General features: G+C 40.0%; 1 protein-coding gene, 1 long non-coding RNA gene, 1 other non-coding gene and 1 pseudogene across 5 annotated transcripts; 1 reads left to right on the forward strand and 3 right to left on the reverse strand.

The window, feature by feature from the left end:
• Nucleotides 1–3,709: 3,709 nt before the first annotated feature.
• SP3 (Sp3 transcription factor) lies at nt 3,710–66,655 on the reverse strand. The gene is made up of 7 exons (XM_059928117.1): nt 65,980–66,655; nt 65,231–65,361; nt 64,616–64,738; nt 55,240–56,599; nt 13,451–13,643; nt 7,871–8,067; nt 3,710–5,452 (listed from the first exon to the last, which is right to left on the reverse strand). The coding sequence occupies exons 1-7, from the start codon at nt 65,984–65,986 to the stop codon at nt 5,136–5,138; spliced, it is 2,328 nt and encodes a 775-aa protein (XP_059784100.1). The 5' UTR covers nt 65,987–66,655; the 3' UTR covers nt 3,710–5,135.
• On the forward strand, nt 14,454–14,560 carry LOC132369429 (U6 spliceosomal RNA). The gene has a single exon (XR_009504404.1). It is a non-coding gene; the product is annotated as a U6 spliceosomal RNA (small nuclear RNA).
• Nucleotides 66,656–69,658: 3,003 nt separating the features above from the next.
• Nucleotides 69,659–109,535, reverse strand: LOC132368552 (uncharacterized). 3 transcript variants are annotated; one of them, XR_009504121.1, is made up of 6 exons: nt 109,047–109,535; nt 107,602–107,757; nt 105,016–105,127; nt 104,814–104,929; nt 71,149–71,227; nt 69,659–70,137 (listed from the first exon to the last, which is right to left on the reverse strand). It is a non-coding gene; the product is annotated as an uncharacterized LOC132368552 (long non-coding RNA). The 3 variants fall into 3 exon arrangements; XR_009504123.1 differs by lacking the exons at nt 69,659–70,137; nt 71,149–71,227 and adding an exon at nt 76,645–76,710; XR_009504122.1 differs by lacking the exons at nt 69,659–70,137; nt 71,149–71,227 and adding an exon at nt 87,075–87,184.
• A 14,263-nt stretch (nt 109,536–123,798) lies between these two features.
• On the reverse strand, nt 123,799–124,315 carry LOC132368781 (oligosaccharyltransferase complex subunit OSTC-like; annotated as a pseudogene).
• Nucleotides 124,316–144,179: the final 19,864 nt, after the last annotated feature.

The raw sequence follows: 144,179 nt of genomic DNA on the forward strand, positions 1-144,179 counted from the left end.
CAGAGTTAATAATCGTGTGGGGGATAGGGGAAGATATCATTTATTGAGTCCCTACTGTAAGCCAGGAACTATGCTAAATGCTTACATTTTAATCCTCGCAACAATCCCGTGAGGGATACTATTGTTAGTTATCCCCTTTTTATGGATGATGAAAATTAGGTTTTAAGAAGATAAGAAACCTACCCAATATCACACCATATAGTATGTAGCTTAATATGGACTTAGGAGAGAAGCAAGGCTGTTAAAAAGCTGGGGGGTAGGGAGAGAAAGGCTAAAGGCAATAGACTCCTTTTCAGCACATCATGTATCTTAAATATATAATTTAAAAAACCGATATAAATCATGTCACATGACAGCAAATCATGCAGCTTTTTCTAAATTTCAACTCCAACTTTGATATGCATTTTCGAAGGAAATAATAGTTATCTCTGAGTAGCTCAGAGGTTATTTAAATTCCTTCATACTCTTATTTTCTCAATATTTATCAATATAAGTATCACTTATATAATCAGAAATTTTTCCAACAATTTTCTTAATCCTGACTGAGCCACACATCTGCCCACCTTTCTTCTCTTCACCACTTTAGAATATCCTATGCTTCCTGTCTCCATAGCCTCTTCTCTGTGTCCTCAGTTTTTGACCCGACTGCTAACGAAGATCAGTTGGCAACTCCTTATTGCCAAAATTTTTTCTCTTTTCATCTAACTTGACCTCTCTACTGCATTTGATGTTCATCACCATCTTGACACTCAGTTTCTATGTCAGCCTCCTTGAGGACTCCTCTTTCTCCACCAGTTCCTTTAATGTGGCTATTTTCCAAGGTTCAGGCCTTTGCTCAAATGAATCCCCATGTAGTGTTTGAACAGTTTTAACATTAGACTACAATGAATTAAATGTGCATTTTCTAAGACCTATGATCCCAAAAAGATTAGGAACCACTGGTAAAGATTAAAACCTGATCTCCTTTTCAATTTGACAGCCCCTCCTCCAAAACGTCCCCACTCCATCTCTCACAATTTCCCCTATCATCCATAGCAAAATCGTACTGTTCCTTTGCTAGAGCCATTTCTTCTGCCTGAATTTCCCAACTTCTCCATGCAGAATTCTCCCTCTTTTAAGTTTCTAGAGCGCTTTTTATCTGCCACTAGCATGTATTTACAATGTATTTGATTATAATACAAATCTGCCTGAACAAGGGGCCAAGTCAGTATTATCTTTGTGTCTCCAACACTAAATAAAAAACATGATTTCACTAAAGTATCAAATCTTGTTCCCAAGATATCGACCAATTTTGTTCTGTGCTGATTATCAGACTACAAAAGACTTACTGCTCACTCATGGCAAAAAGTTTTAAAAATACTATTTAGTAAAACAAATTGTTCTTACACTGAAAACTATTCTTGTCTACTTAACATAATTAAAACTGAAAACCAAATTGTCTACTAGTAGGGGAGCATGACCAACAATATTTAAAATCCAAATGTTACTAGTAATAACCCCACATTTCAAACAATATTGACTACAATATAGATTTTAATAAAACAAAAACTTTGGAATCATGAGTAAGTCAGTAATAGGATCCTTACTACAATTAAGATACTAAAGGAATGCTTGCTCTATTGAGAGTGATTCTAACCCAGGAGTGTTTATCAGAGCCACTTGAGGAGCTGTTAAAAATACATACAGTTGACCTCTGAACATGGGGGTTAATCCACATATAACTTATGGCCCTCACCATGCCTGATTCAGCCACATCTGTGAACTCAACCAACCAGACTGTACAGCACTGCAGTATTTACCCCTGAAAAACAGCCACGTTTAAGCAGACACCCCACAGTTCAAACCCACCGCCGTTCACGGGTCACGTGTGTGTACGCTCCATCTCCAGAAATGTAGACTTAGGTCAAGAACGAAGCTAGGCCTGTGGACATTTTTAAATGGCCCCAGCATTTTCTGATGAACAATACTGGCTAAGAACTATTTTCTATGAAATATGTTTGACATGCCTTCAAATTACATGTACATGTATTTTTACTATTTAAGCATTTTCACTATTCTGAAATAACTTAAGCATCTTCATTATTTTGCCCAAAGTTACTTACAGGGCACCTGACCTTTTGCAATAGGTGTATGTCTTTAAAACTTTATTAAAGTAATTTAATAATTACTTTTAATTTAATAAAGTAATTTAATTATTTTCAAAGGCATTAAGTCTCAATCAACAGAAAATAAAATTTTCTTAAGGATTATTTTCTTTAAATTGAGGTATATAGACACCTAGTCCACTAGAAGAGCATGTTCTGATAAACAGGAATTATTTGTATGTAAATATACTGAATATGCACTAACTCTAGCCTTTACAAAAATAAAGCAATTGCCAAAAACACCTTATTGAAGAATATACTTACACTAAGAAATATTATACCCATACACAACACTAATAGATTTTATAACTAGAAAAAAATTACTTCAGGGTAATTCTTCAAATATTAAGTTTCCAGAGTATATTCAACATTTTTTCAATAAAAATCAAGAAGTATTTAAAATCACCTTGGTTGAGGTTGAACACTAACTTTCATTTCTTTGTTAGGTAAAGATCCAAAATTCACAGGTATATTCCAGGTGGGCACTCAAAAAAATCTAAAAACTTATTTAAATAATATTTAAGACTACTTACTTTCTTCATTGCATTCATGTTCAAAGAGCTGATAAAATTTGCTTGGAAACTCATGGATCAAAAATGCTCTATAAGCTTACTATAAATTTTCAATATTAAAAACAGCTCTACTATCGCACTCTAAAAAGTTTTTTAATCTCCTGACTTAATAGGTGTTTTTGCTCAAGTGAGCAACCTCCTCACATAATCCTCTTCACACAACCTAAATAATTTTTTAAATTCTAGAAATTATTTACAAGAGTTTGAAGATTCAAATTCTAACCATGTAACTTCAAAATAAATGTACATTCATTAATTTCTATGATTCCAAGTAATACTTCCTATTTCACGTCACAAGCTTAAGTCTCACATGAGAAAAACTTTGTGTTTATATGTGTATCTAGCGTTGTCCTATGCGTTCAAAGATATTACTGACAGTATCAGATTGGGCCTGGAAAACAGACAATGGAAATCTTTAACCCCACTGTATACACGTAGAAAGTAACTGGATTTTTTATTTTAAAATATCTAAAATAGTCATATTAATATCCTGTTAGTTTTTCCTTCCCTCTTACCCTGCTTTTACGATTAGACATATATAAATTCAAAAACATAACCCTTTCAAATAACTCTTGTCATGGTTACCAAAGCTTGTCTTATGCTATCATTTTCAAGAATCTTCATGTAAACTCAAGTTTTTGATAAATCAAAATATCCTGCATTGCTTTAACAGGAAACAAACAAAGGAAAAACAAGGTTTGCAAAATGGATTGATAAAATTCTAATGAATCAATGTGGGCTAAAAGATTTTTTTCAAAAGTTCTATTTAATAAATTCATTTTTAGGCCAAAAAAACAGTAATCTGCTAGAGTCTCTACTCTTCCCTTTTAAAGTAAATATACCTGTTTACAATAATCTCAGCATCTGAAATCAAGAATCTGCAAATAAAATGCTAAGAAAAATAAACCACACTGATTTTCTTACCCCATACCACTGCAATTATTTTAAATGCATAGGAATACAACAAACTCAAAAGAAAAAAAAATAGTGTTTTATTAACTACCACACTGTTATAATACACTTTAAACGTACAATAAGGTAGCCTTTAAATTTGAGGTGGTCTTAAGAATAACAAATGAACAGAATCCCAAATTTTTGAAATAAGTGAACTGCTGCAGTTATAGGTATACATTTTGGAAAATTGTATAGCTCTTACAAGACCAGCAATGAAACTTTATTTTGTACATTTTTTAATAATTGAAAATATAAACAATAATTAAAAAATAAAAAGAAAATACAGCATAATAAAAAACATACATTTCTCAATTAAATGTACTGGATACATATAAATTTTAAGGGAAAAAGCAAAAAAGGAAAATGGTTGATATTTAAGTGCAGACTGACTACCTAGACCAAAAATAAAACAAACAAAAAAAAACACTTAAAAAAATATCATAAAACCTCTAGTTCTCTATGACTAATATCCATATGGTTGGAGTATCGTCACTATGGAAGTGATTTTGTTATGTTTGCATATGTTATACTTTACTGGTAATTTACATGATGGCTTTTAAGGCCCTGGCAGACATGTGGTTTTTGGAAACAAAATTGGATTAAAAAAAAAAAAAAAAAATCACTGCTAAGACGCAATAACACCTTATTTTTTTGGTCCTCCAATACTCAAGAAAAGGGATAATTCACTATAACATTTTCTTACCACCCAAATGCCTCAACCTATACATTTTAAACTTTTTTAAACATTGGTTATATTGCCCAACTTCATTATTGAAAGAATATTAACAAGACATTATTTTGGCAAATTAAATCTTAAACATGGCTTTTCAACAGGATTTAAAAGGTGACTATCCCTAGAGTTCCATGTTAAAATGTAGTTTTCAAAATCTTACAAGAGTAATGCTTAAAATATTGTACATAGTTAACCTAATTAAAATAATTAGCTTCAAAATGACAAATTGATAAGCTAAGTAAAGCCTACACTATGTAACATTTGCTTGGAAACTTGATTTGTCAGTTATGCATAATAAAAATTCCAGTCATCAAGAAAATTACAAAAATTTTTTTTATCATAACATGATTTCTTTCACCCACCAACTTTTTTTTTTATCTTACAATAGATAAATACCAACATGTTCTCATTTTTACACTAAACCACACAGGATTGATGCATTTGGTTAGACTACCATTCGCATTGTTAAATTCAATTTTCTCTTTATATAACTTGGTAAAATTTCATTTCTTCTAGATTCCAAAAGTACCTACAAAACCCATGCAATTTTACCATTTTTAATATACTATGGAATATCATACAAAGTAAGGCATTTCAGTGTCATGTATAACCAAGTTACTGTCAATCCAAAAATTTTTGCACATCAATAAAAAGATATCTAAGAACTTAGGAACAATGTTCTTCTCACTACTGTATAAAAATAACCACAATGAATAAGTATTTGTGTAATATTTACTCCATTGTCTCATTTCCAGAAACTGTGACAAGCTGTAAAGGTATTTCAGTGTTGGTAAGGATATCTTGATTGCTGGTGGTGGAAGTATTAACAGTTCCTATCCCTGAAACAGAACCTTGTTGAATATTTGCAAGGATAAGTGTTGTTCCTCCTGCAGTAATCAAAGTATCATCTCGTGCAGCTTCCACAGATGCCAGCACTGTACTGCTAGAATGAATACCTTTTTTATTCTGATGTGTTTTAATATGTTTGGCAAGGTGATCACTTCTCATAAAGCGTTTTGAACATTCTGGACAAACAAATTTCTTCTCACCTGTTGAAGAAATTAAGTTACTTAGTCTTTTAAATTTAACATTAATAGACTCATCATTCCCTGAGAAAGAAAATAAGCCAACACTGACAGTTAGGGACAGGGAGCAGAGTTCAATTAGAACTATATTAGTTTCATGAGCTGTCCCTGCAAGATTTCTCTCATAGAATATTTTCCCTCAAAATAAATCTGTTACCTTTATTTCTGGATGAAAAGCAATCTTCAAACTTATTAAATTATACACTGATATTCAGATAAGAATTTAATACCTCAACTATGCTAATAGTTTTGAAACATCTGTTACAAGATACCAGCTTAAAAATGACTATCTGTAGCATACTTCTCTAAAGAAAAATACACTGTTTTAAGCTATATTTAAAGTATTATTAACATGTCAGATCCCTGATACTCAACCTTCAACTCTTAAATGTGAATTCAAGTAACTACACAGAGTACTTCTAGATTAAAGCCAAGACACAAGCTTGAAGTCTAATAAAGACTGAGTAGTCCCAAGAATAATGGAGATTGACCAGCTGACCTGATTTCAGCTGGAATAATCAAGAGCAAGCCTAATACATCATGACGTTAAAAGTTAATAAGACTCCATGATGCCTAAATTTATTTCCCGGCATAAATAAAATACTTTTTTTAAACACAAAAGACAGACAGAACTTCTATTATTTTGAAGACCTACTATGTAAGACAATTAGTAGAAGATAAGGCAAAAGGCCAACCTACAAGGAATCTAGGGAGAACTCAATCAGCAAATCCAATATTTTCTTAATTTATTTTCTTCAAAATGTCTTTCTTATCTCTTGTTCCAGCACCTCTCCTCTCAGTAGGTCCTCATCAGACCTCATGCCTGAACTATGTTACAATGGCACGCTAGTCTCTCCCTTTTCAATCCAACAAATCAATGCCAGACGAATCTTCCTTAAATACCAAATTTTATTACAGTACAAAACTTCACCACTGTACTAAGTGGTATGGGAATGCAAGAGTAACCTGCAGATAACTAAACAGTTTAGACTCTCCATTACCTAACTTCCAGTGACTTCTATAATGTGGTTCAATCCTACGTAACAGAAATGTGTTAAATAAAATCTCATCTTCACTCGTGACAAATGATCTCTCACTTCTTCTATTCATATAATATTCTATTCTTCTGGGAAGGTATTTCCCAAAGCTTCTCTTGGAACATTAGTCCTGAGACATACTCCACGGCAAAATGGCACAATGAGAGGTTGCCACTACCTCCCCTGACTTGGAGAAGTACAGTGCTCATTAACATTCTATTAAAGGTCCTAAGAGGCATTCCTTGAAGGTACTTGTATAGTAACCCTCTTTAACACAGTGTTTCCTACACTTATTTGATCATAGACCTTTTTTCCCTTTTACATTATTTCTTTTTATATCCTGCTGATCAAATTCCACTGAGGAAAATTCTATTATAGGGCCATCTTAAGGTCTACCCCAGCCCAATGCTCAAAAATACCTTACTATCCCGGCAATAATGATCTCTGCCTCCAAGCACACTTTATCTACTTTCTTATATTGTCTGTTGCAGTTTCAAACAGGTTAATAAGCTCATCTGTCTACCTACCTGATGAGACAAAAATTAAAACAAGTAGAGCATGTAACATAATACTACATACTTCATGGGTTATTTTATATATTTAGATCTAAGAGACTTCAAAATCCATATTGTCCACCATTTCACCATAGTTCTTTCTTCTAAGCTCTCTAAACTCTGTAAATGCATTATATATTTTTCAATTCTTCAGTATTGAGCATAGACTGATGAACACCTTGATCATTACATGGCAGTAGAAGAAAACTATCTGTATATGTTATGTTAAGTTAGAATTCAATTTGGGTCATTCCTAGGTCCATTTCATGTAACAACCACATGACACTATGTGTTAAAACAATTAAATGAAAGAGACTTCACATCAACACTGCCTTGGTTATTCCTCAGTGAAATATCTTTTGCTTACCTCACACATATTAAAACAAGAGAAAGGGTGAAATGCCTGAATTTATCAGAGGAAAAGGAATTATTCTTTATTACAGTGTTAAGGAGGAGGAAGAAGATAATGATCAAGAGTAAAAGCAGACAACTAATTTAAAACATTAACATAATTAACAATGATAAGATAAATGTGGCTTAAGACACTGAATAATATGAAAACAAAAGCTAACCAAAGTTTGCATAAAATAAAACATTATTTTGTAAGATAAGCCATACTGGCTTGTTTGGAATTAGTGTTTTGACATTGGTGTTACTGAAGATAGAAATTTGATGTAATTGGTCTTATTTTAAAAGATTCAGTTCAGTAAGGTACGCTTAAAAAAAAAAAATTCAAGGTAGTATGTAGCCTTACAATTAACTTTTGTCTGTTAAAAGTAAATATTAGTAACCTGTATGTGTTCTTCTGTGCCTCTGTAATTCATCACTTCGAGTAAATCTTTTACCACAGAACATCCAGTTACAAATAAAAGGGCGCTCCCCAGAATGCCAACGCAGATGAGCTCTCAGATGTGAGGTCTTCCCATAGACTTTACCACATCCTGGTATATGACAAATGTGTTGCTTCTTTTTCCCAAGATTGGTACCTCTAAAAAACACACACAGAATAATATATACTTATATGAAAATATTCAAATGGACATTATCACTCATATCATACTCCCCATGTTGAATTTCAAATAGAAGACATTATCACCGTGAGGTCAATCAGAAACCAAGACCATTTAAAATTAATTTAAAGAAAAATTAGTAAGTTTTACATATTCATTTTACTCCACAACTAATGTGAGTGTTGTCCAAATGTAAATATGCTCAAGAAATATATAATTTAAAAGAACATTTTATACATAAAGAATATATAGTAAAGTTATTTATTATTCGGTCAGAACCATTCCCAAATTCTATGCATAGGCCCAATCCAATTAAATTAGTTGTACCGGAAACTAAATGGTCTATTCAGAGTCATGATGTCAGCTAATTTAAAAACTAATAAACCAACAATAAATGCATAACTAATCATAGGTACAATTAAGGCACCTTAAGAAGACTTTAAATTAAGATGATATAAGCATTATTTATTCCCATATTTGTATGGCCGCATCCTGAATATACACTGACTTGGAGAAAATCAGAGAAAAAAATCTAGACAAAGCTGTTGTCTTAGATCCCTAGAACTACATGAAATAAATTAAAATTATCTTCACAGTTAAAATTCCCTTATTAACCATGCAAAGATACCCAAAATTATAAATCAGAGAGATAATAAAATGCAGTTTCTCCACATTGCAAAATTTGACATCTGTTACATTTCAGTATTTGATACCAAGAACAGGGTTTAGAAGATACGTGCTTATTAGATGGGTGAACACAGGTATCTTAGCCTAAGCAAGAAGAAAACTTTTTTGATTCCAGAACTGATATTCAAATCATATTAAACACTATAGAAAATGTTTACTCAACCTCAAAAAAAAAAAAAGGCTAGTTACTGAATAAAAACAAATGAGTTTATAAAAAAACATGACACTTTAGACTCATCAACTGTCAAAATCATATTATATAAACTTTGCAGTTTCTCTGAGATTACAAAAAGGTACATTTAAGACCCCCCCAACTTCCCCTCCTCCCACAATCTCACAGTCTAGGTATAGCCTGTTAAACCTTCCATAAGCCTGCAAATCCTCCTGTATATAATATACCTATTGTTTTTCAAATTTTACTGGAAAAATGCATATTTCCCCACATTTATATTTTAATGTACTCACACTCAGTAGCATGTGAAATTGCCATAGGACAAACAGTGCTAAACGGTGCAGTGCTGGCTGTTAGATGCCATAGGTGTTCTGAACAGGGAGACATCAATGTGGGCTCCAGTAGTTAGAGAAGGCTTCGTGGAGGAGGTGGGTAGGATTTAGATAGAAAGGAGGGAAGGCATTCCAGGCAGAGGAATAGCATAAGTAAAGACAAGGAGGAGTCATGCTGTTGTCTCAAGGGCAAGGATGTCATAATCTAACACAATTCTAGTTTCTGCTCCAGTCCACCCCCAATTTCTACAACTCTCTTCAAAGAGCTGAGTTGAGTGAAACAGGTTTTGCTGGCTCACCTGCAATGCCAAAGTCTTAACCAAAGCCAATAATATTTCCCTTTAATTTAGCTTTTTAAATTTGTTTTATTCTTAAATGGCCCTAAGAAAAAGAGCAATGTCTGTGGCTATTGGTGTACAAACCGATTTTACATATTGTGTTCACCATAGCAATTTCACAGAGAACCCAATTCAGTTCACTCTACACTCATAACTTGCCTCTCTTCTAATCCTACCACTCAGGTGAATCAATGTGCTTTTATAAATTCAAAAGTGCTATTTTACTAACTTAGCAAAATTTAGCTTTGAGAGCACGAACAAAGCACAAGACTATAACAAATTACAGCAAGAAATATGAGTTCCCAAAGAACCAAAAATCCAGGGAAAGATGTTTTCATCAATTGAATTATAAGGAAACAAGACATACTCGTTGTCTGAAAATGGGACAGGCAACTAAGAAAAAAAAATGGAGACAGGGCACACAAAAATATACAATATAAGGGAAAAAGTCCAATACCGAGGTCCAAGTTTTTATTTAAAAAAAAAATTTTTACTCAAGATAAGATCTAGATATGCCAGATACGGATTTATGGCATGCGATGTGAAGGAAGAGAACTGAAGTGAATTTATCAACAAACTTCAAGTAGTAAAAGATTACCGTAAGTTTTCCTCTTGATTTATATAGTTACACCTCTAATACCTATCGCATGATCTTAAAAAACTAACAATTTTAAGTTCATTTTCTTGACTGCTTAAACTTGCTCCCAAAATTTTAATAATGCAAAGACAGAGTGACACAATAAATAAAGCTAAATTCTGAGTAGAGGAATTAAGAAAAGTTAAGTAAATCGAGTCTTTTGCTTGGGACAGGAGAAACGGAACACAAACTGAAAGGCTAACAGGGAAGAAAACAGATTTTACAAATTAACTTAATTTTTTAAAAAATGGATTGAGGTTGTCTAAACCACACAAAACCTATATAAAAATAACGTCTTTAGAATTTATTTTACTTTATAAAATTGTCTCTTCCACTAGAGTATAAAGTTTCTGAAGTCTGGTTCTGCTTAATAAATATTGGCTAAATGCCCAAATGAATACAGTTTTTAAATATTTAATTATATTTTACACCTTGCTCAAAAAGGTAAAAGAATAAAATTTAGTTCTCTAAAGATGCCACTTTATACATACTATTATTTTTTTAAAAGAATACTGTTGTGGAAAGAAAGGCTAATATTCTAAAATGTTTAAAGTGCCACCTACCTCACCTCTGCAGAACAGGATTTACTATATGTTATGCTTCTATTAATTAGATGCAGCAACTGTCAATGATACAATTGTGCCTATCATGAACATGTTAGTTGAATTTTGTTCAAATGAGCTCTAAGAAACAATAGTTTTTTTTCTTAAGAACTTCAATTTTAATTGTTAGAATAAGTTATTAAAAATGAACTCACAAAAGTTCTGGAAAAATATGAGTATTTTTATAATCCTCAGTTTAAGGAAGACTTTTAATAGCATGACAATAATGGATCTCAACTAAAAATTTTCTGCTTAAAAAAATGTTTGCAAACTTTAAGTGAGAACTTTCTTTACTTGTGTAAATAAATGCATTTTGCAAACCACTGACAAAGTTGAAAGACAATGTAAAACTGGAAAAAAATATGTGCACATATGACAGACAAATTAACAGATTCACAAAAGACAAAGAAATAATTCACAAAAGAAATTCTGAAATGGTAAAATAACACAACAAAAAATGTTCAATCTAATAAAGTAACAAAAATATACTGAATAAAACAATAGTGAGGTATTACTTTTCATCTCTCAGACTTTAAAAGGTTTTTAAAAATTATAAAATCCATTGTTGGCAAGGGTGTGGGAAAACAGATACTCTCATACACCACTGATGGAGTAAAAATTGATACAATCTTTCTAGCAGACAATTCCCTTTGATAAAACAATTCCACCACTGCCAACTTATACTGATGAAATAATCAGATGTGCAAAGATATATGTGTAAGAATTAGAATTTCAACAATAAACTCCCAAAAAAGTTGTTAAATTCTTACACATCCATACAATAGAATACTACAGTCATTAAAAATTGATACAAACTCTATGTACACTTGGAAATATGATCACAAAAATTTTCAAAAGAAAAACAGACACGTAAAACAGTGAGAGTAAAGTCTGGAAGGATATATACAAAAATGTTACAATAGTCATCTTGAAGTAGGGTAGAAGTTTGGTATTCTTTTAAAACTCCTCTATATTTCTGAATTTTTATGAGCATGTATTAATTTAATAAAAATAATTTTAAAAGATTTTCAATTTAAAGAAAAGAATAAGCAAAACACAGGCAAGGCCTTGACCCTCAGTTAGATTTGACTTTCATGAACAATTTATCTTGAAAGTTCCCGTAAAAATGAGAGTACATTTCAGAAAAGTTGTCTAATCAGAATTCCACACTAACTTATTTAAATTGACCAAAACATTTCAAAGAATAAGTAAAACTTCAAACAAGTGAATAATCACCAGTAGGAAATACAAATGCCTAAGGATCAGATGCAGAAGAAGCAAATTCACCTGGGAGGCAGTACAGTGCAGTGGTTAAGGCCTTGGTGAGAAACTGGGTCCAAATCCCAGCTGTGTATGCTGTAAAGAATCATTCAACCTCTCCATGCCTCACTTACAAGACCATCTAGAACACAGTAGGCTCTCAGTATTAAGAGTTACTAGTCATTACTATCATTGTGAATGGGCTGGCCAATGTACAATTCAACTCAAAGGCAGAGAGGCTCTACTAGATCAAGTTTATTAACTGTATTAACAGGGTTGTTGTTTTTTTTTTTTCTGGTCTATTTAAATAGTTCCTTTCTGAGAGAGGTATATTAAGGTCTTTCACTATGACTAGAGGATATGGTTATAATGTCTTTAGAGTTCTATCAGTTTTTGCTCTATATATTTCAAAGTTGTGGGGAAAAGGTACCACGGCTATTAAATCTTCTTGGTGAAAACTTCATATTATTAAGAAATATATCCCTATCTATCCATTTGATATTTTCACCTTAATTTTACCATGTCCAAGTTTCCTTTTTGTTAACATTTGCCTAATAAATCTTTTCTATCCCTTTATTTTCAACATTCCTGCACCAATTTGAGATGTTCCTTATACTCAATATAAGGCTGGACTTTATGTCTTTTAAATATGATCTGAGAGTCAATCTCTCAATTATTAAGCTTAATCCATCACATTTAATATAATTACTGATCTGTTTTGAGTTTATTCCTGTCATGTTATTATTTCTTAATGTTTATTTTTAAAAACACTGAATGGAAATATTACAGTTCCACTTTTTAAAAAATTCCATTATTAAGGCTTATTATTCATTTCTGTTGAAAATGGAAAATACTTATGCTTTATTAACAATTTCTGAACTTATTTTATATTACATAACTGCTATTCTCAGGCTAAGAATCAACTTTTTTTAAAAATTTATTTTTATTGGAGTATAGTTGCTTTACAATGTTGTGTTAGTTTCTACTGTACAGAAGAATCAACTTTTAAATCAGTATTTAGGCAAATCCACTGCTGGTTTGCAAACAGACTAATATCCAATATGGGCCTGTTAAATGGCATCTTACTATACTTTTTTTTTTTTTTTAAAGTAAACTAAGTAATTTTATTTTTTTTTAAAAAGGCATTTAGAACTGAAAATTTGATTTCACATATTTTGTTCTCTTTTTCTGCCACACTCATACAGACAAACACACAAGATGATCATGTAATGAATAATTTCCCTTAGTTAAGTGACATGGCATGCAGCATTTCAAAAATTAGGGTGATGATATTAACAGTCTAAAAAGAAAAGTATGTTTCATGTGTGCATACCTCCCACCACCTTCTTTACAGTTGGGACAGGTGCAAGCTACCCTTCGAAGTCTTTTTCCTTCTTGATGTTGTTGGTCCCCTTCTTCATCTACCACCTGTACTCTTAAGTGTGTTAGATCATTAGTATTCAATGTAGAATCACCACTGAGCTGCCACTCTTCAGGATCAGGTTCTTCTTCCTTGATCCTAATATCTAAAGAAGAAAACAAATACAGATGAGAAGCAGCCCACTGGCCCAAAAAGATAGCATGAGATCTGAGCCTCTCTCTAAGGTAAAATGAATAAATACTATGTAAAAGTAAAAAATCATCTGTTTGTGGAACATAATCATTGCTCCTTGTTGTGGATTATTCTTTTAAAACAATCTATTTTATTCTAAATATCAGAGATTAAGCCAAAGAGAGAATAAAGCCACCATGAGAGCTTGCTTTTTAAAATTCATTAAGAAAGCCAATTTCCTTTGAGCAAGCTGAGTCATAAAACAATCTGAAACTTCAGTTATAATTGTTCAAATAGTCAATAAATCAATGGTCAACTCAGAATAGAACAAATTCTAATGCCTTAAACGTCTTTTTTACAGCCTGTTATCAATTACGCATATTTGTAGGTACTATGGGAATGCAAAATGTAGGTCCTATGGGAATGAAATTATGCCTATCTGTAGGTACAATGAAATTATTACTCATAAACTTAAGTTTTAAAGTCAATCCTTACTAAAAATCTATAATGGCCACAACCACAATCATTGTGGAAGGAGGTGCATAAGTTATGAGAGAGTTTCTATTTTCAATGAGTTTTATTATAAACCAGACTGGGAAACAAAATGAGCATGCAATGGTGAGGAAGAGTGGATATGGCAGGAAGTTACATCACTCTGTCAGCATAGCCAAACATCTTTCTTTATATCGATAATGATATAACATCATTTCCTATGTGAAACTAAGAGGTTCTTTCAACTCAGAAAACTAATTTAAAAAAAAAAAAAAAAGAAAACAATACATGAGTGCTAGCTTTGGCAGCACATATACTAAAATTGGAAGAATAGAGAGAAAATTAGCATAGCCCCTGTGCAAGGATGACACACAAATTCATGAAGCATTCCATATTTTTACAATTTGTATGGCAACACAAAAGACCCCGAATAGCCAAAACAATCTTGAGAAAGAAAAACGGAGCTGGAGGAATCAGGCTTCCTGACTTCAGACTATACTACAAAGGTACAGTAATCAAGACAGTATGGTACGGGCACAAAAACAGAAATATAGATCAATGGAACAAGATAGAAAGCCCAGAGATAAACCCACACACCTATGGTCAACTCATCTATGACAAAGAAGGCAAGAATATACAATGGAGAAAAGACAGTCTCTTCAATAAGTGGCACTGGGAAAACAGGACAGCTACATGTAAAAGAATGAAATTAGAACACGCCCTAACACCATACACAAAAATAAACTCAAAATGGATTAAAGACCTAAATATAAGACCAGACACTATAAAACTCTTAGAGGAAAACACAGGAAAAACACTCTCTGACATAAATCACAGCAAGATCTTCTTTGGCCCATCTCCTAGAGTACTGAAAATAAAAACAGAAATAAACAAATGGGACCTAATGAAACTTAAAAGCTTTTGCACAGCAAGGAAAACCATAAACGAGACGAAAAGACACCCCTCAGAATGGGAGAAAATGTTTTGCAAATGAAGCAACTGACAAGGGATTAGTCTCCACAATATACAAACAGCTCATACAGCTCAATATCAAAAAAACAAACAACCCAATCAAAAAATGGGCAGAAAACCTAAATAGACATTTCTCCAAAGACATACAGATGGCCAAGAGGCACAAGAAAAGATGCTCAACATACTAATTATTAGAGAAATGCAGATCAAAACTGGTCAGAATGGCCATCATCAAAAAATCTACAAACAATAAATGCTGGAGAGGGTGTGGAGAAAAGGGAACTCTCTTGCACTGTTTGGTGGGAATGTAAACTGATACAGCACTATGGAGAACAGTATGGAGGTTCCTTAAAAAACTAAAAATAGAACTACCATATGACCCAGCAATCCCACTACTGGGCATATACCCAGAGAAAACCATAATTCAAAAAGTCACATGCACCCCAATGTTCACTGCAGCACTATTTACAATAGTCACGGCATGGAAGCAACCTAAATGCCCATCGACAGACGAATGGATAAAGAAGATGCGGCACATATATACAATGGAATATTACTCAGCCATAAAAAGGAACAAAATTGGGTCATTTGTAGAGGCGTGGATGGACCTAGAGTCTGTCATACAGAGTGAAGTAAGTCAGAAAGAGAAACACAAATACTGTATATTAACACATATATGTGGAATCTAGAAAAATGGTACTGATGACCTATTTGCAGGGCAGGAATAGAGATGCAGACGTAGAGAACGAACGTGTGGACACGGTGAGTGAGTGGTAAGGGACGGTGGGATGAACTGGGAGATCGGGACTGACATATACATACACACTACCATGTGTAAAACAGATAGCTAGTGGGAACCGCTGTATAGCGCAGGGAGCTCAGCTCGGTGCTCTGTGGTGACCTAGATGGGCAGGATTGGGGGGGGGAGGTCTAAGAGGGAGGGGATATATGTATACATATAGCTGATTCACTTCATTGTACAGCAGAAACTAACACAACATTGTAAAGCAACTATCCCCCAACAAAAAAAAACAAAAATAAAAATGAAAACAAAAAACCCCACAATACATGATTTACAACAAACACTGAATATAATCATCTTTGATAAAACATAAATTCCTACACATTTTTATTTTGATTTATGTAAACTAAAAACCTTAATGGAAATTTATTTTAGATTTATACCAATCACTAATAATTGGAGCCAAAAATAGCCTAAAAAAATCAAATGTGCCCTAATAGCTCCTGAATTTATACTAATGAAAACTAGAATGTACAACCAAGAAAAATGCCTCAAACAGTTTAAAATTAATTTATTTTATCAGAAAAACTACAACTAAGAATCAAGGGGGGAAATGAGAAGACAGGGCACTCTGGCCTGGGCAACAGGGTAGATGGTGGTGCCATTCACTGCAATAGGAAACACTGGAGAAGGTTTAGGTGGAGGTAAAGAAGGACAGTTAATGAATTCAAGGTTGTTGGTCATGGAGTCTGAACAGCTTGTGAGACAAAACAGTAAAAAAGCTGGATCTACAGAGATGGAGTGCATCCAAAGCAGTAGGTTAGATCATTCAAGGACTATGAGTAGAATGAGAAGAGAAAGTAGCCTATGAGGAATGCAGACATTTAAGGAACAGGCAGAAGAGGATGAACCTGTGAAGGAAAGGCATACCCAGAAAAATGTGCTACATTAAAGAAAGGAAAAGTGGTCAACATCAAATACTGCAGAAAAATCAAGAAAGAAACTAAGAAAATGGGCAAGAAGTGAAAAAGTGTTTAATAACAAGTACAGATACGTTTTTTTAAAATGCCTGGCTTGAGAGGGAGACAGAAACATGACACTACAGGCTAAAGGGGACCGAAAAAGAGAGTCTGGGGGAGGAAGTGTTTTGTTCTATGTTTGAAGACAGGGAAGACTTGAACATGTGTAAGCGTTCATGAGAAAGATCCACTACAGAGGGAGAGACTGAAAACACAAGAATAAAGTCCCTAAGAAGTCAGGAGGGGATGATGATCCACAGCACTTACAGGCTTAACTGCTGGAGCACAGCCACCTCTGCCTCTGTTACATGAGGGAAGAAAAGATACAGGCACATTCATTCATTCAATAAGTGATTAGCTACTATGTGCCATGAACTGTGCTAGACCCCAGAGGCAGAGAGAATTTGATGCCTAGAAATTAAGGGGAAATGGTTTCTATTTCCTCAGTGAAAGGATGAAGAATTAGATATGTATAAAATTCATCCAAACACACAACATAAATGAGTACTGACCTCTGTTCCTTTATAATCAGGTGTCCACCTGCATCATTACGACAAGACATTTAAATATATGCACAAATACTGCATAGTATATTAGCTTTTTTACAAGTTAAATAAAAGACACAGCATATGGATATCACATATCCAGAGATGGATAAATTTTTAAGTCCATAAAATGAGGAATTTTGTCAGATGTTTTTAAAGCTACTCATCTTACATTTGTGACAAGACAGCAAGGAAAAAGGACGACAGAATAATGTTAAGAGCAGATAAAGAAGTCTAGAGAGAGAGAAGATTTAAAGAAATCGTAGAGAACAAATAAAGCAACTGATGGGAGAGGGCAAGAATGAAATACAACCTGACTGAGGGGATAATGATATTACAGGTCATTCCTACTCCTATTGCTAATTCTCTTATTGGAACCTACAAAATATCTTTAAAGAGTGTGTCATGGCCATGGATACTTATAACTTAGTTCTCTTTCTTACTGAATTCCAATAAAACAAAGGCACATAGAACATAACATGTCCAAATTGAACACATCTTGTCCACTCACCAAACCTTCTCCTGCATCCCCCTTTATTGATAATTACAAGCCACCTAATTGCTCAAACCATCAATTTCAGGTGAGTCCTGTCAGTTCATTCCCAGCCTCTCATCTCTCTCTTCTGCCAATCCAACTTCTACAGAGCTTCCAGAATCTTCTCCTAAATACAAAATCTAATGGCATCACTTTCCTGATTCATTACCTGCACTAATTCTCTATTTTCTACAGTATTAAGTACTAACTTGTTAACTTGGTACTCAAGAACCTTCTCAATCTGGCCACAACTGCTCTTCCAACTTCAGTATTAAAATACTGAAATTCTCATCACTGTCAGAACCCATGTCCTTTCTCAATGTCACACCCGTAAGTATGTGCCTCTCTTGCCTGGACTGTTTTCTAGCTCTTTTCCTTTTTCACGTAACTAACCTCTACTTATCCTTCAAGATTAGTTCAAATGTCATCTCCCTTATACATGCTTATGGTAGAATTAATTCTACTTACTGGCTCATACATCCCTTTAGATAATAAATGCTTCACTCAAAAGTGCTCAGAAAATACAATCTGACTAAATGAACAAACCCTTCCTTAAGGAGGAACTTCCAGTCTAGGTAATAATCTACCTGGAAAACTCTGCCCTCTACACTTCTCTATGCTCCTTCTATCTGCAAATAATACATATAGAGAAGATTTTAAAAATTTGATTTTATCTCAAATGGATACTTAATTTTCTAGCATCACTTACTGAAAACAAAAGAAAGTCAGTTCATATGGACAGGACCACAAAGTGCTCATTAAAGACAATAAATTATTTGCCCAACAAGTGTTATACCCAATTTTCAATCATTTTTCTTGCTCATACACATCTGGGGTATTTTAGAATCTTAATCATAAATTTCACCCATCTAGTAAATCTTAAATAATTCCTCTTTGCCAACTTGCATTATCAATTTAATACAGACACCTTAAAAACAGGTCTTCAGTACTAGGCAGTCAAGTTTGTATCTTCCTCTATATCTTAGTGTAGATAATAGCAAAATATTTTTTTACCATGCTGCATTAGTGTCCTACATGGTACCTAGTTATTCTTAGAAATCTACTGTTTATAAAGCTCAGGAGAAGGGGAAGTAATACCCACCAAAATGGCCCACAGAAGTATGAAAAGGTACTCAATATTATTAGGTATCAGGAAAATTAAAATTAAAATCACAGTGAAATATCCTACACATCCACCAAGATGGCTAAAACTATTTAACAGGCCACCTGTTAGCAAAGTAATAGAGCAACTGAAACTCTCCCACACTGCTGGTGGGTGTGTAAATCAGTATAACAACTTTGGAAATCTTTTGACTGTATCTTTTAAAGATGAACCTATGTATACCCTATAACGGAAGCAATTTCACTGCAATGGAAAGGCATATACACATGACACCAAAAGCACAGAAATTCATCCTAAACTGGAAGTAACTCATATATCCACTAGTGTTGGAATAGAAAAATCATAATATATTCATTCATACTGTGGAATATGTTAAAACAATGAAAATTAACAACTTACATGCAACAGGAACATCACAGACATAATTTTAAACAAAAGAAGGCACACACACACTCTCTCTTACATATAATACTTATATCAATAGAGAGACAGATATACCATTTAAATAAAGCTCAAAGCAACAGGAAACACTACTATACAGTGACTGCCTACCTTTACGAGGCGTAATGACTGGGTACAGGGAGATTGAGGAACTGCTGGCAATATCTTATTTCTTGATCCAGGTGGTAATTTTTCCTATGTGTTTGTTTTATAAAAATTCATCAAGTTACACACATATGATTTGCACATTTTTCTAAGTGTATATTATACTTTGAAAGATCATTCTAAATAAAAAATTTTAAAGTAATCTATAGGAGACTACTTAGGGAATTTGTTAAAGACAGTCAATCAGTGTTTGTTGTGGTTTCATCTCTAGTTCCAATATAACCAACTAGCCCCTTCTCCCACCACTGGAATTAAAAACAAAAACATAAACAAACAAACAAAACCTTAAGATGACTGGGCTCCCAGCAAAGTATTGCACTGGATCTGAACCCAGGCATTTGGATTCCGGAGCCTGCACTCTTAAGCACTAGTCCATACAAAATTAATAAACCCCTCATTAAGATAACGCAGTAGCAAGACCAGGAAATAAATCACATTTTATTTCTCATTTGAATTTCCAGTGTCTTAAACTCATGACAATACACTTCCATATTCAGTAAGTAATTATTAAGAATCTACTGGATATCAGGCACTGTGCTATGGGACAAAGAATTAAAGGGAAAAAAGAGAAAAGGAAAAAAAAATGTCTATGGGATTTTATCGTACAAGAATAAAGTCATAATCAAAAGAAAAAAAAAAAGATGACTGTGCTCCAAAAATTAAGTAAATTTGAAGTTTAGGACATAATGTTATTCTCTACAAATATGTGAGTGATTACAATATGCCAGTCACTGTTCTAGGTTCTAAGGATAAAAGTTAACAACAGTTAAGCTCATGTCTTTATCAAGTTTCCTTTTTAGTGGGAAAAGACAGAACAAATAATCGAGTAAATATGGCTGACCCCTGAACAATGCAGAGTTAGGAGTGCCGTTGTGTAACTTACGGTTCTCCCTCTGTATACATCTGCCAATTCAACCAACTGCAGATCGTGTAGTGTAATACTGTTGTACTTACTATTGAAAAAACTCTGCGTGTAAATGGATTTGAGCAGTTCAAACCCATGTTCAAGGGTCAACTGTACACAGCATTTTGTGTGGTGGTGAACTGTTATGGGAATAAAGTGAGGTAAGGATAGACAGAAAGTGAAAGGAGAGAAGTACTTGCTGTTTTAAATAAGTGGCCAGAAAAAGCTTTGCTAATACGGTGACATCTGACCCTGAAGGAGGCAAAGGAGCAAGAAGGTGGGGGAAAGTATTCCAGGTAGAAGGAAGAGCAAGGTGGATGTATGCTTGGTGTGTTCAGAGAAATGCAAGGAGGCCTGTGCGGCTAGAAAGAAATGAATGTGAAAGAAGAGTAGTAAGTGATAAGATAGCAGGGATAAAAATGTAAAGGTGGGATAAGATTATATATGATGTTATACATTGTGTACTACCTTGTAGGCCACTAAAAGTTTACATTTTATTCAGTGAGTGAAGCCACTGAGAGTAGAGAGGTGATATAGTGGCGTAAAACTAGTTAATGAGGAAGTGGTAAGGAATGGTCAGAATCAGGAAATATTTTGTAGGTAGTCAAAGACATTTGCTAACAGATTTGATAGCAGGGTTTTACATGAGGTGTGAGAACAAGGAGTTAAATATAACTCCAAGGTTTTAGTCCCGAGCAACTAAAAAGATGGAGTTGCCATTAACTGAAACAGAGTAGAGTGGAGGTAGAAAAAATTATGGGAGAGGGGTGCCATTCAGGGGTCCATTTTTGGATATGAAAGTTTTGAAGTACCTATGAAGTATCCAAATGATCATGTTGATTAGGCAGCTGACGGATCTAGAGTTCAAACATAAGTATGGCCCACAGATATAAATTTGGGCATCGTCAACATTTATAGTTGGTGACTGAGAGTCACCTGGAATGGAGTATATATGTGTGTGTGTGTGTATATATATATATATATAGGAAGAAACCCTAGGCACTTCAAAGCTGACAAGCAGAGGAGATTTAAAAAAAAAAAAAAAGAAAAAAAGCCAGTGAGACAGGAGGAAGCTGGTATCCAAAAGCCAAGTGAAGAAATCATTTCAAGAAGAAAATAATCAAAGATGTCAAATGCTTGTCAGTCAAGTAAAATGAGGATTAAGAAATGACTTTTGGATGTAACAATGTGGTAATATCTTGACAAGAGCTGTTCCAATAGAGAAGTGAGAATACAACCCTGCCCAGAGTACATTCAAGAAAATGGAAGGAGATGAACTAGAAACAAGTATATACAAGTCTTTCCAAGAGTTCTGCGGGGAAAGCAAGCATTATAAAAAGGGCACTGAAGGTCCTAAACTAGCCCACAAGGGTAGATTTAACACATAACACTACCTGAAATAGTGTAAACTAACCTTTATTTTCAGTAGCACTACCTGTATGATATACACTAGTAATATAAAAATGAATATGCTTATTTAAACTTGACTTTTGGTACTTAAGGAATAACAAGTTTTAAACGCAAGAAAAAAACGTAAGCAATGGAAACAAATTCTCAAGGACATTTGAGTATACATTTAAGAACTTTATATACTAACAGCACTGGTTTTGATTATATCTATTCTCTACCTCAAAATGCTTAAATGTCCGCTTCATCTGGCCTGGTATATGACTGACAGTATCTTTGTGCCATAGTTATAGTTGTTTTCAAGGCCTACCCCAATAAAACAAGTTTGTGAAAGGGATATATAAATGAACAAATTTTTTTTCCAATTTCCTGCACACCTCGGTAAGAGCTAAAGGAAAAGAGAGAGAAACAGAGACTTTAAATGATGAAAAAATACACACACACACACACACACACAGTATGGTTACAAAGATAAGACTAATTTTCTTGTATAGCCAATGGACAAACACAAAATAATAGAAAGGTATTATTTTAACATGTCATTAATACACTTTAAGTAGAGAAATACCAAAAAAGTAGAGACTGGCGTACGGAAGTGTGGTGGTGAGGGTGTAGATGGATCCAACTTCCCATAGACACCACTATATAGCACTGATGACTTCAAAGAGTTTGGCTGTTTTTGTGGATTAGGAAGAGGATGAAGCCAGTGGTCTCCAAATCTTCTTGATTGGTCGACACTATTAGTAAAGTTGTGAACATGCACCCCGTAAATGTGTTTATTAAGTATATACAAGTAATACTATTCTAACTGATTATTAAACATTATAAAACACAAATAGTTATATAAGATAAACAAATGTATTGTTAACTGTGATAGCTCAGTATTAGATAATGTCACAACAATATTTAGGTAAGCTTCAGTGTTATCAATAGCAGATGGAAACTCTACCATTTTCAGGGATACTTGCATTTCTTTTCTATTCAATCCATGGTTTCTTTACATGAATATTAAAGCCACTTGTCCACTCTGAAGGATATTCAGTTAAAACCAAAAAATACAATTCCATTTAATCCAAGCATATCCAAGTACATATAAACAGCAATATGCAGCAGCATGCTAAAAGCAACAAAAAGTGGGCAAGTGAGCAGGCTTATCATATGTAACACAAACACAAATGACATGGAATTAGTGAAGGCACCAATGGCAATCTGTATAATCAATATTAGTTAAGCATTAATAACTCACGGCATGTTTAGATTTCTATTAAAAATATTACCAGAAGAAAATGTTAAATGCTTCCTCCTGAGACTATTTGCTACTTATTTGTCAACAGAGCTAATTGAATATTTAAGATAAATTCTTTACTGGTTTATCAAGTCTGAAACATGCATATTTAATTTAAATAACACTAGATAAATATGAATTACAGTACTATTGATAAAATGAGACATTCTCCTTTATCAATAGCGTATCATTAGGATTTTGTTGTTCTTATCAAAGGCTTTCATGTTCTCTGCCTTCAATTTTTAAAGTACTGATGAAATTACTTCATTTGATTCTGAAAGTTTATTTTACTTACATTTTTTCTTTAATCAGTTTCACCTGCTATAAAAATCACCTAAACAGAATTACAGGATAATCCTACAAGATCTCGTACATTATTTAATTAGATTTTCACGTTCATAACTATTTAGATTCCTATGGACATTTCAGAGCTACCAAGTCTTTTTTTTCTAGTTTTTCTTTCAAGGGGATACTTCTAAACTACAGACATGGATTCCTAAAAATATAAGTTCACTAATTTGATCAAAAGAGGTTAACATTTTAGGGGAAGGTTTTAAAACCAAATTTTATTTCTTTAACAAATATAAACTTTATATATATAAAATCTCTGCTTTAACATGAAGCAATCTCTTTCCCATAAACCCTATCTCCTTAGATTTGGATCATTACTCTTCTATGACTGCTCCCTTCCCCCTACCCCACTTAAATTTAATCTTTAATTTCATCTCTACTCATCTTTTTCAAATCCAACCCCCTTCTATTTTTTTTTTTTTACAGCAGTTTCCCAAATTATTTTCAAACCTTTTCTACCCAACTGGAGATTATACATTAATAGGAGTATTCTTCCTAGTAAATCTAAACAATACAAGCTTTTGTAAGATACACACACATAGATATAAACATAACTGGAAATGACTGATTTTCTAATATGCCTTACAGAAGACCTCATTTTACAGACATACCACAAATATATGAGAAAGACTATGACCTGCAATTAATATACCACTGTGAACAGTGAAATACTAACTTCACTTTATTTAATCTGAAGTACTAAATAAGTTACTGTTAAAGGAACAGTGTTCAATACCGTATGCTAATGCATATATACGGAATTTTAAAAAGCTGTACTCGTGAACCTAGTGGCTAGGTAGGAATAAAGATGCAGACGTAGAGAACGGACTTGAGGGCACAGGGCGGGCGGGGGGAGGGGAAGCTGGGATGAAGTGAGAGAGTAGCACTGACATATATACACTACCAAATGTAAAATGGATGGCTAGTGGGAAGATGCTTCACAGCACAAGGAGATCAACTTGATGCTTTGTGACAACCTAGAGGGATGGGATAGGGAGGCTTAAGAGGGAGGGGATATGGGGATATATGTATACATATAGCTGATTCACTTTGTTGTACAGCAGCAACTAACACAGCATTGTAAAGCATTTATACTCCAATAAAGATGCAAAAAAAAAAAAGGAACAGTGTTCTACTCTATCATGACGATAACGTATAAGATTTACTACTTGTTGGACACTATTACAAGCACTTTACAGTGACTTACTTCATACTCCCAACTACCCTAAGGTTTTAGTCATACTTTTCTCCCTACTTTCTATATGAGAAAACAAAGAGGTTAAGTCATTTGCCTGAAGTCAAATGTGAAAAGTGCTGAAGCCAGGACATAAGACAAAGAATTATGCAAAACCATATTATAAGTATTGTTAAAAATCAGTTCCCTCGCTTTTGAAAATGTCTGTACCTAGCACCGTCCCTCCATCCAAATTCTGGCAACCCTACGGTGGTCATAATAATAATTTGGGGAAAACTGGGATGGGAAACATTACCTGTGTGTAACTTTGCAAAGTCTGAGACCTCTGAGGTAGAGCACAATGTAGGGTAGAGCACAATGTAGGGCAAATGTCAGGGGCCTGACAACATCTTATTCAAAGAATCCATGTTCTTAGAGAACAGACTTGTGATTGCCAAGAGGGAGGGGGTATGGGGGAGGGATGGATTGGGAGTCTGGGGTTAGCAGATGCAAACCATTATATACAGAATGGATAAACAACAAGGTCCTACTGTATAGCACAGGGAACTGTATTCAATATCCTGTAATACACCATAATGGAAAATAATTTTTAAAAGAATGTATATATATGTATAACTGAATCACTTTGCTGTACAGCAGAAATTAACACAACACTGTGAATCAACTATACTTCAATAAAAAACCAAACCAAACCAAACCAAAAAAATCAGTTCCCTCCCAAGCTAGTTCCCAGGAATAGCAGTCTAGCCTCCTTACATATGAATATGTGGTTTTAACTGTAGTTTGTTCAAATCAGTGCGACTTAAAAAATCTGGGGAAGATAAAGAAAATGTATATACATACAATGAAATATTGTGCAGCCTTAAAAAGGAAATCTTGTCATGTGCTACAACATGGATGAACCTTGAGAACATTACACTAAGTAAAAGAAGCCAATCACAAAAAGACAAATGCTGTATGAGTCTACTAATATGAAGTATCTAAAGTAGACAAAATCATAGAACATAGAATGGTGGTTGCCAAGGGCTAGGAAGAGGAAAGAAGGGGAATGGATACAGATTTTCAGTTTTTCAACATGTGAAGTTCTACAGCCTGTTGCACAACAGTGTGAATATATTTAACACTACTGAACTATACACTTAAAATGGTTAAAATGGTAAATTTAATGTTATGTGTTTTTTACTATAATTTTTAAAAATCTGGGAAAATCTCCCGTTACTTCCCACTCCCACAGATGACTTATATGTTAGGAATCTTACAGATAAAATCTTCAGTGTCACAGATAAGTTCAAATTAACTATGAAGGATACACATCAATATAAGATATTACTGCAGACAGTACTCTTTGCTAAGATCCATCCCTTCCTCCATTAGCTGCAGAGACTAGTTTTCCTCTCTAATTTCAGATTTATAAAGACTACTTTAAAACTATTCCAAAGTTTTTTAAAAAGTAAAAGCTGTTTTCCTCCAACACTCCCCCAGGTTAAAATAATAACAAGAAGATAGTTCTCAAAAAGCCCTGATTGCCCTCTAAGAAACAATAAGAAAGTGATTTGTTACCAGCAGCTCTCACAACTCTCACTATTCAAATCCTAACAGTACCAAACATTCATCCTAAGAGTAGATTCAATTTTTAGAGACAAGATGATGACCAGAAGTCACATGTTATGAATAATACTAGTATTTAAACTGGAAGATATAATTTTGCTCTTCATTCAAAACAAACCGTGACCACAATATAAATTGGATCCCTACAGTAGCTTACCTCCCTAGCACCGAATCATCATTGGAATAAGCAAAACACCTCCTTAGCCTAAGCAATTCAGGACCAATTTTTTTTTTAAAGTCTTCTTAGGAAGGCCAAGAGGGAAAATATACAAAAACGTAGTAAGTTATACATGATTTTTTTTTTTAACCTCACCTCTCACAATCCTATTCTCAGTTTTCATATCATTCATCCAGCAGATAAACATATCTTCTCCCATGTTCACAAATCTATGTTTATGTTACTCACCAAGGGTACAAAATATAGCTCTACATTAATTCTACTACTAATCCATTCTAATTTCATGTTGCAAGAAAATTCTCTTTCAAACTGGTTTGCAGTCAGAAATTCCATGGAGAGTCAGTGGTTAGGACTCGGCGCTTTCACTGCCAGGGGCCCAAGTTCAATCCCTGGTTGGGGAACTAAGATCCTGCAAGCCTCGCAGTGCAGTCAAAAAAAAAAAAACTGGGGGCTTCCCTGGTGGCGCAGTGGTTAAGAATCTGCCTGCCAATGCAGAGGACACGGGTTGGAGCCCTGGTCTGGGAAGATCCCACATGCCGTGGAGCAACTAAGCCCGTGAGCCACAACTACTGAGCCTGCGCGTGTAGAGCCCGCGAGCCACAACAAGAGAAGCCACGACAATGAGAAGCCCGCGCACCGCGATGAAGAGTAGCCCCCGCTCCCCGCAACTAGAGAAAGCCGGCGCACAGAAACGAAGACTCAACACAGCCATAAATAAATAAATAAATAAATAAATTAAAAAAAAAAAAAAAAAAAACCTGGTTTGCAGTCATCTGTTAAAACCCTCTTTTAAAAAATAGCTATGGAAGAACAGATAGTTGTTTGAATACTATATATTATCATAATCTGTTGAAATACAATGGCAATAGCATATAGCATATAGTATACTATATGCTCATCTTCTCAAATTTATATAACCTGGATTTCTTTTGTAAGTTTTAATTATTAAAAACTCTTTAAAAGGACTTCCTTGGTGGCGCAGTGGTTGAGAATCAACCTGCTAATGCAGGGGACACGGGTTCGAGCCCTGGTCCGGGAAGATCCCACATGCCGCAGAGCAACAAAGCCCGTGTTCCACAACTACTGAGCCTGTGCCCTAGAGCCTGCGAGCCACAACTACTGAAGCCCGTGCGCCTAGAGCCCGTGCTCCGCAACAAGAGAAGACCCCACTCGCTGCAACTAGAGAAAGCCCATGCACAGCAAGGAAGACCCAACGCAGCCAAAAACAAACAAACAAACCTCTTTAAAAAATTAAACGTTGGGAGTATGATCTACTACTTCAATGTTTAATTATTTGTATATCACTTTAAAAATACATAGAAAACGTCTAAAATTTTAAACCTTCAGGGCATGAGTTGTTTAGGATGATAGTTTACCAGATAACTACAGGTTACCATATTTTGAATGGAAATCTCTCCAGAATTAATTATGCATTTACCTACTTTCTTTAGTGGGAAGCTCAGTCTAATGACTCAAATTCATTATTAAAAATAATTTATGGTAGTAAACAAGCCCTAGAACATTGTACTAAAAACATATACAGAATTCTGGCTTTTTATTTCTTGTATCTACTTCTGGGTTTTTTGGGGTTTTTTTTTTGCCTTCTTCCCAACTCTTCCATCCTCCATCTCTCAGGCTACATATCCATTGTCCATTTTAATGTTTATCTTCCAAGCCAGTTTTAAACTTGGAAATCAGCCAGGATTGTTAAAACTGTGTATAAATATTGGATAAATTAGGTCTACAGAAAGAACCTAAAGCTTTTCCTAAGAAACCCAAACTGAAAAAAATGAAGATGGGGACCTCCCTGGTGGCACAGTGGTTAAGAATCTGCCTGCCAATGCAGGGGACATGGGTTTGACCCCTGGTCCGGAAAGATCCCACATGCCACAGAGCAACTAAGCCTGTGCGCCACAACTACTGAGCCAGTGCTCTAGAGCCCGCGAGCCACAACTACTGAAGCCCATGCACCTAGAGCCCGTGCTCTGCACCAAGAGAAGCCACCACAATGAGAAGCCCGTGCACCACAATGAAGAGTAGCACCCACTCACCGCAACTAGAGAAAGCCCATGCAGCAACAAAGACCCAACACAGCCCAAACAAATTTTTTTAAATGTTAAAAAAAAAAAAAAAAAAAATGAAGATGGCCACAGTGGCTATACCTGCTCCAGCACAGGGATTTTCAAACTATAGTTCCTTAAAAGACACTACAGGTGTCAGCAGAAAAGATGACTATGTATAAAGTCTCAGGCCCTCATATAAATCAGAGCAACCCCATAAGATCAGTGTTATACACTGGAGTTCTACCTAAGGCTTCATTTGAGGTTAGGTTCTACTCTAGCACTGAACTAAAACTGATGTTGCTGCCACTGACACTAGGGTTAGAAAAAAATAATGGTTTGGGGTTTTTCCCCTACCCACCTCATTTAAAAAAATATTCCCTTTAAACAAAAGAGTCCCTTGATTTCCTCAATCCTGTGTTTAAAATGCATATTACTTTTTCTAAGGATTATTCACTACACTTTCTATGGATTCAACAATCTTAATTTGAGTTTCTACAACCAGAAATAGGAAACAATGCTTTAAATGATCCAGTAAACCATAGTGATGCTACGTATAGCTTTGAACAATTATTTCTAGTTAAAATGTTACAAGTTTCATCGTTCTCTAATTTTTCCTGAGTCTTCTACAATCTCTCTGCCATATTACCTATACATAAAAGAGGGCACTTAGTCCACGTGTGGGCTTGGCTATTATAAGGAATATAAGCCAAAAAGCTGTATCTTGGCAGTTTCAGAATTTGTATATTTTCTTCTGCCCTCAAATTTCAATGTATTCAATTCAAACATTTATTGAGCACCTACACTGACTAAAATTATAACCTAACACATCAATCGGAACTAGTGAGGTGGTGGTACAGTAACAAACAATCCCCAAATCTCAGTGGCTTGACATAACAAAAGTTTATTTCTCATTAATTTTACATGTCCAACTCTGGTTGGCAGGAGAGATCTGCTTATCACAGTCCCTCCACTTGACACATGCTTCCAAGATTGTCTTGCCAAGGAAGGTAAAAGGTAATGTGGTAAATCACATCCTGCTCTTAAACTTTCATTCACATTTTATTGGCCACAGTAAGTCAGATAGCCATGCCTGATTTCAATAATGACATGAAAGGGCAATCCTATCACGTGCTTAGAAGAGAAGTGGTCTATTTATGAAGAAGCATGATTCCCAAGTCCCTGTGCTGATCAAATATTCAATTTACTTTTCCTCCCACATTTGGATACATCTGTCCCCTTCATGCAGAAGATAACCCAAAAATCCCACCTAGTTATAGCACCAAGCTCAAAGCTCTCAGGTCCAGACGTGGCCCTTGTTCACAAAGACCTGTTTACTAAATCAAGTTATTTACCTCCCTTCACAGACACAATACACAATGACAGAAAAAGCTAAGTATAACCATAAAAAACACTCCTGTTCAAAAGAGGAGGAACAGGAGATAAAACAGTCAATAGTTCATAGCAATTCACATACCCCGCTGAAGAGATAGTGTAAGTGCTCTCTGCTCTGGGGGAGAGAATGCTCTGACTGATCACTGGGAGGAGTTTCTCAGTCTAGTATTCTCTGAGCCTTTTGGCTCTACCTTCCAGGAGATTTTTTTTTTCTTGCCTGCTATCCTCCTCCACCACAAGTGAAGTGGACACAGGGAGTGTGCATCCTTAGCTAAGAGGAATTTTCAGCCTGCTGGTAGACGGTTAGGGGGTGGTGACCAACTCATGCAATTACACTTTCTTCACACTTTCCATGCTGGTTTCTTGGGGTGTATAACTCCCTGAAAAACTTAGAGGCTTCTTATCTGTTCTAGCCATTTCCAAGTGCCAATGTCTAGAACCATAGCTTTTTTTTCTAGATATGTCTTTTAGACTTTCTACATTTCTTTGCTTTCTTGCCCCATGAGACTGTGTACTATCTATTTCTCTCGACTTAATTGTGGGTGCCTTGGAACTACCTGGCTTTAGTAGGGAATCCATACCTTTTAAAAAAGTCTCTTTTCCCTAACCCAACGGAAAGGCACCACCCCCTTAAGTAGACCTTTACTCTGAATTACCTTAATCCATTGATGGTCATAACCTCATTGCCAGAAAAGTTTTAATTATCTGCTCAAAAGGCTTCTTAGTTTCATCTCTTACTGATTGACAGTGAGAAACAATTGCTTCTTCCAATCCTACAATTCCCCAAATTTCTGGACTCTCTTTATTGCTCTTCATTCCCACTTGCAAACTAGCCAATCATGTTCTAGCTCATTTTTTTCTTCCATCTTGTCAAATGGAGCCAACAGCAGCTAAAATACAATTTGTTTTCCAGACTCGTCCCCTAAAGCTATAAATGCATTAGGTACATTACTGGCCTTCCAAGTTATTGCAGGCAAGTTTTACCAAATGCTTCTCCTCATTCTATCTTCCCAGCCTCTAGTGTCAGTCTCCTTGCTGCCTGACCCTTGACCAATGCAACATTTGAGGAGTTTTGTTAGAGCACCCTACCGCTTGTACCAACTTTGATTTTAGTCAGGATAGGTTAGATAAATGCTGTCCGATAGAAATATAATTCAAGTTACATACGCAATTGTAAAATTTCTAGTACCCACATTTAAAACGTAAAAAGAAACAGTGAAATTAATTTTAATATATTTCATTTAACCCAATATACCCAAAATAATTACATTTCAACCTGCAAGCAATGTAGAAATTATTGAGCTATTTTACATTTTTTTCATACCAAATCTTTAAAATCCGGTTTATATTTTTACACTTAATCACATCTCAATTCAGTCTAGCCACATTTCAAGTGCTTATTAACAGCATCATGGAGCTAGTGGCTACCATATTAGACCATGCAGGGCAAAATAAAATTGCAGTAGCTAACAGCCCCTGAAATCTCAGTGGCTTAAAACAAAGGCTTATTTTTTATTCATGTCCACTGTAGCCAAGAATGTTCTGCATGCTTTCCTCACTTACAGATCAGGCTGGTAGAACAGTCAGTAAAGCATACATAGTTCATTGGCCAAAGCAAGCTACATAGCTGCATCCAACTTGGTTGTGCCCAGAAAGAAATCCAGAAATATTAGGTAGATAGCTCTAATGACTATCACATCCAATTTTTAAAATGCAATTAAAAACTTCCAAATTATGTCTTCAAAGAACTGTATCTTTTAAATTTTCCTTTTTTCCCAATAGACACCTACTTCAAAAAGCAAATAAAGCAATGAAGTAGTAAGCTACCACTAGCTAGTTAGAACTCTAGGACAAATGCAGTTTCTTTGCTATGAAACATAATTTTTTCAATAAAGTTTCTGAAGAGTCGGTAAACTCTTCAGAAACTCGGTACAAACTCGGTAGTTGACTAGAGCTCAAATACTATTCCTTTTACTTCATTTTGGCAAACAAGTACTTCAAATCCTCTTTAACTTCTCTTATCAAGCCTTTCTAAGGGACTACTGCCACTGAAACAAGGCTGAAAAAAAAATTAAATGGCAGAGGAAAAGCCACATTTATTCCTCAAAAGTGGACAAAAGGGGCTTCCCTGGTGGCGCCAATCTGCCTGCCAATGCAGGGGACACGGGTTCGAGCCCTGGTCTGGGAAGATCCCACATGCCGCGGAGTGACTAGGCCCGTGAGCCACAATTACTGAGCCTGTGCTCCGCAACAAGAGAGGCCGCGATAGTGAGAGGCCCGTGCACCGCGATGAAGAGTGGCCCCCACTTGCCGCAACTAGAGAAAGCCCTCGCACAGAAACGAAGACCCAACACAGCCATAAATAAATAAATAAATAAATAAATAAATAAATAAATAAATAAATAAATAAAATTTTTTTAATAAGTGGACAAAAGAGAGGAAAATAACATTAATCAAAACTAAAGATACTTCTACTTTTTTCGAAAAGATTTCCTTATCTCCTTTAGAAGTTAATGTTCTGCCATTTAACACTGTAACATAAAAATCAATTGCCTAGCAGTGGTTAAGAGTCCGCCTGCCAGTGCAGGGGACACGGGTTTGAGCCCTGCTCCCGGAAGATCCCACATGTCGCGGAGCAACTAAGCCCGTGCACCACAACTACTGAGCCTGCGCTCTAGAGCCTGTGAGCCACAACTACTGATCCTGCGCTGTAGAGCCCGCGTGCTTAGAGCCCGTGTTCTGCAACAAGAGAAGCCACCGCAATGAGAAGCCCAGGCACTGCAACTAGAGAAAGCCTGCACGCAGCAATGAAGAACCAATGCAGCCAAAAATAAAATAATTAAAAAAAAAAAAATCAATTGCCCATTTATTCATCCAAAATAAAGGTATTACTTCAAAGCCTAAAGTTTTACTTTCACAGGTCTAAGGCTGAAACCCCTTTCTTCTAAAAATAAACTCTTACATTCTATTCCACCTTCACTTAAGCATCAAAAGAAAGAATTTTAGCCTATTAGAGGACCCAAGATACTGGCTGGATTACATGAAGTTTTAGGAATTAAAGGGAATCCCAGTGAGGTATAAGTGGTAGGCAGTAAAAGAGCATCATGGACTTTCCTGATGTCACAGTGGTTAAGAATCCGCCTGCCAATGCAGGGGACACGGGTTCGAGCCCTGGTCCGGGAAGATCCCACATGCCACGGAGCAACTAAGCCCGTGCACCACAACTACTGAGCCTGCGCTCTAGAGCCCACGGGCCACAACTACTGAAGCCCACGTGCCTAGAGCCCATGCTCCGCAACAAGAGAAGCCCCGGCTCGCCACAACCAGAGAAAGCCTGCGCACAGCAACGAAGACCCAACGCAGCCAAAATTAATTTAAAAGAAAAAAAAAAAAAGAGCATCACAAGGAGGGACTAATGTAAATAAAACAGCAAATTTTGCTTAGGGAATACATGTGTGCTGGTATATACGGGGATTGGTTTCATATAACCATTAATACCTCCCTACAAAATCCTTGTTTTGAAGCCGGGTATTCTAACTTAATTATGAATCAGGGTAAAATAAACTCTTAAATAAAGAATAAGTGATAACATCTCGAACTGATAAGCAATCAACATAGACGACTTCCTGAGAGAAAATAATAAGACAAAGCCAAACCCCAAACAAACAAACAAAACCAAAACTATACTGAATCCAAACTAAACTTTCTGATGCCAGACATCAGAAGAGAAATACCTGTTTTCCTGCTACCCAAAGAAATCTACTACCCACTAAAACTTTATAATCCTAAAAGAATATCTTAGAAATGGTACCAAATATACACATTTTCGTGCATTTTTATTAATGCTAACAGAGTATCTAATTAATTTACAGTCCCCATCCCCGAAAATCTCCCCCAAATCTTCTTTTTTATAACTTTCTCATTCAGTTTACCTACTCATGACTTCATGTTATCACCTCTCTTCTACAGAATTCCAGTCCTCTGTCCTGAGCTCAGTCCTCTATCTCTACCACCAATAGTCATTGCAACCTAGCACCACAAATTCAATCCATTAAAACTGGTATCCCTTTGCTTCCCCCAGATCAGCTTCCCTTCCCAACTCTGCCCATGGTATGATCTTTTTAAAATAAAGGGCTCATCTTTTATTCCAGATAGCTTATCACTAAATCCTGTAGATTCAACTTTTGAAATGTCGAGCATTTTTACTTCCTTACTTTATTCCTGTATAACTGAAACAGCTTCCTATCATCTATAGTGCCAGTTTCTTCCCATTCCAATATATTCCTGAAGTACATCTTCCAAGAGTTGACTTATTCATGTTATTCATTTGTTCAAAAACCTTCAAGGGCCTACGTTAAAAATATTAAAATCCTCACCAATAGTACTTAGCGCTATCTACTCTCACCCAAACATGTCCTATCAGTCTCTGGTCCCCAGACAACATCAAAGCCTTCTATTTATGCTGTTACCGCATTTCCCAAAGCATTTCTCACAATTAACCCAATGAAATACTTATCTCCAGAGATGTACAATCTAAAAAAGAAAAAGGATGCTGCTTCCTTTCCTTAAACAGTCAGGTTTATTTTCCACAGGATTTCTCAGACTTTAATAAGCTCATGAGAATTTTTCATAACCTATTTAATAATACCCATTAATATCTTACAAGCCATTTTTTGGGAAATGCTGGGCTATTAAACTATCTTCTGGATAGACTGTCTCTATTCTCACTTATATGGCTTTTTGTCTTGTTAGAACATATCTTCCCCTCATCTTTCTACCTATACAAATCTATATTCCTCTACTGACGTTCTCTCTTTTCCATAAAATCTTCCCTGACAGCTGGAACCCTCTTTGATCTAAGACTTCTCTGAACTTTAATTCTTCTAAATTTCCTCATATGCAGACAAGACTAAATCTAAATTCCTGGTGCTTCTCTTGTTTTTTCCCCCCACAGATTTATAGATTGGTTTCTGAAACATAATTCTCAATGCCAAGAGTCTTTAAAAAGCTACACATTTAACACAATTACACAATTGGAAGCAGTATAAAATAAACAAGTATCAGGCATCTCACACAACTGAACAAAGTTAATCATTTCAGAAGCAAGCAGGTAAAATTTACATCATATGTTACCACACAAACCTATTTTTATCCTGTATCTATTACTGATATTTCATTCATTCACTCTCAAAAAAAGCACAGAGATCAAAAGATGAATAAGAAATAATTGCTGAATTCCAAAAGAAGACAAACATGTTAACTGTAATACACAAACATGCTATTAAAGGAGGCAGGAGTCAGGAAAGGCTATGGGATGAGGTAGTATCTGAGCTAAGCCTTGGAAGATGTCAACTCAAAGGTTACTCCTCTACTCCTCCCTGTTCCCAACTGTGGTTCAATGTTAGTGTACCATTTACCACATTACATTAGAATCTTCTACCTGACTGCCTAACCCAATGGTTCTCAAAGAAAAGGGGGGAAATTTTGCCCTCCAGTGGACATTTGGCAATGTCTAAAGCCATTTTTTATTGTCACGAATGAAGTGTTAGGGGGTGCAACTGGCATCTAGTGAGGGATGCTGCTAAACATCCTACAATGGAAAGGACAGCCCCCACAACAAAGAATTATCAGGTCAAAAATATCAATAACGTGGAGACTGAGAATACCCAGTCTAATCTTTAGATTATGAACAATTTTGGTGCAAGAAGTATCTTATTCACCTTTGTATGCCCAGCACTGGACATAGCAGGAATTCTAAACATAGTGGTAAATAAACCTCAATTTAAAGGCAATGGAATACAACTTTACATGTCAATTATACCTCAATACAAATAAAATAAAAAATAAATAAAGTCAATGGAAGAGCCAGTGAAGATTTTAAAGAAGGCAACAACATGACCTGTGTTTACTGATGTAAAGGATATACTGGAACAACTTCCAGTATCTTCCAAAATTAAAGATGTATATACTCTCTAGATATATATCTATTCTTCAGATACACATACATTCCGTAGGTGAAAAATATATGTGTATAAGGGTATTCACTGCAGTATAATTTGAAGTAAGATAGAAAATAAATACCCACCAATAAGGATCTTATTAAATGACAAGATACTTGTTCAATAGAATACTGTTACTGTCATTGTTAAGAATGAGATAGCTCTCTACTTGTAATATTAAGAGGTCCAACATAAAAATCTTTTATGCAGAAGAATGGTACAATTTCAGGGAATGGTAGAGAATACACAGGTATGGTAGTGTTTGTAAATGTACCCTTCCACCAGAGATATTCCATACAGTTAAAAAAAACCCAAAAAACTGGTAACAATGGCTATCTCTAGGGAGAGAAACTGGGGGCTTAAGATAAGGAGGAAAAGAGACTAACTCTTCAATGATTACCCTTTAATATATTTTCTGAATGTATGCCTTGTGCACTTATTACTTATTATTCAAGAAAAAATTTTTCTAAAAAGAATTTTAAATGCACTATAAAGAGGAAAGATTAGAGGCATGGAAAACAAATTAACTATTATAACAGCCTAGGAGAACAGTAAAAGCCAGACTAATAAAATGAGAATGGACAGGAAGAACAGATCACAAAAACATGGCAGAGATAATACCAAAAGGACTTGGAACTTTCTACCAGGAAACAGAAAAGAGTTAACCCTGCATCTGCATGCAAGCAACTAAAGGTAACTGAAGAAAAAACACAATTGTACTAATTATTCAACTGAGCAACCAGTAACACCTGCAATTCTGTCTCACCAATAATTTCACTTTGCAATTGTCTCAGATGACCATTTCATGCCTTTTTCCTTCTTAAATTTCTAAAACCTGTCCTCCTCACCCATCTCAGCTTCTTATAACAAAAGGAAATTAGAAGCAATCTGACAAGAATGACCTTACCTTCCTACCAACATAGCTGTATCTGCAAAGCCCTATCCCATGCCCTTCCCATTAAAACATGATTATTCCCACTCTTCTCTGTGGCCAACCTCTATACCTGTGTCCTTTATTTCATCTTGCTTGCCTTAATAACTTTCCTCTATTATACCTTCTTCCTGCATCATCAATTTCTTACTTTTTTTTGAGACATTCCCAGAAAAACCCACCCTGACCTCAAGCTTACCTCCAACTACCATGTCTTATTTCAACATTCCTCTTCTTAACAGAAAAATACCCTTAAAACATTTGTCTGTAATTACTGTTGCTACTCCCTCTTCCCTTCATCTCCTTTTAAATCACTCTATTCAGGCTTTTCTCCCCAACACTCCACTGAAACCACAACAATCGGATACCCATTCTTTACCATCTTATGTACCCTCCACAATATCTGAAAAGTTAAGAACTCTTCCTTTAAGTGGTTCATTCACTTGGCTTCCAGGATATTGCTCTCTGCTGGAAGCGCCTTCCATTGCCCTTACTGGTTGCTCCTCTGCTTCTTGCCCCCTAATGTTTAAAATGTCCTCAGATTCAGCCAAGGATTTCCTTCAATTTTGGTCATTTTAAGTTTCAGTTCCTGAATTTGTATTTGGTTCTTTTACAAATCTGCCATGTCATTTTCATCACAATCCCAAACTCTCTGTTAAAAATTTTCAAGCTTGGCTTTTTCCTTCCAGACCATAGTAAAACAATTGTTTTAATCTATATTTGGTATATAAAGTTCCAGTAAGTCTTATTTCTATTGTCTGATGTTTCTGCTGGTTCTCACTCATGGTATGTCATCTCCTCATATGCCCAACTACCTCTGATTCTGTACTAGACACTGCATTTGAAAAATCAAGGAAAATAATCTGAGGCTCAAGATGATACTATTTTCCAATCTCTTCTTTATCTATATTCTTTCTGTATTAAGTTACTAATTTTTAAACCAGCTGCACTTCAAAATCTCTTGGAGGCTTTTAAAATACATCTTTCCTAGGCCTAATGCAGCAATTAAATTAGAATTGGAAGGACACTCAACACAAACTGTTGGCATTTTTAAAAAGTTCCCTGTGAGAGAGAGCAGACAGCAGAAGCAAGAATTACAATTCTGCGGCCTGTGGAAGGAAAACCACATTCACAGAAACACAGACAAAATGAAAAGGCAGAGGACTATGTACCAGATGAAGGAACAACACATAAAACCCCAGAAAAACTAAATGGAGATAAGCAATCTTCCAGAAAGAGAATTTAGAATAATGATAGTGAAGATGATCCAGGACCTTGGAAAAATGGAGGCAAAGACTTGAGAAGATGCAAGAAATATTTAACAAAGACCTAGAAGAATTTAAGAAAAAACACCTAGAATAATTAAAGAACAAACAAACAGCAATGAACAATACAATAACTGAAATGAAAAATACACTAGAAGGAATCAACAGCAGAATAACTGAGGCAGAAGAACAGATAAGTGACCTGGAAGACAGAATGGTGGAATTCGCTGCCATGGAACAGAATAAAGGAAAAAGGATGAAAAGAAATTAAGACAGCCTGAGAGACCTCTGGGACAACATTAAATGCAACAACATTCGCATTACAGGGGTCCCAGAAGAAGAGAGAGAGAAAGGACCCGAGAAAATATTTGAACAGATTATAGTCGAAAACTTCCCTAACATGGGAAAGGAAAAACCCACCCAAGTCCAGGAAGCACAGAGAGTCCAAGGCAGGATAAACCCAAGGAGAAACAAGCCAAGACACACAGTAATCAAATCAACAAAAATTAAAGACAAAGAATGATGTTGAAAGCAGCAAGGGAAAAATGACAAATAACATACAAGGGAACTCCCATAAGGTTAACAGCTGATTTCTCAACAAAAACTCTACAAGCCAGAAGGGAATGGCATGACATATTTGAAGTGATGAAAGGGAAGAACCTACAACCAAAATTACTCTACCCGGCAAGGATCTCATTCAGATTCGATGGAGAAATCAAAACTTTTACAGACAAGCAAAAGCTAACAGAATTCAGCACCACCAAACCAGCTCTACAACAAATGCTAAAGGAACTTCTCTAAGTGGGAAACACAAGAGAAGAAAAGGACCTACAAAAACAAACCCAAAACAATTAAGAAAATGGTAATAGGAACATACATATTGATAATTACCTTAAACGTGAATGGATTAAATGCTCCAACCAAAAGACACAGGCTTGCTGAATGAATACAAAAACAAGACCCATATATATGCTGTCTACAAGAGACCCACTTCAGACTTAGGGACACATACAGACTGAAACTGAGGGGATGGAAAAAGATATTCCATGCAAATGGAAATCAAAAGAAAGCTGGAGTAGCAATACTCATATATTAGATAAAATAGACCTTAAAATAAAGAATGTTACAAGAGACAAGGATGGACACTACATAATGATCAAGGGATCAATCCAAGAAAAAGATATAACAATTATATATGCACCCAACATAGGAGCACCTCAATACATCAGGCAACTGCTAACAGCTATAAAAGAGGAAATAAACAGTAACACAAGAATAGTGGGGGACTTGAACACCTCACTTACACCAATAAACAGATCATCCAAAATGAAAATAAATAAGAAAACAGAAGCTTTAAATGACACAATAGACCAGATAGATTTAATTGATATTTATAGGACATTCCATCCAAAAACAGCAGATTACAATTTCTTCTCAAGTGCACACGGAACATTCTCCAGGATAGATCACATCTTGGGTCACAAATCAAGCCTCTTATTAATAAATTTAAGAAAATTGAAATCATATCAAGCATCTTTTCTGACCACAACTCTGTGAGGTTAGAAATGAATTACAGGGAAAAAAACGTAAAAACCACAAACACATGGAGGCTAAACAATACGTTACTAAATAACCAAGAGATCACTGAAGAAATCAAAGAGGAAATCAAAAAACACCTAGAGACAAATAACAATGAAAACATGACGATCCAAAACCTATGCAATGCAGCAAAAGCAGTTCTAAGAGGGAAGTTTATAGCTATACAAGCCTTCCTCAAGAAACAAGAAAAATCTCAAATAAACAATCTAACCTTACACCTAAAGGAACTAGAGAAAGAAGAACAAAAAACCCCAAAGTTAGCAGAAGGAAAGAAATCATAAAGATCAGAGCAGAAATAAATGAATTCAAAACAAAGAAAATAGGAAAGATCACTAAAACTAAAATCTGGTTCTTTGAGAAGATAAACAAAATTGATAAACCATTAGCCAGACTCATCCAGAAAAAGAGGGAGAGGACTCAAGTCAATAAAATTAGAAGTGAAAAACGAGAAGTTACAACAGACACAGCACCCTAAGAGACTACCACAAGCAACTCTATGCCAATAAAATGGACAACCTGGCAGAAAGGACAAATTTTTAGAAAGGTATAACCTTCCAAGACTGAACCAGGAAGAAATAGAAAATACGAACAGACCAATCACAAGTAATGAAATTGAAACAGTGATTAAAAATCTTCCAACAAACAAAAGTCCAGGACCAGATGGCTTCACAGGTGAATTCTATCAAACATTTAGAGAAGAGCTAACACCCATCCTTCTCAAACTCTTCCAAAAATTGCAGAGGAAGGAACACTCCCAAACTCATTCTATGAGGCCACCATCAAATCACCCTGATACCAAAACCAGAGAAAGATACTACAAAGAAAGAAAATTACAGACTAATATCACTGATGAATATAGATGCAAAAATCCTCAACAAAATACTAGCAAACAGAATCCAACAACACAGTAAAAGGATCACACACCATGATCAAGTGGGATTTATCCCAGGGATGCAAGGATTCTTCAATATACGCAAATCAATCAATGTGATACACCATATTAACAAATTGAAGAAGAAAAAGCATATGATCATCTCAATACATGCAGAAAAAGCTTCTGACAAAATTCAACACCCATTTATGATAAAAACTCTCCAGAAAGTGGGCATAAAGGGAACCTTCCTCAATATAATAAAGGCCATATATGACAAACCCACAGCAAACATCATTCTCAATGGTGAAAAACCGAAAGCATTTCCTCCAACATCAGGAACAATACAAGGATGTCCACTCTCACCACTATTATTCAACAGTTTTTGAAGTCCTAGCCACGGCAATTGGAGAAGAAAAAGAAAAGGAATACAAATTGGAAAAGAAGAAGTAAAACTGTCACTGTTTGCAGATGACATGATACTATACACAGAGAATCCTAAAGATACCACCAGAAAACTACTAGAGCTAGTCAATGAATTTGGTAAAGTTGCAGGATACAAAATTAATGCACAGAAATCTCTTGCATTCCTATACACTAATGATGAAAAATCTGGGGCTTCCCTGGTGGCGCAGTGGTTGAGAGTCTGCCTGCCAATGCAGGGGACACGGGTTCGAGCCCTGGTCTGGGAAGATCCCACATGCTGCGGAGCAACTAGGCCCGTGAGCCACAACTACTGAGCCTGCGCGTCTGGAGCCTGTGCTCCACAACAAGAGAGGCCGCGATAGTGAGAGGCCCGCGCACCGCGATGAAGAGTGGCCCCCGCTTGCCACAACTAGAGAAAGCCCTAGCACAGAAACGAAGACCCAACACAGCCATAAATAAAATAAAAAATTAATTAAAAAAGAATAAATGTCGTTAAAAAAAAAAAAATCTGAAAGAGAAATTATGGAAACACTCCCATTTACCACTGCAACAAAAAGAATAAAATACCTAGGAATAAACCTACCTAGGGAGACAAAAGACCTGTATGCAGAAAACTATAAGACACTGATGAAAGAAATTAAAGATGATACCAACAGATGGAGAGATATACCATGTTCTTGGATTGGAAGAATCAATATTGTGAAAATGACTATACTACCCAAAGCAATCTACAGATTCAATGCAATCCCTATCAAATTACCAATGGCATGTTTACGGAACTAGAACAGAAAATCTGAAAATTTGTATGGAGACATGAAAGACCCCGAATAGCCAAAGCAGTCTTGAGGGGAAAAAACAGAGCTGGAGGAATCAGACTCCCTGACTTCAGACTGTAGTACAAAGCTATAGTAATCAAGACAATATGGTACTGGCACATAAACAGAAATATAGATCAATGGAACAAGACAGAAAGCCCAGAGATAAACCCACACACCTATGGTCAACTAATCTATGACAAAGAAGGCAAGGATATACAATGGAGAAAAGACAGTCTCTTCAATAAGCGGTGCTGGGAAAACTGGACAGCTACATGTAAAAGAAAGAAATTAGAACACTCCCTAACACCATACACAAAAATGAACTCAAAATGGATTCGAGACCTAAATGTAAGACCGGACACTATAAAACTCTTAGAGGAAAACATAGGCATCACTCTATGACATAAATCACAGCAAGATCCTTTTTCACCTACCTCCTAGAGTAAGGAAAATAAAAACAAAAATAAACAAATGGGACCTAATGAAACTTAAAAGCTTTTGCACACCAAAGGAAACCATAAACAAGACAAAAAGACAACACTCAGAATGGGAGAAAATATTTGCAAACGAATCAATGGACAAAGGATTAATCTCCAAAATATATAAACAGCTCATGCAGCTCAATATTAAAAAAACAAACAACCCAATCCAAAAATGGGCAGAAGACCTAAATAGACATTTCTCCAAAGACATACAGATGGCCAAGAAGCACATGAAAAGCTGCTCAACATCACTAATTATTAGAGAAATGCAAATCAAAACTACAATGAGGTATCACCTCATACCAGTTAGAATGGGCATCATCAGAAAATCTACAAACAACAAATGCTGGAGAGGGTGTGGAGAAAAGGGAACCCTCTTGCACTGTTGGTGGGAATGTAAATTGATACAGTCACTCTGGAGAACAGTATGGAGGTTCCTTAAAAAATTAAAAATAGAATTACCATATGAGACAGCAATCCCACTACTGGGCATATACCCAGAGAAAACCATAATTCAGAAAGACACATGCACCCCCAATGTTCATTGCAGCACTATTTACAACAGCCAGGTCATGGAAGCAACCTAAATGCCCATCGACAGATGAATGGATAAAGAAGATGTGGTACATATATACAATGGAATATTACTCAGCCACAAAAAGGAACGAAATTGGGACATTTGTAGAGACGAGGATGGATCTAGAGACTGTCATACAGAGTGAAATAAATCAGAAAAACGAATATCATATATTAATACGTATATGTGGAACCTAGAAAAATGGTACAGATGAACTGGTTTGCAAGGCAAATAGAGATACTGATATAGAGAACAAACGTATGGACGTTTGTGGCGGGGGGGGGCTGGTGGTGGTGGTGGTGGTGGTGGGATGAATTGGGAGATTGGGATTGACATATATATACTAATACGTATAAAACAGATAACTAATTAAGAACTTTCTATATAAAAAATTGAATAAAATTCAAAAATTAAATCAAAACAAACAAACATAATAGTTCCCTGTGAGATTCTACCATGCAGCCAAAAAAGCTATGACCCAAATTTTTTCATCTGGTCACTTCTATCTACATTAAAGCCTCCCAAAATTTTATCTCTTGCTTGACCTGAGCTCCAGATTCTGATATACAACTGTTTACTTGAACCATCCACTTGGCTATCTAATAGACATTTCAAATTTAACAAAGCCACAACAGAAGTCTTACTTCTCCCTTCACCCCTCCTTTCTGCAGGCCTTCCTTACTACTAGGTGTAGGCAGACTCACTATCTCCTTTTGCCTGTATTACTGCACTAGCCTTATCCTTACTCTTGTCATTCCAACCCCCAACCCCCATCACCACCTGCCACAGGGATCTGCCAGAGTGATCTTCTTAAAACATAAAAACCTCCAATGTTTTCATATTAAAAAAAAAAAATCCAAGTTCCTAACCATGGCTTTTATTATCCCTGCCTACTTCCAATCTCATATTCTGACTCCACCCATTCACTAAATCCCAACCACCTTTGCTCATTACTTGTCCTCCAGATGTCAATAAGACAGGCTCCTCAATGTTCAGATCTGAACTTCTTTTTCACCTCGTTATAAGGAGATTATTTCCTAACCACCCTACCTAAAATAACAACCAACCTCCATGGTTTTCCATATTCCCTACTATTCCATAACCCTAACTTTATTTTCTTCAAACACTAGTCATGTAAAATTACTGTGTTTGCTTATTTGTCTTCATCCACTAAAACACAAAATTTATGAGAGTGGGGACTTTTTTTCTCTTTTACTGTTGCAAAGAACCTAAAAAACATTACCTGGAAAACTGTAGTATAGACTCAAATATTTGTGGACTGAATGAATGATGACTGACTTCCTTAATCTAAGTTGCCAGCAAGATGATGGTACTGTTCATCAGAGGAGAATTTATGAGATTTATGAAGTGTCACATGTCAAGTACCCTCACATAAAATAAAGTTGGATACAAAGTCTGTCCCCAAGAACCACTAAAATGACAAAGTAGTGTAAAGACCAGCTTTAATAAAGTTATTCTAATTAAAAATAATATGGAACTATAGAACAATGTATCAAAGAAGGCATACTAATGAAAACCACACATTAATTATGTGATTTCCATTCTGTTGTATCCATCAAGAATTCTAATTTGCATTATTACTATTACATTATGAGGTAAATTTGGTTAATCATAAATTAAATATACTATTTCAGAAAATAAAGAGAAATGTATTTAAAAACAGACGCCAAGCAGCCATTTGTTGAAGATGCATCTGATGAGTTAAACTAGTTGACCTCTCTAAGATTCCATGGTTTAAATAACAGAGATACATAATACTGTTATTATAAATTCCAATGTTACTATATATACCATATAATAATGATACTACTGTTGAATATTATACCTAAGATATCTGAGACCTCTAGAAGTATCATTGTCAAGGGATTACTCATGGATCTGTGAACACTAATTTTCCATAGGATACTAAGAAAATAACAAGTGTGATCAACAACATACATTAAAATGATTTATTTTAAAAGGCACATAGTGTACTCTAGATATTTTCTAGGCATAGGAATTATAATTTGAAATTCCCAACTTCTTGCACAAATTGTTGAATTGCATCAGATGACTTGTAAATCAATACAAACTGAGTTCAAAAACTATGGTTCAAAGTTTCTAAATTATTTTACTCAAAAAAGAGTCTAGTAAGAACTTACATGTACTAAAACTCACCACTAAACAAACTTAATGGCAAACAAATGGAGAAAATATCTGTGGTGTGTGACAAAAGACTAATGCCCTTAACATAAAGATGTCTTTTAAAAATGTCTTACAAATCAGTAGTGAGGGAAAAACAGGCAAAAAACATGAAAGGGTAATGACCAAACACAAATAGACAATAAACATGCAAAAATGTTCAAGTTCCCCAATAATAAATGAATGTATTAGATTCTATTTTTACCACCCCAAAACTCTGCCATTTGACAAAATGATATCCCATCCCAGTACAAAAAACCGTATCCTCGCATATACAATGGGGGTGAAAGAGCATTTCTGCAGTATATATAAAAGCCTTAAATTCTTCTGCATAAGGAAATAATCAGAAGTGTAAGCAAAGATTTCTATATAACAGGAAAAAAATGAAAAATAACCTAAACACCTAACAAGAGAGGATTAGTTAAATCATGAAATATCCGCACCAAAATACTTAGTAATGAAACTAAATAATCATGTTGTGGAAAACTAATGATCTGGGAAATGCACACAATATATTATTTGGAAAAAAAAAGTTATAAAGTTGCGTATATGACCCCAATTTTAAAGTGACCCCGAAGTGTAAAGACACAGTATGCAATATGCACAGAAAAAAGACCAGAAGATTATACAGGCAATTTACCAACTTTATTGGTTGTAGGATTACTAATTTTTTTTTCTTTTCAGGACTGTCCTGAATTTCTACATCTGATATTAGTCTTTTTCTTTGCTATACTTCTTCTCCTTTCCTATTTTCTGTTGGATTGATAATTTTCTACCTCCTGCCCCAGTTTAGAAGTTAAAAATTGCATTTTTGGAATAGACAGAACACAGAGGGTCTCCAGGGCAGTAAAAATACTCTTACAATACCATAATGATGCATATGTTATTATACATTTGCCCAAACTCAAAGAATGTACAACACCAAGAGCGAACCATTATGTAAACTATGGACTTTGTGTAACTATGATGTATTAATGTAGGTTCATCAGTTTTAACAAATGTATCACTATGGTGAAAGACGTCATGGTGGGGGAGGCTATGCATGTTTAGGGGCAGAAGGTAGATGGAAAATCTCTGTACCTTCTCTTTAATGTTGGTGTGAACCCAAAACTGCTCTAAAAACAACAGTCTTAATTTAAATATATATATATATATAAAATCGCACTTCTGTTCCCTTAATTACTTTTATCCAAATTATAAATTGATGTAAAATGGCTAAAACTATTTTCTATAAAGCTGATCCTCCTAAAAATGACAAGAACCTCTACCCAGGAACCAATCCCCACGAGTCCCACACCGCTATTTCTTTTTTAAGCTTAGTATTCCATTTCTTAACAATATAAATATTAATTTCTAATAATAATGAATACCATGTATTAAAATACAACTGATAAAAAAATGAGTTCACAATGATACACCAAAGGAAAAAAAAAAGAGAGAGAGAGAACCTCTGATGACAGCTAAGACACCAACTCATTCTGAAAACAGATAAATAAAAGGAATGGATTTAATAGCTTATCCTGCCTTTCTTGTACAAACTGTGCTTCGGGGGTAACCAAATAGCTAACAAGGGAGGGATCTTTTCAGAAAAAAATCACAGCTTAACACAAAAGGACTGAGAAAATTAGAAAAATCACCATTTTGCAAATCTTAATGAAATAATGAATCCAAGTGACAACAATGAAAAGCTGCTAAAACCATTATTTGAAAAGCTGAGACTTGGAGGCACATGAACCAATAAAAGACAAAGTGCTTGTTTGAATCCTAACTTGATCAATTCTAAAAAGATATTTTTTAATCATTTGGGGAAAACCAAACATTACAAGGTTATTAAATAATATTAAAGGATAACTATAAATTTAGGGTATTGTAAATAATGGTACTATGGTTATGTTTCTTAAAATCCTTATTCATTAGCGCAGCAGTTTTCAAACTTTTTGATATCAGAATCACTGTTTTAAAAATTACTGAGGACTTCAAAGAGTTTTTGTTTACGTGAGTAACACCTATTTGCCAGAGAACAAGGGTAAAGGAGAATGGCTGACTATGAAGTGGCATATGGGAATGGAGAGAAGTGGTAAAGTGATACTATATCTTAATTGTGGTGGTGATTATACAACTGTGTTCAGTTACTGAAAGTGCAGAATTGTGCACTAAAATTTTAGAAGGAATTTTACTGTATGTAAATTATGTTGTTAAAAAAATGGGAAAAAATCCATTTTTAAAAAATTTGAAGATTTCAATGGGCCTCTGCTTATATAAGTATATCAATATTTTCCATACTAGGAATCAAAACTGGGAACATTTTAGAAGTTGATTTATTAATTTTAAAGTAACAAACTCATAAATGTTAACATAAGTAACATCTTATGAAAAATATGTATTTTTAAAAATAGAATAGTTTGACACTTTTGCAGATATCTTTAATATCTGGCTTCTTAGGAAATAGCTAGATCATACTAGGTAAAATAAGTCACACAAAGACAAATATATGCTATCACTGATACAAATTAACTTATTTACAAAACAGAAATATACTCACAGACACAGAAAACAAACTTATGGTTACAAAATGGGAAAGGAGAGGGAAGGAATAAATTAGGAGTTCGGGATTAACATATACACACTACTCTATATAAAACAGATAACAAGGACCTACTGTATAGCACAGGGAACTATATTCAATATCTTATAATAACCTATAATGGAAAAAAATCTGAAATAAATATATACATATATATACCTTTACTGCTTTGCTGTACACCTGAAACTAACACAACATTGTAAATCAATAATACTTCAATTAAAAAAAACCCCAAAAAGCAGCTAGATCTTTATATCAGCTTCTGTGTTCAATCTGCTGTTATCACATATCATATAGCCTCTGAAAAACTCCACTGTACACCACTTGTGAGGCAAAAATGAAATAAGCAAATAGCATCTTGGTATTATTATGAAAATAACTTGGACCTCACAGACCCCTATGAAAAGGGTCTGGGACTCCTAGACCACACCGTGCAAATCACTCCATTAGTATTATTGGGTAAAGTTATACACTCTCTGGAATTTACTTTAAAATACTCCAGCAAGAGTAAAATTTTAAACAGTGGGAATAGAGGAAAGAAGAACGGCAGAATGCTGATAACTGGTGAAGCTGCGAGGTGGTTACCTTAAGGTTCATCATACATTTATCTGCTTTGGTGTATCTCTGAAATTTTCTGTAACTTAAAGTTCCTACTGTTTCATGGTCAGTTAAATTATTAATTTTTTACCCACTGTAATCACTACTATGTCCTCATTTCCTCTGGATCCATTTTTCTACTTAACACTTCAGTAGTTAGTTTCATAAGGGTCTTTGAATAATAAACTTTCAGTCCTTGATTATTTTAAATATCTTCATTATAGTCTAACTCTTAAGTAGGATTTTTAACTGCATACAGAATTCTTGCCTGCTGGTTATTTTCTCTCAGTGCTATAAAGATACTACTACATGATCTTCTGGTATGTGTGTGTGGCTGATGAGAAGTTTGTAGGTCTGTAATTTCTTTGTTAGCAATCGACTTTTCTGTTAAAATTTAAGATTATCTTTCTCCAAAATTTTAGTTTAAGACAGGGGTGGACTTATTTTTGTTTATCTTTCTTAATACTTGAAGCAAAATTTTCATTTGTAAACTATATATCTCCAACACAAGAAAATTCTCAGCCATTATCTCATCCAATACTGCTTCTCTTGCCATTCACTCTATTCTCTTTTTCTGAAAATCTTAGGTTGGTGACTCAATCTTTCAAGTCTCTACTTGTTCATTATCTCTAAACTATATTCTGAGTAAATTTCTAAGTATATTACTATTCACTCATTTTTTTCTATGTCCAGCCTAAAGGTTCTCCTGTTTGTCCCGCCAAATTTTTCTATTTCATCTAGACAATGCTATCAAGACACACCACTACCAGTAAAAAAGAAAAAGCACTGTAAATTAAACACTGACATGCCACGGTCGGTAAGATATATTCAGATCTCAGAAATGTTAAAATGTTAAACAATGCGTGTCTTAGAATCAATGAAATATGCTTCTCCTTTCTAAGATTTCTGGTTGTTTCTCTTACACATCTACCTTTTTTGTTTCACAACTTCTCTTCTAAAGGTGCTACAGCTTCCTTTTATCTCATGGACAGGTATAAATATACTGATTTTAAAGTCTTTCACAGATTTTTAAATTATCTTTCTTTAATCGGACATGAATTCATCTCTTGATTGTTGATTTTACTGGCTATCTTTCATAGATTTTCCCTTCATCATGTATTTTGGAATTTTGGTTTTCAGGCTTATATTGAGTATAATTTTTCTCTCTGCATTATACCTCCATGCCTGGCATTTTTCCAAGTGTTTCCACCAAGACTCTCTGGCCCTAGTGCAGACCTAGGTCTTTTATTGGCTTCAGAGGTAATACTGGAGATGTCATAAATCTAGACACCAAGTTAACAGCTCAATGGTTCAGACTGGTTCAGAATCTGATCACAAGACTGTTGATGTCCTCCTATTTCCCCATGTCCTCTTCTCATTTCTGTAAGTGTACAGCCTCATTTAAGCTGTACCTTAGAGTAACAGACAGCAATGAACTTTTTTTTTTTTTTTTTAAGCTCCAGGCCCTGGTTTTAGGCAGTGAATTTGACTCTCAGCTCTTTCTCATGTGGCGTCTTTTTAACTATATTAATAGATAATTAAATAGAATATAATTCCTGACCTAAATACTTAACAGGTATGGTCACCCTACCAAAAAAAGTAACTAAAAATTAAGCAGGATAAAAAAACTGTACAAGCAGTATAGTTATGACAATATTTTAAAATGTGTATGACACCAAGTTTTAAATATACCCAATCTTAAAGGATAAGCCAAAATCGGATAGAGAACTAAAATTTGAGAAACTGGGTAAGTCTTGGCTTGAATTTGGGAGAAATTTTCTGACTCGAAAAGATGTTAGAGGGGCTTCCCTGGTGGTGCAGTGGTTGAGAATCCGCCTGCCAATGCAGGGGACACGGGTTCAAGCCCTGGTCTGGGAAGATCCCACATGCCACAGAGCGACTAAGCCCGTGAGCCACAATTGCTGAGCCTGTGCGTCTGGAGCCTGTGCTCCGCAACAAGAGAGGCCGCGATGGTGAGAGGCCCGCGCACCGCGATGAAGAGTGACCCCCACTTGCCGCAACTAGAGAAAGCCCTTGCACAGAAACGAAGACCCAACACAGCCATAAATAAATAAATAAATAAAATTTAAAAAAAAAAAAAAAGAAAAAAAAGAAAAGATGTTAGAAAGATCGCCTAGCTTCAAATACACAGCAAATGGTAGAGTAAAAATTAAATTTCAAAAACAGCATGCATTTCTCAGTGGGCAAGGAAAAGAAATAAAGGGAGTGAGTGGGGTTGCAGCTTGGGGCCCAATGAGCTCTATGTTCCAAGGAAGATGGGGGTTTGGTTTCTAAGGGATAAGAGGCACTAAACATACCCCTCACGAGGAGAGGCCCTGAATCAGATTCACTTCTTAAAACAGGTTGGAATAGAGGTCATTTTTGTGAAAGGGGAGCTTAGAAAAAAGGTCAAAGAAATTGCAGAGTCTTGGTAAAAAAAAAACGGTGTGGTCTCATTTATTTGGGAAATGTGTTACATTGTTTCCATACTCACCAAAAAGCAAAATGCAAACCAATGGTGTCAAAATTTTAAGCAGTTCATCTGTGCATACTATGCTCTAACACTGATAAAGTTTTTTTTACTGATTTTTCATGTAAGAAAACACATCCTAAAATAATTTCTTCCTTCTTGCCAATTAAAAAGACAGTACACCAAGGGATAGTTTTCCTATTACCAAATTACCCCAATTACAACTTCCTGGTTTTTATTTCTAAATATGCTATGTACTATGCAGCATTTTTATTCTGATTCTCTTTAACTTTTATTTTCTCAAGTTCTTTCCCCATTCCTTTAAAATTGGGGAAAAAATTCAAATTTAGTGGCCTTCTGGAGTGCTTATTTTACCCTTCCTTGCCAACACACAATAAACTAAATTATCATTCTAAAAATTCGATTTTGTATTTAATTCAAACACTGTTGCTATTTTGATAGTATTTTGGAAATAAATTATTGTACTGAGCACTTAGTGCTTTATATCAATCTAATTTCATGACCAATATAAATCCACAAAATCACAAATAAATTCTCTAGAGATGTTTTTCTAACATGTATAGATCTCCATAACTTTAACTGTGTGGAAGCTCTAAAAACTGGTTTCTAAAAGCTATCTTCTATGTCTTCAGAAGTCTGTCATTCTACCAGTATTCTCAAACTTTTCGGTCTCAGGACTCCTTCTAAACTCTTAAATATTACTGAGGTCCCCAAAAAGTTTTTGTTAATGTAGGGTATTTATTTTGATATTTACTGTATTAGGAATTAGAAGATAAATTTTTAATGTTTTAATTCATTTGAAAACAATAAATCCATTAAATGTTAACACAAATTAAGATTTTATGAAAAACAACTATTTTCCAAAAACATACATAAAAGTTTAATGAGGAGAGAGGTCATGTTTCACATTTTTGCAAATCTCTTTAATATCTAGGTTAAAAGAAGACAACTGGAGTTTCATATTTGCTTTTGCAGTGTGTTGTGCAATACGTGGTTTGGGCTGAAGCATATGAAGAATATCTAGTTTCACAAAGATATGTGGCTGGAAAAAGAAGTAATCTGATAGTCTTTCAGCCAATTGTGGTTATTCTTCTTGGTTACTATACCAAATCTGACAAGTGCTAAATTTCTTAAAGGTCAGTTGTAATGCAGAATCTGAAACTATACTGGTAAACTTTCCACATGCTTATTGTTGGTCTATCTTGAACTCTGAACGGATGGATCTTTTACCCATGCAGGATTTTGTAACATGAGTTGGTCATCTGAAAACTACTGGTTCACTGAGTTATCATAAAGATCTTCCAAATGATGGCATATTTCATTATAATACAGTATCCCAAAAAATCCTATTTATTAATATTAATATCACTGTCCATTTCATCAGAAACATATGTAATTATTAACAAGTTACCAAGTTCATAGTAGTAGATTCAAGTTTTCCAAAATTCTAATTTTCACTGGAAAGCCCAAATTTTATCATTGGTAGCAAACAGACAAGTTTTTTTCCTTTAAGGGACAGGCTCACTTAATTCATTATATTTTTGAGAAAGTATCTGTCACTTAAGTACATGAGTCTCTCAATAACCATAGTTTGTCAGTCTTTCAAGTAAAACGTGTTTCCGAAAAATAGCATCTAGTTCAGCTTGCAACTCACACAATTGCTCAACTGAAAACAATATATATTTTTTCAAAGATAATCATCTTATTTTGGTATGTAGCAGAAGTACTTTATTAAAGTATATTTACCATTTTGTCACAAAGAATATTACAAAGACATGCAGCAGGAACTACAAATCAGAAACACAATGAGATACCACTTCACACCCATTCTTAGTATATCTAAAATCAAAAAGGAGGACAATGATAAATGTTGGTGGGGATGTAGAAAAACCGGAACCCTTTTGCTGGTGAGAATGTAAAATGGTACAGTCACTTTGGAAAAACAGTTCGGCAGTTCCTCAAAATGTTAAACATACAACCCAGCAATTCCACTGCTAAGTATATACCCAAAAGAAACAAAAACATGTCCACACCAAAAAACTGTACACGAATGTTCATAGCAGCATTATTCTTAATAGCTAAAAAACGGAAATGCTGTCCATCAATGCATAAATGAATAAAATGTGGTATATCCATACAATGGAATATTATTCAACCACAAAAAAGAACAAAGTATGGTTAAAGGCTACAAGACAGATGAACCCTAAAAATATTATGGTAAATGAAAAGTCAGACACAGAGAGCCACATACCGTATGATTCTACTGATAAGATATAACAGGCAAATCTAAAGAGACAGAAAGTAGATTACTGGGACTTCCCTGGTGGCGCAGTGGTTAAGAATCCGCCTGCAATGCAGGGGACACGGGTTTGAGCCCTGGTCCGGGAAGATCCCACGTGCCGCGGGGCAACTAGGCCTGTGCACCACAACTACTGAGCCTGTGCTCTAGAGCCTGCGAGCCACAACTACTGAGCCCACGCACTGCAACTACTGAAGCCCGCGCGCCTAGAGCCCGTGCTCTGCAACAAGAGAAGCCACCGCAAGGAGAAGCCCATGCACCACAATGAAGAGTAGCCCCCGCTCGCGCAACTAGAGAAAGCCAGCGCACAGCAACAAAGACCCAATGCAGCCAAAAATAAATAAATAAATACATTAAGAAAAAAAAAAAAAAAAAAAAAAGAAAGTAGATTACTGGTTGCTGGGGGCTCAAGATATAATAGGCAAATCTAAAGAGACAGAAAGTAGAATTAGTGGTTGCTGGGGGCTCAGGGGACGGGGCAGGGAACGTGGAGTGACTGCTAATGGGTATGGGGTTTGGGGGAGGTGCTGAAAATGCTCTAAAATTAGAGTGATGATGGGTGCACCAGTCTGCCTATATTAAAGACCACTAAATTGTATACTTTAAAGGGTGCGTTTTATAGTATGTGAATTATATTCCAATAAAGCTATTATTTTAAAAAGGACATGCAGCATTCAAGGGTCAAGGTTTAGTAAAAATAACTCTTTTGACTTGTTCATCAAGGTCATTGTTCAGTGAAGCTGGCTAGCATTTTTCTTTAACTGCAAGTGGATGGTCATAAAGAATACAACTTCCAGCACAGTTTAGCATCACAGCTTTGATTTGTGCTAAGACACAGCAGTTTTAGCCACCATCGGTGAAAATGTCTATACAAGAACAAAGGCAAATAAATTGTACTATTATTATGAAAAGTAGTTTGATATCAAGGACCTCTGAGGGGGTCTCAGGGATCCTCAGAGATCCACAGACCACACTTTGAGAATGCTGCTCTAAACCATAGCTTCAGAAGGCTCAAATACAATTAAAGGCTTTCTAAGTACAGACAATTCCTATTTTCTAAGTATATATCACATATTTCTCAAAAGAAAAAAGATAATACCATTACTTCAAAAAATTAAATCCAAGTGTCCCAATTTAAGAGTTTAGAATCACTGACTCAGTGGAAGGTTATATAACAGCACAATCTCCACAAAAACCCAAATAATGAAGTAAAAGAGTAAAAGTAAGAATTTAGTGTACAACAAAACATTCAATAAAACACTATCTAAATAAATAACATCACTAAGGTAATGATGATACTATCTTTTAAAAGAGATTTATATATTTTTATTATTAAGTAATTATGTATTACTTAATTCTTACACAACAAAGAGTAGACTTCCAAAATTTCTACCCATACTATCAATAATAACATATCTAACACAGCTAGGTTTAAGGATTACTTCACACTTGTAAGAATAAACTATCACAGAACTGAAGAATTTCAGGTCTAGAAGGTACCCTAGATATAGTTACCTAGTCCAACAGCCGCATTTTACATGCTGAGAAAACTGAGTTTGCAAGAGAAAAAGTAACTTAGCCAAAACCACACAGCTAGCTAATGGGTGAGACAACATAAACAGTACCTACTCCCAGTACCATGTTTTCACTATACCAACCTGATTGCCCAACCAAATAAAATGCATAAAACATTTAATTTACATCACACCAAGAACAGCCAAGACACCTTACATGCGAAATAAAAATTTTGTGATGCTTTAGAGTACCAATCAGACATGAAAAAATGTACAAAACTAAGTGACGAAAAACAACAAATGTAATTGGCGTAACAGAGAAATGAATCCTTGACTTCAAAAACTACAATCTTTCAATGAAGAACAATTTGGAACACATTTTGGTGTTGACTTTTCACACAGACACAGGGAAATGTATCATCACCTTTAAAGATAGCCAGATGCTGATAAACACCTCACTGAACTTATCTACAGCATGATATGACTTGGAAAACTCACCTGCAGGACTGTCAGCATTCTCTCCGGGGTGTAGTTGTATACCAGTAGAATCTATAGAGTTTACTGTAACTGTCTGTAGATTTGGCAACTGACCAGTGCTTAGACTAACTGGAGTTGAAGTCAAGGCTCCACCTGCTGCAACTTGACCAAGCGTGAGTGTCTGCACAGGCGTCAAAGTTATTTGTTGGGCAGCAGTATTCTGTATTTGCAAATTCTGCAAGTTCTGAACCCCTTGTACTTGAAATGTTTGCCAAGTTATCTGTCCAGAAGGGGTCACTGTCTGTGCCTGAATTAAAAAGGTTCCAGGATTCAGCTGCAACTGAAGATTTTGCAAAGCCTGCTGTGATATATTCTGACCACTGGCTTGCACACCATGGATTGTCTGTGGTGTAATACCTTGCACAATTTGGGCTTGACTGGTTGGCTGCTGAGACTCTTGAAGTTGTAGATGTTGTACAACAGGCTGTGCTGTAGAAACCTGAATATTCTGAGCCTGTGTCTCTTCAGAAACAGGCGACTGGATATAATTTCCCTGAAGATCTGAAGAATGGACTTGCCCACTAGTAGTAGTCAAGCTATTTGTATTTTGTTGTAATATACCTGTACTGTCCATAGTAACAGGCAACTGTGATGAAGAGGATGTTGGCACAAATAAATCTGTTTCAGTATTAGTTTCATTAATATCAGGAGAAACCCGCTCACCAGTCCTTTCTGAATTGTCTGAACTATCCATAGCTTGTCCTGTGTTTATCAAATGTCCATCAGCATTAATGCCTGCGGTCATTGTCTGAGAACTGCCCGAGAGTCCCAAAGAATCTAGATCGACACTATTGATTGGTACAAAGGTAATATTTCCTGGAAGACCAAGAGGCACATTAGCAACTACTTGGGTTTGGCCAGGAAAAGATGAACCACCAATTGCAACTCCCTGAACCTGGACTTGACCAGTCTGTGGTATGAGATTCTGGATATTAGCAGGAGGTGTTCCAGAGGCAAGCAAGGTTTGATTAGAGCCAGGAATGATCTGAATTTGACCACTTTCTTGATTTATACCCCCATTATCTGAAGAACCTGTGAAACCAATCTGAACCTGCTGACCATCTGATGACTGAATCTGTGGTATTACTTGATACTGAACATTGGACACTGTACCATTTGATGAATCTGATCCTGGTGCAACTGAAAATATTTGCTGATTCTGCAAATTCTGAAGGGGAAGGACATACTGCCCACTGGAAGTAGCAGCACTTGGAATCTGTACTAGATTACCAGCTTCATCTTTTATAGTTGTAGGTGTGGCTGACAAAACCTCCCATCGGTTTGGTGCTCCTCCTAACTGTGCAGAAGCCAAATCACCTGTCTGGATAAAGAAAACAAAAAATGTTATGTGATATGTATTTGTGGTACGTTTAATCCAATCCTCAAAAAACTCTAAAAACTGATATAAACCCTACCACCTGAAAATAAAAGTTCTCTTAGTAACACAACACAGCTCAAATACAGAAGTACTATATAAACTACAATAATCATCATTTCCAATTTTGTTAGCTATTGCAAAGATAACCCATGCTATTTGAGCAGGAAAAAAGTTCAATCAGAATATTCTTTGTTTTATGACTACCAACTGATTTTCTAATCCCTCACCTATGATCTACAGTTAAAAATAAATAAAAGTAGAAGTAGCTAGAGAAAAGATTATGGACAGCTCAAACCAAACATACCTCACTGAACAGAGTTCAAAAGGTATAAAACTCACTAAAAACATACTACTAAATCAGGTGCATTACATTTGCGTACAAAAAAGAAATATCAGAGCAGTGTCATCAGTTCCCTGAGTTAGAAAAAGTTAGCTATCAACCTTAAATCAAACAATAAAAGCTACTCTTTCATGGCATGTATTAAGGTACTCCAGAGTAAACTCAGGGTGAGGGCGATTCCTTTAGTGAGTCATCAAATTCTTTACTTTTCCCATAACTACTAAAAAAAATATGAGACCTTAAAAAATTTTAATGAGGAAAAGTTATTGCCCTGTGACCACCACTGCAAAGTCAGCCCACCTGAAAGGTTTTTCTAGAATCTGAAAGTTGGAGGATATAGACTGTTGCTTTACCATTTCTACCTAAGTTTGCAGTAGAATGCTAGACATATACATTTTGTATTCTGTGACCTGCTAGAATCTCAGGTATCATCTCCATATTTTATGGATTAGACAAGACTAGAAAAATACCAATGGAGGAAAGTAGAAAGCAATAAAACCCAACAAATCAATGTCAAAGGGTAAATTTTTTAAGGAATAATAACAGTAACATGTAACATTTGAACCGTTCTTCTATATGCCAAGAACCACTTTTATATGCCAAGAACCATGATAGGGATTTATAAGATTATATCACCTGTTGCTTACAACTATCCTATGAGGTATTATTATGACTATCCCCATATCACAGATGACAAAATTGAGAGACAAAATCACACAGCTATCAAATGGCCAAAACAGGATTTAAAACTAAGCCAGTCTAACTCCAGAAGCCAGGCTCTTAAATACTATACCATGCTTGTCTCCCACTAAGACCAGAGGTAAAGACATGGGGAATGAGACCCTATATGAATTAATCACTATCAAAATAATGCCATCCCTAACCCATTTCCTTCTAGATCTGTGTATGATTTCCTATAACTCCACACACCACTAGACAATGAGAACATGAGCATATCTAGCCCAGAATTCTCAACCTAGGATCCATGCCTGGGATTCAAGGGATCTTTAAATCCTCTAAAATAGCATACCAACTTTTTGATAGAGGGCCTAGGTGTTGGGGGGGGGGGGGGCGGTGGGCAATGGCATCTAGAGTTTCTTCATATTCTCAAAGGGGGTCTGTGACCATAAAAAAAAGGTTAAGACAAATACTGTTCTCTCAACGTAAATCATCCCACAAAATTTAATACAAATATTGTAAAACCAGATGAACCTAAAAATTTCTTAAGGAGACTCACTACCTAATTTTCATGTACACACACAGTTGAAGAGTATATATTTCAATAAATGAACCACAGTGTAATGACTTCATTCAAGACACCTGAGCCTATCTGACAAGATGAAATAAGGATGAGTAAGCCCATGAGATATACAAGCTCATCTTCAAGTGGTTCACAATCTATCCAAGCAGACATACACACACAAGCTACTACTATGTGAATAGTGGTGTACACTAGGCATATGATCAAAACACTTCGGGGGAACATAGAAAAATGAAGAAAAAAAAAAAGATTTCACATAAGAGTTTTTTAAGTAATTGTGGATAAAATTTAAGATTTCACTGTGGGTGGTTAGGAAGCAGAAGTACAGTCATTAACAAGGTATAGAAATAAAGTCACAGACTTTTAAGAGACTCTAAAAAAATAATGTGTAGTTTGGAGTTCAAGAGAGGATCCAAAGAACATTCGTACTCATAGAAAAGAGTAATGGGGAAAAGAACTAGACATTTTTATCAGGGCCTGCAGTAAATGGTTTCACAGGTCCTACTAAGGAGTTTGGACTTTATCCTACAGATAGTGAATGAAAGCTATAAAAGGTTTTGAGGCAAGTGAGTGGCGCAATCAGATCTGTGGCTTTATAAAGATAAACTAAGACCTAGTGAAGGAGACGGAAAGGCTGAAAACAATAAAGGCAGAGAAACCGTAGGACCCAGTACAAATGTCCAGGACTGAACTAAAATAGTGATCTATCTTTTAAACACAAACATTTAAACTTATCAAACTTAAATTGTTAAAATGAAGCACCAGACTTTAAAAGTAGCCTACATTCTTCAAATTCTACCTGGTATAAAAATTACAAGCTTAAGTCATCTTTCCCTATATTAGAGGGAACATGACAATTCATGTTTCACTTCAGTCTCTTGGCATTTTAAATAAACTAAAGATATTTAAATCTATCCTTTATACTGAAATCTAAACTAAAGTGTAGTGCTTCAAATCCCATTCTTATCTTCTTAAGGTTATTGTTCACCTTTGGAGAATCAACCTTGAATTTTTTCTAACCAGCATTAAATATACAATTCTTCAACTTATATCAAAGAATATAGTATCTTACATACAAATTAATTTTACAATGCAGTCATCCGTAGGTATCCCCAGGGGATTGGTTCCAGGACCCTGCAGATACCAAAATCCCCCATGCTCAATTCCCTTACATAAAATGTATACTACACGCAGACCTCCAAGGATGCAGAACCCACAGATATAAAGAGACAACTGTACTGGCATTTTGTCTCTTCATCATCCTTAAAATAAAAAGTCAAATTTATGGCATCTGAGTATTTTTTTTAAACAAAATCTTAATAAGAGCAGATATTCAACCATAAGTGAACAGCTTTCTAATTCAAGAAATTCCTTGAAAATAAATACAACTACTCAAATGACAAGTCTGAATAAATAGTACCCAAGAACCCCCTTCTCCAGAAGCTAAATAAAAATAAACTACAGTACCACTTTTCCCAACAATGCAGGCCATTAATTGAAGGGAAATCCCCAAACCTAGGACAAAATGATGTACTTGAACTTTTTTGAGTAGACCTAAGGTTAAAAGCATATATAAAAAACATTTATGAACACTGAAACAAGAATACTAGACTTTCATGATATAAGCTAAGACTATAAATGCTTAGAGGAAGGGAGTACATTGCACTAGAAAGGAAAAAATTCATAACTGGGTTCTAGCCTAGCTAGAACCGTAGAATTATGTGTGATTTAGAGCAGGACCTTATGGGAAAAATATTACCTTGCAGGATCATAAGATCCTAAAGAAAGTGTTAAGCTTCATAAACTGTAAAGCACTATATAATCCTAAAGTATCCTTATGATAACTAAGATTATGAAGACAGATTTGAAAAACATCCAATTGTGCCTAGAATAATGATCAATAAATACTTATTGAATGAATAAAAGTATTTTACTTTAAAGTTATTGCAAAGGAAATGATAGGAAAAATGAATCAATAAAACCGACCTTGAGATATTACAGTCTTCAATGAAAAACTCTACACCAATTTTAAACCAATTCCACAATGAATAAGCCCCAAATATTTCAAAACTACAAAGCCTACTAAAACCATTCATTTGTAAGAGAATTTCATCAGCAGCATACCAAAAAAATAGATAAATTAGAATCTGAGACCAAAAAAATGTTTTAAGAATGTGTGATGGGGCTTCCCCAGTGGTGCAGTGGTTACGAATCCGCCTGCCAATGCAGGGGACACAGGTTCAAGCCCTGGTCTGGGAAGATCCCACATGACATGGAGCAACTAAGCTCGTGCGCCACAACTACTGAGCCTGCGCTCTAGAGCCCATGAGCCACAACTACTGAAGCCCATGTGCTTAGAGCCCTTGCTCCAAAACAACAGAAGCCACCGCAATGAGAAGCCCACGCACCACAACGAACAGTAGCCCCTGCTCACCGCAACTCGAGAAAAGCCCGCACACAGCAACGAACACCCAACGCAGCCATAAATTAATTAATTTTTAAAAAATGTGTGATGTTAGGCTACTGGAAACACTACAAAGGGAGGGAGACATAAAAACACATAACCCAGGCAAGAATTAGTATTTGGTTTGGATTCATTAAGCCTAGACATTAAAAGAAAAACCCACCGGTGTTTCTCTCAGTAATTCTAATATTCTTATTGACAAACAAAAAACCAATTAACATGGACACTGGCATTACTGTAAAAGGTCGTAATTGAAGGTAATCCGAGCTTCCCTCTGTATACAAACACATAATCACAAGGTAAAAAAGACCACATCCAAGAGTAGCCTTGGGACACTGCTAGAGCAAAATCACTACAACCAGGCATAAAATGGGGAGACACACACACACACACACACACAACACCCAAGGATATCTTCTCCATAACACCTGTGTAAAGGAAAAAAATAAACTTCATACCAACTTATTACATCACATTTAGAAAGGATTATTAACCTCTCAGTTAATGGCCTTATGAAAGCCAAAAATGGGCAAGGAAAGAATATAACTGGAAACAAGTGTGAAGCTAAGGTGAAAACAAACTTAAGAACCACTCTTAGGCAAGTACTAAAGTTTCTTAAAATCTTCAAAGGAACAGTAAAGAACACAGACTGCAGATACAAAAACAATTACCTAATGAATTCCTTACAATGACAGTGTAAGTCGTATTTGGAATAACAGCCAAAGTAACCTTTTTTTGAAATAAGCTATTATTCACTTTATAGTTCACCAACATTTACGTAATAAATGAACACTAAATTTACAAGTTAAACTGAAATTCAGGCAATGCCTTTCATAATATTTACTTGTTCAATTTACTAAACGGAATAAGCAAATTAGTAATTCACAGGTTCACACAAATGTAGATTGGACAAGTTAATATCTCATAAAGGTCTACTTTTTCTATACCTTGATCTATTACTAAAACTACACAACTTTTAAAAATAAGTATAGGGCTTCCCTGGTGGCGCAGTGGTTGAGAGTCTGCCTGCCAATGCAGGGGACACGGGTTCGGGCCCTGGTCTGGGAGGATCCCACATGCCGCGGAACAGCTGGGCCCGTGAGCCACAACTGCTGAGCCTGCGGGTCTGGAGCCTGTGCTCCGCAACGGGAGAGGCTGCGATGGTGGGAGGCCCGCGCACCGCGATGAGGAGTGGCCCCCGCTTGCCACAACTGGAGAGGGCCCTTGCACAGAAGCGAAGACCCAACACAGCCATAAATTAATTAAAAAAAAAAAAAAAAAAAAGTATAAAAGAGTCTTGCCATCAAACCAATTTTGAGAGTCCACGCTGTGGGACATTACAGGTGAGACTGCTTTGTGATTAGACCTACTCAGCTCTGTACTGAGGGTAACCAAACACTCTTGGCCAGGATCCAGGATGAACACATATTATACTCTAACAAATTCTAAACTGAAAATATGTAAAGCAAATCTGCAGTACAGCTATTGGCTTTTCAATGCCCTTTTAATCTTAAAATGCCAAACTAAACTAGTATAAAGTTGCATTTCATGTGTATATTTCCCCTTGGTTTTAAACACAACAATACTATACGCAATGTGGTATCCTGAACTGGATCCTGGAACAGAAAATGGGCATTAGTGGAAAAAACGGTGATATCAGAATAAAGTCTATAGTTTAGCTAATAACACTGTATCATTATTAATCTCCTAGTTTTGACAAATGTACCATGGTTATATTAACATTTGAGGAAGCTGGGTGAAAGGTAAAAGGTACCTCTCAGTTCTATCTTTGCAACTTTTGTGTAAATATGAAATAAACCCAAAATAAAATTTTTAAAAAGCACAGCTCCAAAAAATCTCTCCCTAAACCTCTCATAATTCCCAGCAATTTGAATAAAGTAACATTATCCAAACACATTTGTAAGTGGGGAAAACTACTATGAAATCACTTAAATTCTTTCATTTTCTGAGATGTCCATGTCTAAAATTCATCTTTGAACTGGAAAAATAATTTTCCCATTCGCTAAGGCAAACATACTCAAGCAGTCTTACTAATTTTTACTCAGTGAAAAATGTTATGCACAGGTACCAAACATACAAAGAAAAAATGCTCAGGCTGATTCTGGTTCATGTTCATCTGGCGGGAAATGTGATGTCAGTAGAGATTTGGCAGTTCAGAGGAGCTGAAGAGGCATGGAAACAACTTCCCTACAAGTATATGGCCACAGAAGGGTAAGGTTGGAGACAGTATTCTATTCTTTGGGTGAGACTCATGTACATATACATATTTTTTACCTGTAACTTCCTCCTTCACTTCTCTCCTCCCGCAATCACTGAGCTGATATCTAAACCTGGTAAGTTGCAGTTACAAAAAGTTTTTTGTTCTATTTGAAAGATTAAAAAAGATAAGTAGAAGCAATCTGCTTTGCAATTTTACTCATGCAATGGTTTTTTTAAGATAAACTTTTTTTTTTTTTTTGTGGCACTGTGGGCCTAACGGGATATAGTTCATTAAAGAGGTTTACCAGTCCATAAATTTGTTTAAAAGTAACAATGCCTCTCACATACATGATTTTAAGCCTTTACATTTTAATCTGCTTACAAAAGGACAAAACCTAAAGTCATACTTTTAAGTCATTAAATCTACTCACATCCCTCTACAGTATAATTTCAAACACTAAAATTACAAATACAATATTTAACAATATAGCTTAACATTAGCTTCACTTTTAATGCCTTGGAATACTAAGAATTTCCTGCAGACTATACCAAATATCAAACTTTTTTGTCCACAGTGACAATTCAAAATATCATGACACAAACAGATTCCCATAATCCACATTAAAAAAAAAAAACACGCAAAAATGATGGGAGAAGTTTCAATTATTTTAATAAGTGAACACATCTACATGCTAAACTAATGCAACAACAAAGATTCAAACGAATATAAAATTCACAATAGTCTTATAAACAGTTTCTAGCTAATTGGTATGAAGCCCTCCTGTAACACTGACCAGCTCCTCCCCCTGCCCCCGACAAACTAAAAACCCTATAAAGAGAATCCCACCACATCTTACCAGACTGGCAATCACAATAAAATGAAAATATAGCTTTGCCAACCAAATTCAACTAAGTATGGTATGCATTAGCATTCATGTAAATATTGATACAATTCCATACACGTACTTCTGTTTCTAACACTGGTATACCTATTCAATTTCAAAACCCAAAGTACTAAGTAACTTCGCCGATTTCAACGGTCACTTAAACTCCATTTACGAAAAATTACTGTAAATTTAAGTAGTCTGCAAAAACTAAAATTCGACAATTTAGAATGGCCACCAAAAAAGCACTCAAAAAGTATTCAAGTGTTCATTCTTGTACACAAAAGAGTAATTCAAAGGGTAAACCTTCGTTCCTTTTTTTAAAAAAACGATTTAACACTTAAATCAGTAAGATCTAGTAACTTCCAGCAGGAAAAGCCCCGAGTCCAAAAAATGCTAGAAACTGAAGACACTGCCTCCGTAGCTGATACTATCTATGACCGATAGGCTGTGCCTGAAATTTCCGTAGTGCTCGGCGAAGGAGTTTTCAGCACTGATATGAATTGCTCTAACATCCATTTTGGAGTCCTCTACCCCCACCCTCTCAGACTTCATTTTGTAGTGAATCTGGATGGAGGTGCCGCAGTGACAATGTAGAGAAAGCCTGGTCTGGCTTCTAATCCGCACAAGCATGCGAAAGAGCAGGAAAGGACGCCCCGGCCGCGCGAGCGTCCCTCTCCGGGAAGGCGCGGGCCCCGAGGAGGCCTTTCGGGCGGGATGGCGGGCGCGCCGCGGGCCCGGGATGGCGGGCGCAGGGCCTCGGCGGGGGCGGGCCGCGCGCGAGACTTACCACTCCGGCGGCGGCGGGGGCCCCGGCTGCGGCGGCCGCCTCCTCCTCGTCGTCGCCCGGCGATGGTGGCCCTATCTTGCTGCAGGTAGCGGCCAGCAGAGCGAGCGGTGACGGCTGAGTGTCCTACCCCCGATGGGCGGGTTCAGAGAGGGAGACAGGGGGAGGGGGCGGCGGTTAGGGCCGGGCCGCGCTCGCACAGGAAGTGCGACTCGGGCCTCGCAGGCTGCACCCGGGCGAGCGCCAGCCCGCGCTCTCCTCCTCCTCCTCCTCCTCGCCTCCGGCTCGCGCCCTCCGGCTCGCACGCACACGGGCTCCACCGTCCGCGGGAAGGCGGGCGGCGGGCCGCGCGCCGGGCCTCCACCTTCCGCCCGGAACCCACCCCCGGGAGGGCGCACGCTCACACACACTCACACTCTCTCTCACTCACACACACACACTCACACACAAAAAGACGGCGGGCGGGGGAGCGCGGGCGGGGTCGGAGCGTTGGCGCCTCGGGCGGGCAGCTCCCGGGGCGGGGGGAGGGGAGGAGAGAAGCGCGGAGGGAGGGGAGAGGCGAGGGGAGGAGAAAGCGGCGCGAGGGGGGAGCCGGGCCGGGGCTAAGCCGCTCCTCACCTGGGCCGCCGCCGCCGCCACCGCGCCGTTTCCGTGCTGCTGCTGCTGCAGATACTCGCCGTGGCCGCCGCCGCCGCCGCTGTCCACGTCCAAGGCAGCCATTTCCTCTTGTTTCACGGGCTTTTCGGGAGCTGCAGGCACAGCGCGGGGGGGTGGGGGTGGGGAGGAAGGCGGGTGGAGGAGAGGGAGGGGGCCCGCGGGCCGAGGCGAAATTACTCCGAAAGCCCGGACCGAGTCCCCTTCCCCTCCCCCACCCGCCCCCCGGCGGCGGCGGCGGCGGCGGCTGCTCCCTCCTCCCCTCCTGCTGCTGCCCCCGCCCGCCGCTGCCTGTAACCCTCCTCCTCCTCTTTCCCTCCTCCTCCTCCTCCCCGCGCTGCCCCTGCCCCCTCTCCTCTCCTCCCCTTTCCCTTCGCGCCGCTCGCTCTCACTCGCGCTCGCTCCTCTCGCACCGTCAGTCACTCACACGCCCGCCCGCCGCCCGCGCCCGCACACAGGGGGATGCGATCCCGGCGGCCCGGGCCGCCAGCCCCGGGCCCGGCGGGGACACTGCGTTGCTGGGGCTTGAGGGGTGGACGGTAGCTGGCGGGGAGGGGAGGGAGGCGGAGGGGAGTGCGGCTTTCTGCCTCTCACAGACACTCGGTCGCACACAGGGGGCCGGGAGCCGGCGGCGGGGGCCCCCGGCTGGCTGTGGTCGGCGGTAGCGGCGGCGGCGGCAGCAGCAAGGGTTGCTCTCTCTCGGCTTTACGTACCGGTCATAGTGTGTTTAGGGCACCTCAGGCGGGGCTCCCCGCCGCCTTACACATGGTGAGGAGCGAAGGCGGCGGCGGCGGGAGAGGATGCGGGAAGCGGCGGCGGACACGGCCGGAGCGGTCCGGGGATTTTTTTTCCTATTTTGATTGACTGTGCGGGAAACACAAAAGGTGGAGCCTCCAGCCCAAAAGGGGGGAAGAGGGTGACAGCCCGCCCGGAAGTTCCGCCCCTCTTCTCCGCGCTCATTCGCCACCACGCTCTTCGTAGGCAGTGCTCATTGGCCCGGATGCCCGTTCGTCACTCGGCCAGGCGGCGCGCTTCCTGTTTGCCCCGCGGGTGGAAGGGGAGAGACAATGAGCGGTCGTGGCGGCGAAGGTTCCCGAGAGCGGCCACGGCTCGCCTGTTACCCCGCTGTGGCCGCCTAGTTCGCCGGCTGCCGCTGCCAGGCCGAGGCGAAGGCCTCTTCCACCTTACAGGCGCTCGGAGCAGACCCCAGCAAGCTGTAGGGGGGCTGAGCTGGGGAGGAAATCCGTCCCCGGAGGATCCGACTCCACTGGACGCTTCCTCCATCCCGGCGGCAGCCGGATCTCCCCAGGGCGCTCTCGGAGCCTCTGCTTCCCTGCGCTGCCAGGAGGCCGCCGCCGCTCAGCCCCGGGGCTGCTGCTGCGACCGCTGCTGCTACTGAGCAAACCGGGCCCGCCCCGCGAGCCCGGGAGGAGGGAGCTGGTATTGGGGGAGACACCCCCTCCGAGGCTGGAGGAGGATTTTCTCTCACACACGTTCAGCTCTTAGATTCAGTCTGAGCCATTTCGTTCCCATCCCCCTTAGCCCCTGGTTTCCCAGCCAGTCTCCCACTTTTACATATACTGGAAGCAGGCATTTTAAACAGAAAAGAAATCTCAATTCAACCTCACAGATAGGAGAGCTTTTATTCTGGCCAGTGGCACCAAAGCAGACAAATGTATTTCATTTAATACGTAGTGCGTATATTCAAAAGGACAGGATCCTTTAAAAAAAATTTTTTTTTTCCAGCCACATACGCATTTTGTTGCACAAACATAAATTATTCCCTGCTTCTTAATCGACTTGGTAACAAGTGAAATATCTGAAAAAGCCCATCAATAATTGCCAGCATTTTAAAAATAGTGAATCTCAGCGAAGTATTTTTTTTTCTTGGAACATTTTAGTTATACTTTAATTCAAAATCCCGTTTCGCTTACTGGATTAGGTTAACACTCCTTAGATCTTTGGCATCCTTGACATCCTGATGTCATCCTGGGTGGGAGAAATACTCAAGTTTTATGTGTGTGTGTGTGTGTTTTGCCAACTAAGAGACATCTCTGCCTATTACCTTTAGATCTAATTGCCAAGAGAGAGGTTAAGCTCAAGAGGTAGAAATGCTGTCCACCATACGCTTTTTGTTAGAAATCTGACTCCAAGAATTAGTGTTCCAACTGTGATTATTATATTTGTTTCGTAAATAAAGTTGTGCTGGGGGCTGGAGTTGTAAAGCCCAAGCACTTGAACTAGATTTTGTGTGCGCTAACTGAAAAGAATTTAAGAATTATGAGAGACAGAGCTTGCATCTCAGTTTTTATATTTTCATCTTCTCATAGGATCAGAAACATTGCATGGTTAATGGGCACTTAATTGTACAAAAGATGGAATTTCCAGGGAAATGACCTAAAAACCACAAACATGCATGAAGTTGATGTCTTCTAACAGTGAGAACTTTTGTCTCATAAGTAGAAGAATCACTTTTTAAAGTAAATTGTATAAACCCTGTACCATTTTACACTTAAATTCTAAAGGAAAATTAAAGTGTTATAGGATAAGCTGGTTTTTGAAGAAGAAAAAGAGGGATGGGAGGCTTCAGGGGAGGACAAGTGAAAACAAGTGGAGTGGGAGAGAGGGAGGGAAGTCACAGTATTGTCACTCTTTCTACTTAACATGGATGTAGTGGATAGAGAATAGCTCTTTCCCTAGAAGAGATACTTTAGACATTTTCAAGTGTTTTTCTAGGAGTGGGGATGTGTTTTATGAGTCTAAGCATACTACCTCCATGCCCCTTTCACAAAGTCTTAGTCTAGCCACCCATAGAAAGCAAAGTACTTGGCCACAGAAATTCAGTTCATTTCCTCACTGATACCAGTTGACAAGTGGAAATGAAAAAATCATTTTCAAACATTTTTGGTCCATAGACCATTCTGACAAGATGCAAAAACACTTCATCTAATCTAACTGAAGAAATAATAACCTACCAGAGCTAACTATTCTGCTTTTAATGCAATGCTTTTAAGAGACACATATACCAAAAGTATCACTACTACATAATCAGATTCAGAGGACCTGCTCAGACCACACTGAAAAGAGTTATTGTCATGGAATATCTTAAGAAGACTGGAAATGAAGGTAGTCTCTGGAAAGAACATCTTTTCTTAGCTATTCCAGTACTGTAGTCAAATCTTGAAATACAATTTGTGTTAATTAAAAGATATTTGTTTTTCGGTAGAAGATGGCCTCTCAATGGCACTTACTGCTATGTTACATAGGAACTCAGAAATTGCAGTTGCTTATCAAGAAGGGAAGTGCTGTGCTGGAATATTATTTATACTTTCTCCTTTCCAAAGATGATTTGAGGAAGCTCTATGCTGGTCACTGTTTACATCACAGCAGGAGATCTGAATGTCACTTTATTTTCCCTTTTTTCTCAATTTCCTCACTTATTTTTTTAAATCTTATTTGTGTTTTTGTAAGTTAAAGCCTTTGGAAACCGTGATGAATGTCAAAGGGCCTCAAAGACTTCTATAAACCCACTGGCATGACATCTTCACGCATCTTCAATCCCCTTTTTCTCTACAAAGAGAAGAGGGCACTAAATAATACTTGATTCACATCTGCAGGAGCCTAACCATTCTGTATTAAAAACAGCGACAGCCCTGGTTAACTGCACCACAGCTAAAGGGCTCTGCCCTTTCCTTCACAGCCCCTACTGCCTTTCTTCCCTTCTGAACATCTATTAAGTGAACAATATTAAATTGCCAATATTCACCCATTTTTTGTCTAAAAAGGTGGCAATTTTGTATAGTTCCACCTAAGTCAATGTCTATTTAACATAAAATTTGTTGCTGTGATTGTGACCCTCCTTTTACCCACCTCTGAATCTCTTTAGCTTGTGTACACTGGATTTCAAAAATCTTCAAGTTTGTTCTACTTATGTAATCACTATCATATTTCAGAAGCATTCTAGTTGACATTGACTAGGTGTACTTAACCCCCTTCATATTTCATATCTTCCCTACTTTCTCAAAAATATACCTCAAAAGCCATGTCTCCTGTCTTATTTTTACTTAGTCTACCAAAAAGGAGAGCTTTTTGAGCTTTTGCTATGTGCCAACTCCTTTGCATCTTTAATCCTCACAGCCCTAAAAGGTAAGTATCATAGGTTCATCATTGTATAGACAAGGAAACTGAGGCTAGCAAGGTTTTGAGACTTGCTCAGTGTCATTTTCAATTAAATGGCAGTCAGGCTTCAAACCCATGCGTCAGTCTCACCAATCAGCATATCAAGTCTTCTTAAATGATCAACTGAAAAGACTCACTTACCCGTTATGTAAAAAATAAAGAAAAGAGAAAAGATAAAGGAAACACAATAAAGTAGATCAAACATACATATTTATAAGGAAGATCATTTTTAAAGCAAGTCTTAGAATGTGAACTCCTTGTGTTAGGGGTCATATATATTGAATGCTCTAACCAATACTGAACACGTTGTGGATGTTTAATTAATACTAAGCAGAAAGACTGTCAAGACAATTATCTTGTGGGAAAATGAATGACGAATTAAAGAATTACAATTAACCAATACATACTGTATGATAAAATTTCTTTGACCTTATAATAGTTCACCTCTTTCAAGATCAACTTTCCCAAGTGAGTTAGACCCTCATTTTCATTAAAGCTCCACACCAATGATACCACCATGGTACAAAAGGACTGATATTTTTACAATTCAAGAAATCCCATTCTTTTCATTCAGGCTGTTGACTTCCCTGGGTATTCTAAATTTTCTAAGTATCCGTAACACTTCTGAAGTCATCTTCATGTCAGTCCAGGAAGCTTAGTCCACTGCCATATTTCTGAGTTGTTGCAATTTTCTAAGAAAAGATGGATTATGCATTTCTACCTTGTTAATAATGTCTTAGAAGAATATAAAGTGCTAGAAAGTAACTTGTGAATTATCTTTCTTAGAATAATATAAAAATGCTAGAAATTCTCTTGGTTGTAAGTTAGCAAACTTATGAGGTAGCTTTACTTAAAAATATTAACACTTAAAAATATACTTTAGGGACTTCCCTGGTGGTGCAGTGGTTAAAAATCCGCCTGCCAATGCAAGAGACACGGGTTTGATCCCTGGTCTGGGAAGATCCCACATGCTGCGGAGCAACTAAGCCCGTGTGCCACAACTACTGAGCCTGTGCTCTAGAGCCCGCGAATCACAGCTACTGAGCCCACGTGCAGCAACTACTGAAGCCCACATACCTAGAGCCCATGCTCTACGACAAGAGAAGCCACCGCAATGAGAAGCCCGCGCAACACAACGAAGAGTAGCCCCTGCTTGCCGCAACCAGAGAAAGCCCGCGCACAGCAACGAAGACCAAACGCAGCCAAAAATATATAAATAAATAAATTTATTTATTTTTTTAAAAAAGATTATTATAAAAAAGTATATATATACTTTAATAATACTTAAAAATAAACCTGATGCCATTAAATTGTGGTGTCCCTCAATGATAAACAATAACCTTCAACATGAAGTGTATTCATAATTTATTTCATGATTAAATCTCTATCTTATAATGGAATTTTTTGTTTGTTTGTTTGTTTTTGGCCGCACGGTGTGGCTTGTGGGATCTTAGTTCCCTGACCAGGGATCAAACTCCGGGCCATGGCCGAGGCACCGAGTCCTAACCACTGGACTGCCAGGGAATTCCATTTTTCTATCCTTTAATCCTATAAGCCAGGCAGATCTACCAACTATTCTCAAAAAGAGCCAACAATGCCCAAGGCCTAGTTAGAGGAGGTAAGAGAAAGAGGAAAAAATAAAGAATGAAGTGGCAGAGAGCACATTGGATAGAACTGTAGAAAATATTGAAAACAGTTTTTACCTGCCTTGAGGAATAGAATTCTTCCAATTACCCAAAAAATGGCTGAAATGCTGCACCATGTCATCACTCCATTTCAACTCTAGAGTCAAGTAAAAAAATAAAAGCAATTATACACACACATACATTTATTATATATACAAATGTGTGTGTATATATGTGTACACATTATATACAGTAAAATGCACAGTGGTTAATAAATTATGGTATATTCATTAAATAACATTTAAAATAAATGAAAGATGATTTATCACGGATAAATCTCAAAAATAATAGTGAAAAAAAGTTATAGTAGGATAAACAGTATACCACCATTTATGTAAAGTTTAAAAACATACCGACTTATATTCTATACTATATATGGATACATGTGGAGTAAAACTATAAATCTTGCATGGGAATGATAAATACTAAATTTTAAATGTTGATTACCCTTGGTATGGAGAGAAGGATGGGATCTGAATGGATTTCATATTTCAAGTTTTTCTTAAGCTAGGCTGAGTACACTAGCATTATGATATTGTTCTCTATTACTACCCTTTTTGCCTGAAATATTTCATAATCATTATTCTAAACAAACAAACAAAAAGAATAAATTAATACATGAGTCTATGGCAGAGGTATTAAAATAAGCATGCCCAGGCAGCTGACTGACTGAAGGAGTGGAGGGGAGGGAGAGAATGATTCACATATGACTAAGTTTTCCAGCTTTAGTAACTGGAAAGATGAGCTGGGAATAAAGAATATAAAAAATGGAATGGGTATGGGACGGACAATCATGAGTTTGATTTTAGATGTGTTGAGTTGGAGGTGCTAGCAGGATATTCATGAGATATCCAAGTTTACAGACTATTGTAAACTTGAACTCATAGCTAAAAAGAGAAGCAAATGCAGGGCAGGGATTTGGGTGCCTGTGAAATAACAGAAAATATATGTATTGCTCTCTGCCCCTCCCCACGCCCCCAGCCCCGTTCCTGGCACAGAGCTCCTATCACTCTTATGATTTCCTAAGTGATAGGAGCGCTAGGAGAATCTTTTGTTCAAATATTTGGTCTTTGACCCTGGATCTTGACACAGAGCTCCTAAATCCCTTGGAATTTCCTGGATGATAGGAGTATCTTTTGTGCTAATGAGCTGACTTTGAGTGGGCTCCTGGATGGGGGCCAATCACTGTAAAGACCAAGCCATGATTAGAAACTTGGAACTTTCAGCCCCACCCGCTATCCTCTGGAGAGGGGCTGGAAAATGAGTTAATAATCGGTCGTGCCTATGTGATGACGCCTCCATAAAAATCCCTAAAGTATGGAGTTCAGAGATCTTCCAGATTGCCAGATGCTAGGAAGGTGGCATGCCAGGAGAGGGCATGGAAGCTCCTAACCCCTTCCCCAAACCTCACCATACGTATCTTTCATCTGGCTGCTCATCTATATCCCTTACGGTAAATGTGTCTTCCTGAATCCTGTGGGACATTCAAGCAAATCATGAAACCCAAGGATGATGTTGTAGGGACCTCAACTTATAGCTGGTCGGTCAGAAGTACTGGAAACAATCTAAGACTTGCAACTGGTGTCTGAAGTGGGGACAGGCTTGTGAGGCTGAGCCATTAACCTGTGAGATCTGACCCTAATTCCAGACAGTGTCAGAACTGAATTGTAGGACATCCAGCTGATGTTGGAGAACTGGTTGGTGCGGGATTAAAAACACACATCTGGGGACTTCACTGGTGGTCCAGTGGTAAAGAATCCGCCTTCCAATGCAGGGGATGTGGGTTCGATCCCTGGTCAGGGAACCAAGATCCCACATGCCGCGGGACAACTAAGCCCGAGCGCCACAACTACTGAGTTTGGGCACCTCAGCTAGAGAGGCTGTGTGCCGCAAAGTACAGAGCCCACGTGCTCTGGAACCCACACGCCACAACTACAGAGCCCACGTGCCCTGGAGCCCGTGCACCATAACTAGAGAAGAGAAAAACCCACAGGCCACAACTAGAGAGAAGCCCAAGTGCTGCAACGAAGAGCCCATTCACTGCAACGAAAGATCCCGCATGCCTCAATGAAGATCCTGCGTGCTGCAACTAAGACCCGACACAGCCAATAAATAAATAAATAAATAAATATTTTTTTAAAAAAACACACACATTTGGTGACTAGAACTGAAGTGTTCTGAGGATTATGACTGTGACAGTAAAAAGAGAAACAAGGAGTTTTTCCCAGACAAAGCCCTTAACATCTTCATAGACGTCTGTCCATTCTCCAAACATGAACAAGTCTCCCATCTTTAAAACCCCTCCATGTGACTCTGTGGTTTTCTCTAATTATTGTCTTCTTTCTTTCCTTTCCTTGTCCAAGATCTCAATAACTTGCTCTCTACCTACTGCCTTCCTAGTGCAATGCTACGTCAGTTTCTGTCCCTACCATGCTACCTGAAATTGCTCTTAAAGGTCTCCAATGACTTCCTTATTGCCAAATCCATGGATTGTCCCTACCCCGATTTTCATTCTTTTTCAGCATTTGACACTGTAAACATTTCATCCTTAAACTTTCTTCTCCCTTGAAAGGTCATCGGCTTTCTGGTTTTCTCTCAAATGAGTATTTCTCTATATCTTTGCAATGCTGTCCAATAAAACTATGATGAGGGAAACATTTTGTTTGTACTGTCCACTACAGTAGCCACTAATCACACGTGGCTAGTGAGCATTTGAAATGTGGCTATTGTGATCCATGAACTGAGTTTTTAATTGTATTTAATTTTAATTAATTTAAATTTAGATGGCCACATGTGGCTAGCGACTACCACACTGGACAGTGCAGGTTTAGGGTTTCTTTCCCTCCTTCCAGCTCCTAAATGATAAACATTACTCCAGACTCGGGTTTTGATTCCCTGAGCTTTTCTTTACAAGCTCATCCCCTGGAAGCTCGACCATTCCTGCAACTTCAGCCATCTCTAAATTCAATCCCAAATCTCTGTAGTTGTCTCCTGTCACCTGAGTTCCAGTTCCATAACCTCAAGCACTGTAAAGTCCTCTGGAATGTCTCACTTCCACCTCAAACTCAGAATGTTCAAAGCTAAACCTATAACCTTCTACAGAACCAGCTCCCCCTCTCCCTTGTGACATTCCTATCTCTGACAGCAAGGTTCTTGTTTTCTCAGATGCCCATACATGAAATTGCCTTTGACACATTTCTCTCTTTCTTCTCTCACTGGCAGCCAGTTACGAGGTGCTAACAAGTTTTCCTGCAGAATCTCTCTCAGCTACCCTCTGAAACCACAAAATTTATTGAACGCTATTCCATAAGATACTGCTTGGTCTCTACTGCCAAGAAGTAGATAATCCATTTAAGAGACAAAAGATAAACATACACAAATCCAGATAAAACAGAAGAGAAATAACAAAGTCTAAAGTCCACTACATACATTGCTAAAGGAGTATCTTCCAAATTCAGAAATCACTGAGGGTTAGACAGCTCCTTCTGAAAGAGATCAAAGGGTGCTTTGCCCTGTCTGGACTTCTGTAGCTCTAGATGGTACTCCAGACTTTCCTGCGTCCTTCTTTTCTGCATCTGCCACCAAATTAACCTTCCATTGCCTCAAAAATGTTAGTGATTCTCATGATCTAACGCATACAAACCCCTCACTGCCCTATGTGTGTAGTCACTCCTACCCCTGAACGTTTACTCACTCTACCACCAGGTTTGTCCTGTCCTCTCCCCCGTGCTCTTGCAAATTCTAACAAGCTTTAAAGTCTCAGTTCAAGTCTTAACCTCTTCCATAAAGCCATTGCTTCCAGCAATTAGTAATTCCCTTGCTTTTAATTTTCCAAGACACATAGAGTATGTACCCTTACTATTATGCTTAATTCATGACCACGTTGTCACCACTGTTTCAATCCTACATATTTTGTGCCCCAGCATGATGTCTCACCCTTCTTCTGTGACTTGTAAGCAGTGATTCTCAAGGAAGGAGAGGAGTATGATTTGAAAAGAAAATAACTCTTCATTTGTCCCACTGGGACTTTTTTTTAAAAAGCTATGACATTGTTATTTGAATTTCAAATATTAAAAGAAAATGTTAGATTTTTATGCTTTATCAAAAGAGACATGTTTGATATCAGTTCAGGAAACAATTCTATTTGTTGAGCAAAGAGAAGATAATCAACAAACATCTATTAAATGGTTCATTGGTTTCAATACACCACGAATTTGGATTCTGTTACGATGAAAGTCTCAGACATCTTATTTTCATGGAGAAACTGCTAGTAATATGACCTGCTGATTGTAAAGGGGCCACAAAACTAGCATTCACCAGCTGAACAAATCATCACAAACTTGTAAGGAAATCTTTAAATGTTTTTATTATATACCATTTGATATATATAAAATATGTGCAATATATATGTAAATTATAAAGCATAATAAATAATAAATTAGGTGACTCTACCACCTAATAAGATATTTCTCTTACTGATAGACTACCCAGAATACAAGTGTTCTCTCATCCCTGACAGCAAATGTCACTATTTTCTTTTTTTGGGCCGCACCACGTGTCTTGCGGGATCTTAGTTTCCCAACCTGGGACTGAACCTGGGTCCTTGGCAGTGAAAGCTCGTAGTCCTAACCACTGGACCGCCAGGGAATTCCCAAAGCACAATTATTTTCTCTAATTATATATATTCCAGTGAGTTATTTTTTTAGTCTACTACATTAAAAATACATGTAATGTTTTTACTTAGAATATTAATATTTAAATTCTATAGTCAATATTCCTTTCTTACTCATAGCATTTGAATTATTTTATTTCTAGCATGCTTATTTACTCACCTAATGAGTTTTCATTCTTTTACTCTATTTTGAACATTGTGATTTCATATTACTGTGAGATAATCTTTCTACTTCATATTTCCTCCACCTTGAATTGAATAAGCCACTTATCTGCTTCTGTTCCTAGTCTACTCCAGTCTTTTCATTCCTTCTTTGTATTGACCGTCCCTCCCTCTCGTTTTGTATAACAAGCTTACTGCATGTTCCTTCTTCTAAGTCACTGACATATAAAATGAATAAAATTGGTCCTAATATTGATCCCTAGAGCTGTGTAATCCATCCATTCCAAACTATTCCACACTTTGATATCAAAGTCAATGTTTAATCTACTTAAGTAGTTCATTCTTACACCTTACTTCTCTAACTTCCAGATTAGTTGTTTGTATAGTATTCTTTTCATGGTGCTTTATCCCAAGTAATTGGTTCATGGCTTCCCTCAGCTGATATCTGTTGTTAGACCCAGAGGTTATTTCACATAACTGAGGCAGATAAGATGTGAATTCATGCTGACTTTTTAAATTAAATCATAACTTTCTGATACTTTCCGTCATTGATTTCCTACAGAATTTACCAATGTCTTGTCCTCCATGAAATTTAAACTTAATAATTCTGAATCTTGTACTCAGGAGAAAAGGAATATTTAGGAAATGAACAATAATTTAATGAAGTTTTTATTTATTATAACTGGTACAGACATAGTCCGTAAGCATTTCAAGTCACCTTTATCTTGATTGATGAATTCAAACATCTATTAAGAATCAAGAAGAGAATATTTGAATTACAATTGTAAAAAATCTAGTATAGTCCAAAATCCATAGAATTGTGCCTGAAAATGATGTTTTACTGTATGTAAATTTTACCTTGATTTTTTTAAATGCGAAGAAAAGAAGTAAATAGAATCTTCACTTTTAAAAATCTAGTAGAATACTGGAGTGAAAGACTCTATAAGAACAGTATAGGGACCTGTGCATAAAGGGGTTCAACCAATCATGGAAACGTTTTTGAGAGGAGATGAGAGCATATGAACAAAGGCTTAGAAATGAATATTTCAAAAGTAAGTAAAATCCATGGATAAAGCAATGGAATGAAAGAAGTACAAACTTTTTAAAGTTTATTTAATGTATATTAAAAGTGAATACATTAAAAGGCCACTTGCAAACAAATATCTCTGAAAACACAAACAGCAAGATAATAAAAAGATGAGTAGTGTCTATTTCATATGTAGGAAGTCCCTCTCCCAGGCAAACCAGGATGGTTAGTCACCCTACAATGTTAACACCTTATATTACCCTGGTACACTCGTCAAAACTAAGAAACCAGCATTGGTGAGTTACTACCAACTAAACTCCAGACTTTATTTGGATTTCACCTGTTTTTCCACTTATGTTCTTCTGTTCTTGGATCTAACTCAGGATATCACATTGTGTTTAGTTGTCCTGTCTTCGTGTCCTCTGACCTGTGACAGTTTCTCAGTCTTTCCTTGCTTCTCACGACCTTGACTCTTTTGAGGAGTATTTGTATTTTGTAGAATGCCGCTCTCAATTTGGGTTTGTCTGATGTTTTTCTCATGTTTAGACTGGTGTAATGGGCTTTGGGGCCCTAATTTATTTTTAAACTCTGCAAATGTCAGTGCTTATTTTCATGGTTACATTAGTCCTTGTGGACTTTAATTTCCTCAGAACATCATTTTAATTTTAAAAGGGGATTAAATCACTTGTCTAAGAGTCAGAGTGAATTTTTAATTCTAGAGAGAGTTCTCACATTACTATTCCACAAAGAGCAAAATCAAATTGCTTCAAATTCAAAAAATTCTTATATAAAATTTGAAAATGATAGAGCTCATTGCCCAAGTTACCTTTGAAGCCATAAGGCTTCTTCCACTGGCACCATCCTCAGGGGATAAAAATATACCACCATTTGGCTAAATAAATAATGCTATGAAGGTTTATTTTTCTATTTATGAAAAGAAAATATATTCTCTGTAGAAAATTTATAAAACAGAGATGATGAAAACGAAGAAAAATTAACTGCAATTCCACTACCCTAGAAAAACCACTGGTTATAACTGTTAACTTTCTTTTGTATCCTTTTAGTCTTCTTCTCTATCCATCAGATTTTCTTTTGTAAAAATTGGATTATACTGTTATATGCTAATCTTTAAAAATTATTTATTTATGGCTGTGTTGGGTCTTCGTTTCTGTGCGAGGGCTTTCTCCAGCTGTGGCGAGCGGGGGCCACTCTTCATCGCGGTGCGCAGGCCTCTCACTGTCGTGGCCTCTCTTGTGGCGGAGCACAGGCTCCAGACGCGCAGGCTCAGTAATTGTGGCTCACGGGCCTAGTTGCTCCGCGGCATGTGGATCTTCCCAGACCAGGGCTCGAACCCGTGTCCCCTGCATTGTTAGGCGGATTCTTAACCACTGCGCCGTCAGGGAAGTCCCGTTATATGCTAATTTTAATTAACTTTTAAAATTTGACGTATTATGAATATCCTTTTATATAATTAAATACCTATGACATCAGTTTTAATACCTGCATATTTCATAGTATAGGTATATTATTTAACGTCCTTTATCTAAATAGTTACACAGATCCATGATAATTCCTTAAAGTTAAATTCCTTTTCTTTTTTGGCTGCACCATGCAGCTTGTGGGATCTTAGTTCTCTGACCAGGGATCTAACTCGTAGAAGCACGGAGTCCTAATCACTGGACTGCCAGGGAGTTCCCTAAAGTTAAATTCCTTTAATTGGACTTGCTGTATCAAAGGGTACACACAATTTTAAGGTTTCTGATATGCACTGCCAAATTGCCCTCCAATTTATACACTCACTAGCTACTTATAAAAGTAAGTACCCATTTCTTACATACTCACCGACTCAGTTTCTATTTTTATTTTTAATCTTTGCCAATTTGATAATCAAAAACATGGCTTTTTGGTTAAGTTGAAATTCTTTGATTACTAGGAAGGGTGAGCATTTTTATACAGTTCGTACCATTTATATTTCTTATACTGTGCATTATTATATTATTATACCCTTTATCGAGGTATTTGCCATTTTCTTCTTGATTTTAAAGTGCACTTTTTGGGGGGTGGGGGCCACACCATGCAGCATGCAGGATCTTAGCTCCCCGACCAGGGATCGAACCCGTGCCCCCTGCAGTGGAAGCGCAGAGTCCTAACCACTGGACCACCAGGGAAGTCCTGAAGGTGCACTTTCATATGACATTAAACTTGTCTTTTAATTTTGAAATTCAGAGGTGTGAAATGTTCTCATTTGTTTTCTGCCTTTGATAGCTGTTTTTGGTTTTGGGTTTGGTTTTGGTTTGTTTTTAATATTGAGCTCAGTCCTGAATCCTGCCTGTCCCTATTCAGAGCACATCATGCAAGTCTAGGCATCCTGTAGCACAGCAGTTTCAGCACAGGTTGACATGTTCCCTTTCCTAATGAAGCAATGCCCTGAGTCCTCACAACCCCAAGCTTTAGGAGAGGAAAAAAAGAAACAAAAAAGAAATGAAAGCAAATTCAAAAGCACACTGCCCTGGGGCTTCCCTGGTGGCGCAGTGGTTGAGAATCTGCCTGCCAATGCAGGGGACACGGGTTCGAGCCCTGGTCTGGGAAGATCCCACATGCCGCGGAGCAACAAGGCCCGTGAGCCACAACTACTGAGCCTGCGCGTCTGGAGCCTGTGCTCCGCGGCAAGAAAGGCTGCGATAGTGAGAGGCCCACACACCGCAATGAAGAGTGGCCCCCGCTTGCCGCAACTAGAGAAAGCCCTCGCACAGAAATGAAGACCCAACACAGCCAAAAATAAATAAATAAATAAATAAATAAATAAATATTAAAAAAAAAAAAGCACACTGCCCTGAACACTGCCAAATTCAGGCTGCCACCAACCTCCAAGGAAATAAATTCCAAAGATAGTAGTAACTCTCAGTTAAAATTTAAAGAAAAAAAAAAAAAGCCCACCTCTTAAGACAAATCAGCTCCCAAACCTCAAAATCATCTGTTTTAGCAGCTTTAGTGTTGTGCAGAGTAAGGCTCCCCAGCCCACTGTTTGTGAGCACCCCTGCCTTCAAGTCCTTCCCTGGGGCTCCTGGCTCCTTCTGCACAGGGAGGAGAGCCTGGGCTCCGAAGTCAGGCTCAGGGAGGCCAGGAGCTCTCTTCCTGCTTCCCCTTCCTCTTGTCTAAAGTCATGGCAATTTCAAGGCAAATGTCAGAACTGAAAATTATTAGAAAGAACCAGAAAGATTTAAAAGCCTTCTTCTCCCCCTCCCCCTTTTTTTTTTAATGAAAACATTTAAGACAGCAAAAGTTTTACATTAAATTTCAGCCAAGAAAAAAAAAATAGAAAAGAAAAACATAAGGCAAGAAGAAGGCCTGGTTCACAAGACAGTAGACATAGTTGCTTTTGTGTTGTGAATCAAGGGGTCTCAGGAAGGCCTCCTCCTCACACATTCCCCAGGATATCTCCCTACCACAAACTCACCATAAATGGTTCCTTTCTGAAGTGCCTGACCCAATACCCAGATAGAGTGGGTGTTTGTGAGTCACTGTTAGAAACGTAGAAATTCCTGGGAAGTACTGGGGTATATGAACTAGGTGTTTGTCCTCAAGTCTTCAGAGATACAGATTGCCCTCCAGAATGACGAGGTACCGTTATACCCTCAGAGTAGAGTTCTGCTTGATTTGCCCTTTCCAGTTGAGAAGGGGATCCTGATGGGGACAAGAGCCCATGTAGCTTTGACTAAAGTGGGAGTAGGAACTGGGAGAGGGTGCTGCTGGTGCCTGAAGCACATGCTTACTCTGCCCATCGGGTAATCCAGCCTTGGTCCTGAGGGAGATACCACACTGATGTTCAATGGTATTAAAAATAGGAAAGGGGGGCTTCCCTGGTGGCGCAGTGGTTGAGAGTCTGCCTGCCAATGCAGGAGACGCGGGTTCGAGCCCTGGTCTGGGAAGATCCCACATGCCACGGAGCAGCTGGGCCCGTGAGCCACAACTACTGAGCCTGCGCGTCTGGAGCCTGTGCTCCACAACAAGAGAGGCCGCGATAGTGAGAGGCCCGCGCACTGCGATGAAGAGTGGCCCCCGCTTGCCGCAACTGGGGAAGGCCCTCGCGCAGAAACGAAGATCCAACACAGCCAAAAATGAATAAATAAATAAATAAATAAATAAATAAAAAAAAAAAAAAAAATAGGAAAGGGGATGTGGTTTTCACCCCAGCCTACTCACTACTCCCAGAAGCCAGTCTAATTCTGAAGCTGCAGATCAGAACAACTCAACATTCAGCCAACAACCCCAGGTCACATCCCTGATTCTAAAAGGTTCCAGCCCAGCTCCTGCTCAAGGAAGTTGTGATAGAGAAATATTTTAACACTGTAAACTGCCTGCTTTCTAGAGTTTCCTTGTTGGTGACCTTATTTTGCCATCCAGCTGCAATATTAATTCAGCATGGAAGGGGAGTGGAGGGATGCCCCAGCTTGAGCCTAAGCTGGGCTCAGAGCCAGGATTCAGATTTGTCTAGGCATGTCTGATGCACTTGCCAGGCAGGAGTTTCTCAGCACAAGGGATGGAGGAGGCTCACAGATAATAGCATCCTAAGGCAGTGAGCGTGGAGGGACACATCACAGGTATCAGAATCATCAGGGAAACTTCTAAAAATATGTACACCCTGCACAAATGCATTCCCCATTCTGATAGTGTGTGTGTGTGTGTGTGTGTGTGTGCGTGTGTGTGTACACATGGGTGCACACTAGCAAGGAGCACTGCTTTGGAACCAAAATTGGCCCTCGGAGTTACACAGGTCAGCCTGCACCAGGAGCACTGAGGACCCCAGAGAATACAGCGTGGCTTCCGTATGTGACAGCTCCCGACACATTGCCAGCAGGACCCTGCTGTGTAGCTCTGAAAGCCAATGGCTTCCACACTTCAGGGACTGTCTGCATCTGGAATTCTTAAACTGGAGACCATGGACTCCTGGGAGTCCAAGAAGAGGCTGCAAGGGTCCATGAACTCTTGAAAACTGCATGCAACTAACTGGGTATATATGTTTATTTCTCTGGAAATAGGTTCTATAAGTTTCTCAGATGCTGAAAAGAGGACATGATTCTCAAATGGTTAAGAACTGGCAAGTGCCAAAAGAATACTGGGGCAGGCAGATTGGGTAAGGTTTAGCACGCCACTATAGTAGATTTGGACCAAAGCCAGAAAAATACTGTTTTTTTCAGTTACCGTGACTTATTTTTACCTTGAGGCATCAGTGACCTGGTGAAACATTGAAAATATGAAATCCCACCTATGCTTCAAGCCCACCTCAAATACCCGCACCTCCTACCCAGCCAAAAAGTATTGCTCCCTTGCCTAAGCCTTGTTGGTGTACCTCTCGAAACACTGAATACTTTCCCCCTTGTATTTTAGATAGGCATATGCACACATCATGTCTCTTCTACAAATTATAACCCTTGAGAGTAGGAATCATGTCTTACCCATCTTCTTTCTGTTACCGTGTCCAACATAGCATATTTACTTAGTTATTACTGGATGAGGGAATGAACAGATCACAAATCCATCCTATCTGCCAGACTTTTTTACTCTCTCTACTAAAAGCAACTAACCCTATTTTCTTGTAAATTATGCATTTTGAATGTATTCCTTGTAATTTATATTGTCGTAGTTAATTGATTTACTTCTTTACACCTTATCCAATATTCACCTGCTTTATCTGTTTACTTGGTTGTAAATTGCTTAGAGGGCAAGGATCACGTATAACTCAAACTAGGTAAACCCACGTGCCTCTTGGGAGGAACACACGGGGCTAACCAATGAGTTCAGTGCCTTGGCCAACACACCCAAGAGGAAATCTTTCATAAGAAGATGCAGACTCAGATGGAACAGAGGTTGGTAGAAAAGAAAAAAGCAACTATTAACAGGAACTAAGCAGAAGAGCAAAATCATCAGGTTGTGGAACTGAATTATAGAGAGGAGATAAACCAAAGAGAACAGCCTGAACCTGCCTGAGGAAGAAGAGTGTGAACCAGAAACAGCCCTGCCTCAGAGGAGGTGTGGTTGGACAGCAGTTCAGAGCTTTGGCCCTGGCTCCATGCAGGTTTTGCAAGAGCTGCCAGGTTTTTCCTAGCCCTGTTACCCTATTTGGATTGTTCCCTATTTGTGTCAGGCTTTTCTTGTGTTCAAAAAACCCTGACTGCCATTATTATATGCGCAATGATGTTAATGAAATTGTTTTACAAAAAGTTAAATCTGTTTTCAGAGTGGAACACAAGCCAAGCAGAGAATTTTTCAACTGCTCTGAGTACACCCATGATTATCAGAGAGAGGCATGCGCAAAGACAGGGCAGCTCTCTCCTCTTTTTCTCCTCTTGGTCTCAGTTTAATATTTACTTACTTACATATCCACCCACACGTTACCATACCCTTAGTTCTCCACAATCAAAGTCTGGAGGATTGTGTGATCTTGCTAACCATTTCAGCTTAATGACTGAATTGATACAGTATGATTATTCTGGGGAAATTTATTAACTGATGATGGGCAGAGCCATAAATGTCAGACCAACCATTCTACAGGCAAGGGTCACACCAGAGAAAGTGCAAGTAGAAGGAGGAAAGGCCAAGCCAATTAGTGGCTACATGAATAGTAGCTTAGCTAGTGATTCAGAATTATCCAGAGATCGGCCCTAGGGCACAGGGGGCATTTTGGGGTGAATGCGGTTAGATAAATTAGATATTCTCACATTGCTTATTTAGCTTATCACAAGTTTAAAGTATTCATTTGTCATTCAATAGCATATATTGAGTGCCTAGGTATGAGATCCATCATTAAACAGAACGAAAACCCCTGCCCTTGTGAAGTTTACATCCCAGCAGCAAAGAGTCCTATCTGGGCATCATCTGTCAATCCTTGCGGTAGTTTTGCATCTTCTCTAGGTCTAAACTCTTAGGGGTCATTATCTTGCTTGTCTCTGTTATTTGCATCTCTGGACCCCAAGTGAGTTTGTATTCAGCTCCCTAAGTCTTTAGAGAAGCAGGGTCTCTACATTTCTGGGTCCCAGGTGCAACTTGACCCTCTCCCATATGCACATTTAAACATGTCGTTTTCCTCACCACCTCAGCCTGACCATTGGAAATCTGTGATTACTGAGAGAGACTTCCAGGACAAAGGTTGGGGAAAATACGACAGATATCCAGTTTAACCCACATACTTGTCAGATGTGGAAACTGAGACCCAGAAAGGCAAAGTGACTTGCCAGTGTCACACATGGGGACCTCGTCTTATCCCTTGGCCCCTTCCTCCCAGTCTAGTGCTTTTCTTTCTTTTTTTTTTAAAATTTATTTATTTATTTATTTTATTTATTTTTATTTTTGGCCGTGTTGGGTCTTCGTTTTCTATGTGAGGGCTTCCTCTAGTTGCGGCGAGCGGCAGCCACTCTTCATCGCGGTGCGCGGGCCTCTCACTGTCGTGGCCTCTCTTGTGGCGGAGCACAAGCTCCAGACGCGCAGACTCAGTAGTTGTGGCTCATGGGCCTAGTTGCTCCGCGGCATGTGGGATCTTCCCAGACCAGGGCTCGAACCCGTGTCCCCTGCATTGGCAGGCAGACTCTCAACCACTGCGCCACCAGGGAAGCCCCTAGTGCTTTTCTATCATATGATAAATAACATAATTCTTGGAATCAAATGGGCCAAAAGAGCCAAAAGTGACTATAGAACAGAGGTGGAGCAGGACAGACTCAGACACAGCTCACACTTGAAGAATAATACTAGGGAGGACTGACTATTTTGTTAGACCTGAAATCCACCCTAGCTTATGTGTTTGAGTACCTTGGCATCACATCCTCTCCAGCACCCCAGACAGGATGAAAGCAAGGCCTAGGAACTGGAGTTGGGTGTCTGTCCTGAAAGCTAATGCAGCTATTGGCCAGACTGTAGTTAAGTTAGAATTTAAAAATCTGTGTTCCATAAACTAATCCATGTATGTGTTTTTACAACTGTTTTCTCAGTTTACTAGGGTGAGCCAATTTTGAAAGGGTCCAATGTTGTCACAGCTGGGCTGGACTCCACTAAGAGGAAAGAGAATATTTCTAGATCTCATTCAATATTGGGATGAGGAAAAACAGTTGCTTGAGCCAACAAACCTGACAAATATGGGACAGAGGGAGCTGAAGCCATAGGAAGCTTGAGCTTGCCTACCCGCTGAGATTTTCTTTTAAAGAACCCTCACAAAATTTAAAACTTTAATAAGAAACCATATGATTCAAGGCACATATACATAATTCATTAGTTTGTTTTTTTTTTTTTAATTCATTAGTTTTTAACAGTCCTTACCAGACTAATCAGTTATCAGTTAAAGAAGAGCATGGGGTTGGGATCAGAAGACTTACATTCCTCATGTGCCAGCTTTATGACTTGGGACAAGATCCTTAACTTTCCTGAGACTTGACCTCTCCAGCCATAAAGTAGAGAGAGTAAAACCTGCCTCAACTTCCTCTCTATGTTGCAAAAATTAAATGAGCAAGCATATGAATGCTTTTTATAAACTGTAAAGAACTGTAAGATTTTAATTATCATTGTCAATTAACGTTCAACTTGAAAATTTTCCTAATTAAACTCAATCTTAAATTTAGCAACAATATGAACTTGCAACTCTGTTTGGGGGTGGGGGCAGGGGCGACGGTTGCATGTTACCAACATAAATTTTTTTTTTTTTTTTTTTTTTAATTTTTGGCTGCGTTGGGTCTTCGTTGCTGCACGCGGGCTTTTTCTAGTTGTGGTGAGCGGGGGCTACTCTTGGTTGCAGTGTGCGGGCTTCTTATTGCGGTGGCTTCTCTTGTTGCGGAGCACGGGCTCTAGGCGTGTGGGCTTCAGTAGTTGTGGCACATGGGCTCAGTAGTTGTGGCTTGGGGGCTCTAGAGCGCAGGCTCAGTAGTTGTGGCGCACGGGCTTAGTTGCTCTGCAGCATGTGGGATCTTCCTGGACCAGGGCTCGAACCCGTGTCCCCTGCATTGGCAGGCAGATTCTTAACCACTGCGCCACCAGGGAAGCCCTCAAAATTTTAAAATTCAAAGAAACAAAACAAATTCCTACAGGTATAATCATACGAATAAAAATAACTTTTCTTTCTTTTTTAAATGAAAAATACAATTTCTTTCCCTTGTCAAGGAAAAGTTTTTTAAAAAAAGAGCCAGTGGGGTGAATTTTCTAATATACACTTCATGGAGCAGATAAGATATTATTTACTCAATTGCTGAGTGCTGGAGCAGAGTGAGAATCAGTATTAGCTGCCCATCCTTCAAAAGGGCTCACACGGGACTTCCCTGGTGGCGCAGCAGATAAGACTCTGTGTTCCCAACACAGCGGGCCCAGGTTCGATCCCTGGTCGGGGAACTAGATCCCACATTCATGCCGCAACTAAGAGTTTGCATGCTGCAACTAAGGAGCCCGCCTGCCGCAACTAAGGGGCCCATGTGCTTGCAACTAAGGAGCCAGCGAGCCACAACTAAGGAGCCCTGGAGCTGTAACTAAGTAGCCCACCTGCCGCAACTAAGGAGCCCACATGCCGCAACTAAGGAGCCAGCAAGCCGCAACTAAGGAGCCCGCCTGCTGCAACTAACACCCCATGCAACCAAATAAATAAATAAATATTTTAAAAAACAAAAACAAAAGGGCTCACACTTTTGACTGCAGGAAAATCTTGTCTCATCAGATCCTCTGCTTTCATTTTACACCATAGAAACGTTTGTTACTTGGTCCCAAATTGCATGAAGTCCTTCTTTGCTGAGATAAACAAAGCTTTGCCATTTTTAGTACTTTTGATGGCAAACAGATTCTACAGATCTGGCTGCCCAGACAAGCCGACTGATGGGCAGATATTTATGAGTCTGCACATAACTGAGGGATGCCCTTACAATGCAATAATTCTTAAGCCCACATCTGCCAACCTCCAGGGCATAATTATTTTATTTTTAAAATTGCACCCTGTGCAACACAGCCCTTGGGTACTTGTAGAGAAAATGAGCACATTATAACAAATAAAATACTACAGAACAACTAATAGTTTAAACCCATTAAAAATAAGAACCCACAAAATAGACTTACTGCTGGGCCACTGGGAAGGAACAAAATCCTTTAACCACTAAGACCGGGATGCACTGGAAAGGAGTGACTTTGCTTAGGCAATGCAGGAGAAGCAGGAGTAGGTAGAGGGAAGAGGGCTGGAGGAGGAAAACATCAAGCTTTATTTGGAGCACATTACTTCCCAGCAGGCCCACCAAAGGTCCCCACATATGGCCCAGGCAGCACTGGCCCACATCTGCCCTGAGGACCATAGGTAGGTAGGTCATATTTGGTTTCTTGAGATGTGTAGTCCAAATTTACATCACTAGCTGAAGCCTTCCCTATTTCATTTTCCTGCCAGACTTAGAACCTGATGTCATCTCCCTCACTTTTCCAAATAGGAAAAGTCCTTTTATATGTTATTTTAAAACTTAAATAGAACTTATTTATTTCATATACACAAATCATAACAGTAAAAATGTATAAATAAGTGTACACAGGCATATGGCATACACACGTTTACACACGCACTCCCACATGTGTATCTGTGAACTTGCCCTTCCCCAGATGACAACATAGGATAACATAATTAATCTACCAGCCAAAATACAAAGCCAGTAGGCATTCTTGAAATGAGTGTACTCTAACTTTTCTTTAAGCCTCCACAAAGTTTTGCATTGCTATCAAAATATTTTTGGAAATTCTGTAATGTTTCTCCTTTTCCCTTGGCTTCTTATTTCTGGCAAGGACTAAACCCCAAAATATCTTTCCTCTGGGACACTGAAATAACTGTCCCAAAGCAGCTGCCAGAGCTACAGCTATTCAGAATTTTAGGACAGATTTCAAGGAAGGCCATTTGCAATTTTAATTATTAGAGTCAAAAGCCCCACCTTCTCAGATTCTCTAAGAACAGGTATGGGGGGGGATGAGGGGTAGGGGTGGTAATCTTCCTGGATTCTCTCATTTTCGTTCATGACTCTATCTGCTGTTTCACTTCTGCTTCTTCCCTCCTTCTGTCTTTGCCCCACCCCTCCTCTGGGTTTTATTTTAGATGTAAAGAAAAAACCAGCAAACCACTCCCTCTCCCCCCAGTGCTCTGAAGTTGTATTCCTCCTCTGCTAACTTTCCAAAAGCTCTCTTACTATAATGGTACCACGGAACTGGGTTCTTTTTACCCAGGATCACCTCCCTCAAGCTTAGAACAAGTTAGAGGAGGTATCTGGTAGATAAAGAGAGAAAGAAAGAGGTCTTCACCAGCAAGTACAGCTGCCTGACTGGCCCAAACTGAGGGACTTCCTGCAGACAAATAAGGTTTGGACCCATTATATAGCACACAGGAACCCTGACTGTGCTTGTGTCCAGGCTATTCACCTTTACATCAGTGGTTCTCAACCCTGGTTGCATCTCAGAGCCACCTGGGAATGGTTACAAAAAGTACCTTTGTCAAACAAAAAACAAAACAGAAAACAAACAAACAAAAACTTTGTGCAAGTCTGATGCACTGAATCTGGGCCTGGGCCTGAGAGTCTCAATTTTTTAACAGCTCCCAGATGATTCCATTGTGCAGCAGGGTTAAGATTTAGTTCGTGGAAGCTATCCAACCCTGAGCTTACTCCCTTCCTTCCAAATACACCCCAGGAGATTCCTCTGCCTGTTCTCACACCAAAGATTTCTGGGAGCCAGGAAATAGAGTACCACAGCCTAGGGAATGCAGTTTAGTTTTCGAAGGGAAAGGGGTTGAAAAGAGAGGAGGTGCCAGGGCATGGGGGAGGCTGGCCTTGGTGGTCCTCCGGGACCCCCTGGATGTGATGGCACACAGCTGGTGTACATGAGGCCACCTCCTCTCCCCAGCGTCTGATTCTCTCAGGACTTGGAGGATGAGATACTTTAGGAGTCATAATTCTGTTTCTTTCCTGCCTGGGTAGGAGAGGGGGAAAACTAAGTTATGGAGGACACTGGAGACTCAGGAACTGTGATGCAGAGACTTGGGAAAAGAATACAATCCCCAGCCAGCAAGAGGGCAATTTAAAAATTAAGTCACATCTATGCTGAAAAGGTTAGGATACAATAACGAGTATGATTTTACATGCAGATCGTAGCTGGAGAGACACACAGCTGCTGCCGTGACAGCCCACTCCTGGTCACAGGACTCAGCTGGCCTGGGGAAAGTGGCTCCAGAAGCCCCCAAACATGACGGCCACTTCAGACCCTCCAGCTGCTCACCACACAGTTTGGAAAGAATAAGGAGGCCCCTCCTTGGAGCCCAGAGTTCTAACAAACCCCCGGGGCTTCCAACCCCCCCCCCCCCCCGGTTGCTGAGGCAACTGGTGGGCACCGTCTGATTCTTCTAGGCCGGACCAGTGCTGGGAGACGGGCTTGCCCTGCTGCTCAGCTCTCGCTCAGAGATTCTTGGCTCTCTGCCAGCCTCCCTCTGGCACGTTGACGGCTGCTGTTGTGCTCTTGGCTTCTTCTATACAGACAAGGTCTCCCTGCCTCTCCCCGTCTTTCTTCCAATCTCTCTCTCCCCAGCTGTCTCAGGGTTTATGTGGGAAAGCATGAGCTTACTGCCTATGAAAGAGACTTTCAAGGCCATGCCTTCCCCCGCAGCCTCTGGAGTCAACTGTGTCCAGACTGTGTGAAGGGGACTGAACCGGAGCGGGTGACTATTTGCATTCTCTGGGTAGAGTTGCTAAATGTTTCTGGGTTTCCCCTGGCACGGTTCTGATTAGTGAGCATCCAAAACTCAGGTCCTTGCCCTCAGAAACAATCGTGAAAAGCATGGGCTGCAGGACTAATGCAGATGTGCAACACGGATGGGTTCCAGCTAGGAAGGAGCAGGGGTTTACATTTTCTTGTTCAATTAAAACCCTCCTCATTCACACGACCTTGGTGCTTCCAACTTAATGAAGTTCCATTACTTCAAATTCTGGGTGTGTTTCTTTTTTTTTTTTTTCCTCCAGAAGAAGTTCAAGCAATGACCAAATGAGAGTGAATGATCTCTGTTTCAGATAATGAACCTCCAGAGGCCAGGCTGAGCTGTGCCCCACCAAACCAGCATGTGTCAGCCTGTGCTGGTCACCACGACTCCTTCCAGACTCAAGCCATCCAGCTGACTCCTCTGGGGCTGGGGGATGGTCCCTTCTTAGAGCTTCAGCATGATATTAGTAAACATGTGTACCTCCCAACTTAAAGAACAGCGTTTTTTTAATGAAATGAAACCACGTAACCTACTGTATTTGCATTCTAATCTAACAGTCAGACCTGGACACTGAATGTGATGTATCTTTAAAACTTATCAGAGTGATCACATACCAAGGAAAGGGAATAGGAATGCCCAAAGGCAGGTCCTCCTACAGGAGGAGACTGGCAGGAACGCCGTGCCTGGAACAAGCACTCCTGCTGGAGGGGTTTCTTACCCTGTTTTGTTCTTAGAAACCAGAAAAACATGAAATGTAAAAAGGGCTCCAGTTCTAACCATCCCACTCAGGCCTAGCCCCAGGCAAAAGGAGAAACCGAGCCAGCCGGGCCAGGCCAGGCTTCCAGCCCCATCTGCCCCTGTAAAAGCCAAGGACCCAGTCAGGGACACCCTACTCTCCAGCCCAGAGGAGACAGAGTGGCTCAGGGGCACGTGCATTCCAGAAATCTCTGTGTATAGGAAAGAGAGCAGAAAAGACAGAGAAGTATATCAGGGAATCAATATAATAACCAGCATGATAATAATAACAAAAATAATAATGGCTATGAGGAGTCTTATCCTAGTTCTGCTACTTAGAGGCTTTGTAACCTTGGACAATCATTTAACCTCTCTCTTTCTTCACCTGTAAAATGGTTATAATTATCTACGCTGCCCTTGTCCCAAAGTTGTCATAAGAACCAGTTGAGATCATATGCAAGTTATTTTGAAAACTACAAAGTTGATTTGTAACCTGTTTAGAATATTTATTCTTTTTAAGACTACTTAACCACACCCAAATATTATACCTAGTAGATAGTATCTTAGTTATCAGTTGATGGCTAAATATGCAGAATTTGGTGGGCACATCTGCTATAGTGTATTTTTCTTATACTAGTCCAAACTGTTACTGAGGATATGTAAATAGCCTCATTGCGTAAAACCAGTTATCATGGCATTTGCTAAAGTGGGCTTCTACCAGTGATGTGGTCTGGTTTCAAGGGTCCTTAAGGGGTGCTCTGCACACCTCTGAATGGGTGGTGCACATCTTTAACTAGACCACATAAAAATTCTCTCTATTCAGAAATGCAAATCAAAACTACAATGAGATATCATCTCACACCGGTCAGAATGGCCATCATCAAAAAATCTAGAAACAATAAATGCTGGAGAGGGTGTGGAGGAAAGGGAACTCTCTTGCACTGTTGGTGGGAATGTAAATTGATACAGCCACTATGGAGAACAGTATGGAGGTTCCTTAAAAAACTACAAATAGAACTACCATACGATCCAGCAATCCCACTACTGGGCATATACCCTGAGAAAACCATAGGTCAAAAAGAGTCTTGTACCAAAATGTTCATTGCAGCTCTATTTACAATAGCCAGGACATGGAAGCAACCTAAATGTCCATCGACAGATGAATGGATAAAGAAGATGTGGCACATATATACAATGGAATATTACTCAGCCATAAAAAGAAATGAAATGGAGGTATTTGTAATGAGGTGGATGGAGTTAGAGTCTGTCATACAGAGTGAAGTAAGTCAGAAAGAGAAAAACAAATACAGTATGCTAACACATATATACGGAATCTAAGGGGAAAAAAAAGCCATGAAGAACCTAGTGGCAAGACGGGAATAAAGACACAGACCTACTAGAGAATGGACTTGAGGATATGGGGAGGGGGTGGGGTGAGATGTGACAGGGTGAGAGAGTGTCATGGACATATATACACTACCAAATGTAAAATAGGTAGCTAGTGGGAAGCAGCCGCATAGCACAGGGAGATCAGCTCGGTGCTTTGTGACCACCTAGAGGGGTGGGATGGGGAGGGTGGGAGGGAGGGAGATGCAAGAGGGAAGAGATATGGGAACATATTGTATATGTATAACTGATTCACTTTGTTATAAAGCAGAAGCTAACACATCATTGTAAGGCAATTATACTTCAATAAAGATGTTTAAAAAAAAAAAATAAATTCTCTCTATTCTCATTGAGCACAGCTATCTCTGTGATTTGTGAGTTGGCTGCTCAATGAGTTCAAAAAAACATTTCCCTCTAGCTCCGGCTGGCAAGATGTCAAGATTGAAAAACACATTTCCTGGTACTCTTTCTTGCCCCAATTGGGATGAATGACCCTAATTCTCACCAGCCCATTTCCTTAAGGCATTAGCAGTGATTGAATCTCTGCCCATCCCAATGAGCCTCACACAGACAATTTTATTTTATTTTTTATTTTTTTAAATATATTTATTTCATTTATTTATTTTTGGCTGCGTTGGGTCTTCGTTGCTGTGCGCGGGCTTTCTCTAGTTGCGGTGAGCGGGGGCTACTCTTCACTGCGGTGGCTACTCTTGCTGCGGAGCACGGGCTCTAGAGCGCAGGCTCAGCAGTTGTGGCGCACGGGCTTAGCTGCTCCGCGGCATGTGGGATCTTCCAGGACCAGGGATCGAACCCGTGTCCCCTGCATTGGCAGGCGGATTCCTAACCACTGCGCCACCAGGGAAGCCCCCACAGACAATTTTAATGCACAGCAGCACCCATAATAGAGAGAACTATGTTGTGAAACTTCAAATTTACCTTTAATTCCATCTTTGACAGAGCAAATTGCAGCCATGGGTTATACTTTGCTATGGTCACTTAACACTAGTTGGAAATTCAGGCACCCTTCAGTTTGTAAAAGTTTCCCTCTCCCATTAGCCCCATATCAAATAGAGGCATCTCCATTTCTATCTTGATGGCTTTCAGTCCACACAAAGGGTTCATCTTGACAAGGAGGTGGTATAGGAAGGACAGCCAGAAGCCAGTGTCCCTGAGGAATTGGGGACGTAATAGGAGAGACAATGAGACAGCCAAGTGTCCTCTTACTGTACCTACATTCACTGTGCACTTGTTAAGTGCTGCTGAATGAGGAAGGAGTTTCATGAAACACAAAAACACTACAAGTAATATTCACTCATTCTTAAGTGACCAAGCATCATTTATCTGCTATAAAGTTTCAGAGAAGACAAAGATAACAGCAACATCACCACTGACTACTATCTCTCTTTATTCTCACAACAAACCCATGAGGTACTATGATTCCCATTTTATAGATGAGGTAATAGGAGGCTTAGAAAAGTTGAGTAACTTGCCTAATAGTCAATAGATATTGGGTGGCAGACAAAAAATTCCAATCCAGATTTATCTGATTCCCAAGCCCTTTCTCTTTACCATTATACTCAGCTGCCTACCACTGTCCAGAGGTGTGAATCAGGAAACCTTTAGGAAGGTGAGGCTTGAATTGGCGCTTGAGGGCAGTGTATGGTTTGGATTGCCTTGGATTAAGGAAGAAGGGAAGACGGCATAATCCAAATCCAAATCGCTGAGTTTGTATCCCCAGGACACAAAACACTGCTTTATATATGGTATATGCTCAATATCTATTTAAAGAATGAATGAATGAGAAACAGTACAAATAAAAACAAGGAGATGGGTCCAAGGATGGAGAGCAAGGGCTGGGAAAGGGAAAATGAGAAAGTGGAAGGGGAAAGAAGAGCAAAGAGACCAGACTGGAGCACAGTATTCACTGTGGCAAGGAGCTGAGGTCATCTAAGCCAGGTGGAACTATATGATGGGAGAAAACTGTAGTGTGAGGAGTTTGGATTTAGTCCTATGCATGTCGTAAAATTAATTCCTAAAGAGGGACCCGATAAGGTGAAAGCCATGATTTAGAAGGATTCATCTGGCTCCAGTGAGCAGGAGGGGCTGGAGGTGGAGGGACCAGAGACAGTGAGACCAGCAGACGATGAACACTGGGGCACTCACTAAGGAGGACCTGGGGGCTCTGATTGGTGAGCTAGGGTAAGAGGCAAGCACAGACTTGTGTCTTAGTTAGACAAGAGAAGGAGGTGTTTACAGCAAGCAGAGGACAGCAGGGAAACACACAATCTCTCTTCATCTCCAGGGCACTCTGATATGGAGATACTTTGAAAATATTCAGCTAAGCCTCACTGTACAAACAATTACCTTTAAAAATCTTTGGATACCAGGTCAAAGGAATTGGCTACTGGTCTAAGCAAATGGTTACATGTACTTTTAATGATCTTCATTGACTTGAGTTTTTAAGTCCTCAAATTGAAGCAGTTCTTTGGTTTAAATTAGGTGGATCCTCTTGCTAATAAGAGTTATGAACCATAGGTGGCCACTTCTACAGAAAATTCCCCAGCCAGATGGCCAGCTTGTTGAGAACAAGGATGGGGCCTTCTCCTTTCGGGAGAACCTCACAGTGGATTCAGCACTGGGTACATAGAAATGAACACTTCACAAATACATACTGTCTTGACTTTCTAGTCACTGAGAGAGATTTGTCCTTATGGCCTATACAGACTTGGCACTCAGCTGCTTCTGGTAAATGCTCAAAGAGCAACTGGGGCATCAAACACTTGTGTCCAACATCAGTTCTCTGACTACACCTTGATCACATGCACCCACAGGGGTTGTGCCTTTAAGAAATGCACCTTAGGGTTCTTGGATATTAGTAGTATTCTCTGAACAGAAGGCGTTTTGAAAGTGCAGATACATAGATGTCCATCAATCATTCAACAAACATTTGCTGTGTGCCTGCTATATATATATATATATATATGTATATATATATATACATATATATACACACACACACACACACACACACACATATGCCAGGCACTGTTTATGGCACTAAAAATATATCAGTAAACAACATGGGTAATCCTGCCTTCATGAAGGTTACCTTCTAGTAGAAGGAGAAAAATGATAAGCAATAAATATAATAAAAAAGTGAATTAGTAGATTGGAAAGTGATAAGTACCATGGAGAAAAGAAAGAGTATCATGGTTGTGGGTGGTATCATAATTTTAAATAAGGTGGTCAAAATCAGCTTCATTGAGATGGTGATATTGATAAGCGACCTGAAAGTGATAATTGCCCGTGTTGTCTGTTAGTTATAATACTTAAATTTGAAGTCTTTCTTCAAACTTAAGGTAAAAATAAAACATTAGCTTATATCTGGTATAAGGAGAATTGGGGACTGGCCTTCTTATTATGAAACTAATCAGACACATATTTTATACACTTGTATTTTAACAACAAAAGCAATTAGAAAGCTTAATCTTCCAAGGGAAACTGTGTTAAAATACCATCTCCAAAATCTTTCTGTGTAACGAAACTCCCCTCGTTAAAACATGGGCCCCGCCTGTCAGTGCCGCTCTCTCTCAGGTACCGGTCTTCCTCTGAAGACTACAATAACAACTGCTCTCTTACCAAGATTAAAAACAGAAACCAAATTTTTGTAGGGAATAGTTAGTAGCCAACAGCAAGTTTTAGCATTAATGCAGCGGCATATGAACAAATTACAAAAATTCCCTTTGCTAGAGAAACGATCAGCTGTCTTACCGATCACCCAGCAAGCAGCCTTTATTTCCCACTTGGTACTATATTTATGGCTTTTATGGGGGAAAAAAGAGGTTGAGATTTATGGGTTGAATAAATTTGATATCTGTCTAACCAATGATAACAATTCACGTTTAAGTGCATATTGCTAAATTTGTAATCTCTCTTCCAGATTCTAAGCTATTGTAATATGCTTCTTTTGAAGACTTTCAGATTTCAAATGGCTCCCAAATCTAGAAAATTATCTTACTGGTCAGCTAGCCAAGGCATTGACCTTGAATGAAACCAGTTTAGAGAGAGTTCCCCTGGGGTACTTTCAAGAATTCTGAAACATAATGTGTGTCTGAGAAATTAGCAAATTCACAACATGTGTTTCTGTTACATGATTATAACTGGGTTTCTGAGTGGTGTTCACGGCTACTAAGTGGTTCTGCTCAAAGATTCACCCCCAGTACCTCCACATGTCTGCCTCCTGCCCGCATTCCTCTGCTGGTGTATAAATCTTCACTCTGACCTTGCTCAACACAGCTCAGGTCTTCCCTGATTCTGTGCTGCCAAGACCAGAGTGCATGGCTGAAACATTTTTGAATACTCATGTGAAAGGAACTCAACTTCTGCTTTTGGGTCATTTAGTAACAGTTGCTCTATTTCCTTTTCTTCTATTAAGCAATTCTATTTGCACAGGAAAATATAACCAGCAAGTGACTTTTTTTTTTACCAAGTAATAAAAACAATGATAATAAACTAAACTATGCCAGACATTTACATAACATACTCCATGCTCACTGGTCACATCTGGCAATGTGTTGTGAGCCCTTTCAGAGGAGAAATAACAAAGAACTTAAAAGAACTTTACAGAGAAAAGAAAGCATGGTTTAATTGCGATTTGACCTGATGAGAAACACTTCCTGCTTCAAGCAAAAAAACTTCAGACTATTAGGCACATTATCAGACTGATGTTTGAATACCCCTGTTTATTTTCTCCATCTTTTGCCAGATGCTCAATTCCAAGACTTGGTCTAGAACCAATAAATACTTCCCGTTAAAGCACAGGCAGGAAATAGATTCTTCCACAGGAGGGCTCAACAGGAAAGCTCAAGCACTATCTCCTTGACCTATCCATTCTTGAGGTTCCATTCATGACTTTCTACATGCATCGAGCAACCCTGTATCTCACTATAACCTCAACCATCCCCCTATTGTGTAGATGAATTGACTGTGACAAGATGAAGTGATCTGCCCAAGGTCCAAGCGCAGGTGTCAGCACCAGAACTAGAACTCGGGTCTCCAGACTGCAGAGGTGCTCTACTGCCCAAGGTTACACAAGTAATTAACGAAAAGTACAATTATTCCCTGCTTTCCAGCTTCTAGCAACACCCAACTCCCCTACCCTCTAATACCTCCCTCAACACACCTAGCCTGTGACTCACACACAATGGGAATATCTTACTGCTATAACATGCACTTGTATACACTCTCTATTCTATGTCATTTGGCTGAGTGCTGCCTGTCTTAGATGCAGCGCTGATATTCAAAATATTTTACAACTGGTATGGCCTAGGCATTGACCAGTCAGAAGGGATGCTGGCTTACTGCTGGATCAAGTACCTGGAGGCTACCCTCCCCCTGCAATAGGCCCCTGTAGCTGCAGGTGTGGGGGGAGATTAGAGGGACTCCAGGAAAGACTTGCTTAGGGGCAGCTTCTGAAGGGAAACTTGTAAAGGATCCCGTCTTCTGTAATTTGTGCACCATGTGCACAATGTTTCCGATTTATTATTCATTCAACAAATATTAAGCAACTACAATGTGAGGAACCTTATGAGAAAAGCAAAGGCAGTCAGACATGCCCTCATGTCCTACCTTATTTCCTGGTAGAATAGATAAGAAATGTATCTCAGTAGCTACAGTAGAAACCAGAACTTTGTCTATGTTTTAGGATAGGTCCAGGAAAATGGGTATGGCTGTTGACAAAAAAAGAAGAGATCCTTTCTGGTTGTAGATCATAGAAGGCTTTCTGGAGGGCTCATTTCAGCTGTGGCTTTTAAAGGGTGGGGAGGAGTGATGATCATTTTTGTAATATATAGAAATATTAAATCACCATGTTGTGCACCAGGAACTAACACTGTAGGTCAATTATACTTCAAAAACAAACAAACAAACAAACAAACTCACAGAAAAAGAGATCAGATTTGTGGTTACCAGAGGCAGGGGGTAGAGTGAGGGAGAACTGGATGAAGGTGATCAAAAGGTACAAACTTCCAGTTATAAGTACTAGGGATATAACGTACAACATGATAAATATAATTAACATATATGAAAGTTGGCAAGAGAGTAAATCCTGAGTTCTCATCACAAGGAAAAAAATTTTTGCTTTATTTTGTATCTATATGAGATGATGGATGGTCACTAAACTTATTGTGGTGATCATTTCATGATGTATGTAAGTCACATCATTGTGCTGTATACCTTAACCTTACACTGTATGTCAATTACATCTCAATAAAACTGGAAGGGAAAAGAAATGAATGAATGAATGAATGAATGGTGGGGAGGATTTGGCGAGGAGGAGCTAAAAGGGATGAACATTCCAGACTTCGGGAAGAAGACGAACGGCACACATTCCTGAGAAATGGTAGGGTAGAGAAAGGCGGCAGTGGCTGGACTGAAAGGTGCTGGAGGGCACTGGTGGTGCCTGTGTAGGCATCTGCTCCGAGTCGTGTGGCAGACCAGGTAAGGGGGCTCAGCAAGGACCACATGCTCGGATCAAGGCTCCCTGGGGTTCAGCGCCTGCTCCCTAAGGGCCCTCTCATTTCCAAACTGGCCAGGCGCTCCCTCCACACCCCCTCCCCGTTCTGACCATACTAGAGAACAAATAGGCATTTGCCAAGTGGCCTAAGGGATTACATGCCCTTGCCTGGCTCCGAGGATTCAATGTTGCCCCTGGAATCGCTGCCCAGGAACAGGATGCATTCTCTCAGCCTGCTTGGAGGCAGCCCAGCGCTGCACCTGGCTCCAGTCCAATCCGGTGTGGGAGCCAGGAGAGAGTATGTGGCAATGGGCGGTGGGTGCTCCCTGGTTCCTAGCACTGACTCAGCTGAGGCTGGAGGTGGGAAAGGGGAGGGTTGGTCAAAGGCAGATTTAAAATAGGAGTAGGCAGACAACACGGGGAGAAGTCATTTGAGAAGAATGATGGATTTCTCAGAGTCTGCTGTAGACAAAATTGGAAGAGAGTTAAAAGTCGTTTTTACCGTCTCCTATAGAATATAAGCGACCCTCATAATTTTAGTTGAATGACAAGAACTAGCTACATGCTAATTGGAAAGAGCGCGGTGTCTGGAGTTTCCTAATCTGGTCCAAGTCCCTTCCTTGTCAGGAGAAGAGCACAATTCCTATTTACCTAGAAATGATGCATTGGCAGGGAGGGTTCATGGATTCATGATGAAGTCTAGGAAAAGGAAAGTTAGTGAACAATAATTTGTTCTTGCCTTCTCTATCATAAGGCAAGAAAGATGGAGCTCTGTTCTCCATGACTGGTAGAGTCTTAAACAAAAATATTTGTAGAGCAAATGCAGGTTAGGATAACCAGCTACCCTTGTCTGACTGACAACTGTGTTCCCTGAGAACAGCCAACTCCCTCTGTTCTTATTCTACACCCACCAATCTGCCTTCTCATCTGCAATCTGGTTTCCTGAGTGGACTTGCTTTGGAGCATCCTGTATACATAACTAGCTCCCGTTTTCAAACAAAGCCTTTCTTCTATTGCATTATTTTTCATATTGGAGTCTTCAATCATATTCTTAGAGGTCCAGGAATTCTTTAGAATAATTTTAAAATTTTGTGTTTTCATTTTAAAGATAATACAAAAATTTTAACACAAGCATCACCTGGATCGCCACCTTTTCATAGAGCAATGCCAATGTTCAGACTAGATTTGCATTTCTGACTGTTTTGATCAAGTGATCACATAAAGTCTCATGATGTAAGTACGAATACAATGTTTCTCAAAGTGGGATATATTCAAGAGTCTACAAGTTCTCAAGTTTGAGAAATATTTCCTATTTTAGATAATCTGACAAGCTGGTCTATACGTCAGTTTCTTATAAGTTTGGCTATATGAATTAATCCTTTCCAGCCTAATCACCCTGAGTAAAGGGGCCCGGGAGTTACTTGATGTGTAAAGCTGAGGATCAGATCCGTGGTATCTGTACCAGTATACTGCCAGTCAGTGAAGCAACCAGCCAGATGACCTCCTCCTGAAAACCTCTACTCTCTTCTATGTGATAGATGGATTGTAATTGGTTCATCAGACAAACCCATCTTAGATTTGAAACAGAAGACTCTCTGATCCTGGGTAAATCCCTTAATCTCTGCTCTCAATTTTGTAAAATACAGGTGATACTAGCACCACCACTACTACCAACAACAGGGATCTTGTGCTAATAATTTCACACTTTCTGCCGTGCCGGGTCTGACCGACCCTGCTCCTGACACAGTGCACTAAGGGGCTTACAATTTGCCAAGAGACCAATGAGATAGGGAGGCATGCGAAGGAATATTTTGGGAGTCATCCCTGAGGTCTGAAGACTAGCTCTGGTGGAACTGTGATAAGTGTCTTTAGGCAAATAGCACATCTCAGAGACATCTTAGAGTCTGGGTGGGAGTAGCAATAAGCCTATTTTGGAGGCAAGTAACAAAGTAACAGAGGACTCGTTGGCTCTTGTAACTGGAGTGCAGAGGTGGATCAGGCTTCAGGTTCAGCACTGCCCTCGGGACCCTTTCTTTCTGCCACTCTGCCTTGCCACCCACAGTTTGACTCTCCTCATGGGCATAGGGTGCCTGCCACGTGCTTCCTCATTTGGAGATGTTCAGCATTCCAAGCAAGAATTGTAAGGTTCACCCTGATTAGAGTCCTCCTTGACATCTGTCTTCTCCAACATTCACATCCAATCTGTCAGAAAATGGTTCTACCTTCAAATTTTATCCAACATCTAACACCTCTCACCATCTCTGCTGCTACTACCCTATTGCCAATCATCAACGTTTCATCTGCATTACTGGAGTCATCTCCTAACTGGTCCTCCCTGCTTCTGCTCCTGTCCCTCCTACCGCAGCCTGAACGATACTTTAAAAGATATAAGTCAGATCATGTCACTGCTCAGAATCTTCCAACTGATTCCCATCTCACTGGAGTAAAAGCTGATGACCTTGCAATGCCCTGTAAGGACATGATCTGACTCCCCTGTAACCTCTGACCTCAGCCTCTGCCACCTCCCTCCCTTTCATACTCTACTCCAGCCACACTGGCCTCCTGTTTCTGTTAACAGGCCAGGTGTGCTCAGCTTCTGACCGGGGACTTTATACTGGCTGTCCCCTCTGCTTGGGACAGTCTTCTTCTGGAGAACCACATGGCCCACCTAAGTCATGTTGTCAGTGAGGCCTACCCAGGACACCCCTTTGCAAACTGTAATGCCCGCAGACTCTCTGCATTCACAATCCTTCTACACTGCTTGTATTTGTCTATAGCACTGCTCACCTAGTGTATTTATTGATTTGTTGACTGTTAACTCCCAGCTTGAATGTAAGGGATTTGTGTCTATTTGTATTATTGATGTACCTACAGACCCTAGAACAGTATTTAGTTCATAGCAGATGCTCAAAAATTTGTTGAATTAATGAATGAACAAATTGGACTGGCTTGGATACCCACTGTTCTTCTGAACTCTTAGGTGGGGAATGCCTAAGTCCTTAAAGCTAAGAGTACAACCTACCAAGGTTGGACCAAGCTGGGTGTCTCCAGAACCTGGAATTTAGATTATGCTCTAAGAAAGAATCTAGCACAAATCAACAGATAATCAGTGAGGTTAACAGCACCTATGATGCTTATTTAACATGATTATCCTTGGGTCCCACCATAAACTTACAAATCAAAATTTCGAGAGGCAGGGGTCACAAATCTGCTTTTTATTGGTGTGTTCATTTGTCTCTTTTAATCAGCAGCCTGCAGCTGATTCTTCCATTAACTAAAACAGAATAGTCTGGATAGCACGTGTAAATGCTTGGCAGGAGCAACCCAGGTGTACTGTAAGACATAACTGGAGTATGGCAAAGAAAATTGAGATATGATACATGGCACTGCCCTATCAGAAAAAAGAACACATAAACAGAAGAAGGAAGATGTAATATCATGTCATCTGCAAATAGTGACATTTTTATTTCTTCCTTTCCAATTTGGGTTTTGTTTTGTTTTGTTTTGTTTGCCTAATTGTTTGGCTAGGACTTCCAGTACTATGTTGACTAAAAAGTGGCAAGAGTGGACACACTTGTCTTGTTCCTGATCTTAGAGGAGAAGCTTTCAGCTTTTCACCTTTAAGTATGATGTTAGCTGTGGGCCTGTCATATATGGCCTTTACTATGTTGAGGTACATTCCCTCTATACCCACTTTGTTGAGAGTTTTTATCATAAACGGATGTTGAAATTTGTCAAATGCTTTCCTTCAATGGGATGATCATATGATATCTATCCTTCATTGTGTTAATGTGGTGTATCACATTGACTGATTTGTGGATCCCTGGAATAAATCCCCCTTTATCATGGCGTATGATTCTTTTAATGTATTATTGAATTCAGTTTGCTAATATTTTGTTGAGGATTTTTGCATCTATGTTCATCAAGTATATTGGCCGGTAATTTTCCTTTCTTGCGGCACCCTTAATCCTGGTTTTGGTATCAGGGTAATGCTGGCCTCGTAAAATGAGCTTGGAAGAGTTCCTCCTCTTCTATTTTTGAAAGAATTTGAGAAGGATTGGTATTAATTCTTTGAATGCTTGGTAGAATTCACCAATGAAGCTGTCTGGTCTTGGACTTTTGTTTGTTGGGAGAATTTTGATTACTCCTTACCAGTAATTGGTCTGTTCAGACTTTTTATTTCATCAAGGTTCAGTCTTAGTAGGTTTTATGTTTCTGGGAATTTACCCATTTCTTTTAGGCTGTCCAATTTGTTAGTGTATAATTGTTCATAGTAGTCTCTTATGATCCTTTGCATTTCTGTGGCACCAGTTTAACATCTCCTCTTTCATTTATGATTTTATTTATTGGAGTCCTCTCTCTTTTTTTCTTGGTGAGTCTAGCTAAAGGTTTGTCAACATTGTTTATCTTTTCAAAGAACCAGGTCTTAGTTTCATTGATCTTTTCTACTTTTTTCTTTTTCTTTTTTTTTTTTTTTTTTTTTCAGTCTCTATTTATTTTCACTCTAATCTTATTTTCTTCCTACTACTAGCTTTGGGCTTCATTTGTTCTTTTTATTCTAGTTCCTTGAGGTGTAAAATTAGGTTGTTTATTTGAGACTTTTATTGTTTCTTGAGGTAGGCATTTATTGCTATGAACTTCCCTCTTAGAACTATTTTTGCTGCATCCTATAAATTTTGATATGTTACATTCCTAATTTTCATCTGTCTCAGGGATTTTAAAATTTTTCTTTAGATTTCTTCTTTGATCCATTTGTTGTTCAGTAGCATGTTGCTTAATCTCCACATATTTGTGAATTATCCAGTTTTCTTCATAAAATCAATTTCTAGTTTTATACCATTGTGGTCAGAAAAGATGCTTGATATGATTTCAATCCGCTTAAATTTATTGACTTATTCCGTGACCTAACATATTATCTATCTTGAAAAATAGATAGAGAAGAATGTACATGCACATGAGAAGAATATATTCTGTTGCTTTTGGATGGAATGTTCTGTAAATATCTGTTAAGTTCATTTGGTCTAACATGTCATTTAAGACCAATGTTGCCTTATTGATTTTTTGTCTGGATGATCTATCCATTGATTTAAGTGGGTTATTAAAGTCCCCTACTATTATTGTATTGCTATCTATTTCTCCTTTTAGATTTGTTAGCATTTGCTATATATATTTAGGTTCTCCTATGCTGGTGTATAAATATTTACAAGTGTTATAAATTCTTGTTGGATTTACTCCTTTATCATTATGTAATGCCCTTCTTTGTCTTTTAGTCTTTGTTTTAAAGTCTATTTTGTCTGGTATAAGTATAGCAACTCCAGCTTTCTTTTGGTTTCCATTTGCACGGACTATTCCATCCCTTCACTTTCAGTCTGTGTGTCCTTACATCTAAAGTGAGTCTTTTGTAGACAGCATATAGGTCAGTCTTTTTTTTTATCCATTCAGCCACTCTATGTCTTTTGATTGGAGAATATAGTCCAGTTATATAGATATTTAAAGTAATTACTGATAGGTATGTGCTTATTGCCATTTTGTTAATTGTTTTCTGGCTGTTTTTGTAGTCCCTGTCTGTTCCTTTCTTCTCTTGCTCTCTTCCTTTGTCGTTTGATGACTTGCTTTAGTGGTGTGCTTATATTCTGTTCTCTTTCTCTTTTCTGTATTTACTATAGGTTTTTGCTTTGTGGTTACCATGAGGCTTACATATAACATCTTACATCTATAACAGTATATTTTACGTTGATAACAACTTAAGTTTTCTGTCATCCCTATTTATAAGAATGCCAGTTATAGTGGATTATGGGCCACCCTACTCTTAATCTTAATCAATTACATCTGCAATGAATGACTCTATTTCCAAATAAGATCACATTCCAAGGTACAAGGAGCTAGAACTTCAACATATGGATTTGGAGGGGACACAATTCAACCCATAAGACCATCCACTTCTCTCATGTGATTCTGAGATCACCAAACAACTTTCTGGTTACTAGCATCGTTCCCCAGGTACACAGGATTTAGCAGTGAGGGTCCTGGAGAACAAACAGGAGTCTCCTGATCACTGGAGATGAATTTCCCCATTGTGAACTGGCATTCTGTTCAAGAGACTTCCGTGAGTCTGGCTAGCATGAATCAGTCCCTGAGAACCTCGTCACTCTAGTTGCACTGACAATGTGAGTTTTGGGGACTACACAACTGTGATTATCTCATTAGGCCTGTTTGCAGAACTGGTTGGCTTCTCTCTCTGATATTATTGTGTTCTCTCTATATCTACAAGAGGGAGTTCCATCTCAGGGTTTAGAAAAAGAGCTCTTGAAGCCAGGAGATACGCCTAGTGCATATCCCTTACAAGCCCTATTTCCAAGCAATCTCCACACCAAACCTAAGGTTCCAGGCCTAACATCCTCAAAAACGAAGAACATCACACTGTGTGCCCTCATTTAAAAGGGGATAGAGGTACCTGAGTTGCAGGCAGGTATTCCCAGATATTTTGCCAAAGATGGTCCATCCTTCCCTGGCCACATCTTCTGTGAACAACAGGCATTTTGAAAAGGGGTACACTTCTGAGAGCTAGTCCTGCAGATCAGGGTAAATACATTTATCAACCCAGGAAAATACCCACCTGCCTTTACTATGCTCTCTGGCAGGATAGCCCCCAATACCTTTTTTATCTGGGAAGCTCCACCAAGAAGGAAGGCCTTGACTTCAACTTAAATATTCTTCCTTGCCATATCCTTTTCTGGTACCATCAAATATCTTTCAAGTGCTGTGTCCCTGGAAAGAATACAGGACTTAAATGGAGGTTCTTAGAAGCCCAGATATTGTCACAAACTAGGAAAACTGTTTTCTTATATTAGCTTAGACATTTTATCAATTAACTTCCTTGTTCTATCCGTAGAAAAGGATATAATAAAAATGGCCTTTAAATGGCTCAGTTATGGTTGGTTAACTATATAACATGAACTCTGCGGGCCATTAGCACTAACTCTAAGCTTGAGAGTTTTAGATCCAGGCCAGGTTTCTTTAAAACTCAAGCCACACATCCAAAACTTGAGTGCAAGGAGATTTCCAAACCCTGGTGGTTGACCCAGAAATTTAATCCAACAAAATTTTAATATAGTAGAAGCCCTCTTAACGAAACACTGCTTAACTAACTAACTGGATTAACGTTCACTCTCTATCCCTCTCTAACCCCCACTGATGCCAGGTGCACTGAATGCTAGGTGACTACTCTTTAAAACAGTATTTTTCAAACTGTAGGTCTTCATATCAATTTACTGGGTTGAAATAAATTCACTGGGTCATGACTAACATTTTTTAAATGAAACATTACAGAACAGTTGAATTGCACCCTTAGAATCAAGTTATTTATTCTAAAATGTGTTGATGTCTATTACATAAAATAATGAAATGAGTGCAAAAGAAAAAAACTCAAAACAAATAAACGACATGAAAAATGATATAAAAATGAAGTTGAATGATTTCTGAAAAGACTCTATAAAGGCAGGTCACTAAAAAATAAATAATAAAAATTGATGTCAAATTAGTGTGAGCTAGAAAACGGTAAAAGATGAAGAAAAAAATTGTAAAGCCTAAAAAACTCCCCACTTATAATTGTTTTACAAGTGTCTTTATGTTCTGTCTCCACTACAGAAAAACAGAGGCTGGAAATCCTAAACGCAATGAATCAACAGTGGGACTAGGGCTTCCCTGGTGGCGCAATGGTTAAGAATCTGCCTGCCAATTCAGGGGACATGGGTTCAAGCCCTGACCACGGAAGATCCCACATGCTGCAGAGCAACTAAGCCCATGGGCCACAATTACTGAGCCTGCACTCTAGAGCCCGTGAGCCACAACTACTGAGCCTGCGCTCTAGAGTCCATGAGCCACAACTACTCAGCCTGTGCTCCAGAGCCTGTAAGCCACAACTACTGAAGCCCGTGCGCCTAGAGCCCATGTTCCGCAACAAGAGAAGCCACTGCAACGAAAAGCCCGCGCACCGCAATGAAGATTAGCCTCTGCTCACCGCAACTAGAGAAAGCCCACGCACAGCAGCAAGGACCCAACGCAGCCAAAAATAAATAAATAAAATTTTTTTTTTAAAAAGTGGGACTAACGCAAGAAAAAACTATGAGTAAGTTTAATCAGAGGACCCACAGTAAGCCCAACACCTCAAGACTGGGGAATGAATGTATACACTTTAAGTAAAAATAAAAAGTTTAAGGTTTAAGGTGTTTTCTAAGCCTCAATCATATCTAATAAAAGGACTTATATATTTTTAAATTTTGGCCAGTCCTTGGAATATGGTGGAATAGGACTTGACAATTATAAACTCACTGCCCCTATCAAGTAAGGAATCACAAAGCATACCCTTAATGTATCAGAGAATATAATAAGATAACATAATTAGGGCGAAGTATGGAAAAAATAATAGTTTCACATCAGGAAGGACTACCCACTTATAAGCTAAAGATTTGTAATCGGCCCAGATAACTAGTTTTCTATGAAACTTTTCCTGTCTCCTCCTTCTCACTGTGCTCTTGCCCCACTACAACTGGCTACTCCTTCGTGTCCCACTGGCTGTTGTAAGTTTGCCTACTCATGGACGTATCAAAGCTCCTGTGATAATTCTCTATAACATCATTATTTATATATGCATGTCCATCAGTGAGACCCTAACCTCCTGGAAGATAAGGACAAGGTCTTGATTGGTATTCCCAGCATCAGCACAGGGTGTGGCATTTGGTAGGTGCTTAGTAAATTTTTGTGGAATGAAAGAATAACTGTGCAAATAAATCAAGCTGTTGTCCTCATTTTCAATAAAAGCAGAAGGTAACTCTGTTTGAAGTAAATCGCAAGTTTGAAATTTAAAAAAAAAGTGTTTTCCAACAACATTTGCTCACTCACTTCATGTCTCTGGGTCACATTTTGGTAGTTCTCGCAATATTTCAAAGTTTTCCATTTTTATTATATTTGTCATGGTGATCTGTGATCAGTGATTTTTGATGTTACTACTGCAAAAGACTATGACTCACTGAAGGCTCAGATGATGGTTAGCATTTTTTAGCAATAAAGCATTTTTAATTAAAAAAAAAAAAAAGTGTTACAGTAATACAAGCAGAACGGCACCGGTGCATCTCTAAGCCAAAAAAGAAAATCACTGGAAAGGTAAAAATTCACTAGCTGCTACAGCTTGGTTGAAATAACCATTAAGACCATTTTGCCTTGACTCTGGATTTTATACGAACCCTTCTGTGATTTTCATTCCCTGCCTTGGATCTTGATCCTTCAAAGGAAGTGCCTAAATAGGCAAGACAAGTATTCTGGTCACTGAAAAGGAGATGTCTTTATACTTCAAACTAATAAGTTGATTTTCTAGCACGAATCAGAAAAGATTCACTGGTCTGAAAAAGAAGAAAAGAAAACTATTGCTTTATTCTCAGGATTTTTTTTCCTTCCATCTCTAAGTATCCAAAATATGATCATTTGTATAACCTAAATTATATAAAGTACTTTTCCTAAGTAACACAGTAATACATACTCTGAAAAGTATGGAAAGGACTAAAAAGTATAAAGCAGGAGAAAAAAAAACACTCATAATTCTACTCCAGCAGAGCATCAACTCTATACTTTGTCATGTTCACTTCCAATTGTCTTTTTTACAGTTTTCTTTATATAATTGAAATTACTATAATGATACCTTTTTATGGTCCTAACAAGATAACTTTATCTATTAAGTTTTTTCTATTCACCTTGCCCCATGAAGAGTTTTCCTTTTTCATAACTTCAAATTTTCTAGAAAAATCTCTCTCTAGGTATCAGATAAATTTTATTAATTATTCAATCCACATTTATTGAACACAAGCTATGTGAAATGTATCAAATTGGTGTCAGAGTATACATAGAAATGACAGTATGTTTAAAGAACTTAAAAAGCAGGTTGAGGAAACAATCCACCTATATGTACACAAAGAAAACATGTCAAGCAACCGCCTGCTTAATGGATCAGGTGGCAAAATAATGGGGTGCATAAGAGGGGATACCCAGGGTAGCTTAGGAGAAAGGGGGCTCATGGCTCTGACAGATAAGACTAGATAAACTCTACATGAATCCTTTCATTGTATCCTCCAGTCAACCTTGTAAGGTGAGTATTATTATTATCTCCATTTCACAGTGGTGGAAACTGCAGTGTAGGGAGATTAAGTAATTTGCCTCAAAGCATAGAGCTAGTTAGTAGGTGGAGCTGAGATTCAATCAAAGTCTTTCTCCAGAGCTGGACTCAGCACTGCCTTCTATGAGGTGTCCAAAAGCCCAGGTGAGTCAAAGAATAAGGGGAGACATCCAATCAAGTGTTAGCAGAAACGAAAAGTATGAGCTTGTTACCTGGGGTTGGGAAGAGAGAGTAATAGGCAAGAAAGGAAAACAAATGCAATAAACATGACTATTCAATGATAGGCTTCCCAGGAGATCACCACGGGCAGGACAGGAAGGAAGGCAAGGTGTCTGGACCATTCTTCAAAGATGCTTAGCACTTCGGTCCTACTGGAAGACAGGGCTTCCCAGGGGACCTCCTCGCTTTTTAATTTCGGACACAATGCCTCGCTTTCACCCCACCACTCGGTATAAGTTTGGGGAGAGGGGTTCCTGGAACAAAGACATTCTTCTACATGGATGCACACTCCGGCTCACATACCTCGGTACATGCTCGCATTCACACACCTTAACCTGGAAGTTTCCCCCGCACTTCTTCTGCCAGTTTCCCACTTGAGGACCACAGAAATGCAGACCTCACTCTCAGATATGGGAGCCCCTTGCAGAGGTTGGTTGGGGAATCGGAGGAGTCACACTGAACCCCGGGCCATCAGGCTCCCGCCATTCAGACTTGAGCACCAGAAGCTAGGTGCGCTCTTGGCCAGTGCCTTCTACAGAAAGCACGGCGCGGCCACACTCCAGCCTCACACCGGCGTTCGGGCACTAGTGCAGCTAAACCGGCCTCAAGGGCTGCGGGGCCTCCGCCAGCCGCCCCTCCTTCCGCGGCTTCAACGCTGACTTCCGCTCCCTTCCCCGGGCCGCGACGCCCCAGCTGTCCCCCAGGCCGCCCGGGGACGTGCGGGAAACAGGAGTTGGCGCTCCCCTCGACGTACGCAAGCGATCACCAGCCTCCTCGTACGACTTCCGCGGGCCCGGCCAGAATTCCGGGGGGGCAGGCGGGAGGGCGCGGCCAGGAACCCCCGCCCCGAGCCCCGCCCCCCCGTGGCTCGCGTTCCCTCCCCCCACCTCCGCTCCGCCTCCACCTCTCCCCTCCCCTTCCGGCTCTCCCTCTTTCCCAGCCTCCACTCTCTTCCCACTCTTACTCCCTCCCTCTCCCTTCTTACCCTCCCCTCCCTCTCTCTTTGCCATGTCCCCTCCCCCTCCTTCTCTTCCCTCCTTCCTTCTTCCCTCCCCCGCGCCCCGCAGGGAAGGGGGCACCTGGCGGAGGTGAAGACCACTTCCCTCCCCAGGGAGCTGGAAGCCGTGACACTTGAGGCCCTGGCCGCGCTGGCCGCCTGTGTCTCGGCGCTTCTGGACCCGGAATCGGCAAACACTGAGCCAGTGACACCCGCCAAATGGGTTAAAGGCGAGCAAAGGGGTTTCGAGGAGGCTCTTTTCGGTAAATCAAGTTTTCACACGAATGGCTCCTCCCTTAGGGTCAGGGAAGTAAGAGGAAACATTGCAACTCCTTAGAGAAAATGTTTGGACGCTCTCGGCCCTGAGGCGTGGTGGAGAGTGGGAAAGATTTTAGGTGAAGGAGCAAAAGGCCCAGGTCAGGCCCAGCTCGCCTCTGTCCTGGGCCTCGTCAAGGGGATTTGAGCCCCTTGACGTCCCTGCAGGTGCCCTCCAGGCCCTCAAGGTGCGAGAACCATCGTCAGTGCCTTCCCCTGGTGATCCTCAAGGCTTCACTAGAAAACAGTATTTCAGATTGGGGGAGGGAATTACAACCCCAAATCCTAGGAATTTAAAGCCAACAGTCTGATTCGACCAAAAAACAAAGTGATGTGCTCAAGGGGAAAAAAAAAAAAAAATTAGAAATACAGGAAGTTCGCCAGATCTGAAGTAAAAAGATTGACTTAAGCCCTGGCATTGCCTCAGGCTAGTTTTAGGCCTTGAATGAGTCACTGAAGCTTTTTGAGACCATTTCTTCATCTATAAAATGGAATAATCCCTACCCTCAGGGTTGTTGCGAGGAGAAACTGAGGTAATGCGTGTGATAATGTAAACTATAAAATTCCATACAAATGTAAGCTATAATATATTCTGAGATTTATGGCCTAATCTAAGGAGAAAAGAAAACAGGATAGCTTAACCCCAACTTCCAGCAAGACCACAGTGAAAGCCATATTTCCCAACACTGTTTTAGCAATACCCTGGAGGAGACTCCAGGGACCTGTGGGACTGTCACAAAATTCTTACAAAATTGTCTTGAACTGGGATACTTGTATTTCACCATCATTTTTTTAAAAGCTTACCATCTGAGAAGAGGGAATGTTATGAATCAAAGACTGGGTGTCAAGATAGTGAAAATATAGTTGAGGATTAGGAAACATTCAGTTAAGCCAAATAAACCCTGTTGTTTCTTTGTTGTTTTACTACAGAATTCCTCAGAGCCTTTGGTATATTATGCTCCAGAAAAAAAAACAAAAAAACACTATTACTAATAGTTGTGCTAATGTTGATGGGATCCAAGTGTTTGCAGCTTGGCATCTTTGCCAGCCTTAAGCCTGTAACCAGAAAGTCCCCCATCTTCCTGACAGTGGGCAATAACCAAAGCAGCGAGCAGCGCAGTGCAGAATCACGGGAACAGACTCTAGGGGCCACCACCTCGTATAGTGAGCCCCTACCACAGTGCCCCTGAGACGGCTTTATAGGCCCGACGTGTCTGCCTCCACCCTGCAGACCCCTGACGCATTCAACAACCTTCACCCTCACTCTTCTCAGTCACCTCGCCTTTCACCCTCTTGGACCTCAGGAACCCTAATGTTTGTCAATGGTGAACGGACATGTGACCCTTCATGTTAGAAGGGTTTGCTGCCAGTGTCTTCTTATTTAGAGAAAACTACCTCCATGAAGAGAGCCCGCTTTCTCCTCTAGGCCCTTGTCCATTCCGCTCCTGTTCCCAGCCAGGCCACGGTGGATTTTTCCTCATTGAGAGGGGAGACCCCACCTAGCCATTGGCTGAGGTCACTGACCTCATTGTCATGAGAGACCTGTGGCTCCGTAGATATTGTTGGTCAGGATGAGGCTAACTTGGGCATTATGTTTTACTAAAAGAAAAATATTAAATAAATGATAATCCATATGGTTTGTGGATAAAGCAAAATCATGAGGGTTGTTCACAAATGGCTGTAGTTGAGGGAACGTTCATCCAGTGAATAACTCGCCTGGCATCAAGGAGTGCCCCGAAGGTATGAGGGAGCCTGGGCATGGGAGTGGGGGACTGAGACGGGGGAGAGAAAGGGGAGGGAATCCTGTGTGTCCAGCCTGAGCCAGTGGGCCTTCCCTCACAGCATCACACCTCCACACTCTTCCTTGAGTGGAGCTTCAGCTGCACTTTAACACTAATAGTGAGAAAATCCTAACAGTTCTTGACAAGAAAACTCACTGGGGTTTTCAGCAAGAGGGCAGGAGTTTCATGACACTGTATCGCACAGACAGAGCAGGCATTACCTTTGGATATTTGACTTCATGTGCTCAGAGGAGAGGGCCACAACTGTCACTCTGCAGCAATAAATTGCCAAATTAATTATCTACTAATGTCCCCTAAAAACTATCACTCTATTTCACTGCAACCTATTTATCAATAAAGACCTTCCCCCCCCCCCCAAAAAAAGTCATTTGATATTTTCTCCAAGAAAATACCTCCAAATTGTCAGCAGTCTCCCGTATGTCCTAATTATTGTGTCACTAACTGTGTTGTTCCATTTCTTTTTTCCACAAAATGGGTCCCTCAGCGTTGGCTGATCATAGTTATCATTTTTTAATGTTCAGCTCTGATGGATTCACAATGAGTTTCCCCAAAGCCGCTGGCCATTTGGGCCAAATGCCTCATCGCGAGATGAGTGTGAATTGAGTAATTCCGTCTCAGCCATTTGTGAACACCTCAGAGGAGAAAATGTCAGCAGCACATGACTGTGATTGAAAGAGTTATGAATTCGAATTCAGCTATACTCCTTCTAAGGATTATAACTGCATGATGTTAACCACCTATTACCTTTACATTTCATAGTTTGTACATAGTTTTCTTGGCCTACCAACTATGGGTAAGATAACACCAAAGGAACCAGAGATTTACTCTATAATAATAATAATTACAGAAACAATAATAGCTAACAGTTAACAAGTACTTACTATAGGCTAGGCCCAGTTCTGAGTGCTTTGTGTGTATTAACTCATTGAATCCAACAAAAACTCTATGAGATGGTTATTGTTATCCCCATTTTACAGATGAGAAACTGAGGCGCAGAGAGTTTTATTAAGGTTACATAGCTGGGCATCTGCCATGAGTCCATGCCCTTAAAACCGATGGCCCCTACCAGAAGCAGCAGCATCTTCATTATCATAAAAAAATATTTATTGAATACTTACGAAGGGCAAGTGAACAGCTTCACATGCATTCTCTCGTTTAATTCTCACACAAACCCCATAAGGAAGTGCGATTATGCCCCATTTTATGGAAGAGAGCACCAAGGATTACATAGTTGTGTGCCCAACTACTATGTGCCAGGGCAGGGACAATGATTCTGTCAGACTCTTTACCATTGTGAGAGTTGCCTGTAAGGAAAGGATTCTGATCCTGGCAAAGCAGCAGGCCCTAAAGAAAGCCACTAGCATATCAGCAGGGAAATTTAAAATGCCCTGGAACACCCTCTGGAAAAATGGCAGATTCTATGGCTGGAGTAGCTGGGGCTGAAAATACAAAGAGACCGTGGGGCACAGAAAGTAAAGTACCACTTAAAACAAAGCAAAACACAAAAAAGGATGAGGGCATGCCGAAAGGACGCAGGAGCAAATCTGAAAGAGCTCCTGATGTCCAAAAGTGGAACAATTTGAGCAACTAAATTAATAATAATAGTATTAGATTATAACTCAAAGAGAAAATAAAGATCCATGAGTCCATAGTGGTATAAATAAATGATTGAATTCATTAATAAATGAGTAGAAGAGACGAACTGTCCTTACGGAAGGATTCCAAATTATAAATGTGGAAGGAATGAGGGAAATCAGAAATTACCTTTAAAGCCCCATAGTAGTAATTGCTGTAGGCAGGATCCACTGAGGAATGTGAAAAGTAGTGGGTGAAACTTTAAGGAGAAACAGGATCTTTGTAGAGCCTCAACGCATCCACCCAAAGATATTAATTAATTACTGTGGTGTGTTTAACATATACCCACAAAGGTTTGATACTCCTTCCTCCAGAGAAGGAGCTTAATTTCTTTCCTCTTGAGTGTGGGCTGGATTTAGTGACATACTGGTAACAAGGTTATGGAAAAGAAAATTAGTAACTTTATCGTGGCAAAATCTGGCAGATACCACCTTAACCAAGTGACCAAGGTTCATATCGTCTGTAATATGTCATGCTCATATCATGAGCCCCCTGATACAATGTCATGAGAAAGGCACTCCCCCTTTGGGGTCTTCTTCCCAAATATTCATAACCCCAGTCTAGTCATGAGAAAACATCAAACCCAAGCCCAAACTGAAAGACATTCTACAAAACTGCTGACCAGTGCTCTTCAAGTGTCAAGGTTGTGAAAGACAAGGGAAGCCTGAGAAGCTGTCAGAGATTGGAGAAAACTAAGGAGACAGGACAAGTAAAATCCTACGTGGTATCCTGGATTGGATTCTAGAACAGAAAAAGTCGGATATTAGCAGGAAAACTGGTGAAATCTGAACAAAGTCTAGTTAATAGTCCCCTGTCAATGCTAGTTTCTCAGTTTTGATAAGTGTATCATGATATGTAAGGTATTAACAGTAGGGGAAGTTGGATGAAGGGCTGAAGCGACCCCTATGTGATGGCTTCAGGGAGGGGAGTGCCCAGAGGTTGAGGAGTGGGTCGAGGCTGTCGATAATCCCTTGCACCTGTAGGTTGCTTTGTGACTGTTAGTGCTTCCAGATGTTCTCTCCTCAGACTGGAACAACTCACCCAGTTTCAGGATTTTCTCTATCAGCTTCTGAAAGCTTGGAGGAAGATGTGTGGAAACAGGTAGCCAGATTAGGGAGTACAGAGTGGGCATGGAGACAGCTTGGGTTGATGGCAAAAACTAAGAAAATCAGAATACAGTATGGACTTTAATTAATAATATATCATTATTGGTTCATTAATTGTAACAAATGTGCCATGCTAACAGAAGAGAGTAATAATAGGGGTAGTTGTTGGGGGGAGGTGAGGATAATATGGGAACTCTCTGTGCTATTTTCTCAATTTTTCTGGAAAATTTAAACTATTCTAAAAAAATAGAGCCTATTTAAAATGAAAACTTAAAAATCGCCCTGCCTGTGCTCCTAAGGTAAACAGAGCATGAAGATTCACCGAAGGGTCAGCAGAGCTGCCCTGGTTTGGCTCCAAGGACTTGTGACGGTGCCACAAGTGTGACGTGTGGTGTCCCATCACAGAGAGGACGGAACAAGTGGCAGAAAAACCACAGAGACGATAGATGGACGTGGAGGAGGGGACACAATTAGTCATAAGAAAACAGGAAAAGGAGGGCTGGTGGGAGAGTAAATGAAGGACACCCTGTGCTTCAGGCGATCTGTTTTACGTGGCTGCCCTGACCCATAATTCATCCCTCTTACCTGCTCCTCTTCCTCTTGCACCTGTTGCCTTTACTAGATACTCCGTTTGCCCCTTCAGATTCCCTCTCCACCCTTTTCCACCCTGCTCTGTGCCCCAGGGGACTCCCCGCCTGTGGCCTCTCCGGGCAGGGTCACAGCCCCTCCCCACAGCTCTCACTGGGTTCTGGTGATCGCCTCTCCTCTCGGCCCGTCCAGCCTAGGTGTGGGTGTGCTTCCCCACAGTGGGTAATTCTGGGGTCCTGCACCATTCCTTGCTGGTTTCCTTGAAGTCAGCCCACATCTTGGTAAATCCTCCCTTTATAGAACTCTTCTCATTACACAATTGAATGCATCATCTGTTTCCTGCTGAGACCACAACTGATATGTTTATTGTCTATTGTTTATCCTGCCCTTTAGAACAGAAACTCCACGAGGGCAGAGATTTTGTATGCTTCCTTCACTGCTGTGAAGAAAATATTTGTTGAGTGAATGAGTGAGTGTTCATTTTATCCTTACTGTAATTACTAAGCTGCATGTGGCTACGGAGCCCTTGAAATGCGGCTGGTGTGACTGAAAAACAATTTTAAATTTTATTTAATTCTAACAGCCACACATGGCTAGTGGCTACAGTGCTGGTCTAAGGAGACTTCCTGAGCTCAAGGCAATTCTCTAACTACTGAGGTCCACTCTGCCCCAGTAGGGGTTGAACAAGAGTAACTCAAGGGCCTTGGCTGTTTCCTTTGCCCTGGGTAACTGCAGCACTGGGCTTTCTGGCGTTCTCTCTAGGCTGGCAAACTTGGGAACGTAGGTCTTGCTTTTATACATTTACATTTTTATTTCCTTGCAAACTTTCTTTTCCTTGGATAATAGAGTTATAGTGTGCTCAACAAGCCCTTGCAAACTTGCAGCTTACAAAAGAGCTCTGGCCCCTAGCCAAGGGAGTCTCCAGCTGCTGACTGACCCTGCCTGGAAAGTCAACTTGGAAGAGATGCAAATGTCCTAATCCTCTTCCAAACCACTCTAAGTAGGTTTTATCCAGTGACCTGTAAAACCAAATTAGTAAAGGGACACTTTAATTCCAGCTCATTAGAGAGCTTCTAAAATCTTTGAGAAAGCCAACACAGCAAATTTCTGTGCTGGGGGGCTGAGAAACCCATCCCGTTTTCAAAAGCAAAATGTCCTTGCTTTACCATAGTTTCTCTTACATTATTCAGCATACAGAAAATAGTTTCTGAGGCTTTCACAAGATCCCCAGTGAAGGTGGGAAGCAGTTCTCCAAAAGGAGACAAATATGGTGGCCCAGCAAGGTCAAGTGATTTTCCCCGAGTTCTGCCAAGTTTGATCCCAATTCTGGTCTCCTTACTCTCGTACAGGGAACATTTGCACTGTTCTGATTATTACCCAGGAGCTGGCTTATTGCACAATATCAGGAAATAGTCCATATGAAATCCTGGCCCACAGAGCGTACATGTTCTGCTTTTTATTCTGCAGCTTTTTTATAAAGTGTGTTTTCCTTTCCCATAATGTCATCTGGAAGCAATTCCTCCCAACAGCTGGATTTGCTTTCACAATTGGTAAACATGTAAAATGGAAGGCAGGGGAAGATGCTGAGTGTCACTAGAGAGCCTTTTCCCCACCCGCTTGGCTCACGTTCTGAGGCTTATCTTGGGTCTCTGCACAAGCCTCATCAAAACCGAGAATGTCTTCAAACAAGCGACCCACCCTGCACTCCCTCCTTCAGAGAGTCAGCATGTTCTTTGGGGGAGAAATTTTCTGAATACTTCGCAGATAAAATGGATCAGATGCAGACCAGATTCCAGCTGCCAGGATCTCTGTGCTACATGTGGGGGCCGGCAGAGCAGCATCCCCCCAAAGTTCCCACCGTCCTGGTACAGTCAGAATGTCTGGGGTCCCCCGGGGAGCCTGTCTGAGAGCAGAGTGTTCCCAGCGCTGTGGTCACCAAAGCCAATAAAGGGGAGACAAGAGCCCAAAGAGCGCTAAGTGGGTCATCAAAGAAGATATGAATGTCCCCCAAATACGCTCGGCAGGAACATTTCCACACAGACACAAGCAGAAAGGCAGGCCAGTGCTCTGGAATGGCCTAGGCCCGGGGCACAGCTGTCATCTGGGTGTTGGCTCACACTTCTCCACTCTGTTCACCAGCATGTCTAGCTCTGGTCCAAGAGGTCCAGAGGCACACTTAACGCTGAAATACCACACTAGAGGACAAAGCTCAGGCTCCAGGCACTTCCTGCTCTCGTGTAAGAAACGCTATTCTTTGGATCAAAGTTTCACATCTAGGGGAAATCAGCCTAGCATAAGGCTGAACTCTCAGAGGGAGCACTAGAGTATGCCAGTGACAAGGCAGCAGTACGAAGATGTAGGAGAGGGCCTGTGTGACCCGGCCCAGCTGCATGGATGACCTCAACTCGGTGCTGGCCAGTGTTGGGGTGGGTGGGGGGCTTCCTTCCAAGCACCACTAACCCTCTAGGTAGCCAGGGCCCCGAACCCCGTGAAGGAGCTTCCCTGTGTTGTGGGCCTTTGACTGCAAAGTTCTCCCGGCAGCGATGGGCGTCCCTTCCACTGAACACACAAAAGGAAAGTCAGGGGCAGTGCTCACCAGAGGACCCCGAGGAGGGCGGCTGCCTAGCCGCTCGGCACAAGCCGCAGAGGGAGCCCCTCTGCCTGGACCCTCAGTGTGTGGAGCGCTCCCCCCTCAGTTCTGCTTCTATCCTGGGGTCCCTCTTCTCTCTCTCTCCTCCAGCTTCCTCCTCTTCCTCCTCTAAGTGGAAGCTGTATCTTGTCTGGAGCCAGGGACAGAAACTGCATCATACATTTCCCCAAATCTCATGGTCTCATACCTGGAATTTTGAAAATCTGCGATTCTGGTTCCATGACAGGGCTGATACCTTCAAATCGTGGTCACTCTGGTCTGGTCACCTGAACTGCTCCAGAGGGGCCTCAGAGTATACTTGGAAAGAGTCACAGAAGCCTAGGACAGAGGGATGGGTGGTAAGAACAACCCACTGGTTAGTGCCGCAGAATGATCCTCTAGATTAAAGCAACAGAAGAGACGTAACAACCAAATGCAAGTGTGCACCTGGTTTGGATCCCGATTCAAACAAACCAATTATAAGAAGACATTTGGGGATAATCAGGAAGATTTGCATTTGGTTTGGGTACATCTACAGCCATACCACCTTGAATGTGCCTGATCTTGAATTTGGACTGGGTATTAGAAAATATTTAAGAATTTATTGTTAATTTTGATATGTGTGATAATGGTGCTATGGTTATTCTATAAGAAAATGTCCTCATCTCTTCAAAAGCATATACTGCATGTTCAGGGGTGAAATACAATGTCTGGGATTTATTTTAAAATACTTAAGGAAAGAAAAAACTGATGAAGCAAATTGGCGTTTTAGTCCATTTGTACTGCTATAGCAAATACCATAGATGGGGTGGATTATAAACATTTATATCGCATATAAATGTTTTTATCTCATAGTTCTGGAGGCTGAAAGTCTAAGATCAAGGTGCTGGCAGATTTGGTGTCTGATGAGAGCCCTCTTCCTGGTTTATAAATGACTGTCCTCTCACTTAACCTCACATTGTGGAAGAGGTGAGGGAGCTCTCTGGGTTCTCTTTTATAAGGGCACTAATCCCATTCATGAGGGCTCCACCCTCATGACCTAATCACCTCCCAAAGGCCCCACCTCCTAATATCATCACAGTGGGGATTAGGTTTCAACACATGACTTGGGATGGAACACAAACATTCAGTCTATAGCATATAGCAAGGTGTTATTGTTTAAATTTAGATGATGGGTATATGGGAGTCTTTTCTTTTTTTTTTTTTTTTTTTAGTAAAATGATTTTTAAGTTTTTAATGGTTGCATAGCAGTCTACCATATGGTGGAAGAGGAGTTTTTTTAAATTGTATTTTTCTAAATTAATTTTTAGAATTGAGATGTAATTGAAATATTACATTGTATAAGTTTAAGGTGTACAACTTGAGATTCTTTGTACTTTTATGAATGTTGAAAATTTTCTCATAATAAAAAGTTTAAAATAGAGACTATTTTATTGCAACAACTCACAGAACCAAACACCTGTTTACCAACCTTGATGGTGGCTGAATTCTGCACTAAGTTTCTTAATCTGATGGTCAACATGAGTCAGGTCTCAGGTATAATGGGGAGATGACAGAGAGGGGCCAGTGGAAATGACCCTTATAAACTTTGACCAGGGGTTGTAGCATACCTCCCAGCTCGTCTGCCTGATCAGAAGTGGAGGGAGCTTGTCTCCCAGGACAAATGCAGCCTCCTTCGCTCCAGCTCCTGCTGGCTTTTAGGGCTGTGGTTTCCTTCCATGTGTGCTGCATTGCTGCATGAGCAGTTTGGGGCCTGCAGGAGGGAAAGTAGGACACAGATCACATGCCACTGGAACCACAAAGTAAAGTTCTGGTTGTTCCAGCTTCAGATGGCTCTTGCTGCCCTCACTCCCAACATTCCACACTGTCCCATCAGTGTCCTGTCATCCTGCGTTGACTCCCTCACAGACTTGTATTCAGGAATAATCTTCTGCCCGTCTCCTCTCCTCCAGGGGCAAGGGGGGTGAGGCCTCTACTTAGAAGAGTCAAAGCAGGCGTGATACTTATTCTCTTCCTAGCTCTGGCCCTTGCCGCCTTCCCAGATTCTACCTTCCCATTCCATGTTAGTCTACAATCTTTAGCCTTAACCTGGTCTTGGGAAGGAGATGATTCTTTGCTAGTTTCTGATCTCCTCTTTCTGGCTGAAATGCAGTCCTTTCTAGAAAACCATCTTTTTCCTCCTGCTCTGAAATATGCTGGATATTCTATTTTCCTTTAAGTCCTGAGTAAAAGGTAAGTGCATTTTCCTGGTGCCGGGTCACGCCTGGTCCTTTCTTGGTCCCCGCCCCAGACCCAGCCCTCCTGAGTGGAAAAAGGCCTGCCCGTGTAGAGGTGGTGCCTAGAGAGTGCTGTTGCCGAGAACCTGCCCAAGCTGTTGCCAACACATGTTATAAAGAAGACTACTCTCACAGAAACAAAAAATACATTTGAAAAATCCTAATTCTACTTTGTGAGACTCAATATGTGATATTCCTACAACATTTTAAATAGGTTCTCTCATTTTCCTTTTTTCCTTTCTAGTGGTTTCCATCTTTGTCTCAATTATAATAAGTTCACGAGAACTTACACACTTTCATTTTTCAAATTTCTGCTCATTTTTAGTGAATAATAAAGGTACTGACACTACAGAAACGGGGCTGGTGTGACATCACGCAATAGCTCAGACACTTCACTTGTTGCTGGGTACATGAAAGTCCAAATTCAGTCTACAAAAGGTGATTGGGAAGGTCAGTGGATAAAGTTGTAAGCCATTCAAAGCCAAATATACAAAAGTTGAAAATGTTCCCCCATTTTCAGCCCAGCCCCAACTAGAATGTAAGCACCTTGCAGGCAGGAATGTTGTCCATTTTGTACAGAGCAGTATCCCAGTGGCTAGAACAGGGTCTGCCACATGGTAGATGCTTAATACTTACTGGATGCATGAACGATCTGTGCTTTGGAATTCTTGTAGCCACCTGTCACATGCTACCATTACTATTACTATTATGTCATCATAATTCAAGATGGAAAGTTTCTCAGAAGCAGAAGTAAATCTTTCTGTTTCATAACACCTACATCATCCATAATTAGGATTCAATAACCGTCTATTGAACAGATAGAAATATGTTCTATTGGGAACTAGCTAGTGATTAAATAATTTAAAAGCAAAATCCCACATAGGTCATGAGAAAAGCCATGGGCCATGCTATAGAAATGAACAGTTGCTGGAGCCCCAGAAGTTTCTAACATACTCTGTGGCAGGGAAGTAAATTTCCTGCCCCAGAAATCTGGCGAAAGAATTCACTCGAGGATTTAAGTCTCAGAAAAAAAGACCAAGGGAAGGAAGCAGAGAAGGGGGTCTTTTCCAGGGCCGATAGATTAAGGGTATTTAGATACCACTTAAGAAAGGAACCAGATGCCAGCCAGGTTTGTGCTTCAGTTTAACCACATTCCCTGCAAAACTTGCTTATGGGAAGATCAGAAGCTCTGGTGATCATTACTGAAGAGGATTCAGAGAAATTATCGCCTACTCCCAGTTGAAGAGAGAACAAGTCCTGGTCTTTTTTTGGTGTCAACCTCTACTGAAATGTGCTGTTGTCAAATCAAAAAGGGGACAGATCTGGAATTTTACAACTCTGATGAAAGTGAAATAAAAGGAAATCTGTATCATCTTGATCAAAGCGTGTGCCACCTGAGTCGGCTCCCTGTCTCGTCCCTTGGCCTTGGTGACTCTCCTGTGCTGGAGGTTAAGGATTTGTTAAAGAAGATGGGTTTTGATTAAGTGTCACATTTAGTGTGATGTGACATGCTCTTTATCATTGCAAGGGAAGGTTGGGGGCCAGGAGGAGCTTTATAGCTAGTTCCCAATATAAATGAGGAGTCTTGGGGAATGGGTGCTTTGCAGTTGGCCTTGATCTTTCTATGGCCCAGTAAATGTGTGTATGTGAGAGCGTGCACACATGTGTGTGCATGCATGCATGTGTGTGTGTGTGTTTGGAGAGATGGCAGAAAAGTCAGTTTCCAGGTGCCTGCACTAATAGGCTGGTTACCCCTCTTGGAGTTTGACTTGCAATTGTAACACAAGGCTCCAGCTCTAAATTTGTCCACGTTCTTGATGTACCGGGCAAAGGTCTTCCGTGCCTTTCCTCCTTTGGAATTTCAGTGTTGCTTAGGGAAATCTCAAAGCCTTCACTCATCCCTCTTGGGGACCATGGCATGAATTTGAAGATGGAGAAGCAGGAGGAAGGATTCCAAGTGCTGCATGCCATTTCTAACCAGATGCCATGGGTAATGGCTCCCCCAGTTTCACCTAGAAAAAGGAGAGTAGGCAGAGCTAAAGCTGCCTCCCTCCAAATCTAAGATTGTGCAACACACCTTCAGATTCTGATTCTGCTTAGTATGGAGCAGTGAGAACACAAAGAAAATGGAGGCACAGAAAATCCTCAGACTGATGGAGAGTGCTCATGAGGTCGGGGAGACAGGGGGCGGGGATCTAGGAAAATCTCCCGGAAGGGGCCACTCCCACCCAAAGGCACTCCACCTCCAGATTCATCTTCCTAAAATATTACTGGCATCAAGTACCTTCCCTGCTCAGAACCCGTTCCATAGTCCTTCGCTTCCCTCCCATTGTCTATGAAAGAAAATCCACACCTCTTATCCTGGTATTTGATGTCACGCACCCTCGGTACCACCAAATCGGTCTACTCACTGCTTCCCAAATGATTTCCTTGCTCCTATCTTCCAGTATTTTTGCTCATGTTGCTCCCCTACCTGGTCGTCTTCCCTGTTTCTCCTATGGAAAGCCTGCCCATCTTCCAAGGCTTGGCAAAAGCCCTTCCTGTTTTATGAAGGAGTCACAGCCACCTGGGAGAACTCCCTTGTTTTTATTCCAAAAATATGAATGGAGGGCCTGCTAGATGCCCACAATTGCTCTAGGCACCTGGAATAAGTCAGAGAACAAAATAAAGATGCCTGCCTTCAAGCAGCTTGCCCTATAGTAGTCAGGGGGGACATGTGCAGCAAACACTAAAGATAATGCATAAGTAGTATTACTTGCTTAGTGGCTGACAGTTGCTATGGAAGAAAACAACAAAATAGAGCAGGGAAAGGGAGATAGGAGCCCCTGCAGTTCGGGGGCAGGGGGCCAGCTGCAGTATTACAGGATGGTCACAGTAGGTCTCACTGCGATGGTGGAAGACTCGAGGGAGGAGAGAAGTTAGCTAGGGAGACACCACAAGGGAGGGTTCTAGGCAATGGGCACATCTAGGGCGAAGGCCCCCAGGCAGGGCCACCCAGTCTCCAGGAGGGATGGAGGGCCCCTGCTTCCTCTTCACTTTCTAGGTGGTTCTGCAGGCCATATGGCTCTGGAAGAGTGTCTGTAGACAAAGGAAATGTAGGAAAATCCATAATGTCAAATATTGAACAGAAAGGCCCGCAGTGTTTGTTGTGGCCAATTCTGCATTAAGGAAGGAGACAGCAAAGCGATGGAGAGGTGCTTCAGTTTTCATTGACATGTTCAAAGGTAATTTTTTTTTTAATTCGAAAAAAATTATTTCTGTTCCTTTCTTACTGTTGAGGAAACAGTCTTAGATACACGTCTGAAGTCATGTACTATCACACACTGTTTAAAGGCAGAGCACTATAGGTAAAGTTGATCAGCCATCCAGGGTTCTCAGCATATGGGATCTTGCTTCCTGATTTTACCTTAATTTCTGAAAATCAGAAATGGCATCTCCAAAAAACGTTAAGGGCGTCGTAAGAAAGATCATTGTATATAGTAGCATAGTTGTAGAAATGGAGCATATTTTCTTTAAGAAACAAAAAACTAAGAAGAACATGCCAATTAACATCGTCAGTACGTCACCATAGGTCAGCAGGACAAAAATACTGTGATAAGCTTATCTCTTCCACACGCAGAAAGCATTCTAGTCCAAGCTTTAACGCTTCCCATCTTTTCACAGATGCTTCTTTTTCTGCTGCTTCTCATTCTTTCCCACATTTCATGTTAGAGGATTGATACAGCCTTTAAAACCTTATTAACAGGAGCAAATCCATTATCCACTGATATCTTCTCAAAAGGCAGGCTAACATTCAGATAGCCCGGCAGTTTCATTCTCGTGAATACTCTAGCCACGAAAAACTCAATAAGACACAAATCCAACAAATAGAACAAGAAATCTATTGAGTTTTGGAATGTTTGCTGCATTGGATCGGCCCAGGATTATGAAACCTAAACCTCCCATTGTAAACAGGAAGCTGGCTGCGGTCCTTCATAGTATATTGTCCATTTGCTCTGTAGGCCAAGGAAGCTGCAGGCCTCCGAGGCCCATGTTCATCAGTCACAGAGCCAACACTGGGAGGTTCCACAGTGATGTCATCAATTAATCCTCTGGTGATGAGACGTAAAATACCAGAGCGCAGGCCGCCGTGGCCAGGCACCCAGGGCGGCTTCTTTAGCTCAAGTTGGGACATCGGAGTACTAAGCATGGGACTCAGGACAAAGTCTCCATGTTTTTGGCAGCAGAAGCAGCTCTCAAACCCTACACACCACCCAAAACCAGCTAAGATAATTTTTAAAAGACATTAAAATTATAAACGTATTAACTGGCAATTGCTTCTTGATAACAAATACATTCGTGAAATTGCAAGCAACCCTTCATTATACAGTCACTTGCTGTCTCCTTGATCCATCGCTGACTCACCAGTTCCCCTGCAGTTTGGCCGGGGCCCTCATCACAGACACTGCTCTGAGCCTTTCTAATACCATCTCCTAGGGACACTCTTCCAGCCCCACTTGCACTTGGAGGTAATCCGGCGTTGTGATGGAGTCTGGAGCCGAGTCCCTGAGTCTTCACTTCCTTCCTCTACGTCTTTGGGCAACTCAGCCTGTCTGTGCCTCAGTTCACACATCTATAAAAAGGGGTTTATCCTAGCATTGTCCTGCAGCTCACTTGAGATAATCCACACAAAGCACAGGGCTGGGGCCTGGCACACAGTCAACCCACACGAGTGCTCAGCGCTGTAACTGGCCTCCCGCCTGGGCTTCATGCCTCTTGTTAACAGCTTTCTTCCTCTTTCTGCTGGAGCCACTCAGACTTCACAGCCCCTGCTCTCTTTATCACGTTCCTGCCCACCCCATGAGTGCTGAGGTTTCCCAGGCTCTCTCTGCCCAAACTTCCTACGTGGCCTCTTTGCAACCATAGCAGTGGCTTCAATTCCCTCCCTCCCCATATATGTTGGTGGCCACCACCTGATTTCTCTATCCCAGCCCCTCGCCTGCCCTCCAGACTGGAGTATTCCTGTGGACCAAGCACCTGTCTCTCAGTCTGCTCAATCCAAACCTGTTTCAGACTGCCCTCGCCTCCAACTCCACACCACCAACCCCACACCTTCTCCAATCCCTGTCTTTTCCACTCCCTCTCTCCCATCCTGTCATTCATTCATTTAATCCTCAATGCTCTGGAGCATTCACAAGGTTAAGAAAGATCTTTACAAAGTGGTCCCTACTCTCAGGGATCTCCCAGGTCAGGGGCAGATAATTACAATGCAAAGAAGAAAGAGGTTTGACAGAAGGAAGCACAGGACTTAGGAGGAGGGCAGGAGGGGGCCTATCTAGTCTCTGGGGTCAGGGCTGACGTCTCTTAAGAGGGCATGTTCAGCAGGAACAGACTTGAATAAATTTTCATCTAGGAGCAGGGCAAGGGTGTAAGGGAAGGCCTCTTAATCTATTGCTTATTACTTGAGGGAAGAAATAAGGAGACCTCCAGGCCCTAGTCACTCTCGCCTGAGGAGACTCTGTCCTACTTCGGAACAGGCATTTATTATTATTATTATTATTTTTGGTCGTGCCCCATGGCATGCCAGATCTTAGTTCCCCAACCAGGGATCAAACCCACGCCCCCTGCAGTGGAAGTGCAGAGTCCTAAGCACTGGACCACCAGGGAAGTCCTAGAACAGGCATTTAAACGGATGTCTATCCCACAGGAAACAAGTATATTGCTGTTTCTGAGAGATCTCTTATCATTTTGCTTTTAAAAATTATATAGCTACCAAAAAAAGAATTTAACATTTATTACCTACGAATTTCTCTCAAAGGTCATGAATAGTCAGAAACTCTTGGATATGAGAGAAATTTAACCTACAAATTGATCTCAAATTTAATGACATTTTTATGAAATCAAAGGTAACGATGAAAGGAGCTGACATAATTTACATTTAATCCTCAGTGCTCTGGAGCATCCACAAGGTTAAGAAAGGTCTTTCCAAAGTGGTCCCTACTCTCAGGGAGAGCAGCCAGTGCAATAAAAATCTGTAAATTTTAATTTTGCACTTTTCTTCTTATCTTTTTGAGTCCATGCTTTCCCCACCCCCGCTCCTCCAGATTTCAAGGGTTTTAGTAAGACCTTGGCACATTTGAAGCCCTGGTGATAAACTTAGGGAATACATGGGTCATCAAAGACAAGCCCACATCAGCCAGGACAGAAAGGACAGTTGGCTTTATGCTCTCCCCAGAGGTGACAGTTTTCAGTGCTGGTTCCATTCCACCCAGAATGGTGACAGTAGGCACCTAAACACAGACTGGCAGGGGTGTAGGGGACCCAGGGGAAACAGAGGGCAGCACCTTCTGAAACTGAGTGGAAGGCACAAGGCTGATTTTTAAAACATTCCCTCCTTTACCAAAGTAATATAGCCTCATTAAATAAAATTTGGATAACATGGGAAAGTATATTAAAGAAATTTTATCCCACCTGGACCTGTTAGCCAAACACAAGTATTGCTCACTTTTTTATCTTCTGGTGATTTTCTCTGCAAAGAGTTGTTCCTTTTTTTTTTTTTTTTAATGTAGTGGTAATTGTGCCTACTATTTCATATCCTGCTTTTCCTACTTACTGTACTGTGTTTCCTTCTGTCATTACTCACTTCAGTTTACTGTAAGGAGTCCATAAAATGTTATCATGGGATTTATCAAAGTTTTCTTAACCATTGCCCTATAGTCAAACATTTAAATTGCTTTCAATGTTTTGCTATTATACATGTTTTTTTGTTATTTTCAGTGGTAGTGCAATTTAAACCTTTTTTGACACTTAGGATTGTTTCTTAAGATAGATCTCAGAAGTGGAATTATTGAGTTAACAAATATGAATATTTCTAAGAGTTCAAATCCATATTGCTGAATTGTTCCCCAGAGAGGACTGTATTAATGTACGCTGCCTCTAGCAATACATGAAAATTCCAGCTACCTGATGGCTTCAACTGCATGGCTATTATCACTAATTTTTTTTCTTCTGCTAACTTAATAGGTAGAAAGTGAGCTTATTTCTTTTTTTTTTTTATAATTAAATTTTGTCATTTCTATTTTTTTTTTATTTTTATTTATTTATTTATTTATTTATGGCTGTGTTGGGTCTTCGTTTCTGTGCGAGGGCTTTCTCTAGTTGTGGCAAGCGGGGGCCACTCTTCATCGTGGTGCGCGGGCCTCTCACTATCGCGGACTCTCTTGTTGTGGAGCACAGGCTCCAGATGCGCAAGCTCAGTAATTGTGGCTCATGGGCCCAGCTGCTCCGCGGCATGTGGGATCTTCCCAGACCAGGGTTCGAACCCATGTCCCCTGCATTGGCAGGCAGATTCTCAACCACTGCGCCACCAGGGAAGCCCGTGAGCTTATTTCTTATGTAAACTTTATAATGTGGTTTATCATACATTCAGAGAAGTATACAAATCATGAGTGAATGTTCACAAAGTGAACACCCCCTAAGTAACCAGCACCCTGATCACGAAACTGAACATTACCAGAAGCCCAGAAGCCCCTGCTGTGCCCTGTTCACCCTCCTCTACCCCACACAAGGGTAATTGCTATCCTGACTTCTCACACTGTAGGTTAGTGTTGGAAAGTGGCATTATTAAGAATTTTCATTTCCTTGATGACCAGAGGAGTTAACACATTTTTCCATGTGTTAGTTGATGAACTGTAGTTCCTCTTTTGTAAATTGTCTTTTCAAGTTCTTTGATGAACTGTAGTTGATGAACTGTAGTTCCTCTTTTGTAAATTGTCTTTTCAAGTTCTTTGTCCAGGAAATGGTTGACTCTTAAGCAATCTCCTAATGTGAGTTTGGCTAAGGTTGGACTGTAGTCATCATTACATTGTTCAAAAATGAAGTGTGTGTATGTGTGTGTGTTTATGCTCCCATGATCTCACTCTGACAATACTCCTCTTATTTATTTATGCTTCTTTACTGCAAAGCAAGATGGTGCCTCTGTAGGCAACACCTGGCAGGGGTAACTTTTCGGTGACAGAGCTGAGCCTAAATAGGCTCTGCTGTTCTTTCGGTGTCTGTGAGAATAACAGAAATAGGTCACTGAACCTTTTTAAAAATAGAACTGACACATTTGGGGATAGCATTTTTTCTGCTGAGATAGCACACAGTACAAGATGAAATGATCTCTAGAGGGTAGATGAATTTAGACACTTGATATTAAAAATAAATATTCTTCATGGCAGTAACTCACAGGAAATAGAGTGTCTTTCATAAGAAAGGTCTCTAAACATTGTCACCTTATGTAAGGTTTTCCCACCTCAGTTCCGGTGTGGGCTCTTCTGAGGGGCAAGCAATAGCTGTAGATGGAGAGAAGGGCCACATCATCAACTGTGGTCAGTGTTTGTTCCGTCACCAAAGCCAAGATCTCCTGTCTCACTGGGTTTGCTTTCTCCCCTCTTAAGTATTACACAACCGCCTGCCCACCCTTGGATGGCTCTCCATAGCTGCAAAACAGGCAGGGACAAGGCCATCTCGTCACCTGGGTGCAGCTCCATTCCAGGCCTTCCAAGGGCTTGATTTGTGGAAGGCCAGCTCCAGCATCTCTGCCCACAGGCTCCCCAAGAGCTGTCTAGGGGCCCTAGGCCTGCCCTGTGGGGGGCCCTTTTCTGTCTGCTTCTGAGACATCCTCAGAAATCTCTCTCTGGCTATTGCCCCAGCTCCCACCCCTTCTTACACACCCACCCATCCTGCTACCTTCAGAAGCCCTGTGCACCTCAGAGGCAGACACTTATGTCTTCTCCAGGGATTACCACGGTGCTGCCTACACCACCATGCTTGGGCTCCATTAATGAGAAAGGCAAGATCTGTTGGCTGGAAAAGCAGGGCCTGGAGTTACTGGGGGAAAGACACTTCAGTACAGCCCCCAAAATGTCAAGGAGGATACATGAGGAGGTTGGCCATCGCAGGAGTTGGGGGGTGAATAGTAGTAAGAAAGGAGGATGCAGAGCTGGGACAGGGACACCTGTGTTTCAGGAAAGTCTGGCCGCAGGGAGAGAGAGACAGGGTAAGCAAGCAGTGGCTATGGGGGGTTGGGGAGTAGGAGGGGACAGAGAGACAGCTGTGAGGCATTTCTCAGAAGTAGAACACACAGGCAGGACCTGATGACTTTGACATTGGCACCAAGGAAAGAGGAAGAGCCAAAGATGCTGATGCAGCCCTTTCTAATGAGAACACGGTTCTTTTATACAGCACATATACACTTATCCACTCACGTATCAAGTGTGTGTTGAGCGCTTCCCTATGTCAGATACTGTTGCAGACTCTGGGAATTACATGTTTCTGCCCAAATCACATTTTCACTCTGCTGGGTGGAGGGCCGGCAGTGCAGACAACAAACAAGCAAGCAAATAAAAAAGATGACTCCACATGGTGATGGTTGCTCTTGGAAGGTAATTTGGGCTGGGGGAATTGTGTGATTGGGTAGGACTTTTCTGAGGACGTGATATTCCAGCTGAGACCTGGATGATATGAAGCAGCCAGTCAGGAGAAGACCCAGGGCAAGAACATTCTAGATAATCAAAAATGCCTCTGCAAAAGGCCCCAAGATGGGCATGACCTTGGCTCATTTCAGGAACAGAAGGAAGACCATTGTGGCACGACAAGTTTTGCAAGACAAAATTATTTTCTGACGTATTTGCTGAGCTGTCCCTGGACCCACACTGCCTTAGGGTTTCATCTTTGCTTTCTAGACACTTCAGACATCTTCTAGACCCTTCCCACATCTCTTTTCTCCTTCTCTCCAGACCAGCTCCACTAGGAAGTGAGACCAGTAGCTATAAGATCCAATCTGGGGCTGAGGAAGGAGCTAGAACCAGTTCAGCCCTTCCAGAGCCAAATGGGGAGAGGGCCCTGGGGCCAGTGTGGCTCCTTTTTTTCAGGTGGTTCTTAACCATTTTTGAACTAAGAACTCCTTTATCAATCTGATACAAGCTGTGAAAAATACACAGGTATGTAATTCTGTACACAATTTCAGGGGGTTTAGGGACCCTTAGGAAAGCTCATCGTGGACCTCTTCTAGGGTTTCTACTTCGGCAGTTCTTTTTAAGCTAACCTTGTCCATTTTCTCATTAAGGCGGTGTCACTTCCATGAGAGGATACGTGGAAAAATCACCTTATATAGCAAAGTAGCCTATCACTACAAATTCTTTTGACCATAATATCTTCCAGAGGGATAAATCCATATATGATAAGATATAACCGTGATGATAGTAAAAATGCATTTGTACAGTGCTTTTTACTTTGCACACCCATTTCCACTTATATCATTTTATCCCACTGACATCCTTGGCACACAGGTAGGGAAGGCATTGTTGTCCCATTTTACAGATGAGGACACTGAGGAAAAGGAGGCTAAGCAGCATGCTTGTGATAATAGTGCCAGTTGGCAGTGGCTTTGGGCAGGAACCAAGGTCTTGTCACTCCCAGGCCCAGGCTCCCAGAGGAGTACAGGTCAGGGCAAGGGCCATCTTGACCTCTCTGCCCACTGCCTCACCCCAGGGCCTGAAGATACCGAGAAGGCAATCTTTATGCACACACACTCTTGGCCCACATAGCCTTCCTGCTGGGAAACAGAGACTTGGGAGGAAATGATAATTTCTAACATGAGGAAAGAAGCACGGAGCTGCCTATAGAAGTCACGGTTGTGTGGATGGAGGGGAACTTCCCACTAGAGGCTTCCTCTTGGCCAATGAAACCTAACCAGTCATTTCTTGTTTCTTCTGAAGACTTACAGCCTTTCCTCCTACAGTCCCGCAGAAATGAGTCTAGAGGAGCGCCACCTAGTGGCCGAGACCATAAGGATGGCCGCTTATTCCCCACACCACCACCGCCACCCCTCCCGCAGCTCTCCAGGGGCACCTTGTCTATCAGAAAATTGTACCCATACCTCTTACCATCCACCAGGATAAACGCCAAATGGACCAGAAATCTAAATGTAAAAGATGAAACCACACAAGTATTAGAAGAAAATACGGTGGACTTATTTATACCCTGGGTGTGGGAAAAGTCTTTCTCTGACTCAGACCCCATGCAATCCAAGGGCAGCTATGGGTACCTGCTCCTCCAGTTGAGAGAGAAAATGTGAGGCAGCTTTCTCTCCCACGTAGCATCCACCCCTCCCAATGACAGCTAAGTGACTATCCCCAACCCAGGTTCCTCGGGTAAAGGAGGGATGTGGAATTCCTGAGAGAGAAACAGATGAAAAACTAATCAGACTGTCTAGGCTCACAGACCCCATCTTCTCGGCAAAAGGGGAAAGAGGTCTCACCGTGGTGACTCACAAAAGGGAGACACAACACTGACATGCACGGAAACCCAGTCCAAGCCCAGCCCAACTCCCAAATAAATGCTTTCTAATGAAAAGTAAAATATCCAGATACAAAAAAGAAAATATTAATAAATTCAACATTTTAAAAAACCCTGTTGCATGGCAAAAAAAAAAAAAAAGCAAACTGAGAGAAAAGCTTTGTAACATTTATCATAGATACAGGCTAGTCTGTAATATTAGGAATATAAGGAACATTTAAATATTGGGAAAAAAATTTGCAAAATGACTCAGGATATTTCAGTCATTATATACAATTAAAGAGATATTAAGGAGGAAAGAAAAAAAAATATTGGGAAATAAAGGCTAAGACTTGATAGAAAATTGGGCAAAATGTGGATAGACAGTTTACACACATACAAAATATGTAAATGGACCTTAAAATATGAAAAGATGTTCAGTTTCACTCGTAATGATACAGATGCATATCTGAACTACAATAAGATACTAGTCTTTATCAAATTGTCAAAAATTCAAAAGTTTGGTAATACACTCTGTTGTTGAGGCTGTAAGAAAAAGGGGATTCTCATAATGGTTGGTGGGACTGCAAAATGGTACAGCCCCTGTGGAGGTAATCTGGAATATCTAGAAGACTACATATGCGTTCACCCTTTGACCCAGCAATCCTAATTCCAGAAATTCACCCTGAAAATACACTTCCCCAAATATAAAACAATATATTTATAAATTCACGGAGACGTTATTTATAATAACAAAATAAATATTAGAAACAACTTAAATGCTTATCCGTTAGGTAAATACTAACTGAATAAACTATGATGAATTCACCCAGTGGAGTAATATAAAGCTGAAAAAGAAATATTTCGATGAATTAACATGTGGTGACTTCTAAGATATATTAAGTAAAAATATCAAGGTGCTAGAGAGTGGATTTAGTAGGTTACTTTTTGTATAAGAAAAAGAAACACAGGAAGAATAAATCAGAAACTAATAAAAATGGTTGCTTACAGTGGATGGATAGGAATGGAGTGGAAGGAATAAAAATGGAAGGAAGACTTCTGAGTATACTTATAGAGAGTTTTGACTTTTGAACCATGTAAAAGTTTTATAAACTTTTATAAAAAATATAAAATTTTAAAAGATTTGAAGAAGCAAATCCTGAAACTAAATGCAAATAGAAACAAAGAAACCTAACTGCCTATCAGATCAGTATGGAACCCCACCCATACACAGCGTCAATTTCAATGATTTGTGACTACTGTCCTCTGTATACCTTTAGTGGGAGACATTCTAAGAACAAATAGAACTGCAAAGTCTTGAATTTTTCTTAGAAGTCTTCTTGTTAGAAATGGTATTGGGATAGTAATTCTGAAACTATTTTGAGTATGTTGTAGGACAGAGCAAATGATTAAATATACTGCTGTTGAATCAGGGTCCTCACTGTGGAGGAAGAGACACAAATTTGGAATGGGAAGGTGAGAAAGAACCCTACAGAGTTGGATTTGAATTGGTGGACATTTATTTTAGAAAAAATGTATTTCCTACCTCTGTCCACTAAAAGGTCTATAAGCAATGATATCCTAGTAACAATGAGCAAACCTAGGGACCAGAGCCCGGTTTCTGAATGCCATTCTCCACTAAAAGAAACCTTGGAGAGATGGCTGATTCCAGGTCTGGGGCAGGGAAAATAAAAAGTGAGCCAGAAAGTAAGAAAGTGCTCAAAGACTGATGGAAACCCGTCAAAAGGATACAGACCTCAACTTGAAGGAACTTCTACTAATTTGGGACAGTTTGGCTATCAGAAAGAAATTATGATAGTCGATTATAACACTCAGGTGGCAGGTCTCTGAAGATTCACTTCCAAGATCACTCCTGTGGGCCTCTCCATATGGCCACCTCAAAACACACACACACACACACACACACACACACACACACACACACACACGGCAGCTAACTTCCCCCAGAGCAAGTGATGCAAACAGAGAGAGCTCCCAAAATGAAAACCACAGTCTTTCTATAACCTAATTTCAGAAGGGACATTCTATATCTCCTGCCATAGTCTCATCTTTAGAAGTGAGCCACTAAATCCAGATCACAGTCAAGGTGAGGGGGACACACAGGATGTGAATACCAAGAGGTAGGAACTATTGAGAACCATCTTAGAGGCTGCCCATCACAACAAGTAATCAAACATAATAATATCACCAATAATGGGACAAACTGACATTCTATGCCTCTTGATACAATACAGCAGGAGATACACAATGACACCTATGTACTACTCTTGGGGAAAAAATACAAGGGAAAAACAGAGAGATCCAGAATGTGGGACACTCTACAAGAAAATTTTCTGAACTCCAAAATGTCAGTATCATGAAAAAGAAAAAAAAAGTCAAACTGTTTTAGGTTACAGAAGAGCAAAGAGAAAAGATAACTCAATTAGATCCTGGATCAAAAAACAAAAATAGCTATAAAAGGACATTCCTGAACCAATTAGAGAATTTGAGTATAGACTATATATTAACCGTTAAGTATATGTTAATTGATTGGGTGTGATAATGGTGTTGTGACTATGGAAGAGAATCTTTCTCCTTAACAGAAGCATGCCAAAATATTTAGGAGTCTGCAAATTATTTTCAAATAGTTTAGCAAAAAAAGCAAAACACACAAAAAACCCTAAACCCCTAATGTGTAAATACATATATGAGTGTATATATATATTTGCTAGTATGAAGGGTATACTCATGTTCATTGTCCTACTCTTTCAACTTTTCTCCAGGTTTAAAGTTTTCCAAATAAAAGGTTATGGGGCTGGGAGACAGGCTGGGGGAGAGGAGTGGTTACAAGGAACTCAGTGCAAATCTCCATGAAGAAGACCCTTGGTATTTGCTAGGCTGTTATGAAGATTCCAAGGAACCAATAAGCACTACAAAGGTCTCTTGGTGGTGCCCCGTGTATGCGTTGGGGGTTCTGTGAGTGAATCCTCACTCCATCATGTGGGTGAAAATGTGGATTGAGGAGTCAGACAGACTTGCTCTAATCCTTGCTCTGTCCCTTCCTGGCTGTGTAACTTGGGGCAAGTTACTAAACATTTCTGACCCTCAGTTTTCTTATTTGTAAAAAGAGAGATCATGCCTACCCTGCAGGGGTACTCAATAAATAATACTTCCTAGTCACACCTCCCAGCCTGTCAAATCATTCATTCATTCATTCATGCCTTCAATAACCATTTATCGCCATGCCCTGTAATGAGCAAGGGATACAAATATGACTCCAGTTACGTTAGGGAACTCATGATCAAATGTGGATGGGGGCACATAAATACTAAAAGGTCAGTGCTGGCTGTGACAGGAGCACGTGGGTATGTAGGGGGTGGTGAGGGGCTGCCCCAGAAGACTTCACAGAGGCGGTGCACTCTGGAACGGTGAGCTTGGTGGCCTGCATGGATGATGGGGAAGGAGAGTGACCTGCACAGAGGGCTCTCAGGGGCAAAGGGTCAAGAGAGTTGGGCAGAGTGGGCAGGGCCAGGTCAGGAAATGGGTGGTGGGGCCTTGTGAGCCGTGTGGGCCCTGGTCTAGGATGATGGGGTGCCCCTAAAGGATGCGTTTCCAAAGATCTTTTATTATCACTGACCACAGGGGGCCTAGATGTTTGGTTCAGAAAATAGAACCAGCAGAGCTCAGCTGTATTATATTAGTTTAAAAAACACTTGCAGGAGGACAGTTCCCCAATACAGAAAAGAAATAAGATAAAATAAAAAGTAAAAATACTTGAATTGGAAGTCCCTGGCGGTTCAGTGGTTAGGACTTGGCGCTTTAATGCCAGAGCCCAGGTTCAATCCCTGGCTGGGGACCTAAGATCCCGCAACCCATGGTGGCGGGGAACACAACACTTGAATTGGCAAACAGAAGGAAGTTATGGACTCCAACCTTTTCCCTGTTGCCCTTCTCCCAGCCCTCTTCTCCGAAGGGGAAGAGAGAAAGTGATTGCCGAAGAGTAAAGCTCATCTGTCACCTCGTCTGCCACCAAACCCTTATCCAGCCTCTGTCCCCAAGCACCTAAGACTGTTAGGTCCACGCACCACCCACCACCCAAGACGGCAAGGATTTCTACATTCTAAATCCCACGTTTCTGTAATGCATTAATATTCCCCCTCGCTGGGGGAAGCACAGAGCACCCCACCTGTGCCAGCGCTCCGGGGGCTGACTGGCAGCCTGCTGCGGGCCCAGGCAGGGGAGGGGGCCAGGGAGCACTCGGCCGACGGAGGGCACACATGGGGAAGGGAGCTTCTTGCCTAGTTCCACATCATTTTTCTAAGAACAAAAACTATGTACAAATGAATATTTCCATCTTTATTTCAAATTCTAGGTTTCAACTGCAATATTAATGCTATTCCACAGTGTAATTTACTTGTAATACTATATCATTATTTCCATTTTACAGTTCTCTTCTTAAAGTAGTAAAGCAAATGTTTAAAACAGCACCAATCCACAGCCCCACAATTCTCCATTCAGGCTCAGAATTTGTGCTCTCCTTTCAGAATTGCACATAATTGAAAACAATGAAAACCCCCGATGTGCTAAATGCTCTAGTCATTAAAGCATTTTTTAACTCTCGAATAAAAGACTGTTCTTGTGGTTGTGGTTATTATTTATTTATTTATTTTCAGAAGCCCCAAACAAGCTGCTTCCTGTTCCCAGACTGACATCTGCTGGGGATGTCAGGCTGACCGGCTTCCCAGGCAGGCCCGCAGCCGGCTGCCAGTCAGCCCACCCTTGGAGGGCAGGGGGCTGACCCCAGGGGGCCAGGGCTGTAGGGGCAGGCCAGGGTCAGGGGGCCTCTGCTCAGGACTGCTCTCCCCTTAGCTGAGATCCAAGCTCAGCAACTGGCCCTGGGGCCCCCAGTTTCTCTCCTGCTTCCAGCAGCAGGGTTAAGCCCCAGAATGGCACTGGCTTGGCACAGGGTCCCTGGAGTCAGTAGCTCAGACAAGCGGCTGATGGGCAGGAGAGAGTTTGGGGGCAAAAATAGGCAGACGGGCAGGATGGGTGTCCTCTGCGTGCAAACAGGCCCCCAGACTCTGTAGAGGCAAGCCCTGTTTCCTTGCTTTCTCCAGGATGTCTTCATGTGCATCTTTCATTTTTTTTGGTATTGGTTCTTTTGCCTTTGGTAAAACAGCTCCCTGCTTTGGCAGCCCTGGGCATCGTGTCCTCTAGGGGAGGGTCTCCATCTTTCCCCAATTAGACCCCGATTCCACTGGCACCACGATTAACAACCAAGGACCAAGCTTCCTCTTCTACCTAGAATGAGGGCCCCTCTGCCTATTTCCTAATTTGTAAGAAGCCTGGGTCTCCTCCCCAATTTAAATCGCGGTTGGGGGGGCGGGTGGAGGTGGGGATGTAAGGGGTTGGGGGAGTGGAGTGTTCTTTTCTCTTTCCTGGAGATGTCCTCCAGCTCCAGGGCCCTATTATGCAGAAGGATGGCATCCATCCTAGCATCTCTGGCTCTACGCTCTGACTTCCAGTCCCATGAGGGACATTTTCTGTAAGGTGCCCTTAGTCCCCTCAAAGTCAGCATCCTGCCTCAGCCAGCCCTCTAACACACTCTTCTACATACCCTGGCCCTGTCCCAGTACCTCCAGTGGGCCTGGATCCCTACCCCTTTGAACCCTCCTGTCCTCCCATAGCTGTGCCACATCTGTCCCTTCATGACCACCAACCTTTCCCTCCCCCTGCCCAGCTTCTCCCACTTCAGTCAAACTGTCCACACCATTCCCGGGTGAAACTCTCAAAGGCACCCCCAAACCTACTTAAACACCATTAATGAAACCTCATCGTCCACAGAAAAAGCCCAAGTCCTTGGCCTGACCTTCAGAGAGCATGGCCCAGCCCAGAGTCAGCCAGGGTTTCCCAAGGCTGGGAGCCTGCCCTGGGGATTGGCAAATCCATGGGATGATTTTAGGTGGAATGAGGAGGGAGTATTAAAAAATGAAATGACGGGGACTTCCCTAGGGGTCCAGTGGTTAAGACTTCACCTTCCAGTGCAGTGGGTGCCTGTTCGATCCCTGGTCAGGGAGGTAAGATCCCACATGCCTTCCGGCCAAAAAACCAAAACATAAAACAGAAGAAATATTGTAACAAATTCAGTAAAGACCTTAAAATGGTCCACATCAAAAAAAAAAAAAAAAATGAAATGACTGAATGAGAAGGTGATTCTGCTTTTTATTCTCTTTCAGTTATCAATGTCAAGAGAAAGTTGACTTTAAAAAAAATTAATTTTAGAATAGTTTCAACTTTCTAGAAAAGTTGAAAGAATATCACTTAGAGTTTCTGTCTACCCTACACCCAGTTCCCGGCACTGTTAACGCTGCTGGGGGAGGCTGTGAACACCTACAGCAGGGAGGGTGAGCTGGACTTGAATCACACAGTTTCCTTTGCAATGAATATATTTTCTGTTACCTTCCATTTCCAGCAAGTGATACTACTCATCCACATTCTAAAATGCAAAAAACTCTGAAAAATGAAAGGTTTTTTTTTTTTGTAAGTCTGGAGCCAAAGTTGATTCGAGGCAAGCTATATATAGTCTTCATTTTAGTGTAAATATTCATACATTTCTGTGCAGAAATATTCATTGATTCTTTTGCCCCCTGGGGTGTGTTAACTAATGTTGAGTATATGCATTATATCACCTTTCTGAATCAGAAAAAAATCTGAATTTCAAAACACATCTGGCATTTTGAGCTTTCCACTTATGGTTGTGATATAAAGTTTCTTTGAAAGATGAAGTTAAAAGAGCAAGTCATTTAAAGAAAAACAGTAAGTAAATTGTAAGTACAGATGACCTGTATTTTAAAGTTTCTCTTTCACTCTTTCCCACTCTTCATATAAGCACATAACTAACACCAAAAATGAGACAAAGAATCTGCAAGGCCTCAAGATCCAGACCAAACTCCTCAGCTGGTATTCATGTGTGCTCTGCCCATTTCCTGCCCCCCATACCTCAGATACCTCAGTTCCCCCAACATACCAGTCATGCTTTCACACAGTCAGGGGGACTTCACACAGTCAGCTCCATCTCCCTGAAATGCCTTCCACCACTGGCAAACTCTTGGCCCTTCTTTCAAACTCAGGTTGGATTCCACTTCTACAGAAAGCCTTCCTTGGTTGCACCCAGGCTTGACCTATGCGGTCCCATGGTACACTACGCAGTGTTGTGGGTAAGGAAGTGGTTTGACCCCTAGCTCTACCCCCTTTTAGCTGGCTGATTTTTGTCACTTAATTATACTCACTAAACTTAATCAGTGAGATTAGTAATGATAGCTATTATTTGTTGAACTTATGCACTGTTCTCAGTGCTTTACATGTATAAATTCATTCCATCCTCACAAGCCTGAGAGGCAGAAACTGTTTTGATCCCCATTTAACACATGACGAAACGGAGGCCCAGTGAGGTTAAGTTCCTTTTTCCAAGGTCACGGTAAGCAGAGGCAGCTGGAATTTCTTCCTCGACCCCTCTTGCTCTTCACTATGGAGCAGCTGGGGCAGTACTCGAATCACAGGGTCACTGGGAGAATAAAATGGGATAACCTTGGTAAACTCTGGGTTTCATCCTTGCAGGGTCCTCCTGGCCGAGCCTGCACTCGTAGCCCAGACACAGTGGGCTCTTATATACTACCGAGGGGAGCTCAGCGAGGGGCCTACAAGTCCCTGCTCCTGCTCTCTGCTGCTCCTCTTTGCTTTATCATCTCCTCACTGGAATCTTCCGGCCTAAGCCCAAGCTGGGTGGGGCCTGCCCACAGCTTTATACTGTAGTCAGAATTTACAGTTTCGGCCTCTCCCTCTGAGCTCAGCAGAAAGACATGTGCCGGACTCACATTTGTCTTTCATCTAGCGCCCCGCACAGGGTCTGAAACAAAAGAGTTTGGTAAACATGCAAAGAGTAAATGATGAAGTAAATGTATGGACAAATGGACGGATGAAATAACAAGAAGTGGACACATTTTTGTCTTTAGAATATCCAACACATTTGACATACCATGACTAAAGCAGAGTGAAAAATAACATTATCCAGGTAACCCCATTCCAACCAGATGTTCAGAGGCTGAAGAAGAAGGGAAAAAAACAAAAACAAAAACAACCTTTCAGGGCTTCCCTGGTGGCGCAGTGGTTAAGAATCCGCCTGCCAATGCAGGGGACATGAGTTTGATCCCTGGTCCGGGAAGATTCCACATGCCACAGAGCAACTAAGCCCCTGTGCCACAACTATTGAAGCCCGCGTGCCCTAGAGCCCGTGCTCTGCAACAAGAGAAGCCACCGCAATGAGAAGCCTGCGCACCACAAGGAAGAGTAGCCCCCACTCGCAGCAACTAGAGAAAGCCCGCACACAGCAGCCAAAAATAAATAAATATATTAAAAAAAAAAAAACTGTCACACTGTGTCTGCACTCTGTGTCTGCATTTCTAGTAAAATAATGTGGTAGTGATATTCAACCCTTACGATTCTCACTTGAGATGGGAAGCTGGGAAGGGAACAACTGCATTCGTGATAAAGTTAAGACACATTAACTGGCATTGGAAAGTGTGATGGTATAATAACACTTGTAAGTGAATGTGAGGCAGAACCATAAATGGCAGCAAACAGCTGCAGTGGGCCAGCAGGCACTGAAATGTGCCCGGCCACGGAGGACCAGAAGTGATGATCACCACACTTCAGCACTGGAAAAGTAGCTCCTTATGGAAAAACTACATAGATGACCAGATATGATCCAAGATAGTCTGTATTTCAATGATGACAAAAGGATGAAATGTCATTGACATTTAATTTATTAGACTACTTTCCCCCCTTATCTTTTTTCTTCTCTTCTAAATTTGGCAGAGGAAGGATAACATATTCACTAATGAGTACAGTTTTTAAAGGTAAAAGTGTCTAATTATGGGATAAGAGGAAATTATTTTGCCAGGGAGTGCAGAAGAGCCTGGAGTCCGGGAATGGTACCCTCGGGCACTGCTGTTTAATCCATAAGCTATTTATCTCCTCACTTACACCTGGCAGAAACAATTAGCACTTGGTAATTTGTTGATCTTATCGAGGCCCTAGGATCTGTTATCATAGTTGCCACCAATACAAATGCTATGTGACATAAACAGTGTAGAAGTGGCCTGCTATTAAATCATGCCCGTTTAACCAGGTTTGAGTTTATTTTAGTCTGGTGGAGTCTTTGCATTTTGGCGTCACTTCTAAATCAATATGTTAATTTTCCAAGGGATATTAAGATGCTTTCAGAGCCCTGTGGGGATCAGCATCCTTTTCAAAAGTGCCATCGGCATCTCAGAAAGCAGTACCGGTGTAAACACAAGTGCAACGGCGGGGAAGATGCAATCTTGTAAGGAAGTATTCAAAAAGCCACCAAGAACAGCAACCTCCCCTAACTTGCCCTCTGCAGTCCTGGGACTGAGTACCTCCAGATTAACTGGGACTCCCTCGGCTCCACCCTCCCTCCTCTTTTGCACCTACGCTCCAGAACGGCCGACAGAGTCCGGATATGAAAGCCTTCCCTACTGTCTGTGTCCGTCTGCAGACTGTGAGCCCTGAGGCCATCCCGTGGCACTTGCTGGGCACCGGCAGGGTACTCAATAGGCCACGTGGGAAGCTGCTGGCAGACTTTGCCTGAAATGTTCCGAAGTTCAAACAGGTGTGATGGAGCGAAAGGTACTTTCAGATATGAACTTCTTCACCCCACCTCCCCCAATTTCATACTTTCTTCCCCATTTAAACAGACAGGGGGTACAGCGCTCAGTGCCTTAAAAGAGGCTTCTGTTAGAATAGAAAACAGAACAGCCAGCCTTTATGGCTTTTGTTATTTAAAACCTAAATCCTTAGGAGAATTCAGCCAATTTTTTTTTTTTTTTCAGCCGATTTTTAAGCAGAAGACTGGTTGACTAGAGAGGGATTTCCCCAGCCGGGAAAGTATTTGAGTGCGGGAGGAGAGAAGGACGGGAGGAGGGAAGGAACGAGGAGAGGGGAGAGCGGTGGGGGGCCGGTGGGGGGCGGAGGCGTGGGGCACTGGAAGGGGGAGTCGGGAAGAGAAGGGGGTAGGGAGGGATCCTGTGTCTGCGTGTGGTGCAACAGAGCCCAGGGAGGTGGCGAAGGAAAAGGTCAGCACAGCCCAGAGACCAGGGTTTGCAGCTCAGAGGCTTTCAGGAGCCTGGAGAATGAGGGAGACCAGCCCAAGGCGACGGGAGTGGTGCTGACAGGTGAGCTGGAGAAAGTGCCTCCCGCCTACAGGACAGGATATTCCTTTACTCTGTCACAGGACTAGCTCAGACCTCAGACCTGGCCGGGCCGTGTGGGCAGGGATGTGGGGCATCTGAGCAGTGCCTGGGTGGACCAGTGAGTGAGAACCAGAACCACTCAAGGGCACCCCTCCTGCCACTTGGAACCAGTGTACAACCCCAAGGGGTAGGGGTGGTGAGGGAATTTCAGGAAGGAGGGAGGTTATGTTTTGTTTTGTTTTCTCATCAATCTGAAAGAAAGGGATTCAGAATCAGAAATTAAATAGCTTCTTGTATACTTGAGCCTGTGCCTAAGATTTGTATCCATGTCATATGTTTGGGAATTGCTCATTTCATAAAGTTAAACACTTTTTCTTTCTGTAGGACTTCTCAGAATTTTAATTTTCTAAAATAATACATTCTGGACCTCAGAGAAAGGGATTCAGTAGATCACTTGTGTGTTGGTAAATGGTCAATAACTGACTCAAGGATCAGATCGGGGATTAAAAACTCTGACTTGTAGCTTCGCCCACGGTGTAAATACTCTGAAGGGCCATCCTAGCTCCAGAGCTCCCCTGGGCATTTGCTGAGGCCTTTGTTGTAGTTCAACAACTCCCTGATCCCAATCCTTCAGCTGGCACTCCCCACAGGTGGGCGTGTGGGGATCCAGAGGGTTCTCCACAATAAAATTCTTGCATCCAAATCTCTGCCTTGCAGACCTGACCTAGGACTTGTCCTTTTATACATGTGTCATCAGTTTTGATTAAAGGAAACAGTTTCCTGATTCATTACAGTATTTGTGCATAATTGGGTTAAGTGATTATACCAATGCCAAGATCTATGACCTATGAGGCATAACATAAAGAATGAATAAAGGACAGGGTCCCCATGGTAGCCAGGCTTCAGGATGGCCACAAATGATTCTTGCCTCCTTGTATTCACACCCCTAAAAAGGGCTGATCTGTGTAACCAGTAGGATATTTTGCAAATGAATGTGTGACTTATTAGGCTAGGTCATAAAAGCCTCTGTGGCTTTTGCCTTGTCCTTTCTTAGATCACTCATACCGGGGGAAGCCAGATACCATGTCATGAAGACTCTTGAGTAGCTCTATGGAGGAGTCCACGTGGTGAGAAACTCTGTAGCATCAATTTGCCAGTCTGAGAGTGCACCATCTTGGAAGCAGGTGCTATACAGTAGGTCCTTGTTGGTTATCCATTTTAAATACAGCAGTGTGTACATGTCAATCCCAAACTCCCTAAATATCCCTTCCCCCCATCCTTCCCCCCTGGTAACCATAGTTTGTTCTCTAAGTCTTGAGTCTGTTTCTGTTTTGTAAATAAGTTCATTTGTATCATTTCTTTTTAGATTCTGCATATCAGGGATATCAAAGGATATTTCTCTTTCTCTGTCTGACTTACTTCACTCAGTATGACAATCTCTAGGTCCATCCATGTTGCTGCAAATGGCATTCTTTCATTCTTTTTTTATGGCTGAGTAATATTCCATTGTATATATGCACCACATCTTCTTTATTCATTACTCTGTCGATGGACATTTAGGGTGCTTCCATGTCTTGGCTATTGTAGACAGTGCTGCAATGAACATTGGGGTGCATGTATCCTTTCAGACCATGTTTTTCTCTGGATATATGCCCAGGAGTGGGATTGCAGGGTCTACTTTTAGTTTTTAAAGGAACCTCCATACTGTTCTCCATAGTGGCTGTACCAATTTACATTTCCACCAACAGTGTAGGAGGGTTCCCTCCTCTCCATGCCCTCTCCAGCATTTACTGTTTGTGGATTTTTTTATAATAGCCATTTTGACTGGGGTGAGGTGATACCTCATTGTAGTTTTGATTCGCATTTCTCTAATAATTAGTGGTGTTGAGCAGCTTTTCATGTGCCTCTTGGCCATCTGTATGTCTTCTTTGGAGAAATGTCTATTTAGGTCTTCTGTCCATTTTTTGACTGGGTTGTTTGTTTTGATGGTATTAAGCCTCATGAGCTGTTTGCAAATTCTGGAGACTAATCCTTTGTCAGTCACATAATTTGCAAATATTTTCTCCCAATCTGTGGGTTGTCTTTTCGTTTTGTTTATGGTTTCCTTTGCTGTGCAAAAGCTTTTGAGTTTAATTAGTCCCATTTGTTTATTTTTGTTTCTATTTCCATGATTCTGGGAGACAGATCCAAAAAAAGATATTGCTGTGATTTATGTCAGGAAGTGTTCTGCTTATGTTTTCCTCTAGGAGTTTTATACTGTCCAGTCTCACATTTAGGTCTTTAACCCATTTTGAGCTTATTTTTGTGTATGGTGTTAAAGAATGACCTAATTCCATTTTTTTTTTACATGTAGCTGTCCAGTTTTCCCAGCACCATTTGTTGAAGAAGCCGTCTTTCTACCATTGAGTGGTCTTGCCTCCTTCGTTGTAGATTAATTGACAATAGGTGCGTGGGTTTATTTCTGGGATTTCTATCCTGTTCCATTGATCTATATTTCTATTTTTGTGCCAGTACCA

The sequence above is a fragment of the Balaenoptera ricei genome, chromosome 7 (genome assembly GCF_028023285.1).
Source record: "Balaenoptera ricei isolate mBalRic1 chromosome 7, mBalRic1.hap2, whole genome shotgun sequence".
NCBI lineage: Eukaryota > Metazoa > Chordata > Mammalia > Artiodactyla > Balaenopteridae > Balaenoptera > Balaenoptera ricei.

Excerpts from the sequence above, each read along its gene's own strand:
- SP3 (XM_059928117.1), bottom strand. Across the intron at positions 8,068-13,450 it reads TGTAAAGAAGGTGGTGGGAG|AGGTACCAATCTTGGGAAAA; the intron begins GTATGCACACAT and ends TGTGTTTTTTAG. Across the intron at positions 5,453-7,870 it reads GCACAGAAGAACACATACAG|GTGAGAAGAAATTTGTTTGT; the intron begins GTTACTAATATT and ends TTTCTTCAACAG.